General features: G+C 44.0%; 1 protein-coding gene across 6 annotated transcripts; it reads right to left on the bottom strand.

The window, feature by feature from the left end:
* Positions 1-66,186: 66,186 nt before the first annotated feature.
* C2H10orf143 (chromosome 2 C10orf143 homolog) lies at positions 66,187-121,158 on the bottom strand. 6 transcript variants are annotated; one of them, XR_006355048.1, is made up of 6 exons: positions 121,011-121,158; positions 104,546-104,710; positions 104,376-104,438; positions 83,995-84,163; positions 71,927-71,975; positions 66,187-66,336 (listed from the first exon to the last, which is right to left on the bottom strand). XR_006355048.1 is itself a non-coding variant. In XM_043989435.1 (4 exons), exons 1-4 carry the CDS (start codon positions 121,080-121,082, stop codon positions 84,083-84,085), a joined length of 381 nt encoding a protein of 126 aa, XP_043845370.1. In that variant the 5' UTR covers positions 121,083-121,158; the 3' UTR covers positions 83,640-84,082. The 6 variants fall into 6 exon arrangements, 3 of the variants coding, with proteins under 3 accessions (XP_043845370.1, XP_043845373.1, XP_043845371.1); XR_006355049.1 differs by lacking the exons at positions 66,187-66,336; positions 71,927-71,975 and adding exons at positions 77,177-79,616; positions 96,689-96,773; XR_006355047.1 differs by lacking the exons at positions 66,187-66,336; positions 71,927-71,975 and adding an exon at positions 77,177-79,616.
* Positions 121,159-144,179: the final 23,021 nt, after the last annotated feature.

The raw sequence follows: 144,179 nt of genomic DNA, 5'->3' as shown, positions 1-144,179 counted from the left end.
CGGCTACTGAATCTAACACATCCATTTTTTTACAAACAAGGACACTGAGGCAGGGGTGCGGGTGAAGGTGGGGAGGGGGGTGTCAAGTGTATTAAAATGCTATGTGGGGGCAGCTAGGTGGTACAGTGGATAGAGCACTAGCCCTGGATTCAGGAGGACATGAGTTCAAATTCAGCCTCAGTCACTTGATGCTTACTAGCTGTGTGACCCTGGGCAAGTCACTTAACCCTCATTGCCCCGCCCCCCAAAACACACACACACACACACACACAAATGCTTATGTGGCTGTGCTCACCCCCCTCTCCTTACTCCGAGCTCAGAGTTCTTTCCATGAGGCAGGTTCTGTTTCTTTTGTGTTCTGGATCCCTAGTGTCTCCCCACAAAATGCCTGGCAATATCTTGGGGAATAGTAAGTGACTTGCCCAAGCTCACACAGATCATAAGTGACAGAGTCAGGTGCTCACATTCCAAACACAAGGAACCCAGTGGTTTTGCCTGAGGCTCTGAAAGAATTCATCTCCTGGTGCCTGGCCCACCAGTAATGGGCCTCTCTAGAGAATTCCACACTCAGGCTGCAGATGCAAGCTGTTACTTGGAACCTCATTAGTCTGGCCCAAGCTGCCGGGGCTTCTGTTTCCCCATCAGAGCCCTCGGGGTCCCAGGGTCACTGCCAAGCCCCAGTGAGACATCCAAGGGCAGTTCTGTGAGGGGTAACCAAAAGTAACCAAAGTTATGTTCTGTCAAGTCTCTGCACTTTCCTAAATGACCTACCGAAGACTCTAGGCCCAGGGAAGGCCGGTCCAAAGAAAAATGAGAAAGAAGAGCCTGTGGGTTTTTCTTAGAGTGGAAGACAGGCCAGGACTCCTCGCCATTTTGGCTCCTGGAGCAATAATAATGACTTATGTGTCTTGGCTAATGTCTCAGGCAAGATGGATCTCGTCCGAGCGGAAATTAACAGCCCTTTACCATCTATCTTGCTTTAGTCACTTTGGGCCCATTGAGTGCCGATGGCTTGCCAGGCCATTAGTGGTCTGAACCCGGAGGCCGGGCTGGCTATTGGGAAAGAGAACAGCACTTTGGTGGGTAGCTCGGAGGTCACCGAGAGGTACTAAGGGAGAGGTTCAAACACATCGTTAAATGACTTCTAGGCTCCTCAACCAAGACAGGCTTTGGAATGGAACCTCGTCCTCCGCTGTCATGGCTCTAATTGGGCTCGGCTGTCCTGGCCTCCCCTCGACCTCCACAGGCCTGCCACCTACTGGCTGCACGTCCTCAGTCCTGCAGAGGAGGGCTCAGGACCACATCCAGACGTGGCACGCACCATGTACACAGGACCGAGGAGCCCTGCAAAAGCAAAGAGAACTAGGCCCAATCTTGAGTGGCCCCAAGAGATCGGTGAGCAACTAAGGACATTTTTCCTTCTGTTGTTTGCTCCTATACCGGAACCCAGCTGCACGGCGGAGGCTTGTCCAGACCATCTCTGACACAGACATGGGAATCATTCTAGGAACAGCATGGTACAGGAATGGAACCCTGGTCTTGGAGCCAGAAGAGATCAGGGTTCGAATCCTAGCTCTCACATTCATTACTTTGGGACTACAGACAAATCACTTGGCTTCTCCCAGACTCAGTTTGAAGGAGTGAGGCCACTGGACTCCAGAGTTGGGTTTGGGTCCTGGCTCTGCCCCTCACTACCTATGTGACTTTAGGTAAGGCCCTCAGTTTTTGCCTCAGTTTCCTCATCTGTAAGATGAGGGGATTATACTCAATGATTTATAAAGCCCTTTCCTGCTCTAAATCCAGAAATCTATGCCCCTCATTTGTGCCACAGGGATAGGAATGCTTGCCCCCAGAGGGTTGCTGTGAAGACACAAAGACGTCGTGGCTATAAAACAGTTTGTGATGCCACAGGGAGGGCAGCAGGCTTTAGCATGAACCGTGTGGATGGATCCAGACCAGGAGATGACTCACTGCCTGATCAGAGAGCACTAGAGGGGGAGGGGAGGTGGCCAACAGCATTCACTGGGTGCCAGGCCCTGTGCTAAGCACCAGGGATACAAAGCACTGTCTGCCCTCAAGGAGCTCACAATCTAATGGGTGCAGGAATGGCCCTGAGGGAAGGGCTCTGCTCTTCCTGGGATAAAGCTTGTCATTATAGTATTGCTGTATGTGTGGACTTACCTTCTCCCCATAAATATCATTGTATGACACAGTCTAACATGGGCCCACGGAGGCTGGGTGCTGTGTCTGCGCCCTTCTCCACTGAGGGGGGGCCCTCTGCCCCCGGCCCAGGCACACGATGGGCACAGGGTTCAGGCAGGCAGGAGCGAAGCCTCTAATCCTTTCCTTAACACTCTTTGGCTCCTTCAACTCCTAATCCAGTGCCCCTAGAGACAAATGACTGAGAGGATTCAGTCATTTAACTTGTAACTAAGGTGACATTTTTCTAGGAGGCTGGTACTTAATCCTCATGAGAACATAAAACTGTTTGGGTGGTTCTGTATTTGGCCTCAGCTCTGCCCTCTCTGATGATAAATTGAGCCCATCTGGGGCCTTCTTTGGGGCCACCAGTCAGCTCCAATCAAGAGGACCTAAGACCCTGTAACTTACAAGGTCACCCCCAAGCTTATACACACACATCTGGGAATACTCATTCACCTCAGATTAGGAAAGGAAAAAGAAAAGCAGAAGGGGGGATGAGGGATGCCATAGGTCCAAATTCACCCCAAAATATGTGTACAGCTTTCTCATAATTCCTTTGGTATTTTACTTTTGTTTATTTTCATTTTTATGGATACTTTCCATTTTATATAATTTTCATTTCTGAATATTTCTTTCCTCTCTCCCCAAGCCAACTGAGACATATCTTATAACAAAGATTAAAAAGAAAATACCCAGGAAAAGACATTATATTTAAAAAAAGATTTAAAAGAAGGAAAACAAAAGCATCTCAGCAAAGCCAAACAATACACCAACCATATCTGATAGGAGGTGCAGTATTCTTTTTCCACAGTTCTCTACCACTATGAGGTAGAGAGGAAGATGTGCTTTTTTCCCTTTCCTTTGGGCCAGGCTTGGTCATTGCAGTCACAAAGCATTCACTTGTCTTTTTTGGTTCTTTCTCTTCCCATTACTGTGGCCATTGGATGCCCTGTCTTCTTGCTTCTTCATTTTACATCAGTTCTCATGACTTCTTATGCTTCTCTGAATTGTTCAGAGTCATAATTTCTGGCAGTATAGTAAAATTCTTTTCCATTCATGTGCAAGGATAGGGATTGATCGAGTCAATCATTCAAACCCCACTCTACCTAAAGTAACTGACAAATGCTAGGTCCCAGTACCTTGACCAGGTAAGGTCACATCTCCAAACAATACCTGCACACTTCCACTCAATAAATTTGTAGGTTCTAGACTATATATATAAAGTCCTTGGTCAGTTGAAATGTCTTTGAAAGCATTTGGATGGAATGATGTCTGTTTGAATTGGTTGAGGTACATGGTCATGCCCTATAGGTCTAGCATCAAACCAGAGAGCTAATGGGAATCAGACGTTCAGGTACTTGGCTGTGGAGAGGAGAAAACATTCCAGCTAAAATCCTGGAAGGAATTCAATTGAGGGTTAGAAGACGGGAGCAGCAGAGCCCAGTCTTAACTGAAATCACTCTCTCCTCCCCTCTTCCTACCTGGAGGATAAATGTTGTATGTTTTGGCCATTTTGCCTTTGTCCTCAGAATGTCTTACAGACAGCAGCAGCAACAGCAATTTATATCCATGTCTACGTTAGGAGGGAAGGTGAGATGTGAGGGGGAAAGGCAGATCCAAAGCTCTACAAAGAGCCCATCAGGAATACTACACCCTCCCTAAGTGGAGCACCTGGGAACACCAGCCAGAGGACTTCCAGGAGCCATTAGTTACCCCTTTTCTTCATGTGCTTGCTTGAGACCACTGATGGCTGAGTGTATCCCAGACGTTTAGTGAGGATGTATTGTACCAATAAGGGGCAACTAGGTGTATTGGGTAGAGTGTCAGGCCTGGAGTGAGGAAGACTCATTTTCTGAGTTCAAATCTGATGTTAGAAACTTACTAGTTGTGCAGCCCTGGGCAAGTCACTTAACCCTGTTTACCACAGTTTCCTCATCTGTAAAATGAACTGAAGAAGGAAAAGGCAAACCACTCCAGTATCTTTGCCAAGAAAACCTCAAATGGGGTCATGAAGTGTCAGACATGATGGAAAAAATGAGTGAACAAATTATACCAACGATACCACCATAATAATATGACTAATCGATGTAAACTGACAATCATGACGGAAGGCACACCGGTGTGGGCTTGTGGACCATAAAGCCTCAGAAAACATTACCAGAGTACTCCTAGATTATGAGGAGATGAGGAACAGCTGAGCTCCGGGCACCCAGCCTGCCAGGACTCCTGGAAGTTGAGAGAATGGGTCTGGAGACTTTGCTATATTCATACTACAGTTTGTTTAGCCAGTTCCCAATTCGTGGGTCTTTTGTTTTCAGGTCTTAGCTACTTTATAAAAGTGATACTAGGAATATTTTGCTGTGTGTGGTTCCTTTACTCATGGTAAGCCATGTTTTGTGTTTCTAGAATATATCATATTCCAAGCAGTTTACTTTTTATAGTAGCAGTTCCTAGATTGTATGTGATCCTAACTGTGGCTCCTTGGTCTATGAATTCTTTCTTTCTCACTGTTTGAAGTACTTTTCTTTGACCCAGAAGCTCTGGATTTTTGGCTATAATGTTCTTGGGAGTTTTTGTTTGGGGTATTTCAGGAGGTGGCTGATGGATTCTTCCCATTTCCACTTTGTCCTTTGAAAGTATTAGGAGATCTGGTTTTCTCTTACGATTTTTTTTGAAATATGATGTCTAGATTCATTTTTTTTGGTCATGGTTTTCAAGTAGTCCAATTATTCTTTTTTCATAAAAGTATTTTATTATTTTCCAGTTAGATGTAGAGATAGTTTTCACCATTTGTTTTTTTTAAGATTTCTAGTTTCAAAATGTTCTCTCTCTCCCCTCTCCAAGATAGCAAGTAATCTGATATAGGTTATCTATGTACAATCACATTAAACATATTTCTACAATAGTCATGCTGTGAAAGAAGAATCAGAGCAAAAAGGAAAAACCTAAAAAAAGAAAAACAACAACAAAAACAGTAGAAATAGTATGGTTCATTCTGCATCTAGATTCCACAGATTTTTTTTTCTTTCTGAATTTGGAGAGCCTTTTCCATGATGAGTCCTTTGGAACTTTCTTGTACCGTTTGTATTAGGGAGAAGAATCTAGTCTATCCCAGTTGATCGACATGTAATGTTGATGATACTATGTATAATGAATGTTCTTCTGGTTCTGCTTATCTCACTCATCATCAGTTCATGCAAGTCCTTCCAGGCATCTCTGAACTCCTCCTGCACATCGTTTCTTACAGCACAATAGTATTCCCTTACATTCATATACCACAATTTGTTTAGCCATTCCCCAATTGATGGGCATCCCTTCAATTTCCAATTCCTTGACACCACAGAAAGAGCAGCTATAAATATTTTTGTACATGTGGGTCCTTTTCCCTTTAGTCCAATTATTCTTAAATTGCTTTTTCTCAACCAGTTTCCCAGGTAGATTATTTTAGTAAAATGTCGCATTTTAGTATTACTTATTTAGTTATCTTAGTTATTTAGTTATTTTAGTAAGATGCCTTACGTTTTGTTATTTTTTTCAGTCTTTTAGCTTTGTTTTAATATTTCTTCTTGTCTTGTGGAGTCATTATTTTCTATTTGGTCCATTCTGATTTTCAGGAAGTTTGTTGTTTAGATAAGATTTTGTACCCTTAGTACCAAGCTATTTAATTCTGTTTCCAATTCTTTCATAGTTCTCATTCATTTTCCCTTTCTTCCACTTGTGCTCTCATTTAATTTATAATACATTTTTCATATCTTCCTTCCTTGTAGATATTTGGAGTCACTTTCCTCTGGGTTTGTGTCTTAAGCAATTCTGTCATTATAATAGCTTTATATATATAGTATATATATACACATGCATACATACATATATATATATATATATCTCTTTTTATAGTGTGATTCTTTTTGTTGCTTATTCTGCAGCCTGCCTCCTAACTTCTGACTTGATTTTTTTTTTTTGCGGGGCCATGGGGGTTAAGTGACTTGCCCAGGGTCACACATCTAGTAAGTGTCAAGTGTCTGAGGCCGGATTTGAACTCAGGTACTCCTGAATCCAGGGCCGGTGCTTTATTCACTGTGCCACCTAGCTGCCCCCTGACTTGATTTTAAGACCAGGCTTTGTATACTTCTGGAGGGAATGTCTGTGAAGACCTTTGGTCCTCTAGGGTCTCACACCTTTCTTGGGGGTGGTAAATGTTGTGTTATTCCAGGATCTCAGGGACAGCCCAGATGAGGGACCTGAAAGCTTTTAATGCTCCAGAAGTCATCTGATTGAAGGAAAAACTTGACTTCTGCCTTTCTTGTCTGGGCTCTATAAGTTCCTGACATGGCTTTGGGTCTGAGCAACACAACCATAGGTTTGTCCCATTTGCAGTTCCAGTAGACTACTATTAGACTTAGCTGCTATAAAGTAGCTGGGAGTCTCTGCTGGTACCACAGGGCAAGACCTCAGGCTTCATGTTGGTTGGGATTCATGCCCTGGTTATTCCACTGCAGGCTAGACTGGAGGCTAGAACTGAGACCCTTCTCCACTTCTGGGACCCAAGGCACACAATTGTTGCTCACTTCTGAGCTTCTTCCTTGTTCAGTATACAGCTCAATACCCAAGGTCCTGGAATGCCACCCCAAGGAATGGGTCCCCTCCATAGTACACACTGGATTTGTGACCCAGAGCTGGGCAGTGAATAATAGCACTCCCAGTTGGTACTTATTCCTGAACACTGCATAAGATGAATTCCCCCTGTGCTGCCCCCGCCCCCACCCCGCCAAAGCTGGATCTGGGATCTCTTCTTGCTCTGGTCCACTTTCTTTCTCTCTGTAGTGGGAATGCTCCGTAGAGCATTTCTGGATAGACCCTATTCCCAATGTTTACACATTCCCTGTGCTAACATGGGTTGAGAAAATGCCTCACTGATTTTTTCCTTGGATTTTCTAATGGGGACTAATGGGTTTTCTAGATCCATGTGGAGGAGTTGTATGTGTATGTAGGGATCAAGAGACAGGAAGGGGGAGCTCAGTTATATCTCTTCTTGCTAATCTGCCATCTTGGCTCTACCTCCAAAGGCTCATGCTTTTTACTTTTTTGATAATGCTATTAAAATTTTTCTACCATTTTCCTCTTTAATGTTTTGTAAATGGGTTTGTAGTTTAGACCAGTAGTGCCTTGGGTTGCTGCGGCTCTTCTTGGCAAAGAAGGGCAGGTGTTAGTTGGATAAGTCAGTTTCTGGGCCTCTTTGGTTTCCTTATTGTGGTAACTGCTTTATTTCCATTAAACTGTGGCAGGAAATGATGAAGGTCTGAGTGGGTATTTTTCATAGAAATGTTTCCTATTTGCAATGACAACTGACTATGCCAATGGGTCATGCTGGAGGGGTTACAATGAACAGATCCCTGTGTTTTCTTCTCATTTGGTATCAATTCTGGCCCAGATTTGCTCTAATGAATCAATGCTAGGACTGTCCACAGACAGTGAATTCTTCCCTCCTATGCTGGCACCTGGCCATTTGCTCTCTCTCAGGCAGAGTCAGCTCCACATACTGTGACACTGTTACCAGCTTCTCCTGTCCCCCACTTTCCAACCCTTTCATTTTTGGGGGGAGGGGATTTATTTTCATTGGTAGAGGGTACTCCTGGTAGCAAAACACCTTCCATTGATACTACTTGGCATCTACCTTGCAGTTGCTACTCTTCAGCAGATGACCACTTGTTGGGTCCATTACAATGAGAATTCTTTTCAGGTATGGGTTGTAGCTGATGGCTGCTGATGTTCTTTTTGGTTCCCAGGTCCTGTGAAAGCTACCTGAGGTATTCATTGACTTGCCCAGAGGCAAACAGCCAGTCTGTGTATGTGTCAGAACTCAACTCTTCCTGACTTTGAAACTGGACCTCTGTCCACTGTAGTTCACTTGTACAATGACTCTTTTCTATTAGGAAAGTTTTCATGACACATAGTGTGAGGCTTCTGAGGAGTTTGCAAGCCTTTGGCCTCTTTCCTTTCTTAATCCCCAACTTTCTATGTCAGCACATTTTTGCCATCTTTGTTTCTGCCACTATGTCGTTGGGGATGTTAACTTGATGGGAGGATTAAAACATGGCAGCGTCCTATCCAAGACAGTTCCTCATTCTTCTCTTTTTCTCAGTTTCTTTCAACATTCACATACAAATTGATGGTGAGTGCAGGCAGACTAAGGAGGAATCACTCTTCTGGAAGGAGTTATGCATGCCTGAAGTAACTTAGATTGTGATGAAGCATTGAATGAAGCCCACACATCATAGTGGTGTTAAAGATCAGTACTTAATAAATTCTGGTTGGCTTGATTTGACTGGAAGTGCAGGCTCAACAACAGTATAGCTTCCTGGATTTAAGAACTGGTTGTATGGTTCAACATCAGCTTTGAAGGAGTTCTGATAGAATGGCCCCATGATCATTCATCCTTGGCCCCTTGCTATTCAATCGTATTCTTATCAATGACTAGGTGAAGTCAGAAAAGGTACTCTTAGTGAGTTTGCAGAGGGCACAGGAATGGGCATGCACATGTTAAATGAACCATGTCTTGCTCCAGAAAATCTTGATTGCCCAGAATATTGGACAGAGACTCCTAAGAGGACATTTAATCAGGAAACAAGTGGCAAAAATTATGGCAGAGTTGTGGGAGGTCTTGGAAAGATCTTGGAGAGTGGGGGCACTGACATGGGCCTAGACGAAAGAAAATGCCTTGATTTTCTACAACTGGGCTAAAAATCATCACTGTCCATTATATGGATGAAGAGGCAGGGATGGGCAGGGCAGGGGTATTTTAAGGAAGTAAATGGTACATTTACTATGGGTTAATGGAGTGACCTGGTAGCCGAGTCAGAACCAGGGTAGGGCAGCTCAGCCTCTGGCCCAGGGCTTGGGCCTCTGTGGAGAATTCTACCTCTACCTAGAGCCCACATTCCACCAAGGAGATCAGTCCCTCTTCCAATCCATGTCTTCACCCTTTACCTCCAGCCTCCCCACCCCCACCCCCACTGCCTCATCCAAGGCAGATTTCCTTGATTGGAATAAACTGTCTTTTGGATCCCCCTCCCTCCCACCTCCTAAGGATTGCCCACTGAGACTGTGCAAGCAGAGGGGACTTTTCTTCTGTACCCTCCCTTCCTTCTTCACTCCCCAAACTTGGCTCAGGCACCAGAAGTCCTAGTTGGAAAAAGCAAACCAACCAATCCACACTGCAAGTGGCAACCTCAGGCTGCATCAAGCCAGTGTTCCTGGCTCAAGAGGTTACTGCGTCCTGTGCTCTGGCCTCCTCAGACCGCACGGACCTCCATTCTAGGTGTTCTGTTGTAGAAAGGACTTCGGGTGGTATGCAGAGGAGATGAGCTGGGGCATGACAGGTGTCCGGTCCCAGGATCGCTACATTGGAGAGTTGGGAGGGACTTGAGCAGTCATCCTGTCCAGACAGCAGCACATGGATCCACGATGGAGTAGAGCCTCTCCTCGGAGCCCTCTGCAGAAGGAGAAGCCCCAAGTCAGGAGGTGGTCCATTCTCCAGTCAGATGGATGACTTCCAGCCTACAAGGGTCTTTTGGCGACTTCCATCACTTCTGGAGCCAAACAGAACCAATCTGAGCCCTCCATATATGAGAAGACAGGAACCAGGGCCCACCTGAGTCTCCATTTCTCCACCTGAACATGCCTGGTTCCTTCCGTTGATGCTCATATGACAAAGACTCCATCCTCCACCACCCTGGTTGCTCTCCTCTGGACCCTCCCTGGTTTATCCTCATCTGCACTAAGATGGGGTGCCCAGATCTACATATGACATTCCAGATGAAATCCACCTCCCTGCCTGAAAGCTTTGCCCCTTTCCATGCTGCCCAAGGTGCCACTAGCTTTTTTGGCACTATATCACATGGCAAATTCATATTGAGCTTGTGGTCTACTGAAACCATGAGATCTCCCCCACCCCCAGAACATAATGCCTTCCTAATCTTAGACTCACAAAGTTGATTTTTGGTATCCACATCTAAGACTTGACATTTATCCCTAGTAAGTTTCATCTTATGATATTCAGCCTAATGTTCTGAGAACCTGTCAAAAGCCTTTTGGATCCTGGCTCTGTGGATGGGTTACCCAGCTTGGTGTCATCTGCAAATCTGAAGAGTAGACCACCCATGTCAGTGATAAAAATGTTAACCACCCAGGACCAACCACAGACCCCTGGGGCTCTCCACTGGAGACCTCAGGCCAGATCGACATTGAATCATTCAACTACTCTTTGAGTCTGGCCATTCTCTCATTTTGGATTGCCTCTGATCACTTTATCTTCTAATCTGTATCTCTTCATCTTCTCCACAAGGAAAGTCTGAAAAGCTCGATCAAAAGCCTTGCTCAAAACTGAGTAAACACTAACTATCTATGAGTTTAGTAGTTATCCTGTCAAAAAAAGGAAATGGTGTCCATCTGACATAACTTAGTCTTGGGTAAACCATAATGACTCTTCATAATCACTGCATCCCTAGCCACTTATTCACCAGCCATCTCCTTAATGATCTGCCGTAGAGCTTTACAAGTCAAGTTCACTGGCTTACGATGTGCAGATCTTCCCTCCCCACCCCCCAAATGGTGCTTTTTCCCTTCTCCAAACCCATGCTACACCTCCTGTCTTCTATGAGCATTCAGACATTCGGACATTATTGTCAGTGGCTCAGCAATGATGTCTGCCAGTTCTTTAAGGAAGGGAGGACATAATTCCTCTAAACCAGTGGACTTGAATTCATTAAGGGTTCTCAGATGCTTTTACTATCTTCTTGTCTTGGGCACCAACTCCCTGTTAGACACTTTCATTCTCACTATTTTGAGTGAAAAGGTCATTCTCACAATCCAAAACAGTTTCAAAGAACTCATGATAGAAAATTTTCTCAACATCCAGAAAAAAGGAACTGTGAATTATGAATTCAGATTGAACCATACTGTTTCTACTTTTGGACTGTTTTTTTTCTCCTTCTTTTATGAGGTTTTTTCTTTGTGCTCTGATTCTTCTTTCACAAAATGACTAATGTAGAAATATGTTTAATATGATTGTACATATACAACCTATATCAGACTGCTTTCCATCTTGGGGAGGAGGGAGGGAAGGGAGGGTGGGAGAAAAAAAATATGGAACTAAAAATCCTGTGAAAAACAAATGTTGAAAACTATCCTTATATGTAACTGGAAAATAATAAAATACTTTAAAAAAAAGAAAGGTCATTCTCCTTTGCAGAGAAAACAGCCATCATTGCCCTACCCACCCCAAAACAAAGTCCCCAGTTCATCTTTTTTCCTCCCACTATAGCCAATGTAACCCCTTCCAGAAGCCTCCCATGACTAATGAGATAGTTCCCTGGGAGGAAGCAGTTAGTGATTATGGCCACGTGCAATTTGGGGGAGGGAGAATACGAGATTTTGCAGATGGATGAAGCTCAGTGGAGGAAGAGCAGATGCTGTTCAAAAGAGACTAGACATCTACCACCCAAAGTATGAATGGTAGTAGATGTATACCATACCGGCTGTGAAGGCAAGCAGCTGAGGGCAGCTTCTCTCTCCTCCTCTCTTCCCTTCCTTCATCTGCCAACATGGTGAGGTTTTTTCCTGAAAGATTTTTATATGTACCTTTCAATGGGCAATCATTTGTTTGCATATGTGTGTTAAGCTTGATTCATTTAGATAAAGACTTCATTCTCCAACGTTTTTCCTGAGTATGACTGTAAATGGCATCCAAGTGTGTTAAGGTGGGGAGTGGACAGAGCTCTGAGAAGCTTTTTATATTTCACCAAATAGTTTGGTGGTCAAGGAGACCACCTTGGGACATATTTTATGGGTTGTTTATCCTGTATTTTTTTGTAATTCAACCCCCAAACTCAGAATTGCAACAGGACCAAGGATTTTCTTTCTGTCTGCCCCTCAGACCCCAGGACTGTCTTTCATGTCTCTTGGTTGTAATTGCCTTGTGTGGCTGCCTGGCAGAGGGAGACCCTGGGGAGCCCCACAACAGCACATAGGGGTTCACCAAAAACCCACTTTTTGCTGTTCTTAATTTTCCATCAGCTTCTGCTTATTCTGAGTTTAAGAATTTCTGAAACCATTTTTATAGGAGCATGCCACACCCTTATATTTATCCTCTGTTATCTGTTCTTGCTTCCATCATTGCATCTATATCTATATCTGAACAAACACACACATTTCTTTTAACAATCTAGGTCTGTTGGTTATTTTCATGTGGATCCACACTTGTCTCTTTGGACAAATCTCATTTTTCCTCTTCATTGGAATTGTTTCCTTTCATATCTTTAGAATTACATCCATCTCCCATCCCTCCTGGACTGATTTTTCTTAAAGCATTTTACTCCATGGAATCCTATATTTTTTCCCTCTGAATACTCTGAAATATGATTCCTTCAAATCTAGGGTGCAAATCAAATGATGCCCAGGTTTCTTATTCTCTGTCATAGTTATTGGATAGAGTGGTCACTTCTCCTATAATGTTCCCATCATTTCCACTCCAGCAACCAATCTTCCCTGTTAGGGAAAAGCAGATTCAGTAAACTTTCCTGTACTGCTTCCTCCATCTTTTGAAGGGTTATGTTATTAGTTCTATGGCAAGTTGGGAAGTTACTCTCTTTAGTAGTTATGTGGCTGACTGAAGTGGTCATCACTACCATATCAACTCTCTGTTTCAGGTTTGTAATCTGTTCCCAAATTCTCCATCTAATTCCTTTTCTGTCCAAGTGATTTCTAGCAGAACATCAATAACAAAATCAAAATCACTTCTCTTTCATGGGGCAGCTAGGTGGCACAGTGGATAAAGCACTGGCCCTGGATTCAGGAGGACCTGAGTTCAAATCCAGCCTCAGACACTTGACACTTACTGGCTGTGTAACCCTGGGCAAGTCACTTAACCCCCTATAGCCTTGCAAAAAAAATCACTTTGCTTTCTCTTTATTTTGACATTTACCCCAGTACATCATGCTTCTCCTTCTGGTTCCTGGATCTCTTCACATGAGTTTGCATTCTGAATATTCAGTGACACCCCAACCTCTCTCGTCTATCCTATTTTTTTGATTAAGGATATACCTTCCTGACTCCTGGTCCAGTCATGGGTTTCATCCCACCAGAACTCAATGAAACCAATGCCAACCCATTTGCTGCCTTGTGTTAGGATCTCCAGTTTCTTGTGTTTGTTGCCTACACTTTGACATTTGTGTCTAGATACTTAAGGTCATGGTTTTACTATTGTCTCCTTTCTTGGATTTTGTCTCCAGTGAATCTCTTGATATCTCAGTTGTTATTCTTTTTTGTGGCTACCATTTATAGTAGCTAACTTATGTGAGAATTGGAATACCACCTCCTGCTGGAGAGATACTGTAGGGAAGTCCCACCATGACAAGAAGTCTAGTGAGGACAAGGTCTTTGGCATCTGGAAACTGGCCGGATTGCAGTTGTAGAGCCACCTGTTAGTTCTGTCAATCAAGGTTGCCAGCCAATTAGCTTGGGGCTGGGTGTGTGGATGGCCCTGTTTTCTGGTTGTGTGGAGGTTTTGGGGAGAAAGTCGGGGAGGAGAGAGCTCACTTTGGCGTATGCGAGAGAGGGAGAGGGACACTGCGCAGCTGATTCTCCTTGGAACTGTGGATTCTGGGTGGTGGTGAGTTTGTGTTGTTGAGGCAAAGTTAGCTCTTTGGAGCTAGCTGGGCTAGAGGCAGGTTCAGAGTTCCTGGGGCATTCTTACCCTAATCTTCTGGGAAGTGGGTCATATTTTTTTCCTTCCCCTATTCCCTTTCTCATTGTCCCCAGCTCTATTAACCTCATTTGTGTTTTAAAATTTGTCCCCATTAATAAACCCTGTTTTGTTTTTGGAAAAAGGCTGTTAATCTCCTTTCTTACCCCAATATTATGGTGAGCCATCCAATTAACTCTCCCCATACTAAATTTGGCTCTTACACTTAGATTATATTTAAGAGACATATTCAGTCTTTTAAAGTTTTTTTAGATGTGCAAGACACCTGGCATTCTGATAAACCCTTCTGAGGTATACTCTGTCAACCCCATATTGTAAGCCATGATCTGATAATCCAAATCTCATTCTAGGTATCATCTTCCTGGCCAGTTGTTCATATCCCACCCAAATTAATTGTTCCCTTCTTTATTCCTTGCCTTCAATGAGCAAAAGTGAGGAAAATGCAATCTATGTACCTCTGGTCTTCAGTCTTTTATCTAATCCTTCATAATCATTGGTAATATTTTGGTTATGAAGTCAGGATTGGTTGAAGAAAAGGGAGATGTTTAGTCTGGAAAAGAGATGTTTTCTTTCAGGGTTGAGGAAAGGACATGATGTCTGTCCTTAAGTACTTGAAAGATCGTTATATGAAAGGAAAACTGCCCTTCTTCTTCTGGGTCTCAGAAGGCAGAAGCAAGAATGATAGGTGAAATTGGGAAGATAAATGTGTAGGTTCAATGTCAGGAAAAGCCCCCTAACATTAAGAGCTGTCCAACATTGGCCTGGGCTGTGATGGGAGGTAATAGTAACTCACATTTATGCTTTAAGGTTAAGAATGTGCTTAGTGGAAAGACAGGTAGTAGAAATGTTATTTTACTTATGAGGAAACTGAGCTTGAGAAGTTTCTTGGCTTTCTCCATATCTCTGACTGAGAAGTGTCAGGATGCAGAGCTAAGGCTTCTGACGCAGGTCCTGAGTTTATACGATCATATCACCAATAATGGAACCTGGAATGGTGGTGCTGGGCTCCACTCCCTAAAGATCTTCAGGCCAGGACTGGGGGAACCACTCACTGGGAATGTTGTCAAGAGGGTTCTTGGTCTATAGCATGATGGGCTCCCACTGACTTACCTTCCAGCTCAATCCATCTCTTGTGTTTCAGGCTCAACTTCAGCTCTTCTAACTTGGCCTCATGCCTGAAAAAATGTCAATGCTCCCTCCTCCAAGAATCTCCTCTGATCCCACACATTCCTGACTTGAATCAGGTTTCTCCCATTTAACATCTTTCTGTAGATGCCTTTCTGGGTTAGGGGCATGCAAATCAGAGCAGCCTTCACTTCAGGGAAACTCAACAAGTCAGATAGAAATGGGTCAGGGTTAGACAGCATCCTACAAGATTGACCTTTACCCTGCAGACAGTGGGCTGGTGGGGGAGGGCAAAAAGCTCTGACCAGGGGGCCAGATAGGACACTGCCTCTCATGCTTGCTTGCTCTGTGACTACAGATGGATCTCATCTTCTCTTCTCTGAGTCTCACTTTTCTCATTTGTAAAAGATGATATTCTGGTGCCTATCAACATCTGTGATGTGCTCCATAAACTTTCAAGAACTATAAAAAGATCTTAGAAATGACAACATGTCAATGAGAGAAAGGATTTCTGTGGGCTCTAGCACATCTGCCAGAAAGGCCACCGTCCGTGCGGCTTCTCAATCAAGTTACATTTCCTTGTGGCAAAGAGATCCAACTGGTCCTGAAATCAGAAGGGAACCTTGCCTTCCATTGCTGGATTCCATTGTTGGATTATTTGTATGGCAATTCACTCTCCCCAAATAGCAACCCTTGTGCCCATCTCACAGGACTGTGATCAACTCAGATATTATTCCAGATAGAATATACCCTCCTTGAGGAAATGATTTTTGGGGTATCCTTAGCAACACAGGGCCTGCCTTAATGAATGTTTCTGATTGAATGAAGCCTCAGCAATTGGTTATGCCTGTCTACCAATGCCCTTTGCTGGGTCCACTTCAGCTCCACCTTTAACTTTATGCAAGTCAAGCCTAGGTTCCAAATATGGAAAGTAAAGGGTTGAAAATGTGGTCACATTGGGAGGCAATTGCTTTGTGAAGTAGGGACAGGTCCCTTGGGTTAATTAGATGGGGACTGACACTACTTGAGGGACCAATGATTGGCCACAGCCCTGGAATAGCTCAGGAGGCAGTTGGTTTGAGAGGATGTTGGCAGAAACTGGAAGAAGTACAGAGCTGGGAGGGCTGGGAGAGGCTGTGTGGAATGAGGTGGGGTCAGAGCCAGGATGTGGCCAAGACAGCAGGAGGAAGGCCGTGTGGACCAACTGGGCACATGGAGCAGCAGGATGCACGTTATGCCATTGAAATACCTTCCAAGGCTATGGAGCCCAATGTGATCATTCTCCTCTTGGACTCTTTCATGTTTACCTGAAGTTTTCTCTGTCTTGGCATGGTTTGTGCGCGTGTGTGAATGCATGTGTGTCTGTGTGCGAATGTGTGTCTGTGTGTCCTTTCTTGGGCTTTTTTTCAATCTTAATAGTATTTTATTTTTTGTTACATGCAAAGATAGTTTTAAACAACTGTTTTCATAAGATTTCTAGTTCCAAATTTTTCTCCCTCCCTCCCTTCCCTCCCCCTCCCCAAGAAAAAAAGCAATTGGATATAGGTTATATATGTACAATCACATTAAATGCATTTCTGAATTAGTCATGTGAAAAAGAGAATCAGAGCAAAAGGGAAAAACCTCAAAAAAGAAAAAAAAAGCACAACAAAAGTAGAAATGGTATGGGAACCTTTCTTTGTTTGAAAAGTTTACTGTGTATATCCCACCAATACCAGAGTGATCCTGCCTTATTACAGCCCCTCCAACATTTGTCATTTCACTTCCCCCCTCCCATCTTCCCAATCTAATGAGTATAAGGTAGAAGCTCAGAGTTGCTTTAATTTGCACGTCTCTTGTTATTAGGGATTTGGGGGATTTTTTCATATAAACCCCTTCCCTTTGCAGAGAAAGAGGAAGGAACTTACCTCAGGTCCCAGAGCAAATAAGTAACAGAAATTGAATGGAGGCCCTCTGACTCTAAATCCAGGGATCCCCCAATGTGGATGCTTTGCCATTTTCATCATGAATTAGCCATTTAGGGGGTCAACCTGCTTGTGATCTGTTAACAGACTTATCCAAATTTCCTTTCACAATTGACTAAAGGCAAGCACCCGCCTATTTCAGTAACAGAATTTTTTCATGAAACAAAGAAATCAGCCCCAATGAGGTGTGCAGTCAAGGCCCCTCCCCACCCCCAAAGATATCATCTTAACACTTTATGAAGACCATACTTGATGCTGGGAAATCTTCCAATGGATATGCCAATTTTAACTGATTTTCTTCCTTTTCAGTCTAAATCCTCCCTTTATATTGTACCATATGGCTGTCATGTGAGCTGATTAAATGACAAACAGGGTTAGGAGGCCCATTTCCATATTCCAAGTGATGTTCTTAGCTACATCTGCACCTGGCGTCTCTTTAGGCACCTGGGTCTTCCCACATAGTGAGGTGGGTGTGGTGTGGTGGGCCTAAAAAATATTTGTGGGAAGACCAGTGCCTCATTTTAACATGAGCATCCAGATGCTGCCTTCGACCTGGGACCCTCTCATGTCACCTTTCAATGGAATGGCTGAGAGTACCAGGTTGCCCCTGCAGGCCATGAAACCTGTGAGTTGGCAGATGCATGGATTATCCGACTCTCCCTGGACCGTGGGCTCTTCCTGAAGGGCTTTGCAGACAAGATGCTAGAACCTTGACTTCCTAGTTCCCCTTTGAAAAACACCTTTAATAAACAGAGGGGAAAACGCTATTATTTGTGGTTTGCTGACTTCCGTGTTTTTCCTTTCGTGGGTATCCTTAAAAATTTGTTAACTTAACAATAATGTCGATGAATAAAAAAGGAAGAAATAAAACCTTCCCTAGGCCTTGAGAACTGAGCTGCTTACATTTCTGTTAAAAGAAGCAAAATCAACTTTAACAAAACAGTCACAACTTAGTTCTTTTCCATTTATGAATTTATAAAGCCTTGATTTGTTTTGTTTTTCATCTAGATTAAGTAAATTGTCCTTGGTTTTCCTGATTTTGCTGTCTTCACTTTGCACAACTTTTGGAAGTGTCCCTCCTTTTTAGGAACCCTAATATTTATCGTCTCCCCCCGTGTAATGGTATTCGTGACATCAATGCCGACAGATTTCTTCAAACACTGCAAACTTGCAGGACATAGAATTTATGTCTAAGGTCTTTGTTTTTACAAATAAGTCACATGTAAGTGTTCCGGTGTATATATTCCTTGCTGTTTGGCATGATGGATGGAAAGAGACCCAGGCTCCAAGACTAGCCAGGTCAAGTTGTGCCTTTGCCACCTCCAGGCTATGTGACTCTGGGCAAGTTGCTAACCCTCTCACTGCTCTGGGCCACTCTCCAAAACTCAAGTTTCAATGAAGGTGGTGATCTGCACTGGCAGAAGTCATTTCCTTACCTGGGAGTTCCCTGACCTAGTGAAATCACAAGTCTGCTCCTTGATGTATATTTACCAGAAACTATTTTATCCATTCAGTTTCTTTTGCTTTTATTTTGAACACATTTTCTGCTGTTTATTTTTAAAAATTTTTACATAATCAAGTCCCTCAATTCTGTAGATGAAATTTTTCCCTGCCCAATTTTCCGATATCGTTTATCTTATTTTAAAATGTTTATGTTTATCTTGTTGATCTTGTTGAAATGGATGGTGCTTTGAGGGGTCACCTTTTTTCTCCGCATTGCGGTCCAATTTTCCCAACAGTTTTTCTTGAATCATTGATTCCTTTCTTTGGTGTTTTGCAATCTTGGCTTTATCACACACCTATCTTTTCTCCATCTCAGATTTTATTTCTAGAGTCACTGATATTTTGTGTCATTGATCTATTTGTCCATGTTGATCTCCTGCCAGATGGTGTTCATGCCTTCAACTGTGTGTGATAACTGGAGGACCCAACCCTGGGGGAGGGAGGGAGTCACAGTTTCCTAATGTATGTGTCCCTGTCCCTTTGTTAATCTATAGACATTTTGTAACCATTTTACTTAAGTCCTTGAAATCTCCCTGTTCTTTCTTGTCTGTTTTTGCCTTAAGTTACATGCTAATTTGGGAGATAACAACATTTGCACTATATTAGCTCCACCTAACCATGAACAGGCATCATGATTCCAGTTGTTCAAAGCTTTCATTATTTCTGCTAAGATCAACTTAAAGTTGTCACAATAGCCACATTGTGAGAGTCTGGAAGCCCAAATAATTGGTACATTTGCTAATTATTTTAAATGATGTTTTTTCTTTGCATAAGTCAATAGTTATTAAGGATCTAAATGTTCCAGGCACTTTGCCAGGGAATACAAAAGCAAAATGCAAAGAGTCCCTGACCTCAGTGAGCTTAAATTTAACTAGGGACACAACCTGCACCATACACAGAAAAGTTGATACCAAGTCTGCTCAAAATGCATATAAAGTAATTTGGGAGTAATAAAGAATGCACTATCAATTTGGAGGAATGAGGAAAGGCTTACTGCAGAAGGTATCACTTGAGCTGACATTTAAAGGAAGCCAGGTAGTCTACATGCAGAGGTGAGGTGGGACAACATTCTGGGAAGGCTCCAGGGAAACAGCCAGTCAGTGCAGAGGTCTTTGGTAAAGATATGTAAAATATAAGTGATTTGGTGCTCTTGCTAAAGGCAGGTCTTCCTTCACCTAGTGTTTTGTTGGGTCTCTTTGGATTTTTAGATAAACAGTTGTAATAACTGGCTAAAAGCACAAGAGCCCACGGACTCAGAGGGAGGCACTGCCCATGACAACACAACAAAGGGAAGGGCCATTTAGGGACTTTTTTGTCTGCATCCTTCACCATATTGTTGACTGGACAATCTGATTATCTCCACTCAAACCTTTGTTCCAAAAACTTAAGGGCAGTAACACCTCAAGTCTCTTAAGGTCCAGTATTCTTTTGTTTTTGTTTTTGTTTTTTTTAGTGAGGCAATTGGGGTCAAGTGACTTGCCCAGGGTCACACAGCTAGTAAGTGTCAAGTGTCTGAGGCCAGATCTGAACCCAGGTACTCCTGACTCCAGGGCCGGTGCTCTATCCACTGTGCCACCTAGCTGCCCCAGTATCCTTTTTTTTCTAGGAATTTTCATCAACAGTAGTAGCCTGGAGTACCTGGTAGACTAGGACTCACTACATGAACACACACACACACACACACACACACATACCACACCATATCACTGAATTTGGCCTGAAAGAATAGCAAAGTGACTCTTGAGGAGATGCATCCTCAGAAGCTATGCCACTCAGTCTCTTCTCTTCCTGACAGGGAAGCAAAGACTACCAGGAGAACAATTTTGGAAATGTTTGTTATAGAGAAGCAAGACAAAGAGAGCCAAGAAGTTTCTATTCTCCTGTCCACCAAGTACAGAATAGAATGAGTCAAGGGGACTCTTCTAACCTTGTGGTCAGACCAGGTCGTCAGCCAGGATCTAGGCCTGTGTCACATAGAAATGGTGAGAGGAGACAGGCAGTCTGACTTTAAATCTGGTTCTATTGGGAGTGCATCTGATGGTTTTTTATTGTGTGTAATAGTTCTTGACTTCAAATACTTGAAAAAACCCTCACATTTCAGACAAATCATCCTACATACAATAAAATGCTTGTTAACATGGAACAAGATAGAGCTATATCCAAAGGTCTATGGGACTGTGCATACCCTTTGACCCAGTAATACCACTACTAAGTGTATCCCAAAGAGATCATAGAAAAGGGAAAAGGACCCACAAGTACAAAAATATTTAGAGCAGCTCTCTTGTGGTGGCAAAGAATTAGAAACTGAGGGGATGCCCACCAATTGGGGAATGGCTGAACAAGTTGTGGTATAGGGATGTAATGGAATATTATTGTGCTGTAAGAAATGATAAGCAGGTGGATTTCAGAAAAGCCTGGAAAGACTTAAGTGGACTGATGCTGAGTGAAGTGAGCAGAACCAGGAGAACATTGTACACAGTTCAGCAACACTGTGTGATCATCAGCTGTGATAGACTTAGCTCTTCTCAGCAGTGCAATGATCCAAGACAATTCCAAAAAACTCATGATGGGTGCAGCTAGGTGGCACAGTGGATAGAGCACTGGCCCTGGATTCAGGAGGACCTGAGCTCAAATCCGGCCTCAGACATTTGACACTTCCTAGCTGTGTGACCCTAGGCAAGTCACTTAACCCTCATTGCCCCGCAACAAAACAAAACAAAAAACTCATGATGGAAAATGTTCTCCACATCCAGAAAAAGAACTGTGGATTCTGAATGCAGATTGGACCATACTGTTTCTACTTTTTGGCTATTTTAAAATTTTTTTGAGGGTTTCCCCTTGTGTTCTGATTCTTCTTTCACAACATGACTAATGCAGAAATATGTTTAATGTGATCGTACATATATAACCTATATCAGATTGCTTTCTATCTTGGGGATGGGGGAGGGAGGGAAGAGAGGAAGAAAAATTTGGAACCAAAAATCTTATGAAAACAAATGTTGAAAATTATCTTTACATGTAACTGGAAAATAATACAATACTTTTATGACAAAAACAAACATAGAGGGAGAGGTTATTCCTTATCCCTCTAACTTAGAAGCCAATGTCCTGGGAATAGCCAGTGGAAGTCACCAAGAGCCACTCTTTCCCTGGTCCCCTTTGGAAAACTTTGAGAAGGAGGGTGAGGCAATTTGCTGACTCAACTCAGCTACTCCAGAGGGTAATTGGTGATGGACAGAAAAATGGAAAGAGAGAAGGGGAGTCCCTTTGAGTCCCAAAAGACTCAGTGGGAAATACTGAGGTGAACAGAAGGCACATTGTCAAAAAAAAAAAAGGGGGCAGCTAGGTGGCACAGTGGATAGAGCACTGGCCCTGGAGTCAGGAGGACCTGAGTTCAAATCCGGCCTCAGATACTTGACACTTACTAGCTGTGTGACCCTGGGCAAGTCACTTAACCCCAATTGCCTCACAAAAAAAAAAAAAAAGGCACATTGTCCTAATATTCAAGGTGGAGGTGACTAAGCTATAGACTCACCATAAGTCAACCCTGAGTGAAAAACAGATTCATATGAGTGATCTAAGAGGCAACCTCACAACCTCCCGGTAATACCCTTCCTTTGAAGAATGAGGCTGTGAGACCAAAGTAGGAAATAATACATTTTCAAAAGACCAAGGATGCTGGCCTTGTATGTATATACACATGAATATATTCATGTGTGTGTTGAGAATATATAGCTGTACATATGTAAATATATGGATATTCATAAATATAGATAGATGATAGATATAGATTATGTTTGTATTGTGACATGTAAAATTTAATGTGTGGGTACCTTATTTCTGTCCCAAGTTTGGGGAAAATTAACTGGGGTTTCTAATACACGTTGCTTATAAATTAGAAGCTTTAGCACCAGTTTGGGGCATTAAGCATTTATTAAAGCACATTAAATATTAGAACACCTGGGCAAGAAGTTAAGAAAAGGCATATCTAGCCTAGAGCTCCAGCCTGGCCTCCTTCCTCAAGTCCTTCACCACGAGCCTGTTTGAGAGAGCAAACACTAATCAAAGCTCTTTCTGCATCCGGAGGAGAGGCAATCCTTACACACTGCTTCAGGCTCATTGGCTAGTATCACCAAAATCCATTGGTTCATCGGACTTGAGGTTGGTCCCATGTTGAGGCCAGAGTCCACAGCCTCTGAGAACACACCGTCTTGAGGGCCAGGCATGTGTGGTTTTAATTGAATTAACTTTAAGTGAGTTCATCAGCAAAGCCAGTCAATCCAATCAATCTGCTGGAGCTGGGGCCTTTGGGTGTTCCAAAACCCATTATTTTCTCACAGCATGTATGTATGAATGTATGTATGTATGAATGTATGCATGCACGTGTGTATACACATATGCATATATATGCATGTGTGTTGTGTATGTATGAATGTGTGCGCACGAATGCACGTGTGTATATGCATGTGTGCATGTATGCATATGCATGCGTGCATGTGTGTGCATGTATGCATGCATGCATGTATTGAATAGGTTCTGTTATACATGTATGTTAACCTCTAACACTATCAGCTGGGGTTTAAGAATAGTCTTTCCACAGGCCACTAGCTGATCCCCACGAGAGGAAGAAATAGCATCATCTGCTGGAGAAAGATAAACAGGTCGGAGAAGTGATGCAGAGTTTAACAATAGTAGAGGCAAGAGGCCTGGCAATCCCTGTCAAGAATAGAAGACAGCAACAGCTAAGAGGGTGAGGTCTCTAGAGTTACTGGCAGTTGGGTGATGAGACTTGAAGAGGAGACATAAAACCGGTGAACAACCAGAGGAAGGAAGCCCTTGTCTCTCTGTGGGTTGAGATGTGAGTTTTCAGTGTCCTTCACCAAATGAATCAAGTTGTTCTGTTCTGTATGCTTGCCTGGATGCTTGTGGAGCAACCTGGGGGCTGCCCTTGAGGGAGTATTAAATATCAAAGCTCTCAGACTCCATCCGAGTGAGGGTAATGAGCTGTAGAAGTAAGGGGGCATCAGGATGTGCCCAGGCCCTTCAGGTAAAGAGGGGTCCTCTGGCATAAGGGTTACAAACATAACCTAAAAATGCTCTATTTCAGCAAAGGCTTTTACTGGATCTATGGATATAATTTTATTTTTTATTATTTTTCTTGTTAACATGATTTATTATATTGATTCTTTTCCTAAAATTAAACTATTATTATATTCCTGGTATTCTTACTCGGTTATAATGAATAAAATGTTTTGATATATTGCTGCCTCCTATTTGCCAATATTGTAATTTTTACATGTCTGTTGTAGACACAGACTACATTTACAGCCACAGCTAACAGAGACTTATGGCCAACAGAAGACTGTACTATGTCTATTGTCTATTGATTTTTTAAAAGCATTCTCTGCTCCTTCCCTCTATTCCTCAGGCAGAAGCTACTCCAGCTCTTTTCTAGGAAGCCTAATGTCTCCACGACCGTCCTCCCAGAGATCTCTCCTTTCTCTCAACTTTTTCAAGCTCTTCCTGGCTCCTTTCCATTGACACATGCTCAGAGCTCCCCCATCCTACAAAGGGGGCCTTGTTCCCCTTCCAAACTGCCCAGTCCCTTGCTACCTTTCTCCTGCCCTTCCTTCATTGGTAAAGTCCTTAAGACAGTTTTGTGCATCTGCTATGTCCACTTCCTAATCCCCCCTCTACTGTCAGCCTGGTTTCTGCCCATCAGTCCCTAAAATTGTTTTCTCGAAGGGCATCAATAGCCTTTGCAATGCTGACTTCGATAGCTTTTTCTCAGTTATCCCACCCCTTTCCTTGGACTGTCTTCCCTCCCTTTATTCCTCCCCAGCCTTTCCCTCCCATGACTCTGGATTCTTCTTTCTCCCTCGGCCTCGGAGGTACCGTGAGTTCTCTTGTATCCATCTCATCTACCAGCTCCTCGTCCCTGACAGGGCTCCTAGAATCACAACTCAGGTTAAAAAGGGACCTCATCAGCCATGAGTCCCGTCCCCATTGCAGCCACCCAGCCTTTGCTCAGTTGTTGAGTGGGGGCCTTGCCCCCTCACTCAAGGCAGCCATGTCAGGATGTTCTCCTCCAAAGCCTCGATTTGCCTCTTGGCCTTGGCACTCACTGCTCTTGGCTGGGAGCAGGGATTGTTGCATTCTTCCTATTGCCATTGCCAGCCCCCAGCCCGGTGCCTGCACCTGCCAGCACTTAGTGGCGCTTAATAAATGCTTGTTGGCGATGGATTGGTTCTGTTCTTTGGGGCTAAGGATAATAGGTCCCATCTCTCTTCCACATGACTTTCCAAGGACTTGAAGATAACCACCACGTGCTTCTGAGGCTTCTTCTCCAGGCTAAAGATCTCCAGTCCTGGCCCTACCCTAGGCTGGCTGCTGTGCCCTGGATGCTCTCTAGCTTATTGATGTTCTTCCCAAACTGGGACATGCCAAAAACTGAACCCAGTACCCCAGAGATGATCTTACAGGGCAGAGTGTGGTGAGACTATCCCCAACTTATTCCTGGGGGCTCCACCTTTCTTTCTTTTTAATCTTAAAAGCATTTTCTTATTTTCAAGTTACATGTGAAAATAGTTTTCAACATTTGTTTTCATAAGATTTCTAGTTCCAAATTTTTCTCCCTCCTTCCCTTTTCTCCACCCTCCCCAAGACAGAAAGCAATCTGATATAGATCATATATGCACAATCACATTAAACATATTTCTGCATATTGTGAAAGAAGAATCAGAACAAAAGGGAAAACCCTCAAAAAACAACAACAACAACAACAAAACAGAAACAAAAAACCAAATAGAAACAGTGTGGTTCAATCTGCGTTCAGAATTCACAGTTCTTTTTTCTGTTTATGGAGAACATCTTCCATCATGGGTCCTTTGGAATTGTCTTGGATCATTGTATTGCTGAGAGTAGCTAAGTCTAGCACAATTGATCATCACACAATGATGCTATTACTGTGTACAATGTTCTCCTGGGGTTCCACCTTTCTTAATGGAGTCCAAAGCATGCTAGCTTTTCTGACCACCATGTCACACTGTTGACCCACATTGAGCTCATAGTCTATTTTGTACATCCCTTGCTGTTAGGGGAAAAAACCCCTCTTATTCACAGGCATTATGATTCTTTTGCCCTCAAATCTCAAAGGACTACTGAGTAAAAAATCTGATCCCATTTACAGGAGTTCAAGCTCCTCCACAATCTGGTGCCTCTCCACCAATCTAGCCTATATTATACCTCACCTTGTCTTTTCTGTATTTTTCTCTCCTAGCTCCACCTCACCCTCATCCCTGGTAAAAAGCCCAAATCAAACACTTAGCTGTCTTTCTCCCTTTACACATGCTGTCCCCTTGAATGTTCCCCCGAGCCCCTCCCACCCCTGCTGTCCTCTGGAACATCTCCCCCCCACAAGCCCCTCCCACCCCTGCTGTCCCCTAGAATGTCTCCCCCTCAGCCCCTCCCACCCCTGCTGTCCTCTGGAACATCTCCCCCCACAAGCCCCTCCTACCCTTTCTGTCCTCTGGAACATCTCCCCCCCACAAGCCCCTCCCACCCCTGCTGTCCCCTAGAATGTCTTCCCCTCAGCCCCTCCTACCCCTGCTGTCCTCTGGAACATCTCCCCCCACAAGCCCCTCCCACCCCTGCTGTCCCCTAGAATGTCTCCCCTCCACAAGCCCCTCCCACCCCTGCTGTCCTCTGGAACATCTTCCCCCCACAAGCCCCTCTCACCCCTTCTGTCCCCTAGAATGTCTCCCCCTCAGCCCCTCCCACCCCTGCTTAGCCTTCAGCATCACTACCTACCTTTTAGACCCTAAAGGAAAGGATGCTTCTTCCAGGAAGCCTTTCCTGATCTTCCTGGTAACAATGACTCTCCCCTTGGATAACACACATTGCTCTGTTTTGTGCTTCTGGAATGCAGTTACGATGACTTATTGTGCCATCGAATTGTCTGCGTTTGTGTTTTATCCTCTGATGAGGCCATGAGGTCTATGAGGGGTTTCTATCAAGTCTGTCTCTGTGTCTGCTGTCAAGTTCCCATCTCCTCTGTGAAGAGTAAGCACTGAGGTATTTCTGGATTGAAAGAATGATTGAATAATTGAATGAATGAGTGAGTGAGAGAGTGAATTTGACTCAGGAGATCAATCTGCAGCTTTGCAGATTCTCTTCACACAAAGCATCTTCCACACATACATTAAAATTACATAAGACTCTAGGGAAGAATCAACTACAGAGCTAACTTGGATCAACAACCTACAGAGCACAGTCATCAAGTGAGGAATCCAGCAGGGACCCCGATGCACACCTAAGTTGTTTGCCAGTGGCATGGAAGATGTTTAGTGAAGAGCCCAAAGAAAAGGAGGTTTCCTCATTGCTGTGGAGGTTCTCTGGAAGCTGCTATTCTCTGATTGCATGGGTCAGAGTAAACTCTGGGATACAGTGAAGCCTCTTGGGTGAAATAGATAGAAGCAGATCTAGCCATGCATATGAAGAGGGAAAGTGGATGAAAAATGCCTCTTGTTAGTTTGTCCATCGGTTCATCTGCCAATGTACGGTGACCAGGCAGCATTTGAGAAACGCAGTCTTTCCATCATTCCAGACTGCTCACTTCTGCAGAAGCCACTTTCTCTAACTGAGCAGTCTCCTTAGGTCGCAATGAAGCATGAGTCATAGAATGTCCCTGTTTCAGAAGTTCAAGGACAATGGGAAGAAACATGGCGGACAACAGAAGTGACAGGGACTCACACCAGAGGACCAGCCTCAGAGACATCCTCCAGCACTCCTCCAGTCAGAAGATGACAGCCAATCCTAAAGTGAGAATGAGGGACAGCTCTACCTTCTCACCCTCAAGACAGGACAAAAGCTGGAGGAAGATTCGAATGTTGGGCAGATGCTCTAGGGAGTCTGAATGGAAATCCATGTCCGTGACTCCACTGGCACCTAGCTATACCATAGGGGGATGTCTCAGTTTTCTTGGTTCATGTGCCCTGACCTTGAAAACCTTTGGCAATCCTGCTCCTCTGGGACCCCCAGTTTGTAGTAAACTACTTGGAGGAGGAAGCTGAAGGAGAGCCCCCTAACAAGCAGCCAGCCCCTAAAGCTCTGAATGTGTCTCAGTCTCTTCCTGCCCTCACATAATGTGCCTGGCAGCTGGGCTTGGCCACTGATCTCAGCTCCTCTCTGTGGCTTCCTGACTGCTCCCCCAGTTCATGACTTTGTGGGGGCAGGGGCCCCCAGTGTTGCTCTGGGCTGCTCTCTGCTTTCTACCCCAGCTCTTTCTGGGGACTCCATGGGTGGGGCTTCCTGTGCAGGTGTCTCCTGGCACTGCCCTTTATCATTTGCTCTTCTTCAGCTTCCTATTGGTTCCAGCAGGTGTCTCCCTGGGGCACTCTCTGCTGGGGCTTGGGGGATGGAAGACCATCCTCTGCCAGTTTTGAGAGGATCCCCACTGTTTAATCTCAGTCCCTTCTTTAGTCACTTAGGGGTCTCTTAACCAGGCCTGATTAAAACACAAACTGTAAATAATCATAGCCAGATTAAACTTCTTCTGTCATAGGATTTACCGAAATCTGGTGATCGGGTAGGAGACCTGGGTACCTACAGGGTATCCCAGGCGTAGTGTTGAAGAACCAGACCAGAGACGTCCTCCTACTGTGGTCCCTCTGCTCCCATCAACCCCAGAGTAGGATGGAAGGAAGGAAGGATGGAAGGGATGGAGGGAAGGAGGAAGGAAAGAAGGAAAGAAGGGAGGGAAGGAGCATTTCTTAAGTGCCTACTATGTGCTAAGCACTTTACGAATATTCTTTTATTAGCTCTTCACAGCAGCCAAGGGAGGTAGGTGCCATTACTCTTCTCATCTTACAGCTGAAGAAATTGAGGCAGACAGAAGCTAAGCCACTTGTACAGTGGCAGAGCTAGTAAGGGTCTGAGTTTAGATTTGAACTCAGGTCTTCTTGACTCCAGGTCTCGCCCTCTAGCCACTGTGCCACCAGCTGCCTCCTATCTAAACAGCAACTTGCCCGGGATCCGGGTTCCTTTACAAACTTGAGGTTCAGATACGCTGACCACAAGTCTTTATGCCTTTTACCCTTTTGAAACACAGGATGGTGTCCATTGCATCAGGGAACACTCTTCCACTTCTTCAGATGCCAACCAAGCCCCTTTAGGCACATGCTCCCCAGTGAGCTGAACATACAGTATTATTTGGAGGGACTGACTGAAAGGGACTGCCTAGTTCCAGACAATGCTTTTCTAATATAGGCCTGGCCTGCCACAGTAAAGTGAGATCTGAGAAAGAATTATATACTTATCTCTCCAGTGGAGGCTTTAATTATGTTTTAGGAAGTCATCTCTTATTTGGGGCATTCACAAGTTAACTGATGATGATAGCAGGTCAGATCCCTGAGGCACCACTATTCCCTGCCTATATGTTTTAGCTTCCTCTACTTTGGGTTCTTAAATAATCCACCTAAAATTATGTAGTTGGCAATCACTCAGCCCGGGAATGCTTCACTTTGTGATTACCACTTTAATTATGATTGTCCTTTTGGAGAAACTGATTGCATCCTGAACGTCATCGTATTAAAGAATGCTAAAAAATTATTCATGTTTAACACTATTCTCATTAATAAGATGACCTGAAGATATGGAGAACAGTGTCTTTATTCTACTAAGCACTTCATTATCCTAAAAGTACAGAAAATGCCAACTCCCTTAAAGCACCTGGTGAAATGATTCAATTCAGCTAAGGCAGCCAAGGAGATCCATTCTTCCCAGCCACCCTTGGTATTACTTGTGACCTCAGCACAGCTAAAGGGAGGAGGGAAAGAGGAACTAGCTAGCATTCATACAGCATTGGAAGGTTTGTAAAAGCACTTTATAAACATCATCTCATCTGATTTGAACTGTGGGAGTTAGGTACTGTTATTATCCCCATTTTACAGATGAAGCAACTAAGGTAGAGAGAGGTTAGGTGACTTTTCCTGAGGTCACACAATAAGTGTCTAAGGCAGGATTTGAACTCACATCTTCCTGATTCTCAATTCAGCATTAAGCCCCCAAACCATCTAGCTGCCTGATCATTCACTACACTTAAAAGCATATTGCACAGGATTATACAACCTGGAACCAACTCTGATAAAACCAGAGATCCATCAGTGTATCGAGCTAAATTGGTATCAATATGTTATGAACCTATACTTTCCTTTATTCTTGGCCAGGTTTAGGGATAAAACTCCTCTTTTCATGAAAAGAACTAGGGTAAATGCCACCTTTTCCTGTGTTTAGAAGTAGTTTGTGAACATAAGAAATATTCATTCTTTGAATCTAGCAAAGAATTCCCTGGATCTGCCTGGTTCTGGTACCTTTTTGTGGGGGCCGCTTGTTAACAGAAAAGCAGTGGGTCATAGAGCTGGCCAGGGAGCCCACATTCTGCTTCTGATTCTGAATTGTTCCTGTGAGCCTATTCACTTCTCTGATTTGATTTCCATCTGTGAAATGGGAAGGACAATAATAACTTAGAAGGGATGCTCTGAGACTAAAAAGAGATCAAGTGATCCCTAAAGCTTTAGATGAATGTCAGTTGTTATTATTCAACTTCTCCTTCCACGTTGAGCATTCTAGTTCTTGATCCATTATTTTAGATAGCTTACATTTTAGAAGATAATGATCAATGCATTTTAAGTTCCCAAACTTAGTAGCAAACTGCTTCACCATCGAATGCCCATTTTAAAAGAACCATTTGATTCTTGCCTCTCATTGGCAGAGGGAACTCCAAGTGTGGGAACCACTCTTCCAGCACAGGTCAGTGGTCTGTCTGGAACTCTCAGCCTTGCATAGATGCCCAGGACCATGCACCCCATTACTCCCACAGAGGCCGTTCTTCTACCTACTACTAGAAATCTGGTCATTTTCTCTACTTTCATTTTCCTGTGTTGAGGTTTTCTGCTCATTTCTAAGCCTGGGACTTTGGATTTCTCTCTCTTTTTCATTAAATTATCACTTGTTGATTTGATTGACCTTTTCTAATAACCAGTAGAATGTAAATATCTTTTTTTTTTGTGGGGCAATGAGGGTTAAGTGACTTGCCCAGGGTCACACAGCTAATAAGTGTCAAGTGTCTGGGGCTGGATTTGAACTCAGGTCCTCCTAAATCCAGGGCCAGTGCTTTATCCACTGAGCCACCTAGCTGCCCCAAATGTAAATATCTTGAAGGCAGCCACTGTGATTCCCCAAAGATTCTGTCTTCACTACCCTGCAGAGTCCTTTGACTCAGTAGGAATTTGGTAAGCCTATTGTCTATATTCTGCTGTACTCTTAATAATCCTCCTTTTCTGCCTTTCTTCAGTGCATGACTTTGTTCCCTTTCTCATTAATGTAACTTTATCCTCAGCTAATCATCTCTCTTTTTCTCTGGTTAATATAGGCATCTGGGGCAGTAGGTTTGCCTGTGAGTCTTGCTTTGGCCAGATCCCATAGATTTTGATACATAGTATTCAAGCTGTCATATCTTTGAAAGAAGGTTACTATTTGTATGATTCCTTATTTCACCTAAGTAATATTTGACAAATTACATTTAAAATCTCACTTGTACCTATGCTTTTCTTCATCTTATGATTGTTTACTTCTAGTTTTGATTTGTAATCCATAAATGTCATGGATATTATTTCTCCCTTTCTAAATTTGCCTACAAATTCTCTGTGACCAAGAAAATGAGGAACTTCTGTGAAGGGATGCTTTGGTTAATTTGTGTGTGTGTGGGGGGGCAATGGGGGTTAAGTGACTTGCCCAGGGTCACACAGCTACTAAGTGTCAACTATCCGAGGCTGGATTTGAACTCAGGTACTCCTGAATCCAGGGCCAGTGCTTTATCCATTGCACCACCTAGCTGCCCCTGGTTAATTTTTTTTTAAGTGAGGCAATTGGGGTTAAGTGACTTTCCCAGGGTCACACAGCTAGTAAGTGTTAAGTGTCTGAGGCCGGATTTGAACTCAGGTTGTCCTGAATCCAGGACTGGTGCTTTATCCACTGCACCACCTAGCCGCCCCACCCTGGTTAATTTTTAAAAAGGGAGTTACTTATTTTTCCTTATTTTCTCCATACACCCAAGAAGTCTAGTTTGTTTAGTAATATGATCAAATCTATCACTTTTCTTTTGTTAACTTATATTCTGATAATGGGATATTGCTACTAATCCTACTCTTCTCTTTCTTTTAGGAAGATTGTAAACATTTCCTTTATAAATTTAACTCCCATATCACTTGATGCACAATTACACTTTAGACCTCTGATGAATCTATGACTTCAAACATAAAGATAGCCCTTCAACACGCAGATAGCAGCCCATTTGTAGTAGGAGCACTATCCTAACCTTTCCCTTCATGCAAGTCAAGCTAATTATTCCTTAAGAGACATTAAAAGCTCCTTTGAGTTTTGGTTGGCTTAGAAAATTAGAGGATCAGACTGATGACTCATTTCTTCATTGCCTGAAGACAAAGCAACCACTAGGAACTACAAAGACATGCTCATGCTTGGCTGATGGATGCTGATGGGCATCTCAGGCATGGAAGATTTGCTCACCTGAATCAATTGGATGTGTCCTCAAAAATTATCCTTATTGAATAGCCTTCTCCTGCTATGTTTAAGTAAATCTCTTTTATTAATTGTTATAAGAGTTTTATTCCCTTTTTTTTCAACAGGGGGAAGGTGGAGTTTTTTTAATTAAAAAAGAGCTAAACTTTTTTTTTGGTGAGGCAATTGGGGTTAAGTGACTTGCCCAGGGTCACACAGCTAGTAAGTGTCAAAGATCTAAGGCCAGATTTGAACTCAGGTCCTCTTGAATCCAGGGCCAGTGCTCTATCCACTGTGCCACCTAGCTGCCCCTAAACTTTTTTTTTTTAAAGAACTTTTTTCTTCATTTAATTGAGATACAGTAGGAAAACTAGGAAGAAGGTAAAGCCAGATTTCTGACTGCTTGGAGGCCTGGGCAGATTTTTTTGTCCCTGAATTGGCAGGCCAAGGAAGACAATAGCTTTGCTTGGTCCCCCTTTTCCTGCTAGCTCTGTTATTTGCCCCACCTCTCCCTAAACCACTGGCAAACAGATTTTGACGTGAATAGTGACTACCAGAAGCCTGGCTAAGATAGTTAAGCAAGACAATACAGCAAATTACCATGCTGGGTGGGCTAACAGCCAAACACCACATAATCTCAAACTCCCATCGTCAGTGGCCTGTGCCCAGTCTGAGCTGACTTGCTCACAGATCTCCTAATGGACTGATTTCAGCTACTACTCAGCATTGGATCATTATTTGGGTCTGTTCTGGTCCCTTTTGTTTCCTAAAAGAATGTTAGTGCTAAAAAAATGGAGTTTTGTTTCAGGGAGAAGCTTGAGGTCGTTGGAATATTCTAAAGACAATTCAGTCCTCTGACATTTCTCAATCACTTCTGGGCCCTCGTTGTTACTCATCTACAGTGTCTGTCCCATTTAGTAGATGTATACTGACAGACCAGCTCTATACATTGTTGACCCAACTCACATCAGAACAGAGGGGTGGAACAGGTGTTCTTTGTCTATGTGGTTTTTCCTAAATGAAGAGCTAGACTGGGGGCAGCTCAGTAGTGCAGTGGATAAAGCACCGGCCCTGGATTCAGGAGGACTGATCTGACCTCAGACACTTGACACTTACTAGCTGTGTGACCCTGGGCAAGTCACTTAACCCTCATTGCCCCTCAAAACAAAAAACAAAACAAACAAATGAAGAGTTAGAGCAAATTCTTGAGAATGGTGCTGAATCCCATTGAATATTAAGGTTCCCAGGCTTCCATCCTGTAAGTAGAATGATGCCACTTGCATGGTCTCATCACATCCTGTTTCTTTTTGGACCCTGTACTGGAAATCTACACTGATAAGAGCTAATCCCTTTGGTGATTCCTTGCTTCCCCATGGCATGCCTTGCTTGATTGTAATAATCAGTCATCAGAGTAAGTATTGTGTCTTTCATGGAATCTTTTAACCTCTGAACCTTTCAGTTAATTGTGTGACCATAAGGATTTGTTCTGCAGTAGATGTAGCCATACTTAGGTCAGGGCAAAAGGGGCATTTTTGTGGGGTGCTAATATGTGAGGCTGGGTGGGTTTCTTTCCTTGTAGGTACACTTTTTGGGGAGGTTGTGCTTCCTCACCATGGCAACTGTTATCCCTGTACTTCTCCATTGGCCCATATCACCATGCAGCATAGCCACCATACCAGGCTGTCATTGACTAAGATATTGCATGGCATTCCTTCTGAAATTCTGAGAACTAATCCTTCAACACCCTAAAAATTGTGCTACTTCCAAGACAGATCTACTTCCTCTTTAAATATCTGATAGCATTTTGCTTCTCTTTCATATTTGTTTTCTTTGGTGCTGTTTCTGCTTCTACACTGGTTACTATGATGTTAGAGCCCACGTATAGTACCCTTCCTGTCCTTGATGGAAAAAGATAGCTTGTTAGAGAAACATCAATAGAATTTTCCCATTTTCATCTATTTGGGGTCCTCCAATTTTGTCATTAAATGCTCTAGGGATAGTTGATAGAATTGGGTCTCTGATACTTTCAACAAATTTAGTTTTTCCCTCTAGCATGTCTCATTGTTTTATGATGAGATATTGCACAAAAATCTTCCACTATCTCCCTCTGTAATATTTTAGAAATTATTTTGTGTCTGAAATCAGTGTTTCACTTGATTGCCTCATTTCTGGGCTTGGCGAGGAGATCAAGTGTTCATGGCTGAGGCATTTTCTAGGCCCTAAGAATATACCTGTGTAGCTATGATACAGTGGGCATAATGATGGATCTCATCACCTCAACAATGGAGAATCTGTTAGAAGCCTGCCTGTTCGATCATACTCAGCAAAATTATAGTTTACAATTGACACCACATTACTTTCTACCTGTTTGAAATGGACTAGAATAGCAATACTCCCCACCTCCACCCCCACCCCCATTCCTTCCTTCCTTCTTTCCAGCCAGGACAATAGGAGTCAGGAAAGGATGCTGATGATTCCCAAAGGGCTGTGGATTGAGGGAGCTACTTTTTGCTCATCAGTGGGTCAATACCCCCTTGATTCAAAATTCGTATCTTCCTTGGACAAAGAATATTGCCTTCAGCTGAATAAAAACTCCATGAGGACAAGGATTATTTTATATTTTCTTTGTAATTCTCCACACATAGTATAGTACCTACCATGTGGTAACTATTTAACAAATTTGAGAAAACATTTAAATTTCTAACTAATAGGATCCTTATAATGGCTTAGCATGCGTGATATTACTACATGTTAGCTAAAAATTTCCTCTACAGTCTATGGACATGATACTTTTCACTTAATGGCTGAACTCAAAGAGTTGGTGACATTGCTCATGATTCATGATTCATGTTTATGATTAAATCTCTCTGTGGCAGTAGGTCTCCAGTGGGGTACCCCAGGGATCTATGCCTGGTCCTGTGCTGCTTGATATTTTTATCAATGGCTTATTTAAAGACATAGATGGATATGCTCATCACATTTTCAAATGACACAAAGCTGGGAGGGAGAGCTAACATCCTGGATGACAGATTCAGAATAAAAAATATATTATTTATAGGTGAAAACCCAATGTTCTGAAAAGGGCCTGGGAGTTTGACTTTAAGTGGACCCCATGCAAGTCAGCAGTGGGATATGGCAACTACATTGAGAGAAGAATGGCTTCCAGGAACTGGGAGGTTATGGACCCACTGTATTCTGACCTCATCAAACTATATCTGGAATATTTTCAAATGTGGACCATGCTTTATTAAGGACATTGATAAGTTGGAGAGTATCCAGAGGATGGAAACTAGGGTATCTTATGAGGATCAATGAAGGCAATTGGGAATATTTCACCTAGAGAAGAGAAGACTCAAGGAGAACATGATGCTCATACTCAAGCATTTGGAAGGGTTTGAATGTGGAGGGGAAATAGGATGCGTTCTGTTTGGGCCCAGAGTATAGAAACAATGGGTGGAAGTTGCCAAGAGATCAATTTAGGCTTGAGTGTGAGGAAGAGTTTCTTAACTGTTCCAGCTGCCCTAGAGTGGAATGGGCTGTTCCGAGAAGTGGTGGCTCCCTCCTCCTTGGAGAAGCCTCAAGTAGAAGGTAGATGGGGGGATAACTAGCTGGCCACTGAGATCCTAGCCACCTGTCAAAGAGGTGATTCTTTGATCCCCATACCAAGCACCTTCTGATTCTCTTCTTGACAAAACTTTTCATGACCCATAGTTGTGGGGTTCCTATGTTTATACATCTTTGTCTGCTTTAATTTCTACCACCATACTCTCCATCACCTACAGCCATGAAGGAATTGAGTTTTTTATTTAATTTTAAAATAGATGTAAACTAGTAAGTTTTTTTAATTGAAATTTTCCTATTATTTGTCTACCATCTCATCCTTTGCAAAAAAAAAAAATGTTGGGCCATAAGCTGCAATTATCTTCAAGGAAGCCTTTCTGTTTGTACTTGTCATGTTTCCTGTCTCTTTTCAAAGCATGATTAAAAACCTACCCTCATCAATCCCTTTATTTGTTTATCCAAGAAAAACCTGAGACAACTTTCTGTTTAGCTACAACTTTATTTTTTCTCCTATTTTTATTTAACATGAGAATGTCTATGAAAGAATGTTCTAACTCATTAATAATGAAAGAAATGCAGTTCAAAACAATTGTGAGCTTTCATTCAATTCCCAGCAAATTGGAAAATATTTTTAAGTGGAATTGTCAATGTTGAGGTGGTTGTGGAAAAAAGAGTAGACAAAAAATGTTGGTAATGCTGTGTATTCTCTTCTGGAAAGTAATTTAGAATTATGTGAAAGAAGTAACCAAACAAAAATAGCTATTCCCTTTCACCCAATATTCCACTGTTAGGCATGTATCTCAAGGAGTTCAATGGCAAAGGCAAAACAGAAACAGAAACAAAAAATGGTATACACCAAAATATATACAGAAGCACTTTTTAATATCAAACTGTAAACAAGGTAGGTAACCATCAGTTGGGGAAAGGCTAACCCACTTATGGTATATGAAGTAATGGAATTTTACTGTAGTAAAAGAAATGATCAATACAGAAAAGCATGTAAAGGCATATGAACTGATGCAAAGGAAAATAAGAAGCAGGAAAAAATCTCAATGAATACAACAATGTAAATGGGGGGAAAAAATGACAAAATAATCAAAATGAAATGCTGCAAAATTGTAATGACCAAGCTTGGTCCAGTGAAAAGCAATTAGAGGAGTGAGATATACCCTTCAGTCATGCTAATTGATGTTGCTTAACTGTTTTTCTTTTATCAAGAAGAGTCTGATAATGGAAGAGGGGTAAGTTTTAAAGGGAAAATATTGTAGCATAAATACAAAAAAGGGCAAAAATTTTAAAACAATAACAATGATATGGCAAAAATGCTGATAAACTCTCTAAGCTTCTTTTTTCAATCTGATTAATTTAGGCTACATTTTAAATATGATTCTTTTGCTTTCCTGGGTGAGTTCCTTCCCAGGGATTTTGAATCGTGATGTTTTCTTACCAAGCTGGTGACGTCTCCCTTAAGGAGTATTAATATGTGAGTAATTTGTTTGTCAGGTACATCTACTTATGAAACAAACTGTAAGCAGCATCCTCTGGGGTCTGATGGAACAGAGCAGAAGAAGGAACAGTCTACTTAATAAGTATAGGTACTTTAGTTTGCAAAATTCAACTGAGCACATGACATCTGAGGCAATGTGGTCCAGTGGTTAGCCTACTGGACTTGTACCCAGTTGTAAGGATCAAAATGCTATCATAACATGACAAAATACTGAAAACTAAAGCTCAGTGAACTAGGTGGGTGGATTTTGGCTGATGAGACAGAAACTAATGATACAAACTAATTACCCCAGTGCCTGACTCTCAAAGTGATAGTCCCTATTAAAATCAGCCCGGATTGAGGCTGTGGTGGGAATGCAGAAAGCTACCTCTGACTTTTTCTCCTTGGATTCATAATTACATCCAAACCTCAAAGTGGAGCTTGAGTCTGGCCTGCTCTGAGGTTCCAAAAGGCTATTTAATGATGACGAGCCCAGGGGCTGGTCAGCAGCAACATCCTCTTCCTTTGATTGAAGGCTGGATCTATAATACAGAGTGATAACTGGCCTGCCAATCCTGTTCTTGGCATTCAGTGCCAAGTGCCTGGCCATGTCTGAAGATTCTGTTCATCACATATTAAACATCTGTTCTAAACAGAGTTGTCAAATGCAAACACCAGCATCTAAATTACCAATGAATTAAAGTGGCATTCAGAGCATCTTGCCAATTCTCCAATCTCATTACAAAGCTCTAGGCTCAATCTTGGTACTCCACCCAGGTCGTATATTTGGGGCCTGAAATCATGACACCTTCTGTGCCTGTAGAAGTTCAGAATGTGACTGTGTCAGGAGCAGAGAAGCCAAACCAGGTATATGGAGCCTCTGGAATTATCCCTCCAGAAAAAACCAAGAATACACCCAGTGTGTTGGCCTGATCTATAAGCATCTGAGGCACCTGACTCCCCAGCTGTCTGTCAGCACAGTGAAGGTGGCTGAGGGATGTCATACCAACATAACAGATGGTCAGCCCTCTGCAGAAACAGTGCTGTGGCCGGGACCCTGTAGAGAGAAACCAAGGCTTCTCCATCGAGGTTAGGAAGTAGGAGAGTAGGGGCTTGCCCTACTTTCTCTGTCCAAGATAGGGATGGGACCTGCAATGTCATGGCTAATCCAGAGGAGAACCCTCTCTGCCAATGCAGGTTGGCACCTGACCCGCAACTTTTCAAATTAGTTTCCAAGAGCAGAGAGAACCCCAGGTCAGGGTCCCACAGCTTCCTCTGAACTGAAATGCTAAGGTGTGATACAGTGAAGATGGCTGTCATCACTGATGGGTTGGATGAAATAGCCACTCAAAATTCTGTAATTCTGTGGCTCATTGAGGGTGATCCTTACACCACATACACACAATCTGCTGCAGCATTATGTGCCAGGCACTGTGCTGAATGCTGAGGACATGAAGACAAAAAGCAGTCCCTGCCCTCAGGTAGTGTACATTCTGATGGGAAAGACAAGATGTAAAGAAGCAGCCCAAAGCTTCCTTTCCTTGTAGGTCCCATCCCCAACCTTCCAACAACTACAATCCAGCTACATGCTGACCCATCCTCCCTGCATTTGCGCTGGCTGTGTGCCTTGTCTGAGCTGCTCAGCCTCCTCACCTGGGCTTCTGAATTTTCCTGACTTCCTCCAAGACATCTCAGAGCCCACCTTCTGAGGAGGTCTTTTCTGGTTATCCCTCACCCCACCTCCACCACTACTAGTACTTTCCCTTCTCATACTGTCTTCATCTGCTGTGAATATAGCTTATATGTCTGTTTTCATGTTGCCTCCCTCATTACACTGTGAGAGCAGGGATGGTGTTTCTGCTTCGTGTTGTAAGTCCAGTACTCAGCACAGTGCCTGGTACGAAGTAAGCATCTACTAAATGCTTATTGACTGACAAGATTGGGGCAGTGATGTCAGAGCTTCCCCCCAGTTTTTTTTTTCATGGAAAAAAGTCTGAAAAATTCCAGGTGAATTTTCACCAAATCAGATGACCATGGACTTTCTGGGAAGATGGCAGCTAGGCCAGCTGGCAGTGCTAGGCACAGAGTGCCCTTGGCAAATACTTGCTGATTGCCCAAAGGACTGATTGGTCAGATGATCGAGTACTGCCAGCATGGCCCCTTCCACTGGAGAGTAGGAGGATTGAAGAACACAGTGGGAAGTAGTAGCTATTCCCAGCAATGCCAGCAAGGGCCAAGTAACTCTGGCATCAGTGAAGAATAAGGAATGACACTCAAGACTTCTCCATAATCTCCAGCTAAATTATGTGGTCGAGCCTAGGGAATAGAACCAACTCCAGAGATGTCATCTTTACCCACCCCATAAAATGTGTTGCTCATTTTTCTGAGCCCTAACAAAAGCAATGCATATTTGCACAGCACTTTAAGGTTTACACAGCGCTTTACAAATATACTCCCATTTGAGCCTCACAACGACCCTGGAATCGTGGGACTATTATTATGCCCATTTTGCAGATGAGGATAAGTCACATGGCAAGTGAATGTCTGAGGCTGGATTTGAACTCAGGTCTTCCTACCTCCAGGTGTAGCACTCTATCTGCTGCACCACCAACGTGCCCCCACAACCTCTGTGTCATCACTGACTGGCATTAACTTGATGTTTTAAGAGGGTAAGGGAGACAGTCTGGCTTGACTTGTCTGGCACCTCTTAGCGGGTCACTTACAAACAGATGTTTGGTTGATGCTGCTGCTGTTACTGATTATGTTGATGATGATAAAGATGGCAACTATGATGATGGCGGCAGTGGTGGTGGTGAAGATTAGGAACACTGATATGAGTGAGAATCTCTGAGAGAGATCAGGAGACACCTCAGAGACCTGGAAAACTGAGTGGTCATTGGTGGCCAGCATCCCCTTCACCCCAGCTCTCCAAGCTCAATAGAGAGAAAACTTCCTATCCCTCTCTGAGAGGGGACTTGGGTATTTACTTGAACTCCTAGCAGCAGAAGGAACATGGAGCCAAATCACATGAGGACTAGGGGACCGCAGCTGAACAGTATTATAGAGCACATGCTTTCTTAAGAGTGGGTTTGTCAAACTGGCCACTGGGGCACCTTCTAGTTCTGAAGTTCTGGAATTCAGTTACCCTTCATTCCTCTTCACCAGAGGAGAGTTTAAAACCATTGTAGGCACCCTGTCATCATCTGCAGTGTTGCTGTATTTCCCCTGGATTCTTAATTACTTCAACTTAATTTCCCTCATTATAATATTGATTGCTTGGCTCACATAATGGTATCTCAAAGGTGGTACAAGGATATTTGCACTTTAGGAAATTTTCTCCTATGGAAGAGGAGAGGACAGTGAGGAGAGGTCAGCCTTGAGAAAGGTCTACAACTCTTCCATGACTTATTCATGGCTTGGCCCATTCAAAGATCAGAACTGGTTGGAGCCAATTCAATAGCCATGTGTATATATCAGCCAGCAAGTCCAAAGCTACCCCAAGTCCAATGCCCAGGCTAGGGATAGAAGCCACCATCCACTGACGTTGGCTTCCCAGTATTCCTAAACCTGGCTCCAACCTTTCATTCTCCTCAATCCAAAGCTCTTTACTTCAGATGAAACATGGGGGACACAAGAATAGCTGACACTTACATAGCACTTTACAATCCCCAAAGTCATCTACATATGTTCATTAGTGTTGAACTTCACTCCAACCCATGAGGTCAGCATGACAGGTGTTATTAGAAGTATTGTTATCCCATTTTGTGGTTCAGGGTCCTGAGCAACTTGTCCATTGCCACACAGCTAGAAAGTGTGAAAGGGAGGATTTGACCCAGGTCTTCTTAACTTCAAAACTATCCAGCATGCCAAGACACTATCTGTGGTTATTGAAAAGTCATGGATTGGGGCAGCTAGGTGGTGCAGTGGATAAAGCACTGGCCCTGGATTCAGGAGGACCTGAGTTCAAATCTGACCTCAGGCACTTGACACTTACTAGCTGTGTGACCCTGGGCAAGTCACTTAACCCCCATTGCCCTGCAAAAAGAAAGAAAGAAAGTCATGGATCATGAGAGAGATACTGAAGGAGTGGAGCAGGGAAAGGTTATCCTCATTTCCAAAAAGAGCCTGGAGTCCTGACAATTATAAACCAGTGAGTTTGACTTCAATACCTGGCAAAATTCTAAAGGGATGGTTAATGGATATCTAAAAAAGGAAGCAATAGTTATAAAGAGGTAGCATGGCTTTATCAAGAAAGGAGAAAGCCAGACTCACTTCATTCACCTTCTTGGCAGGATTCATAGATAGACAGATCTGGGAAATATCACCCACCATTTCCCTAGATTTTTGTGAATCATTTGACAAAGTTTCTCATGCCCTTATTGTGGTCAAGAGGAAGAGGTGTGGGTCAGACAGTTGTACAGGTAGGGAAATCCAGGGCTTGAATGGCTGAACCACAAGAAGGCATTAATGTTTCTGTGTTAGTTTGGCAGGAGATCTGCAGTGCCGTGCTCCAAGGAGCTGTGCAACATTTTATACAATAAGTCAGATAAAATCATGGAGGGGTGCTCTTTAAATCTACATAGACCTGGGAAGGATAGGAGTCACTATCCAGAAAGATCTCAACAGACCTAAAACACTGGGAAAACATTAAAATAGTACCTGAAGCTGCAGAGTTTACCTTTTTTTGGGAAAGTGAATACAGTAGCAGAACTACATGTGAAAAAATCAGGGGATTGAGGACAACCCAAGTACAAAGGCCAAGCTCCACTTTGGGAAAGTCACCTTCCTGTTCAAGTGTGTGCACTGCTCAGGAATTGCAAATACATGATGGAGGAGGCATGACTAAGTGGGAGGTCTTGAGAAAGATCTTGGGGCTTAAGTGAACCACAAGTTCACAATTCATCAGCAGTGTGAGCACTGGACAGTGTGAACAGTGGTATATGGGTTTGTGAAGGGCTTCAAGGTCCTGCTGTGTGAGCATCAGGTAAAGGAAATGGGAATACTTAACCCAAAGAAGAGAAGGTTTAGTGCAGAAAGGGGGCAAGACAGAGGTGAATGACAGCTATTTCCAGGTATCTGAAAGACTGTCATAAGGAAGATAGATTAGACTTGTTCCATTTAACCCCAGAGGGTAGAACCCAGAGCCATGATGGGATGCTGTAGAGAAGTAGGTTTGGGTATGGCATTAGGAAGACCTTCGTCACATTGAGAGCCTTCCCAAAGCGGAAGGGGCAGCCTGAGTAGGGACTGGGCTTCCCCTCACTGTTCATCTTCCAGCAGACCCTAGAGGCCACTTGTGGGGAGGCAACAGACGGCGTTCTTGTTTGTTGTCTCTTACAGTAGACTGACCCATTTCCCAATCTGAGATTGGGCGCAGAATCCCACTTGGAAAGCCTGGCATCTGGGATGGGCAGATCTAGTGAGACAAACCTCTTGATAATATTGATGGGGGATCAGACATTCAAAACATTCAGACTCACCTAGTTTAGAAGAGATTCATCTTTTCAACTTTAAATATCAAGAAGCGCCTTGCCTCTCTTGGAAGGGGATGAGAAATGAAAAGCTGGAGGGATCATCATATCCTAGATGAGATCCTGGGGTGGACCCTGGAGGTTATTAAGTCTCACCTGCTCACTTCCCAGCTGGGCAAAGTGAGAGTCAGAAAGGTCACATGATTTACCCATGGTCATAGGGGAATCCACAAGTAGCCAGGTTAGGATTTGAACCCAGGCTCCCCATCTCAGACCTAGGGCTCATTCTATTCCAACATACTGTCTCAAGTTTGCAGTGCTGGGAATGGGTAGGGATCAACCCAATATTCACATTGAGATGAGTTTCAGGTTGATGCTGGGAACAGTGGGTAATAATTACTCCCTTGATCTTCCACACCAACTGCTCCAGACCATCCACCTTTCCGAGTCCCCTCTTCCCATCTATTTTCTTTCTATACCACTCTCCATTTCCCCAACATTTCCCCAAGTGCAAATATTCTGGTACCTGCTTTAAAACTCTATTGCAAAAGCCAAGTAATCAATATTGTGATTATAGTAATTAAAAATAATTAATTCAGTGTCCTGGTAAAATTCTAGCCTGCCCCTAGGGGAGGGATGACTAACCATGAAGAGTGATAACCTGGCTAAGCAGCCCAGGGCTGGCTGAAACTTAAGAGGATCCTGACAGAATTGTTGCTCTGGTCCTGGGGTCATTTTGGGATTCAGAGACCCTGTCCAAGGGATGCCTCACTGGCATGTCTGAGAAGGAAGAGCTTTTCTCTATTTCTGCCTGCTTCCTTTGTTGTCTCCTTCATTATTCTTCCAGCTCTGGATTCACCACCATGTCTGGGCAGCCCTGAGACTTTCTTTAGTACCTCCTCTCACTGGCTTTTCAGCTCTGCTTTCTGTGTGTGATCCCCCCCCACCATTAGAATATGAGCTCCTTAAGAAAGGGACTGTCTTTCTCTCTGCTCCTATCCAGTGCTTAGCACTGTGCCTGGCACATGGCAAGCTCTTAATAAATGAGTGTTCACTGATTAGTTGAGGACTATCTTGAGCAGGTCACAGAGAGGATGTCTGTTGGGTGCAGAAGGAGATGCATGTGGAGTCACCAAAGCCCACAATTTAACTGTATGTTCAGGAATGATTAGTGCCTGTAGTGTGAGAGCTGTTGAGCCCTTTCCAGAGCTGCTTATTCACCTTCGGTGTCCAGCTTTTTCCCAACTCTCACCTGTGGCTCTAAAAGCTGTAGCTTGACCAATGGACACACCCTGATAAAACCATCTCATCAGGCTAAACTACATTAAGGATAATTAAGGGGCCTCAAAACTGTTGGTGACAAGCAGGATTCTTTCAGAAAGCTCTGGAAAGATTTGTATGAACCTATGTATAGTGAAGGGAGCAGAACCAAGAGAAAACGTTGAGTACAATTACCGCAGTATTGTTTGGTGAAGAATTGTGAATGACTTAACTACTCTCAGCAATACAATGATCCAAGACAATTCCAAGGACTAATGATGAAGCTTACTATCCATCTCCAAAGAAAGAACTGATATTGATTTAACACAGACTGAAACATGCTATTTTTACTTTCATTTTTTCTTTTATTCAAGTTTTCTTATGCAAAATTTCCAATATGCGGATGTTTTACATAATTGCACATGCATAACTTATATCTGATTGCTTACCACCTCAGGGAAGGGGGAAGGGGGAGAGAGAAAATTTGGGACTCAAAACTATAAATAAAAATGCTTATTTTTATTTTATTTTTAAGTCTTTTTTGGAGGGCAGGACAATGAGGGTTAAGTGATTTGCCCAGGGTTACACAGCTAGTAAGTGTCAAGTGTCTGAGGCTAGATTTGAACTCAGGGCTGGTGCTTTATCCACTGTGCCACCCAGCTGCCCCCAATGCTTATTATTTAAAAAAAAAAACTGTCAGTGAGTTAAGGGGATTTCTATCCCAAGCATATGAAGACTTCCCCCAGAAGAATGGGCAGATGAATAGAATTTGTTCCAACAGCCATCAAGGTAGCTGAAGCAGGTGCTGAAGAGCACTTGGAGCTTGAACAGACACGGAAGACACCAAGGTCATGCTCTCCATCTTGGGTCATCCCCAGTCATCTTGAGTTTTGTCTTGCCATTGGACTTCAGTGACTCTAGAAGAGAGAGTAAGGGTGATGGCTTTGGACGACTCTGCCTCACTTAAATCCAATTCACACACAAGTCAAGAAATCACCCTTATGATGTCATTGGTCCTCTTCGGAAATGAAGGACAAACAACAACAGCTGGAAGTTTAATGATGTGTAGTGCTTTTTAAAAATGAGCCTTGCATGGCCAGCTGAAACTTTGAAAATTTCCCCTCTCTCTGGGACAATCGGTTAGAATTTACTTTGAGTGGCACTGAAAGGTAGGGATTCCATCATTGTCAGGAGACAGATGTCATTTGGAAAGAAGAAAAAAGGTAGAAAAGGGAAGCCCTTTGGCCCCTCGTAGAAGGGAGATTACAAGTGGGCCAGAACAATAGATGACAATGGAAAAATGTTAGGGTATTTGTTGGCAAAGCAGAGAGTGGAGGTGATTCTCCAGGCACCAGAGTGACCCCAAGACTCCCCTGGAGGCAGTGTCATCTTGGGGATAAATGGAGCGTGGGTGAGTGTGACCAGGCCAAACTTACTCTGCAGAAAACTGCCTTCCCTAAGTACAGCACTGGTCTGCTCTCCTGGGTGGACAAAGGGAGCCCAGGGACACACAACTGCCACGTGAGCACTCCTAGCCCTGGCTTCTGGATCGATTTCCAGCTGGGCATCACTGGTTCTATTATTAAAAAAATATTGAATGAGATTTCTTTCGTGAAAATGCTTTCTTTGATGGCCAATTCCATGGGCTTAATGGTAAGGAAAGCATTCTTCACTTCCTTTAAAGCCAACCATGAGGATGGATGTCTAAGAAAACTACCTCAGAAGGCTAGAAAGGCCTAATTTCAAAGTAAAGGAAATGAAGATTTACCATGAGAAGCTGGATGTTTTTAGTTTTGAAATGGAGCTTGAAATAGCAGGTGAGTTCCCTAAGTCTGTGGGGTCCAAGTTATGTCTCTGGAGCAGAGTTAAACAAAGAACGAAATGGGGTACTGTTTCCCCTTTCTATAGCCTTGCAAACAGTCATTGAAATTCCAGACTCCAGAGTCCAGCCCACTGTCTTATAGATGAGAAACCTGAGGCTCTAAGAACTCAAATGACTGGCCAAGACCACATCACTTTTTCAGTCTTCCGAGCTCACTGAACTAAATTTGCACACCCTTTAACATAGGGGTGGATTGTCTTGGATTAGATCGTGTCCAAAGTATTAGTTAAAAAGAAATAAAGGAATGCTATGTAACTTTAGATTTCTTAATACATTGTTCAGGGGCAGCTAGGGGGCGCAGTGGATAAAGTGCCAGCCCTGGATTCAGGAGGACCTGAGTTCAAATCCGGCCTCAGACACTTGACACTTACTAGCTGTGTGACCCTGGACAAGTCACTTAACCCTCATTGCCCTGCCGGGGGAAAAAAATACATTGTTCAGTTGATAGTGTTTAGAGGAGTGATGAACTCCGAAAACGATCATCTGAAGGCTAGAGTATGCTGGAGGCTGGCTTGTATAGGCTCCTGAGATCTAAGAGTTAACTTTTCAGTCGGAGCATTTACACCATGGAGATCTGTAAATACTACAAGTCAGAGCTCGATAGATTGTTTTGTTAATTGTCCAGATTTAAGAAAATGATGTAGGTTAAAATGAAGTGTCTGCATTTCAGAGAGCTGGTTGTTAAAACATTTACCAGCACATCTCTGAAAGCTGTGAAAAGGGGACTAATTACAGCTTCTGAAATGCAAAGGCTAAGAAAGTAATTATATATGCCAGGAAAGGAGAAACAACTCAAAATAATAGGATGGGTTTGATTTTTTCCCATTCACATCCGTGATTTCACTGATATAGGGAATTGCTTGTGCCTCCGTCTCAAGAGTCGCCTAAGATGTTAGGTGAGTGATCAAGGGTCACAGTCCTGATTTATGGGGGTGGGCAGATCTGGAACTCTGGGCTCTCCTGAGTCCAGGTTGGGCTCTCCATCCATGACATCAGGAGCCCCTCAGAATGAAATGAAGAAAGACAAAAGGAAACATCAGGAGAATTAAGATAATCTCATTGGAGGTGGAAACCTAGATTCCCAAGGGCTAAAAGGGATTTTGAAGTTCATTTGATCCTCTTTGCAAATGGCATTCAGGAAGTTTCGAATTTTATTGTTAGTCTAGTGAGGAAGTGTTAGAAGAGTTTCTGTTTCCATAGTTCATCACACTTTAATCAAAATAGAATAATAGTAACATCAGTCAACGTTTCTATGGAGCTTTAAGGTTTGAAAAGAATTATATTATCTCCTTGAGCCCCTCAGTGGCCCTGTGCTGAATACCCCAAGCATTCTGCTACCCATTTTATAGACAGGAAGATCAAGATAAGAGAGGTTAGCCACTGTAAGCAGTAGACGTGGAGTTTGACCCAGGTTTTCTCCTCTCCAAGTATATCATTCTGGGAAGACTGTGACCCAGTTAAGGCAAGTGTTTTCATCTCCACTAAGTGGCAGGGAGAGCCACCACTGGGAGCTCTCCATGGTGCCTCTGTACACCCTGGTCTTCCCATAACCCAATAGGAGTTACTAGGCAGGGGGATGAAGAAGAAGGAGGAGGAGGAGGAGGAGGAGGAGGAGGAGGAGGAGGAGAACAAGCACTTTAAGATTTGCAAAGAGCTTTACAAACACCTCATTTTATCTTTACAATAATTCTGGAAAGTAGATGCTATTATCATCTTCATTTTACAGATGAAGAAACTAAGGCAAACAGACGTTAAGCAACTTGCTCAGTCACCCAGCTACTAAGTTTCTGAGGCTGAATTTGAACATGGTTTCCCAAACTCCAGTTCCTCTGGAGCATCCAGCTGCCACCAATGAGGGGCACCCTTGGATTTGCCCCTTCTCTCCTCTGACACTGTCACCACTCTGATTTAGACCCTCATCACTTCATACCTGGACCATTATGTTAGCTTTCTGGTAGGTCTCCCTGCATCAGATATCTCCTGACTCTTGTCCACTTTCCACTTAGCTATCAAAGTGACTTTTCTAAAGCACAGATCTGACTATATCAACTTCTTTCCCTATTTAATAAATTCTAGTGGATCTCAGGGCAGGTAGGTGGCACAGTGGATAGAGTTCCAGGCCAGAAGTCAAGAAGACCCGAGTTCAAATTTGGCTTCAGAAACTTCCTAGTGTGACCCTGGGCAAGTCACTTCACCCTATTTGCTTCAGTTTCCTCATCTGTCAAATGAGCTGGAGAAGGAAATGGTAAACCATGCCAGTCTCTTTGCCAAGAAAACCAAGAAAACCTCCAATGAGGTCAAGAAGAGTTGGGCATGACTAAAAATGACTAAACAGGGAAAACAAAGTAGATCTCTATTAACTCCAGGCTCAAACACACAATTCTCTGCTTTTAAAGCCCTTTATAAGTCAGCCTCCTCATACTTTTCAAGTCTCCTCACATCTTTCTCCCTTCCATGTCATCTGTAATCCAGGGTTCCTGACCTGACCCCTTCGCAGTTCTTCACATAAGATGCTTCAGCATCTGACTCTGCATTTTCATTGTCCCTCATGCCCTGAATCCTTCCTCTTATCTCTCCCTCCAAGCTCCCCTGGGTTCCTTCAAGTCCCAGTCAAAATCCGACATTCTTCAAGAAGCCTTCCCTAGACCCTCTTAATGTTAATGCCTCCTCCTGAGGTTACCTCTGATTTATATATGTGTGTGTCTACATGTGTGTATTTACATGTATGTGTATATATACATATGTGTGCATGTATGTGTGTATCTTGTTTTATGGAGTGATGTGCTTGTTATCTCCTGAACTGGACTAGGAATTCATTAAAGGCAGGGACTTCTTTTGCCTTTCTTTGCACCCTCAGCTCTTAGTACAGTGCCTGAAACATGCAAGAACATAATCAATGCCTGTTGACTGACTGACAGTTTTTGAAAGAGATGGAGGTCGACAACACCATTCTCCTGATGAGCTGAAAGACCACCAGGCCTTAGCATCTGCTCTGCCTTTAAGCTCTGCATTCCCTGCCCCACCCATGCCCCCAACACGCACTGTCATCTTAACTCTCTGGGCCTTTCCATCTGCCCTGCAGCTGAGTTTTCTCTTGGGAGTTGTCTTTCTCAGTTGGAGTGTGAGCTTCTTGAGAGCCAGGACTGCTTCCCTATTCTATTTTGTAAACATAGTACTTGGGACTCTGGTTGGTGCAAAGCAGGTGCTTAATCAAAACTTTTTCCTTCATTCATCCAGTTCATGAGAAAACAGAGACTCTGAGATATGCATTGCCCCAATCCAAGTCCAGTCTGGGGCAAACCCTACTGTGGGAGCTCAGGGAAAGACTCACCAATCAAGCCTCTATTAGGCCCATTCTCTAGCAGAAGGTGTCTTGTTATGAATTCAAACAGAATTCCATTGAATTTCCAAGTCAAACATCAGGAAAAGGACCATTGATGCTAACATAGCAACATACAAGCTCTCCAAGAGAAGCCCATCTACCGACCCCTCAAATGTGTAAGATGAATACACTTATCATATTGGGGTGCGGTGTGTTCTATTACCATTCCACAGGGCCACTTCTTGACTGACTCTGCCTGGGGTACAAGAATAAGGGAAGGAGGATTTTGGAAAAGGGGTGCCATTGTTGTGGGAGGCTGGATGGAGAGGGAGGTGGCATTGGGCCGGATAAGAGAACATTACACTGCATGATGGAAATGGGGAAGAGACATGCTCCCCTTGTTGGCATGCTGATACAAAAACCATCACATGGCCTTGAACTGTTGAACTGTTTTGGCTCCAAAAGCCAGACTTAGAGCAGTGAGGAAAAGGTTTGGAGAAAAAAATTTAGGCTTGAAAGAATTAAAAATTGAAAAACTCCCTAATGGGTCAAGTTACCCCAAAGTGAAAGGGGCTTCCTGACTGGAGCAGACTTGGGAACAGACAGCAGGCTCCTCTTTAGTGGAGACTTTCAAGCAAAGACTGGCGACCACTCCCTGAGTGGACCACACGGGTGGGGATCCTTGTTCAGGAGACCTCTGCTCAGCCTCCTTCCATTCTGAGATTGTGCAGTTCCAGGAGGAAGCTGGAGCCATCTTCATGATCATTTCTCTATCATCTTCCCCACAGAAACATTCCCATAAAACTGGGAAGACTGTTCTCCTAAGAATCTGTGCTGTTTGCTCTTCTCATCACAACGTTACAACAGGATTATGCCCTCCCAATTCACGCCCCAGGAAATGATGCTGGAAAGGCAGATCTCAACTGCATTTAGCACTTGGCAGCCAAGACCATCACCAGCACAGCAGCCCAAGGAGCCAGGAATTCATTTTTGTGGATGTGTGCACATAAAGCTGGATTCATGGTACGAAGGGTCAAGTGTAGTTCACTTCTTTTTCGTAAGCAAACATCTGCCTAAAATTTGATGCAGACCTTCATGCAATTCGAAGCAACCTTCGCAAGTGAGTTCATTTGGCAGCTCTCGGGGGACATATCTTTTTCATTCGAGTAGAGGGAAAGCCACCTGACCTGCTCTTGGTGAGCTAAAACACCACTCCCTGAGAACTGACATTGACATATTCCAACCAGGGAAGGGGAGGAGCTTGGGTTTAAGACTGTCCCACCTGAAATCAGGCTCATCTTCTTGGGTTTTAGATTACTGATCGTCCAGATTCTTTCATCTTTACCACGGTTTGCAAATACTATGGCAGTTAATTTTCACAACAACCCTGGGAGGTCGGTGCTGTTGGTTTTTGTTCATCCTTCATTCTTGAAGAGGACCACGACATCAGGTGATGTCATGACTTGCAGTGAATTGGATTGAAGTGAGGGAGGTCTGTGCAAAGTCACCATTCTCATTCTCTCCTCCAGAGCCATCTGGGCCCAGTGGCAAGATAGACATCAGGATGACTGGAGATGGCCCTGGATGTTTAAGGCAATTGGGGTTAAGTGATTTGTCCAGGGTCACACAGCTAGTAAGTGTCTGAGGTGAGATTTGAACTCAAGTCCTCCTGACTCCAGGGCCAGTGCTCTAACTACTGTGCTATCTAGCTGCCTTAGACGCTGTTATTATCCATTTTATAGATGTGAAAACTGAGACAGAAATTAAATGACAAGTCCAGGGTCACATAGCTGGTGTCTAAGGCCAAAATTGACTTTAGGTCTTCCCAACTCTGGGCTCAGTGCGAAATCCACTGAGCCACCTGGCTGCCTCTAATTACTTATTGGACTTAATTTTTCAGTGCTACAAAGAAACTTCCACATGAGTGTTCTCTCCCAGTTACAGGCCAGAGTTAGAAATCTTCGTGTCAACTGAGGGTCTCTTTCGGGTGTTAATTCTAGTCATTGACCTTTACATTGCCTTTGTCCTTCATTGCTGAAGTATCAGCAAGTTGTAAGATGCATCATTCACTGTGGTTATAAAACCCCAAGAGCTGCCATTTATAACCACTTTGTATTTCCTAAAGAGTGAATGGCCTGCTTTGGAGCGTGTCCAGATCACCTAATAGGGAGGCCTTCTGTTCTCTACCACATGGCTGAGAGCATGCTCCTCTGATTGGCTGTGCAACAAGAACGCCTTTGTCTTTAAAACTGGCCAGACACGGGGCATCTACGTAGCGCAGTGGATAGAGCACTTGCCCTGGATTCAGGAGAACCTGAGTTCAAATCCAGCCTCAGACACTTGACACTTCCTAGTTGTGTGACCCTGGGCAAGTCACTTAACCCCCATTGCCCTCCCCCACAAATACACACACATACACACACATATATGTATATATATGTGTGTGTAATATATATATACATATGTATGTATATATGTGTGTAATATATACACGTATATATGTGTGTAATATACATGTATATGTATATGTATATGTGTGTGTGTGTGTGTGTGTGTATAAACTGGCCAGACTGAGACAGTCTCTGTGTTTCTGTGTGTCTCTGCCTCTCTGTCTTTCTTTCTTTCTCTTCCTCCTTCTCTCTCCTCTGTCTCTGTGTCTCTTTGTGTCTGTCTCTGTCTGTGTCTTTCTGTATCTGTGTCTGTCTTTTCTCTGTCTCTGTGTCTATCTCTGTCTTTCTCTCTGTCTCTGTCTCTCTGTCTCTCTCTGTCTCTGTTTCTCTGTCTCTGGCTCTCTTTCTCTCTCTCTCTGGCTTAAGCTCTTTTCTACTGCATTGGTGGTGGGGGTGTGTGTGTGCGTGAAGATCCCAGGTCACCCACATCATGGATGCTATGAACTGAACCAGTGAGAGGGGCTCTGAGAAATGGGCATGTTTGCTTCTGTTCTATATCATTTCTTCATCTCAGGTGCCAGTGGTCATCCTTATGGCCCTGAGAGTTGGAGCCCTGGTGACCTGGGAGACAGGATTGCAGGCCTGCTGGTGCAGCTAGCCAGCCCCCCGGGGAAGCTAGGAGCAGTCAGGATACCAGGGACTGGAACTCAAAGGGGGTTTTTGGACTTAGAACTAAGGCTCTGCCCCATAGGAAGAGAGCTAGACTAAGAACCTAATAAACTCCTTCCCTCCCCAGAGACTGAGGTAGTGCAAAGGGGGAAGATGACTAAGCCCCCAAATTGGGGGAGTAAGTTTATGTGTTTGTGATTCTACCTTTGCAGTAAATATTTCTCTGTTAGTGGTTAAAGGGACCTGGTGTTCAGGAGACCATCTCTATACTTGGGGAAATACCACTGATGGGGACTGGAGCCAGTGACAGAGCTTCTAGAACCTCCCTGTCCCCAAGGCCATTAATGGTATCAGAGAATATGGGGGTAGAGGGTGGTGGGTGTTACAAACATTTGATCTAACTTGAGCCTCCCAAGAACTCTGTACACTGGGCACCACAGACATTCTTCTCTGCATCTGACACGTAAAAACAGACCAAGGAGGCCAAATAACTTGGCCATGCTCACAGAGCCAGAGTGGGATTTGAATCCAAGTCAACTGCCCACCGTCTCTCAGCCAATGGCTCCTAAGCCTCCATCTCTAACCAAACATGTCCAAAGCTGCACTTACTGTCTCCCCCGACCCACCCACCCTTAATCCCTTCCTCCCACCCTTCTAGCCTTTTGGGCAGTGAATGAATAGCCCCCAACTTGTCACTGTCCTTCACTGTCTACATCCAATCAGCTGTGTAATGGTTTGGATTGAAGTGGGAAAGACTTGAGTTTGAAGCCTACCTCAGATATGTACTAGCTGTACAAACTTGGGCAAGACATTCCCCACTCTCTGCCTCAGTTTCCCCATCTGTAAATTGGAGATAATAATAGCCCCTACCTCACAGGGTTGTTGTGACAATTAAAGGAGCAACATGCAAAGTACTTTGTAAACCTTAGCTATCATCTTCATCATCAGACTTTTCCTCATTCCTCCCACTTCTAAGTGCTCCCCACCTCACAAAAAGGGTATTCTGCAAGCTTAACACTATCTGTTTGCTTATTTGTCTATATATTTGACTTGTTCTTGTTTATGTTCTATGTCCTCAGAGGGCTGGAAGATCCTGGTGGGCAGAGACTTTTTGTCTCTGGAATAGTGTCTGGTGCACAAATGCTGCTTAATAAATGCGAGAATTGCCTTGCCTACCCCCCCCCCGAACTCTGCCTACCACCCCCCACCCCCCCCACCCCCGTGCTTATGACCTCAGTAGAGCCCGATGTCTACCATTGGTGTCATGCTTTCCTCTATGTCGTTTGCACTGTAAAAATGGAGGTTCTCGTCCCCTCAACGCCTCAAAATCTCTCCCCGCCAGAAATTCTAATGTGTTTGCTACATCGATGTGTTCTCTGGGCAGTCATTTCCAGTACAACAGTAAGACCCGTACACAGAGAACACTTTCCCCCCTTTCTCTGAAATGCAATTAGAAATGATTATGTTTGTAATGCTACTGGGATTCTACGTTCTTCCAATTGCCAAGGAGTTTTCCCTAATTTGAAATTTGTCCCCCATTGTGGGCCCCAGAGAATCTTTACAAACGATCCCAGTGTTTAAGTGAGAATTAGAACCCCAGAAATGTCTCAGAGCAGAGAGATACCAAGCAGGGATTTGAGGTGTAATATTAAGGCGATAAAAACATTTCAGGCCATATCAAAATAAAGAAAAGGGAGAAAAGAGTCAGCATGGAACAGTATGCGAAACAGGCTGTTATTGTACGTACCCAGGGAGAAGAGAGAATCTCTACTGACACCATGACGGGATTGGGTGGAAGTGGATGAAAAGGTGTAGAAGGGCTGCAGCTCCTCAAGTCATGCCCCTGGGCTTCAGGCATTTCTCCGGCTTTATTTGTTATCACATTCAGGAATGTTCCCACCAAACCTTCAATGGAAATCCTTCTATTATTGTTCATATTCCACAGCTCATTGACCTTCCACCGTCAGACTGTCGAAGCAGCCTTCTATTTAGCTGAAAAACTACCACATGGCCAGAGCATGGGAGAGAGGCAGCTAGATGTGGGTCTGCTTTGTCAGGCTTCTGGGTGGGACTGGACTGGACCACACACATCTTTCTGCATTTGCTTATTCCTGGGAAGACCAAAGAGAGGAGAGGAACTTTGAAGAAGTTTAACTTTTAGTTCATCAACTCTGGTTGTTTCCTGATAGTCACTTAACTCTGTTGGAATAAAGTAAAGACAACAAGCAAAATGCCCACAGATGATAGCATAGGGAATACGCTACACTCTCTGGTCCCTAGGTTCTGCCAAGAGGAGAGAGGTTTCAATTAATCAGTCTGGCTCCCTTTTTTGTATTGTTTTCATTGATACTATTGAAGCCATTTTGTAAATCATTTCTTGGTTCTGCTTGCTTCATTCCCCATCTATTCATCCAAATCTTCCCATTTTCTCTGAAATTATCATAGGTACCATTTCTTATGCCACAACAATTTTCTTCATAAATGACAATTTTGGCCCTTTTCTTAACAGTAAGAACTCTCTTCTTTGGGGGGGGTGGGGGTAGGGGAGAAATGCAGGTTTAGCTACCATAACAATTGCTGTTCTAAACGCTTTATGAAATTTTCCTTTGTCTTTGGTTTCTTTGGTGTATGTGAGTGTTCATTTTTTATGCCACTTATAAGCAGAAATACATTTTTAAAAGCACCAAAAAATAAAAAAGTTCTAACAAAATTCAAGTAGGCTGAAATTTATTTGAAGATAACATAAATACCAAAGAAGGTACTTTGATTATTAAAAAAACTCAACATGTTCAGCAAAACAGAAAGTCAAACACAACCAATCTCAAATACATCAACATCAAGGGAGCCTGAAATGTTGGAGCTCTTTAGCATTTCCAGTAACCTAAATTGACTTCCAATTTGGGGTCCCTGTAATGCAGGACTTAAGAGTCTGGGAAAACCCTACGTATCTCACCTTGAGGCCCCCCTCTGAGGGGAAGCTCTCAGGTACAGGGAGAGGCTTAAGGAGATTATGGGGTAATTTTGCCAGTTCTATTCTAAACCTGAATAGTTTCCTAGATCCAAGGCATTTGTTCCACCAAATAGGAAGGCATTTTCAGGAGAGAAAGTATCCTTTTAGCTGAAGGAATAGAGTATTTTCAGCTCCACCTTCCATTCCCTAGCCTTGCTAAATGAAGCTCAAAAGTTGTCTGCATGGGGCAGCTAGGTGGCACAGTGGATAGAGCACCAGCCCTGGAGTCAGGAGGAACTGAGTTCAAATCCGGCCTCAACACTTGACACTAACTAGCTGTGTGACCCTAGGCAAGTCACTTAACTCCAATTGCCTCACCAAAAAACAAAAAACAAAAAGTTGTCTGCATGACTAAATATAGCTGTCACAGGGCATGATGGGAAGTAAAGGAATGGACACAACCAAACCAAATAGTAGGTGGGCATAAGAAGTTTTGCTAAGATGAAAGCAAAGCAATTTAAAGACAGACTTGACTTAGGAGCTTCATGCCATGCTGGCTGGGTACCACTATAGATCTGATTCATTAAAATGTTAAAATGTCTTTCAAGGGGCAGCTAGGTGGCACAGTGGATTGAGCACCGGCCCTGGATTCAGGAGGACCTGAGTTCAAATCCGGCCTCAGACACTAAACACTTACTAGCTGTGTGACCCTGGGCAAGTCACTTAACCCCAATTGCCTAACTAAAAAAAAAAAATGTCTTTCAGGCCATGGGCTATCTTACAAAAGAGTGGGATGATTTCCCAGTCAAGAAGAATCTGTATAGCAACTGTAATTCAACAGAGAGCCATCAGATGATAGTAATGGCTCACTAGAGAACCTGCAAATAGGAATGCATTTGGAGAAACCTCCAGCAGATGACATCAGCAGCACAGGAGATGGCATTAGCAACACTGAGGGGAAGCAGCAAACACCAGCTTCGGAAGCAGGGATGCAGTCCAAGGCATGTGAATCCTACAGGCTATGTGTCTCCCCTATTCGTGTTTCCTCTTCCACTGGTGGCAAGAGAATCTGTGAGGGGGCAGCTAGATGGCGCAATGGATAAAGCACTGGCCCTTGATTCAGGAGGACCTGAGTTCAAATTCAGCCTCAGTCACTTGACACTTACTAGCTATATGACCCTGGGCAAGTATTTAACCCTCATTCCCTGAGAGAGAGAGAGAGAGAGAGAGAGAGAGAGAGAGAGAGAGAGAGAGAGAGAGAGAGAGAGAGAGAGAGAGAAACTGGGAGGAAATATGTCTTTTATGTATATGGTTTGGGATCTGGTATGGATCTTCATTACTATTCACACTGCCACTGCTATTCCATTTAATTAAAATACTGTTTTAAAATTATGTGTACATTGGTTTCTTCTCATTAAAACAAAGATATATCAGTGAAGACTTGTGAGATGTGGTTGTAGAGAGATGGTAACCCAAGAGATGCTGTTTTCTCCAGTTCTATTTCCATTCTTTCTATAAACAAACCAACCACAAAAGAAAAACAAAAACCTGGTAGTCGATGTTAGACTCTGAGTGTAGTGCCTCCATTGTGTTTGCTTTCAGAAGAATTTATTCTTTTCAATCTTTTCCAGACCTTTTCCATCTTTTGTTTGCGTATTGTCCTCTTTCTTTCCATCTTTTATTTTTGTATTGTACTCCTTGCAGTTTTTTTTACATGCCCTCAGGACAAATGATGAAGCACATTATCCACACTGTGATACATGATGAACTCAAGGTGCAGAATGAGAAATATATTTTCAGACACAGATGAAACAAGAATTTATTTTGCTTGACTATGAGAATTTGATTCAAGGGTTTTCTTTTTTCTTTTTTATCTTTTTAATTTGGAGAGAGATGTGAGCTAGCAATAAGATTGTCCAAAAAAAGAAAGCTAGAAAAAGAAAAGTCTCATTGTAGCATTTTGAATTGTACATAAGAAACAGAAGGGCAAAATGAAACAGAGACAAGTAAGACTGCTTTAAAGGTGACATGTTGAATTTATAATGTCCTTAAAAGGAAAAGCAAATGGCACATAATAGAGATTCATTGTTTCTTGTACACTCACTTTTTCTGTTTTGTTTATGAAAGTTATCACTCTATTTGGGGTTGGTTAAGTTCAGAATTAAAATAAATAACATTTAAACAATAAAATGTCATTAGGATGACTTCGTTTAATTGGGTCTTTTGGCAAACTTTCTTTAAACAGAATTTTTGCCTCCACTGCTTGTTCTTTTATGAGGCAATGTTGGTCATAATGTTTCACCCTCCTTCTCTGGTGTGTGTTCCCAATGAGTTTATATTCTAAACTGTTAGTGTCCTTCACAAACTGTCATATTTTCTCTACTTGGATGTTAAGTCAAGTATTTGTTGCTTAAGTTGCTAGCTAGACACTTTGGGGCTCTCCATCATGCTGATTGGTTTATATCAATTCAACTTCTGCACGTAATTTCATTTTCAGTGTCAATGATCATTGTTCCATCAATTTCAATTTTTTAGCCATAAATAACTTGCTTAAATAGCTTGGGTTAGAATAGTTTTAATGACCTGAATGCCTTTTTATTTTATTCCCATTTTTTTACTGTTTCTTCTAGATTTGTATTAATTTTTATTGTTGCTTCACAACTTTGTAGTCTGCCAGCTGACAACTCATTCAGTAATGACTCCCATGTTGTTCATGAATTGTTTCCTGTCTGTTAAAATGTTATCAGCTTCACATCTTGTGATGTAATGTGTTGCTTGCCATGTCTAGTACCTTCTAATATTTTTTTTTCTACAGAAAGTATCTATAAGGGATAGGTGGTGGGGGGGGGGGCTTCTGTGCAATCTGCAAGGTTTTGGTCATTCAGATACCTTACTCCTGAAGTTTCTTTTCTTTTTCTTTTTCTTTTTTTTTGGAGGCAATTGGGGTTAAGTGACTTGCCCAGAGTCACACAGCCAGTAAGTGTCAAGTGTCTGAGGCCGGATTTGAACTCAGGTCCTCCTGACTCCAGGGCCAGTGCTCTATCCACTGCACCACCTAGCTGCCCCTGAAGTTTATTTTCCAACAGTTCTTTCTCCATTCCCATCTTTTCATTGAAATCATCAAGTGTCAAAGTATACTCAACAGCATCTGTGGTCTCACTGAGGCTGGCTTTCCCTCCAATGATATAGACCCCATGTCAATTATAACTAGGGAGCAGTAACAGAAGGGGGTACCCTGATCATAGTTCCAGGACAAAAAAGAGTGCTTGTAGTCACTCACAGACCAGTGCATGGGCCAGGAAGGTAGTGGCCACACTTCTCCTTTTCCACCTTGGAAAAACTGAAAACTTAAAGACCCCCCAGAACTATTTCTGAAAATAGCTGTACCAAAAACCTGAAGCTTGAGACATTGTCCCCTCCATTCCAGAAGCAGAGCCCAACTTTAATATGTCAAGAAATAAGCTGAAAAAAATGAACAAACAACAACAAATGAACCTGACCATAGAAAGGACTATGGTGACACAGAAGATCAAAATACAAACTCCAAAACCTTAAAGAAAAATGTGAATTGGTCTCAGGGCCAAAAAAAGAAAATCCCAGGATAACTCCAAAAAGATTTTTTTAATCACTTATAAAGGTAAAGGAAAAATTGGGGAAATAAAATCATGAAAAAAGAGTCAATGGCTTGGTAAAGGGTACACAAAAACAATAAAGAAAATTACATCTTAAATTAGAATGGGCTAAATGGTAATATATATATATATATATATATATATATATATATATATATATACACAGAAAAATCCACTGAAGAGAAGAGTGCCTTAAAAAGCAAAATTGGCCAAATGGAAAAAGATGTAAAAAAAAATTCATTGAAGAGAACTCCATAAAAAGTAGAATTGGGGGGGACAGCTAGATGGCACAGTTGGTAAAGCACCAGCCCTGGATTCAGAAGGACTTGAGTTCAAATCTGGCCTCAGACTCTTGACACTTACTAGCTGTGTGACCTTGGGCAAGTCACTTAACCCTCATTGCCCCGCAAGAAAACAAAAACAAAACAAAACCCAAACAACCAAACAAAAGCAGAATTGGCCAAATAAATAAAGATGTACAAAATTTCACTGAAGAAAAGAACTCTTTAAAAAGTAGAATTAGTCATATGGAAAAAGAGGTACAAAAGCTCACTGAAGAAAATAATTACTTAAAAATTACAATTGGGCAAGTGAAAACAAATGGCTCCATGAGACATTGAGAAACAATAAAACAAAATTAAAAGAATGAAAAAATTGAAGAAAATGTGAAATATCTCATTGGAAAAACAATGGACCTGAAAAATAGATCCAGGAGAGATAATTTACAAATTACTGGATTACCTGAAACCTTTGCTCTAGTCCAACACCCTCATTTTGCAACTGAAGAAATTAACCATAGGTGTCCCTCAGCTTCTGTCCTTGGCCCTTTCCTCTTTTCCCTTCAGATGACTTCCCTTGGTGATATCAGCAGCTTCCATGGATTTAATGAGCACCTCTGTTCTGATGATTCTCACTTCTACCTATCCTGTCTCCTCCTTTCTTCTGAGCTCTAGTCTCTACTCTCCAATGCCTTTCACACATCTCAAAGTGGACGTCTAACAGAGAGATCCCAGGTCTGGTTCAGAAAAGCAAAACAAGGTTCTATTCAAAGCTCAAAAGTGCCCTCTTGAGATCTTTTGGCAAAGGGGTGCAGCCATGATCTGCAGATCATCCAGCTGGTAGGTACGATGTACTCCACGAGAACAGGCATAAACTACTTTTCTATGGATTTTATATCTATTCTCTCCTTGTCTCTCTTTGCAAGTTGCTTGTATCAGGTGGTAATCAGACTCAAACTCCTTGGCTCAGGGCCCCTTTTACACTCATTTTTTTTTTTTTTTAGTGAGGCAATTGGGGTTAAGTGACTTGCCCAGGGTCACACAGCTAGTAAGTGTTAAGTGTCTGAGGCCGGATTTGAACTCAGGTCCTCCTGAATCCAGGGCTGGTGCTCTATCCACTGCGCCACCTAGCTGCCCCGCCCTTTTACACTCTTAAAAAGTATTAAGGGCCAGAAAGAACTTTGAACTATGTGGGTTATATCTATCAATATTTACTATATTAGAAATTAAAATAATGACTATCAATGATGATAATGAGATTAAATAGTCAATTTTTATTAATTAATTTAAAAAATAACAATATTAAACTCATTACTTGTTAACTGAAATGACACATTTTTATGAAAAATAACTATTTTACAAAACTAAACCCCATTTAGCGACGAGAGTAGCATTGCTTTACATTTTTGTGCAAATCACTTTAATATCTTTTCCTAATAGAAGATGGCGGGACTCTCCTACCTGCCTCTGCATTTATTCTCTTGTGATATGTTGGTCAGGACTGCTCATGACAAAGAAAGTGTTTGGATAGAAACCCTAAACAGGAAGCATTCACATCATTTGTTATGTTGCCCCTCTACAAAGGTGTAGGTCAGTCACATAGATGAAGGGGCACTTCCTAGGTTCCAGGCACTGGGCTAAGTGCTGGAAATATAAATGTAAACAGAAACAAAGATAGTCCCTGTCCTCAAGAGACTTAGAGTCCAATGGAGAAAGCCCAAACAGGGAGATGAAAGGGGGTGGGGCAGGAGGTTCCTGGTTTGGATTCATGGCAGAGAAAAGTCCTGTAGAGATGAGATGAAGGGGAGGGCAAGCCAAGTGTACCCCAACTGAGGAGCCGGGACTTCAACCAGGTTCTTATGTCCTCCTATGGGAGACCTCCATTTAAGACTAAGAAGCCTACATCAGCTAGCTCACAGAGGCACACGCACACACACCATACACACACATGCACACATTCCATATACACACATCATACACATATACACCATATGCATACATGCACGTGTACCATATATACACACATACCATATACACACATACCATATACACATGCACCATATACATACACGCACACATACCATATACACCATATGCATACATGCACACGTACCATATATGCACACGTACCATATACACACACACACACACATATACCTACCACTCTTTCCTAGTTAAGTGCCTGCATTTCGTGGGAGGCTTCACCACACAGGTCTTCCCCCACCCCCTCCAGCCATGTGTGGGTGTGACAGAGAATAGACAGCCAAGAGGCTTCCCATGCCCCACCCAACCAGCAAAGCAGCCTGGGTCAAGCTTTTCTTCACCTCTTCCACTACCTGTGAGCACCCAAGGTCCATAGGCAACCATGAAGGGGGGAGAGAGGAGAACAGTGAGCATCAGGAGCAGGCCCCCGTCAAGTCTAAAGCTGCCCAGCTCCAGGGGCAGCTCGGTGGCACAGTGGATAAAGCACCGGCCCTGGATTCAGGAGGACCTCAGTTCAAATGTGCCTCAGACACTTAACAGTTACTAGCTGTGTGACCCTGGGCAAGTCACTTAACCCCAACTGCCTCACCAAAAAAAACAATAATACTCCCTCTTACAGTTAGGTTGCCCAGTGGATAGAGCACTGACCTTGGGATCAGGAACACATCTCCCTGAGTTCAAATCCAGCCTCAAATACTTGCTAGTTGTATGACCCTGGGCAAGTCACTTCACCCTGTCTAGAAATGGCAAACCATTCCAAAATGGGATCACGAAGAGTCAGACACAACTGACACTAGACAACAACAAAACTCCCTTTCAGAGAGAAGCCCCAGCTCAATCAGACTCTTGCTATTTCTGAGAGTCAGCCTCCAGACCCCCTCCAAGACAAGTACTCTTTGGAGCTGTTGAACAAGCAATGCCCTTCCCATCTGACCTGTACTGGGTGAACAGGGGCAGGTAGGGGGCGCCACAGTGCAAAGAGCACTGGCCCTGGAGTCAGGAGGACCTGAGTTCAAATCTGGCCTCAGACACTTGACACTTACTAGCTGTGTGACCCTGGGCAAGTCAACCCCAATTGCCTTAACCATCTGGGGCCATCTCCAGTCATCCTGATGATATGCCTTGCCACTGGACCCAGATGGCTCTGGAGAAGAGAGGGCAGTTGGTGAATTTTCACAGGCCTGCCTCACTTCAGTCCAATTCATTGCAAGTCATGGCATCTGTCATGGTCCTCTTGGAGAACAAAGGACAAACAACTGCTTGGATAATGCCCTGAAATGGTCGAGATTAGCAAGGCTACTTTTCTGCTCCTCGCTCCAACCAGCTCTTGAGGGCTCATATTAGATGTTCAGGAAGAGTGGCTATACCTCAGAAATCAGCAAACACTATAAATCCTGGTTCTGTTTATCATTTTGTTGATCTTTAGACTTGAGAAAATGCTGATAATGCAGATTAAACTTTGAAGTGTATATTGTGTGAATTTTTTGGAGAGCCCGTTGTTAAACACTTACCAGCACACTCCTGCTCCAAGCACAATGTCCCAATGGTCCAGTGACTTCTTTCTCCAGGCTCAGGGGGTTCTCAGGACCTTTTCCCTCTGGAATCCAGATGCTTGGACACCCATCCACCCACCCAAGGCCAGTGGGACACAATAAATCGCCTTTGTCTACTAGAAGATGAGACTCCAGCATCAACCCAGAAACTATGAGCTCCTTCCTCCTTTTACAATAAAGGCTGGCTGCAGCGCCAGGCTCTACAGCATCCTCCCTTATGCTGAGTGACCCATATGTGTCTACTTCTGCCATAGGTTTCCAGGGGTCTTACCATTGCCCTGACTTGTGACATCTGTGAGGGCCCACCAAGCTCTAAACACCTTGGATTGAGAGTCAGAGGACCTGGGTTCAAAACTCTGCTCTGTTTTTTTCATTTTTGTGGCCTCAGTCAATTCCTGTGGGCCCGGGCGACTTCTCTAGGAAGCCAGGCGATTGGACTAGATACAATCCCATAAACATTTATTTAGCACTTACTACATGCCAGGCCCTGTGCTAAGTAAGCACTGGAGCTATAATTAGTAAAAGACAGTCCCTGCCCTCAAGGAGTTTACAATCTAAAGGAGGAGATAACACAGAAAAGGGGAAGGGGGGACTTCAGGGGGACACAAAGTGGAGGGAGCTGAGAGTCCAGTTTCTGCCTTCTATAAAGGAAGGCATTGGGAGGAATTTGGTACCCACCCTGCAGCTGTCCAGTCAGAGAGAAGAGGAGGCCAGGGAGGTAGTGTCAGTCGAGTCAGCCTGTTGGGGAGCTGAAAAGTGATCGGCTTATCCTGGGAGGGGGATCTTGTTAAAACCAGGCAGAGCAGCAGAGGCAAAGTCGATTAGGCGACTCTTGAGACCCCTTCCCGCTCTGAATCTGTGGTCAAGATGCATTGGGTGTTTTCCATTAGTTAAATATTTCAACAATTCTGTATAGAGGTTGGTGTAGGAAAATGCTTGGGTGAATAATTAATTATTAGTAATAGAAATTGATAAAAGGTGTCTAGGGGCACAGTGGATAGAGTGCTGGGCCTAGAGTCAAGAAATCTCATCTTCTTTAGTTCAAATCTGACCTCAGACACTTACTAGCTGTGTGACCCCAGGCAAGTCCCTTCACCCTGTCTGCCTCAGTTTCCTCATATGTGAAATGAGCTGGAGAAGGAAATGGAAAAACACTCCAGTATCTCTGCCAAGAAAAACTCAAATCACAGATGACTAAAAAAATGACTGAACAACAATAACAAGAGCTCACATTTATATAATAGTCCAGGTTTTACAAAGTACTTTATGCCCATTATTTAATTGGAGACTAATAATTCAGTGGAGAAACACTGGAATAGTGGATAGAGAACCAGCCTCAGACTTAGGAATGTCTGGGGTCAAGTCCACCTTCTGACACATCAGGACTACGTGACCCAGGCCAAGTTACTTACACTCCCAGTGGTCCAGACAGCTAAGACTATTAATGACAGAGTTGTTTTTGAGCCAAACTGATGGAGGATGTCACCAAGAGATCTCCATATCAATGAAAGGACAGGCCCAGTCTAAAAAACAATGGAAGAGGGGCAGCTAGGTGGCGCAGTGGATAAAGCACTGGCCTTGGATTCAGGAGGACCTGAGTTCAAATCCAGCCTCAGACACTTGACACTTACTAGCTATATGACTCTGGGCAAGTCACTTAACCCTCATTGCCCTGCCAAAAAACAAACAAACAACAAAACAACAAAACAATGTAAAAATGGGTACTATTATTAATCCTACTTTGCAGATAAGGAAACTAAGGCTCAGACAGTTTAAGTGACTTATTCTGGATCACATAGTACCTGAGGCTGTGGAGTCCCTAGGTCTTCCTGACTGGCTTTCTATTTGCTAGACATGTCATGGATACAGTCTGCAAGCTGACACCTCTTCCAGGTGCAAATGTAGTTCCTATCTGATTTTCACATATTGAAATCTATAAACATGTCTTCTGGGATCCTTATGAACAGTTTAATGGCCCCCATTTCTATTGGAGTTTGACACCACTGCTCTATACCAGGCTCACTCTTAAAGAAGAATTTAGAGAAAGAAACAAAGAAAGAAAGAAAGAAAAAGAAAGAAGGAAACAAAGAAAAGCACCAGGCCTGGATTCAGGAGGACCTGAGTTCAAATTTGGCCTCAGACACTTGACACTTACTAGCTGCATGACCCTGGGCAAGTCACTTAACCCTCATTGCCCCACAATAAAAAAGGGAAAAAATAAATTAAAGAGAAATATGATGCCAAGATATACTAGGTAGAGTGCTGACCTTGGCATCAGGCTGACCTGGGTTCGAGTCTCTGACACATGGTGCTGCCTGGGTGACCCTGGGCAAGTCACTTGAAATCTCAGTGCCCAGATGTCTCTAAGATTATAATGTGTAGAACATTCCCTGGTGAGAGACAATTTCCTCTGGGAAGCTCCTTGCACTGATGAATTCACAGGTTTGGACCAAACAAAAATGTCCATCAGGCTCCTGTTTCTTCCCCACTTCCCTCAACCCCATGCACAGATCCTAGAGAATTGTCTTCTGGTTGCTCAGTTCACCCCCTACAAAAGTGCTCCCCTTCAATGAAGTCTTCCGTGATGGACACTTGCTGAAAGCTGTGTACTGAAGAGGGGTCACAAGAAGATCTGGAAGCAGCAGAATGAGAATCTGTTTGAAACCTTGGTCTCAGGGTTAACCCCCCAAAGGATTCCTAGTTTTATAGGGACGTTGTCTTGTTGTTTGAGAAAGGCTCTGCAGCTCTAGGAAATGCAGACGGTCTGGTGCCCGCACGGTGACCAACAGGAACAGGACAGAGCAACTATTTCAAGAACAAGGCAAGAATGGTTAAGGTGGCACTTCCGCTTCTTAAAAAGAAGTCAGAAGGGGCAGCTAGGTGGCGCAGTGGATAGAGCATCAGCCCTGGAGTCAGGAGGACCTGAGTTCAAATCCGGCCTCATTCACTTGACACTTACTAGCTGTGTGACCCTGGGCAAGTCATTTAACCCCCATGGCCCCGCAAAAAAAAAAAAAAAGAAGAAGAAGAACTCAGGCAGCCAACTTGCCTTGCTCCATGCTGGCTCTATCCTCCATAAGGATGTGGACCGTCCATCCTGTCTAGAAGCTAGACTAGTAATAAATAAAATGGGAAGTTAGTTAGCAGAATAAGAAGAGAAGGGTTGCTGATGGATAACTCTGATCATGCTCTGTCCACTATGTAAAAGGAAAGAGTGCTTGCCTGTAAACGAAAGCACCTCGGGTTTTTCCCTTTGCCCTGAAATCACATCCTCCCCGTTCTCCCATGACCCTTTGACTCCCCAAGTCACAGAGGGAGGTGAAATTTGCAACGTGTGGATACCACTTAAAGACTCAATCGTATACATGCATCGTGTTATTGGAATCATATTAGATCAACACAGGGCCAAGTGCAATTATGAGGACAAAAATACCCCAAGGAAATCGCCACAAGTCTTATTAATATCCAGCCCTGCTGAAGACAACTGTCAGACAATTGGTCAACAAGCTACCTTGCATCGGCTCGATACGGACTAACCCATTATGATCTTTATGAAGTGTCCTTTTGGGGGGTCTAGATCCTCAAATACGAGTTGGAAGACCCTTTCCTTTTATTAGTTGCTAAGCTCTTTATACTTTTACCATATTGCGGCAGGTTAGAAGTCTAAGCTTTATTGTCTTATGTTATTGAAAATCCAGATTCCTGTAGCCTTCTCCCTCAGGTCAAGATTTGTCTGCGAATACATTCTCATTTTTCCTTGTACAAAGGCTGTCTGGAGAGAGGGAGAAAAAGATTATGACTGTAATATACTTAAATCCAATTTATTTGCCTGACCAGAAACTTCTACACTTCACAATTGCTTCCTACCAAAGATTTTGTATTTAATTCTTCTATAACAATAAGAAGCAAGAGTTAGTCTAGTTAGCCAACAGGTGACATGTATGCATATATCCATACATATACACACACTCATATATGTTTGTATGTATAAAATTATCGGAAAGCAAAAGGAGCCTTGATAGAAATATCCTGTTTAGAGCTATTTCTTAACCACTTTTTCCTCCCCATTTCTAAACAAATTAGTATTTGTTGTTTAGAAATAAGTGTTCAAGTCCCAGGATAAATATGAGTATTTGTATATCACTGGAGAATATAAAATTGTTCAGTAGTCATTTTCAGCCAGCTCCTTTCACTTTGGTGTGATTCTGTCTCCAAGTGTCTTTGTCCTGGCTCCCATCAGCAATGATGAGCTTGGTGGGATGGCTCCCTCCTAGGCTTCAGCTAAGGATTTTATTAGTCTGAGTTAATATTTCTCTCCTGGCTTTAATTCAGTATACAAGATTTCAGCTTGGGAGAGAAATGATTGGGGAAGGGGGAGAATTATTTTCTTAATTAGTGTTTACTTATTTTAAGTGAATAGAATCAGATAGAATCCCAAGGGTCCACACTGGATTCTTCACCTTTCAGAAGAGACTGCCCTTTACAAGGGAAGTAGGCAAAAGGGGCCCCACATTGAGCTTCAGTCTCATCCTTTTTGAAGGTGACCCACAATGGCTTCAGTTAGGTTCATGGGTTGCCCTCTGTCTGTCACTAGAACTGCCAAAGCTCTCAGCTCCCATTTTTCTTATTCCCAACACAAATGTTCCCTTTTAAAAATAGGAGGCTGACACAGATTGTGCTGAAGCGACATGCCCAGCCTTGGTATTGGAAGACAGGCAATAAAAGACACTTCCCTCCGCTCAGTAAAGAGTTGGGGAACTGAAGGTGGGAAATGGCGTAAGAGTCATGACCACCCTGTCAGGAAGTTTTGATAATTTTCTGCTGTTGTTGTTATTGTTGTTATAGAACTGGATTCTTTGGAGGGAGATGGGGGCGGGGGAATAATCATGATGCTAAAAACAGAAAGAACCAATCTTTTTTTTCTTTTTAGGAAGTTGGGTTAGAAAACTGCTTCTTCTTTTCCTTTGACCTCTTACTATAAAAAATGGCTCTTCATCTTATATATTTGTGCCAATTCCATATGTATCCTAGATATCAGATTTTTATCCATAATGTTTGATGCAAAAATTTTTCCCACAAGTTTCTTTTCTTATTATATCTGCATTTATTATGTTCATGCGAAAACTAAAACAAGTTGATATAATAAAATTTTCCTATTTTGTCTCTTATAATCAATTCTATCCCTTATTTGGTCAAGAATTCTACTCCTGGTACAATTTGCAACCATTCCCTAAGGGCTATAAAACTGTCCGTACCCTTTGACCCAGAAATACCACTACTAGGTCTGTATATCAAAGCGATTTTTTTTTTAAAAAGGAAAATGACTATATATATATTATAGCTGCTCTTTTTGTGGTCACAAAGAATTGGAAATTGAGGGGATGCACATCAATTGGGGAATGACTGAACAAGTTGTTGGAATACTGGTGTGCTTTAAGAAATGACAAGCAGGATCCTTTCCAAAAATCCTAGAAAAACTGATGTGGACTAATGCAAAGTGAAATGAGCAGAACCAGGAAAATATTGTACACAGTAACAGCAACATTGTGTGATGATCAGCTGTGAATGGCGACTGTTCTCAGCAATACAGCGGTCCGAGACAATCCCAAAAGACTCATGATGAAAAATGCTCTCCACCTTTGAGAAAGATGAATGAAGTCTGAATGCAGATTGAAGCAGATTATTTTTTCCTTTGTGTGTGTGGTTTTTTCTGCATTTTCCTTCACAAAATGACTAATATGGAAATATGTTTTGCATGATTGTGCATATTAGATCTCATATCCATTTGGAACTATTGTGGTATGTGGTGTAAGATGCTAATCTCTATCTAACATATGTCACATTGCTTTCTAGTTTTCCTCACAATTTTCCTCAAAAAGTAAGTTGAATTAATTTATGTTCATATATTCATCAAACACTGGACTGTAATTTTTGATTACTCTGAAATCTTGCTTATCTTTTCTGTTCCACTGACCTGCTTTTCTAATTTTTAATGAATATCAAATAGTTCTGATGATTGACAGTTTGAAATATTATGGTTGGGGCAGCTAGGTGGTGCAGTGAATAGAGCACCGGCCCTGGATTCAGGAGTACCTGAGTTCAAATCCGGCCTCAGACACTTTACACTTACTAGGTGTGTGACCCTGGGCAAGTCACTTAACCCCAATTGACCTGCAAAAAAAAAAAAAAAGAAAAGAAATATTATGGTTTGGGGGCAGCTAAGTGGTGCAGTGGATAGAACACTGGCCCTAGATTCAGGAGGACCTGAGTTCATCTGGCCTCAGACACTTAACACTTACTAGCTGTGTGACCCTGGGCAAGTCACTTAACCTCAATTGCCTCACCAAAAAAAAAAAAGAAAGAAAGAAAGAAAGAAAGAAAGAAAGAAATATTATGGTTTGAAGCCTAGTAATGTGATGTCTCCTTCATTCCTACTTTACCCCCATTAGATCCCTTGAGATTCTATAACCTTTGTTCCTCTAAGTGAATTAAAAAAAAAAAATTAAAGTGAGGCAATTGGGGTTAAGTGACTTGCCCAGGGTCACACAGCTAGTAAGTGTTAAATGTCTGAGGCCAGATTTGAACCCAGGTACTCCTGACTCCAAGGCCAGTGCTCTATCCACTGCGCCACCTAGCTGCCCCCCAAGTGAATTTTTAAAAATTATTTTGTCTTTATCACATAAACTCCTTTGGTAACTTGATTGGTATAGGAACAAATCCGTATATTAATTTAGCTTCATCATTTTTATTTTATTGGCTCAGCCCAACCAAGAGCACCGAATATCTTTCCAATTATTTGTCTTCCTTTATTTCTACCAACAACAAGAACAACAACAACAAAGGGTTTTTAGCTATAGCTGCATAAATCTTGGGTGTGTTCATAGTTAACATTCACCTATTTAATAAATGCCATGGTAATTTTGAATGGAATTTATCTCATTATTATTCCTTTCTGGGTTTTGTTAGCATTGTATAGAAATACTGATTTTATTGTCGATTTATTTTATATTCAGCTACTTTATTGAAGCTACTAATTGTCTCGATTAATTTCCTTACAAACTGAAGAGATCATGAAAAGGAAGCCTCACTCTGAGTAAATGAAAAGCTAATAACAGTCTTGGAAAAGAGGTAATGAAACACGGTCTTCCTCTCAGCAGAGGGATGGGAGACAACAGTGGCAGGACGTTGGACAGGGTTCTGGTTAGGGTCAGAGTCAGAGGAGCAAACTTAGGGTTAGGAGAGTGGGATGGTTAGAGAGGCAGTTCTTATCTGGAGGGTGTTTGCTTAACTGTTTTGCTTTGTTATGAGTGAGGATTCAACTCTGGAGGGAGTGGAGGGAGGGTAATTTTCAGAAATGTTTGTTTTTGTTCACCCGTTTCACTTGTGTCTGACTTTTCATGACCTCATTTGGGGTTTTCTGGGCAAGATTACTAGAGCGGTTTGCCATTTCCTTCTCCAGCTCATTTTGCAGTTGAGGAAACTGAGGCAATCAGGGTTAAGTGACTTGCCCAGGGTCACACAGCTACTAAATGTCTGAGGCCATATTTGAATTCAGGTCTTCTTGATCCAGGTTCAGTACTCTATCAATTGCACCAGCTAGTTGCCCATTTTCAGAAATTACTTTAATGTAATAACTAAAGGTGTGATAAAGCTTTTTTTAAAGTATACTACAAAAATAAGTCATCATTAAGTATCTTTTAAGCACCTACTGTGTGCCTAGCATGGTGTTAAGCAATGGGGATATAAAGAAAGGCAAACCACAGACCTGCTCTCCAGGAGCTCAGTCTAATGAGGGGAGAAAACCTGCAAACAGTCGTGCACAGACATGACTTATACAGTCTAAAGTGGAGGTGACTGACAAAGGGAAGGCGCTGGTATTAAGGGAGCTCGGGGAAAGTGGGGTTTTCCCTGGGGCTGCAAGGCAGGACAAGAAGCCAGAGGCAGAGATTCCCCTGTCTCGTTCCTTGGGATGGGCTTCCACTAGGGAATAACCAGGAACCTCGTTTTCCTGGAGCTTGCATCAGCCTTTGCTACTTCCCCCTTCTCAGTACCTTTAGCATCCTCTGTTTCTAGTATTGGAGATGCTGCAGGGAGGAGCAAAGAACTCTGCCCAAAGCTTCCATGTAAGAGAGGGCTCCCGGGCTCTCGGCTTCTCATTTTCTTCACACTGGACTCCATGGTGTCCCTCCCCACCCGCTTCTCAGCTTCTTTTGGGTGTTGTACTCTTTGAGGGTGGGGAATGCTTTTGCTTTTTCATCACTATCTCCCCAATGCTTAAGTACAGTATTTGGCACACAGTAGGCACTGCTAAATGTTTACTGGAGGAGTAAGAAGGGAGGGAGAAAATACCTATTCGCTTGTGGATAGTAGCCATGTTTATTAGAGCTCGTTCATTGTTTCTGACTGTGCTTTTCTCTCTGTTAAATGCCCTCTACTTTTGAATTCATGTCATTTTCTGTAGTCTGGCATGGATGGATGGGCCAACTCTGTGGCTCTCCTAGCCCCTTGGACCCTGGGTGTAGCTTAGAGGGGTGTGGCAGGTAAAGGGAAACAAAATGGAAATTCTCCAAAACATCCCCAAATCCCTTGTTGTATTTAGTATACTGAGGTTTAGAACATCGTTGGAAAGTGGAGCCACTATTCATAGGACTTACCTTTGAAATCAATAGGCTACTTAACCTGCATCCGATGGTATGTGGCCAAAATTCTGCCCTCTTCTGGTGTAAATGGAAAGGGGGCCAAAAGAGCTGTCCTTCAGCTCTGGGGACCATGGAGATTTGTGACACTCCCCAGCGAGATCCAGAGGGCTCAACAACAGAACCTCCCTTCTGGTCTCTCCTTCTCCATTTTGGGGAACCAAAGCACTGATAACACTTTTTAAATTTTACTTAAGGGGGCAGCTAGGTAGTGCAGTGGATAAAGCATTGGCCTTGGATTCAGGAGGACCTGAGTTCAAATATGGCCTTAGACCCTTGACACTTACTAGCTGTGTGACCCCCTGGGCAAGTCACTTAACCCTCATTGCCCTGTCCAAATATATATATATATATATTTAATAGGGGCAGCTAGGTGGCACAGTGGATAAAGCACCAGCCCTGGATTCAGGAGGACCTGAGTTCAAAGCTGACCTCAGACACTTGACACTTACTAGCTGTGTGACCCTGGGCAAGTCACTTAACCCTCATTGCCCCACCAAAAAAAAAAAGTCATCTATTTAATACCTTCCAAAACATCAAATAGGAGAATTGGAGCCTCAAAACAGCTTCCTGATAGAACAGGCATTACTCTGACCATTTTGCAGGTGTGGAAATTGAGACACAGGCAAGTTAAAGGACTTTGGGTCCAGAATCTTTCCTACTTACCACAGTGGCTCACTGTCCGAGGCAGTTTCCCATGATTTGAGGAGGCAATCTGGAACAGTGGATAGAGAGGACCAGAGTTCAAATCCAGGTTTTGATACTGACTGGGTGTGTGAGCTTGCTTATCACTGACCTCCTTGGCTTTCTTTAAGTCCCAACTAAAATTGACAACTATGGGACCTTCTTGCTAGCTGTGTGACCCTGGGCAAGTCATTTTACTCTGTTTGCCTCAATTTAAGCTTTTCCCACTCATGACCCCTTTTCACCAGAGAAATTTTTACATAACCCTGGGTAGGTAGGTATGTAAAATAGGAACTCATAACCATTGACTGTTGCCAAATTGTTCTCAACCCCCACATTCCCACATTCAGTTATGTGACCCCTTATGGGGTACGACCTACAGTTCGAAGAGCTGGGCATTATGATACCTAGCAGCCCCCATACTTAGTGTTTATTGAATTGAATTAAAAATCTGGGTCAAACTCATCCAACCAGAAAGTATTGGAGTACGGATGGGAGCCCAGTTCTTGGCCACCTCTAGATCCTGCTGCGCTCCATGCCAACACATCATCGATGGGCCTCTACCGGAGGCCAGGGAAGGGCTGGCCTCTGAGACCCCACCCTCAGCTTGGAGATGCTGGGGAAGCTAGAGTCCCCAGACCATCCTCTTCTTTCTGTCTGAGCTTCTGTGTACACATAGGACGTGTCATCTGGTGACACTTGGTGTGTCGTTGACTGTTCTCTTCTCTACCCAATGTCTCAGCTTTGGGACAGGCCATGGGACTGTGGGATTTAGAGGCACCAGATCGTGGGATTTCGGCCTGGAATAAAGCTTGGTGGCCCTCTCTCTGGTGTGAGCCAGACATCCTGGAGACCAGCAGACTGGGCAAGAGGCGAGGCCAAGGGTCAGGTGTGCCGAGCTCCGCAGCCTCGGCACAGCCTCTTCCCCTCCAGCTCAGCTTTCTCATCTGTAACGTGGGCATAGTAACTGTTGTTCTCCTCACCTCCCAGGTGGCTAGGAGGCAAGCACTTGGGAAACCTTAAAGCACCAGAGAAATGCGAGCTGATGTGACAGTGATGATTGTAACAACGATGGCCAACTGCTGTGTGATTGCGAGTACATGGGAAGGGCCCTGAGAGGTGGGGACTGCTCTATCCCCATTTTATAGTGGAAGAAACTGAGGCAGGCAGAGACTCAGTGACTTGCCCAGGATCGCACAGAGAATATCTGAGATGAGATTTGAACCCAGGTCTTTTTGCCTCCAAGTCCAGCCCCCTCCCCATTGCATCACCCCCATGCTCTTTCAGTGACACAAATTACCCAAGGTCAGACAGACAGAAAAGGGCAGAGGGTGTGAGCGATGGAAGAGACCAGCCCAAATCCAAATATCACAGGTGAGGAAACTGAGGCCCAGAGAAGAGATGCGGCCCGCCTGAAGTTGCCCAGATGGGGAGCCACAGCTGTGGGCTCGGGCCTCGGGATTCACACCGTGCATGTGGGTGGAAGAGCCTCTACAGACACACGTGCAAGGGCATGAATAACATGCTCTAATGGCACGGCTCGACCACTCAGGGAAGTCTGAGGCTGAGGTTGGGAGAGGTGGATGGGGTGGACTCTAAAGTCTCCTCCCGAGCTCCCTCCCACGGCCTTGCCCTGGCGCTGCCACAGACGAGGCACTGCCATGAGATCTGGGACAAAACGCTCACGGTCCCTGGGCCTTGGTTTCCTTATTTGTAAGATGCAGTAGTTGAACTCGAGAGCACCAACTGTGATTCCAAAGGACTGAACTGAGTTGGAGCAGGCTGCCTGGCGCTTGGCGGAGGGGACGCTGGCTCAAATAGTGGAACAAGATGCCCATTGTCAGGAATGGCCAGCGTGGACATTGGTTTTGCCGGACTCTGCTTGTTTATCACAAGGGCTTGGTTTGTAGTCTCCCCCTCCAACCCCCCAAGTGGGGGAGAGTGGGAAGGTAAAAGAGTAATAGGGAAGGGAAAAAGTTAACAATAGTAATCATGAAAAAGAGAAAAGGGGGGAAAATTGTACCAAAAATATTTATAGCAACTCTTGGTGGAGGCTAAGAATTGAGAATCAAGGGAATGTCCATCAGTTGAGGAATGATGGAAAAAGCTGTGTTATATGATTGTAGTGGAATGGTCTTGTGCTACAGGAAATGACAAACAGGATGATCCAAAAAAAACCTGGAAAGACTAATGAACATCGATGTATGGAGTGAGCAGAGCTGGGAGGACATTGTGCGTAGTGACAGCAGTGTTGTTCAATGAGCAATTGTGAAAGACTTTACTCTCAGCAGTGCAATGATCCAAGACAATCCCAAGGAACTAATGAGGAAGCTTACTATGCACTGCTATAGAAAGAACTGATAAAAAGAACACTTGTGGATTGTACATATACAACCTGGTTGCGATCTTGTGGAGGGGGGAAGAAAGGGAGGGAGGGAGGGAGAAAAATTTGGAACTCTACATCTTATGAAAATGAATGTTGAAAGTACCCTTACATGTAACTGGAAATAAAGAGTAAATAGGATTAGAGCAGGGGAAAAAGAAGAAAGGAGTTTCTTTTTTCTTTTCTTCTTTTTTTTTGTGAGGCAATTGGGGTTAAGTGACTTTCCTAGGGTCACACAGCTAGTAAGTGTCAAGTGTCTGAGGCCAGATTTGAACTCAGGACCTCCTGAATCCAGGGCCCTCCAAATCTCCACTCTGACTTTTCCATTTGGGGGGCACTAATTTTTTCCTCTGGTATGTGCTGCTTTCTCGTGGAACCTGTTGTCCTGCATTTCTGAGTGGTGTGTGCTGAGGAGCAGACTGATTTTCCTCTCGATCCACCCCAATCCCAGCCTGAGACTCTGAAATGGGGCATCGCCCATAATGTGGCTAATGAAATAGTGTGAGATGAGCCACAGGACCTGAGTCCACGTCTCAGCTATGTTACTACCCGCATGAGCCTGGTGAGACCTTGGCCCTCGATGCTACTCAGTTTCCTGTTCAGTAAAATGGGAGTGAAGAGGTTAGGTTAGATCACATCCACACAGTCCCATGAAACTATAACTTTTTTTTGTTTATTTTGTTTTGTTTTCTTTTGGTTTTGGTGAGGCAATTGGGGTTAAGTGACTTGCACAGGGTCACACAGCTAGTAAGTGTTAAGTGTCTGAGGACAGATTTGAACTGAGGTCCTCCTGACTCCAGGGACAGTGCTCTATCCACTGTGCCACCTAGCTGCCCCTTGTTTCTTTTTTTGATGCTATAACTTAACTGGCCATACCTTCAGTCCTCACCCAGCTACAGCTATTCTTCTTGGCCAAATAAGCAATACAACATTTAAAACTAAATTAGAGAAAGACAGAGCAAGGGAACCAGAAGAGAAGCCCCCAAAGTCTACAGTTCACAAATGCATATAATTCAATCTCAAAGATTTGTCACATGTATGTCTGGAGTTAAAATACTCAAATGAGTCTATGATCTTGCTCACTGGCATGTCTCCTCCAGCAGTACAGATTGCAGCCTGTCCCATGTGACTGCTGTCCACGTCCTTCCAGAATCTCACCCTGAGCCTGCCCCCCTCCACCCCATGAAGAAGTTCTTGCTGCCTTTCTTCTAAGATCACTAGGTGCTGATGGAGAACACCGGCCAAGCTGTCCTTGCTCTTGTCCCACGAGTCTCCATTTTCCTTTTTTCTCCCAGACCTTTCTTTTTTTTTTAATGTATAAGGTATTTTATTTTTTCCGTTACATGTAAAGATAGTTCTCAACTTTTGTTTATACAAGCTTTACAATTTCAGATTTTTCTCCCCCCCTCCCCTCCCTCCCCCTTCCCCTAGACAGCAGGTAATCTGATATAGGTTATATCTATATATCTCTATACATATAGATATAGATATAGATATATACACACACATATATATACACATAATAACATTAATCCTATTTCTGCATTAATCCTGTTACAAGAGAAAAAATCAGAGCAGTGATGCAAAACCTCAAAATAGAAAAAAAACCAACAGCACCCAAAACAAAAGAAATAATATGGTTCAATCAGCATCTATACTCCACAGTTCTTTCTTTCTTTCTTTTTCTTGGATTTGGAGATCCTCTTCTATCATGAGTTCCCTGGAACTCTTCTGTACCATTGCATTGGTGAGAAGAATATAGTCCATCACAGTAGGTCAACACTCAATGTTGATGATACTGTGTACAATGTTCTTCTGGTTCTGCTCATCTCACTCATCATCAGCTCACGTAAGACCCTCCAGGTTTCTCTGAACTCTTCCTGCTCATCATTTCTTACAGCACAATAGTATTCCATTGTATTCATATACCACAACTTATCCAGCCATTCCCCAATTGATGGGCACCCCCTCAACTTCCAATTCCTTGCTACCACGTAAAGGGCAGCTATAAATATTTTTGTACATGTGGGTCCCTTTCCCCCTTCCATGATTTCTTTGGGCAAAAGACCTAAAAGTGGAATTGCTGGGTCAAAGGGTATGCACAGCTTTATTGCCCTTTGGGCATAATTCCAAATTGCTCTCCAGAATGGTTGGATCAGCTCACAGCTCCACCAACAATGCATTAGTGTTCCAATTTTCCCACAGCCTCTCCAACATTTATTATCTTCCTTTTTTGTCATTTTAGCCAATCTGATAAGTGTCAGGTGGTACCTCAGAGTTGTTTTAATTTGCATCTCTCTAATCATTAGAGATTTAGAGCATTTTTTCATATGGGAATAGATAGCTTTGGTTTCTTCATCAGAAAACTGCCTGTTCAGATCCTTTGACCATTTCTCAATTGGGGAATGACTTGGATTCTTATAAATTTGATTTAATTCCCTATATATTTTAGAGATGAGGCCTTTATCAGAAGCATTGGCCTCAAAAATTGTTTTCCAGCTTTCTGCCTCCCTTCTAATTTTGGATGCATTGCTTCTGTTTGTACAAAAATTTTTTAATTTAATATAATCAAAATCATCCATTTTGCATTTTATAATATACTCTATCTCTTGTTTGGTCAAAAACTGTTCTCCTTTCCAAAGATCTGATAGGTACACTATTCCTTTCTCTCCTAATTTACCTATGGTATCACCTCTTATGTCTAAATCATGTATCCATTTTGACCTTATTTTAGTATAAGGTGTAAGATGTTGGTCTATGCCTAATTTCTGCCATACTATCTTCCAGTTTTCCCAGAAGTTTTTGTCAAATACTGAGTTCCTATCCCAGAAGCTAGAGTCTTTGGGTTTATCAAACACTACATTACTAGTGTCATTTACTACTGCATTTCCTGAGCCTAGCCTATTCCATTGATCTACCACTCTATTTTTTAGCCAGTACCAGATAGTTTTGATGACTGCCGCTTTATCAGACCTTTCTTAGAAGACCTCATCTATGGTCTTCTTTCTTCGTAATTCTGAGCTTGCAATATGTATTATAGCTTACCTGTGCCCATGTTGTATATCTTGCCCAACATGCATGCATAAGTCACAGGAAGATCAAAAGAAATAGGGAGATTAAACCAGAATAAAATGCATATAGGCAGTACCAAGACTGAGCAACGCCTTGACAGACCAAAGAAAGAGAACGAGTAATGATAATAAAAAGTAAATCTACCAAGTTCTTTCTCATCCATCATTTCATTTGAACTCCAAGTCCTCCCTGTGAGCTAAGCCACGCTGGTCTTAGGGCCCATTTTGCAGCTTTTGAAAATGAGAAGCAGGTCTGCCCACTTCTCCCCATGCCCCCTCCCACACATAATACCTTTGAGCCTCCAATGGGATATATTATCATTTACTTACCCATCCTCCCCACCCCCAGGAGCAGTTGCCCATTGGTTCCCTACCTACCATATAAGCTTGTTCTTCCCTTTGCTCCTCCCTCATCTCCCTGACTGGTCAGTCCAAGGGAAGTGAGGCTACCCTTCATTCCTACACTGACTTGTTACTGTGCCTCCGCAAGTCTTCTCAACCTAAAAGATCCCTTCTTCCTCCACAGTCCCCTTCTCCCATTAGTGAGTTCCTTCCAGACCCTCCAATTTGAGGAAGGGTCTAGGATAACCGTCCTTCATTCCTCTCCTGCCTGTGCTTTTGACTCTCTGGTGCCTTCCCTCTCGCCAATCCTCCCCCCCCACCACCACCACGTTCAGTTCCTTCTTACATGTCATCTTCCCCCAGTAGAATGGAGAAACCCTTGGAGGGGAGGAAGTGCCATTCTCTTTCCTGGTATTTGCTTTGTCCTGACGCAGTGCCTGGCGCATAGGAAGTCTCTACCGGACTCATTCATTCTGGTTATAGTCCCAAGGTAGGACGTGCCTCCCTTGTCCCCTGGGCCTAATCAGGGCCGGCAGCTGACGGGGGCAGACGCTCGCTCCTCTTCCAAGCAAACATACGAGTGTTGAGGGCAAGGCAGTTTCTCGACAAATATGATGGAGTCGCCTTCCTGGGACTCCCCTTCTCCAGGGTCCAGCCATTCTAGAAAGCCCTCCACTTGGACTGAGCGCCATTTTGTGGGACTTTGAACTGTCCCACGCCCACAGTCTGGGTGAGTCAACCTCTATGTCCAGGCTTACCCCCAGACCACACAGCAAGAGGGTGGACTGGCCGTCAGCTTTGCCAGAGCACAGAGGCACAGGCATCCTGCGCGTGCCAGGACTGGCCTTCGATACCTGCCTTAAGCATGGCCCATGAAGCACCATGGCTCCTTTTCTTTCAAGACATCTAGCTTAGCGACACCAGTGCCCTGCCCTGAGCCACTGCAGGGACCCATGACTCTAGATTTAGAGCTCACGGGCACCCGCACCATGAGGCCGTCTGCGTCAGCAGCCTCTCCCATGGAATGCCCGTAAGAGAGCATTCATCCCAGTCATGTTTCGGGCTTGGAGGAGGAAGCTTGGGGTGTTATCAACGTGAAGCTGACTCCTTTTAGATAAACACGCAGCTTCCTGGGCACCACTGATGATGGCCAGGATAGTGTTTGAGCAGTGAAGGGTCTGCCTCTGGATGTCAGGCGTGTGCCTTTGGCCTTCAGAAGGTGCCCCAGGAGAGTCCAGCATCACACCTCATCCTAGTGGATGGTGATAATGTGAGGGAGGAGTTCCCATCCGCCCCCCAAAGCCTGCGGACAGCTCGTTCTTCCAAACGCCAGCTCCTCAGAGTTCATCTTCCTTCCTTCCTCCCAGCTAATCTGATCAAACGCGCCTTCCCCTCTTCTGAGGCCAGCTGATAAAGTAGTCTGATACAAATAAGTTGTATATTAGATTGTGGACGGCACATTTCCCTAGTCAATCCAATTTCACCGAAGATTGTTTCTGCCACAATATTAGTCACTTAGTAATGTTACAGAAAATGGACTTAGCCTGTTGGGGCTGGAGGAGGCAGGAGCTATTTTATCACAAGAGTGGTAGAATGAGGACGGGTGTTTAGGCTGAGGGAGGGGAGGAGCCGACCACACGCTTGTCATTCTAGGCCCTGGAATCTTTGCCGGGCCACCGCTGGAGGTCAGAGATGACAAGGAAATCTTTCCCATGAGCAGCCGACCTGTCTGCAGGCAGCTTCCGATCTCACTGTCAGCGCCCCAGTCTGGGCCTGCCTCGGAATGCGGACACCAGAAGTTTCGGAAATCCGTATGCCGGAGTAGAGGCTCTCCAACAGCAATTCATTTTAATTATGTGGGGCATAAAAAGACCACCTACGGATGAGACAATACAGCTGTAAGACTCTCAAGGTTACTGTGGGGAATATTTCATGACTGAAGTATGTTTTCCCCAAGGATTTATACTACCATTTGATTTAATTTTTAATTTTTACATTTTAATCAAAAATAGATCAAATGGTATGGCTGTCTCCTGGGGAACATACTTCAGACATGAAGCAGTCCGTGTTCTTCTTAAATATGGAAAGCTGCCATTTCTGTAGAACTCACAAGTGATGCCCTGGGTCACCACAAATGCCGCATGGGGTTTCTAGGACAGCATTGTTTTAATAGCCACACAATAATCACACCCGGAGAACTCCCCCACACACACACACACATCTGCACATGTGTCTTGTCAAGTCCTAGAAATGGAGTGTAGCCTGGAAAACAAGAGACAGATGGGCAGAGACAGAGACACAGAGAAACAGAGACAGAGACAGAGGGAGACAGAGACAGAGAGACAGAGACTGAAACAGAGAAACAGAGACACAGAAGAAAGGAGAGAGGAAAGAAGGAAGGGGAAGAGAGAATACACCTATGGCAGAGATTGGTGCTACATATGTAACACAGAAAGACATAGCTCACATACAGTGCCCAAGAGCTTGTAATCTTTCCCTAACCAACTGACCCCCAAAGATGAGTTTTCTCTTTGTTCTATAGCCACATCCCCAAGCTGAGGTAAGGATTCAATAACTCCTTGGGTAAGGGGGTTATTTTCATTCAATAGTGATGGGACACTTACATGAATTGAGAAACAACTTTCTCCCCCTGTGCTGTACCCTACCCCCAACACTGAAGTCTTGTTTTTGTTTTTTTGCAGGGCAATGAGGGTTAAGTGACTTGCCTAGGGTCACACAGCTAGTAAGTGTCAAGTGTCTGAGGCCGTATTTGAACTCAGGTCCTCCTGAATCCAGGGCCAGTGCTTTACCACTGTGCCATCTAGCTGCCCCTGAAGTCTTGTTTTTAAGCTTATTTTCAAAAATACAAATAACTATTTAAAATTGCACACACTGTGATAGGGACATTTCAACCTGGATGCTCAATCCAAATTAAAAAGAAAAAAAAAAAAGATGGCTCTTTGTGTAGCTCCAGTTGGATGAGCATTTCCTTCCTGTCTGCTACCAGCACAACTCTGTGCTGACTCCTCACAGCAGGGCCATTGATCTGGGCCCATTTTATCTAGGGGCTTTTCATTGAGCAACACCTATGAATTGCCACTACTCACAAGAGCCTGGAGCAGGTGCTGGAAATTCAAGGACAAAAGTGAACTAGTTTTGTCCTCGAAGAGCTTCCATTCCATAGGATAGATACCAGTGGCCAAGCTGACCTCATCCCCAAGATGCTGCCACCATCCCATTCACCAGAATCATAGATTGCACAGGCTCATACAATGTTTGCGCTCTAAGAGACCTGGCGGACCTGGCTGATCCCTCCCTCCATCAAAGCCCTGAAGGACTGGAAGGGGAGGGACAGAAGTAGCTCTTTCCCTTTCTGCTCATTCTCACCTCCGATGGAACATTTTCTCACCTAGCAGCCCACCAGCCTACTTGGAATAAAGTTTGTGAGGTCCCAGTACGACTTGGAGGGAGGTTTGGTTTTCCACTTCTCAAGTGTACTAGATCACTTTGTTTTCCTGTGTGGGACAAGAAGTAAAGGTGAGGGCTAGAGTGTGAGGAAATCCCATTGCCCAGGCTCTAGGACAGAAATGGAGCAGACACAAAGCAGCTGGATTCCTCATTCTGAAGCCACGTCCACCATGGCCAGCTTTCAGGTTGGGTGTCCATCACAGACATCAGCCAAGCAGAGGGATCATTAGGGAAACAGAATTATGGCTCAGAAGCAGGTGTGTTTTCCCCAACAGCATTCACTCTCCTGAGAGCTGCACCTTTGGAACATTTCTGTAGAAATAAGGTAATAAGGGGCAGCTAGGTGGCACAGTGGATAGAGCACCAGCCCTGGAGTCAGGAGTACCTGAGTTCAAACCCGGCCTCAGACACTTAACACTTACTAGCTGTGTGATCCTGGGCAAGTCACTTAACCCCAATTGCCTCACCAAAAAGAAAAGAAAAGAAAAGAAATAAGGTAATAAAACCCTGATGTCCTCAGAGCCAACATCTCCAGTGCTTTAGAGGTCCAAAAGTGTTTTACATAAATGGCCTAATCTGATCTTCTAACAACCTTCTAAGAGAGGGACTAAAGGCATTATTACCCCATATTATAAAGAAGGAATATGAGGCTCCACTTCAAGAGATTAATGCAATGACTTGCCCAGGGTCACACAGACATTAAGTTTTTGGCAGGGATAATTTGAACTCAGGTCTTCCTGGGGCAGCTAGATGACAGAGTTGATAGAGTGCCAGGCCTGGGATCAGGAAGACTCATCCTCCTAAGTACAAATTGGGCCCCAAATACTAGCTGTATGACCCAATGCTAGTCACTTCATCCTGTTTCCCTCAGTTTCCTCATCTGTAAAATGAGCTGGAGAAGGAAATGGCAAAGCCCTCCAGTATCTCTGCCAAGAAAACCCCAAATGGAGTCATGAAGAGTCAGACATGACTGAACAAGAAAAAGTCCCCAAGTCAATTTTCAGACAACTAACTATTAGTTATGTCTTCCCCAGCTTGTACTTATGAAGTTGATTTTTCGAACCTAGGGGTAAGACTTCATGATTCAGCCCAATGCTCTAGCCCAGTGATGTCAAACTCAAAGAAAAACACGAAACTATACATAAGGATCCCTGGGGATCACACAATGACTTAGAAAACCACATATACAAAAATATTTATAGCTGCTCTTTTGTGGTGGCAAGGAATTGGAAATTGAGGTGATGTCTATCAATTGGGGAATGGTTGAACAACCTGTGGTATATGAATGTAATGGAATTCTATTGTGCTGTAAGAAACGATGAGCAGGTGGAGTTCAGAGAAACCTGGAAGGACTTGCATGAACTGATGATGAGTAAGATGAGCAGAACCAGAAGAACATTATACACAGTATCATCAACATTGAGTGTTGATCTACTGTGATGGACTATATTCTTCTCACCAATCCAATGGAACAAGAAAGTTCCAAAGGACTCATGATGGAAAAGGCTCTCCAAATCCAGAAAAAAAAAAAAAAGAGGAACTGTGGAATATGGATGCTGATCGGACCATACTATTTCTTTTGTTTTTGGTGCTGTTGGTTTTCTGATTTGATGTTTTTCCTTTGTGCTCTGATCCTTCTTGTATAATATGACTAATGCAGAAATATGTTTAATGTTATTATGTATATATAACCTATATCAGATTGCCTGCCGTTTAGGGGAGGGAAGGGAGGGAGGGAGAAAAATTTGAATTTGGAAATCTTATATAAACAAATGTTGAAAATTATTTCTACATGTAACTGGAAAATAATAAAATAATTTTATTTAAAAATAAATAAATAAACAAAAACAAAACACAAAAAGGAAAGAAAAGTAAAGAAAGTGGGAAAACAACAACAAAAAAAGAACCAAGAGAACATTATATATAGTAACAACAATATTGTTCCAAGAACAACTTTGAATGATTAAGTCATTTTGAGTTTTATAAATACTCAAATCAAGTACAAAAAACCTATGAAGGAAGATGTTACCCACATCCAGAGAATGAACTGATAAGCAGACATATGTATAATATGGTTTTACGTGTGTATATATATATATAATATATACACACCTCTAGAGAGGGTTGAGGAGGTAGGGAAACAATAAAAAGAACACAGAAGAGAACAAAAGAAAATTTAGAAAGAAGCACAGAAAAGCAGGGTAGCTTTGAAAAAAAAAGATCTTGCATAGTATTTATTACATCATTTTCCTTAAAAAGTAAACAGTATGAAATGGGTATTCATGGTGTCATAGTAATCCTCTTTTTATGTTGTGCTATATACATGGAAATGTTCTTTTTTGTCTTTTTATATTTAAGTTAAAAATGAATAAAAATTTTAAAAAGGAAAAAGTGTTTAAGTTTATATATAAATTCTACACAGAGAGAAAAAAAAAAGCCTTGAGCTTTAAATTAATGTCAGGGGCATTATGATGAACCTCAAATACCACAAGTTAACCAGAGGATGTAAAAACCACAGAGTAGGTTTTTATTCCATTTTCACATGCTTCCTTTTGGGTCATTTCAGAATTTATTAGAATTTTTAATCAGGGGTTTGTAAAGGAAGAAAAGGGATCTGGAACTTGGATTTATAATGTTGTTACCTGTTAACAGATCCGACAGAGGGTTCAGTGGAGGACAAGGTGAGTACTGGTGGCTAAAATGAGGTCTTTTAATTATCTGGAACTGACCCTTTTCCTCTGAAACCCCACAGCAGTTTGTCTTATTATTGAACTTTCATATTCTACCTGGTTTGAGAGTCATTTGTATAGATGTCTCCATCTCCCCCATTAGGCTGTAAATTTTTGAAAGTAGAAATCTCTTTGTCTTCTTTTCCTATTGGTGCCTAGACCAATTTCTTGGTACATACTGGATGTTCAGTAAATATTTTAGGAATGAGTGAATAAATAAATACATCTGTGAAAAAAAAAGAAAACCACATATTAGCATTACCTATGTTCTATTTTATTTTTATTTATTTTGTTAAATATCCCCCTACATCATATTAATCTGTTTCTGACTGCAATCAGGAGTTTGGTGGCTAGGCAGCATGTTTAATACCCTGCTTTATATAACCTGTCAAGATCTTTTGGGGTCCTGACGCTATCATCCACTGGGTAAGCTCTCCCTCCATGCTTGTGTCACCACACATTTAATGAGTCAGTGTCTTTATCCAAGTCACTGAGAAATATTAAAAAGCACAGGTTTATATACATCATGGGGGACCTCCACTGAAGACTTACCCTTAAATTAACACTGAACCATGAACAACTCTCTGAGTCTAGTCATTCCCTTTGAATTATATTATCTTTGTAGTGCTCAGCACATAGTAGGAGTTTAATAAATGTTTACTGATTGACAGATCATCTAGCTCATATTTCTGTCATCTGTATAAGCATGAGATAAATTATCAGCTGCTTGGCTAAGATGTTGGTATTTACCAGTTCAGTAACCCAGTGAAAACATGGAAGAAAAGGTTAGTCTGACACAATGTCTTCTTGAAGACTGCTTTGGCAGTCACTGCTTTGCTTTCTAGAGGTTCACTAACCCTTTCTTTAATAATATGTTCTAGAATTTCCCCAAGAATCCAAGCCAAGATCACTGGCCTAAAGTTTCTGTCTCTGTTCATTTTTTTAAAAATCATGACATTTGCCCTTTTCCAATCTTGGGTCCTTCTCCCAGGTTTCACAAACTCTCAGATATTCCTGACAGGGGCTCAGTAACCAGTTCTGCTAGTTCTTTCAGTGTCAAAGGATGTAATGCACTGGAGTCAGTTGACTTGAATTCATTAATCAGTCAATCAATAAGTATTACGTGTTTACTATATACTAGGCACTACATCAAGTACTGTTGTTACAATTTTAAAAAGCAAGAATAGTCCCTGCTCACAAGAAGCTTATGTCCTGATGGAAGTGAAGATTTTTAAAAATTCTTGTCTCCTCAATTCATGTTTTTAAGAATTTTCATTGTTTGATTTGATTATTGACAAAGCTATTTTAAACTTCCATTCCACGACTACAAGGAAGAAGCTGACCAGGCTGGAACTCTAGGCTAGACAGGCCTTTTCTTAACTTTCCGAACTCAATATGAATACCTATATGCTTTTTTTTTTTTTTTAGTGAGGCAATTGGGGTTAAGTGACTTGCCCAGGGTCACACAGCTAGTAAGTGTTAAGTGTCTGAGGCCGGATTTGAACTCAGGTACTCCTGACTCCAGGGCCGGTGCTCTATCCACTGTGCCACCTAGCTGCCCCACCTATATGCTTTAATAAATGTTTAATATCCAAAGACTGGTGCTAAATCTTCTAATTTAAGGCAATCACACAATTTAGTTTTAAACATCACAGAAGGAAGGAAACAAGCACCTCTTGAATGCCTACTGTGTGCAGGCATTGTGCTAAGTACTTTACAAATATTATCTATTATGGACCTCATAACAACCTGAAGAGGGAGGTGATATTTATTATTCTGTTTCTCCTTCCATTGACCTTCACTCAATTCCCTGCCACCATGCCCCCCCCACATTATTTCCTTCTTAATGGGCAACCTGATTCCACAACCCCCTTTACCTAGCTCATTCTTTTGAGTAAGGTAGATCCAACTAGAGCCAAAGTCCAAACATCTAAGTTTAAATTTGCCTCATACCTCAAGTTTTTCTTATTTCTTGCCTAAAGTTTGGCCATTTGTGAGTAGACATTTCAAACCAGAGGTTTTACAACTGGCTCCTTTCTAATTTTTTTCTAGAAAATTCTGGGTGTCTCAATTGCTCTTCTTGTTCCTTCATTGTGGATGCCTTTGTGCCTCTAGGTTGTTGACCCCTTCCTTCCTCCCACTTGCTTTAAAAAATATCTAGCAATAACTTTGAGATTAGAAGATCTGGCTATGAACCTTGGCTCTGCCAAGGTGGCTCTGTGATTCTGGTCAATAATTCCATTTCATTGTGCTTCAGTTCCCTCATCTGTAAAATGGGAGTAATAATCATATTTATACTAAGTACCTCACATCATTATTGTGAAGCTCAAGTGAACAAAGGTCTATATAGAAAATTCTTACTAAGTCACAAAGTACTGCTGGTGCATAATCTCTTATTTTTCATTCATTCATTTATTTTTAGATTTAAAAAATAATAAACATTTTTCTTTATCGTTTTGAGTTCCAATTTTTACCCTTCCTTCCCTCCCTCCTCTCCCCACTCCCTGAGGTGGTGAGCAATCAGATATGGGTTGTACATGTGTAATTATGTAAACCACTACAATTAGTCATTTTGTACAAAAAAAAAGAAAAGAAAAAAATGAAAGAAAGTGAAAAATAGCCTGCTTCAGTCTGTGTTCAGTCAATATCTGTTCTTTCTTTGGAGGTGGACGGTTTGCTTCATCATGAGTCCTTTGGGATTGTTTTGGATCATTGTACTGCTGAGATTAGTTAAGTCATTCACAGTTCTTCATCCAACAATATTGCTGTCACTGTGCACAATGTTCTCCTGGTTCTGCTCACTTCACTACACATCAGTTCATCTAAGTCTTTCCAGGCCTTTCTGAAATTATCCTGTTCATCATTTCTTACAGCACAATAATCTTCCATCACTATCGTAGACCACAGCTTTTTTAGCCACTCCCCAGTTGATGGGCATTCCTTTGAATTCCAATTCTTAGCCACCACAAAAAGAGTTGCTATAAATATTTTTGTACAAATAGATCTTTTTTCTCTTTTGGGGATGTCTTTAGGATACAAACCTAGCAATGGTATTGTTGGATCAAAGGGTATGCACAGTTCTATAGCCCTTTGGGCATAGTTCCAAATTGCTATCCAGAATGGTTGGATCTTTTCAGAATTCCACCAACAGAAAATTAGTGTCCCAGCTTTCCCACATTTCCTCCAACATCCAATATTTTCTGTTATTGCTATATATTTGCCACTCTGATAGGTGTGAGGGGATACCTCAGAGTTGTTTTAATTTGCATTTCTCTCATCAATAGTGATGTAGAGCATTTTTAAAAAGTTATTTATTTATTTAAGTTTTCAACCTTTGTTTAGATAAGATTTCCAATTTCAAAATTTTCTCCTTCCCTCCCCTCCCTGCCCCACTCCCCTAGACAGCAGGTAATCTGATATATAACATTAAACATATTTCTGCATTAGTCACGTTATAAGAGAAGAATCAGAGCAAGAAGGAAAAATCTCAAAAAAGAAAAACAACAGCACCCAAAACAAAAGAGATAGTATGGTCCAATCAGCATCCATATTCCACAGTTCCTTTTTTTCTGGATTTGGAGAGCCTTTCCATTGTGAGCCCTTTGGAACTCTCTTGTACCACTGAATTAGTGAGAAGAATCTAGTCCATCACAGTTGATCAACACACAATGTTGATGATACTGTGCACAATGTTCTGGTTCTGCTCATCTCACTCAGCATCAGCCCATGCAAGACCCTCCAGGTTTCTCTGAACTCCTCCTGCTCATCATTTCTTATAGCACAATAGTATTCCATTATATTCATATACCACAACTTGTCCAGCCATTCCCCAATTGATGGGCATCCCCTCAACTTCCAATTCCTTGCCACCACGTACAGAGCAGCTATAAATATTTTTTTACATGTGGGTCCTTTTCCCTTTTCCATGATCTCTTTGGGAAAAAGACCCCAAAGTGGTATTGCTGGGTCAAAGGGTATGCACAGCTTTATAGCCCTTTGGGCATAATTCCAAATTGGTCTCCAGAATGGTTGGATCAGTTCACAGCTCCACCAACAATGCATTAGTGTTCCAATTTTTCCACAGCTTCTCCAACATTTATTATTTTCCTTTTTTGTCATTTTAGCCAATCTGATAGGTGTCAGGTGGTACCTCAGAGTTGTTTTAATTTGCATCTCTCTAATCAATGGTGATTTAGAGCATTTTTTCATATGGGAATACATAGCTTTGATTTCTTTGTCTGAAAACTGCCTGTTCATATCCTTTGGCCATTTATCAATTAGGCAATGACTTGTGGTTTTTTCTTTCATTTGTGTGTGTGTGTGTGTGTGTGTGTGTGTGTGTGTGTGAGGCAATTGGGGTTGGTTAAGTGACTTGCCCAGGGTCACACAACTAGTGAGTGTTAGGTGTCTGAGGCCAGATTTGAACTTAGGTCCTCCTGACTCCAGGGCCAGTGCTCTATCCACTGCACCACCTAGCTGACCCTGACTTGTGTTTTTATAAATTTGACTCAGTTCTCTATATAATTGAGAAATGAGACCTTTATCAGAGATATTTGTTTCAAAAATTCTTTCCCAGTTTTCTGCTTTCCTTGTAATCTTGGTTACATTAGTTTTGTTTGTACAAAACCTTTTTAATTTTATATAATCAAAATGAGCATGATTTCTTACTGTGCAACTCTTTAGGAGAAGCCTGATTTCTCCAATCAATCAATAAGCATTTATAAAATGCCTACTATGTGCCAGGCACTGTGCTAAACACCATGGATACAAGGTAAAATAAACAAAGCAGTGCCTGTCTTCAAGGAACACACATTCTAATAGGGGAGACAAACTGTATCAATGAGAACCAACAAAAGAGACAGAGTAGATGGAAGATACTGCTGGAGAGGGTGACACTGCCAACTGGGGTGGGGTGGGGGACCAGGAAAGGCCTCCTGCAGCTGGTGGCAGATGGTAATCTGGTCAAGTTTTCTCATCCTGTGAAACTCTTGACCAACCACATCTTTCAAAAAGCTTTCTCTACAGAGAATGCAGCCAGTTCACCTCAGACCTTCCACTACGTCTTTCTTACTTTTCCGGTGTTCCAGATCAACTCCCGGGCTATGCCTCTGTTATCCCTCACAAAACCATCACTGCTCCTTTCTTAGTGATATGTAGAGGACATGTCCATTTTCCCACAATACTTGGAGCAAGAGAGCCTGATTTCTTGGGAGAAATTCTCTGGACTGCATTTTCCAGGAGGTTCTGAATGAGTATGCAACTTGGTGGTGTCACCAGCTAAAGACTTCGGTTGAGTGATGAGGGTTTCCATTAGGGGCAGTTTAAGAAAGTCACAAAAGCAGGGTGAAGGGGAGCAGCAAAAGGTGAGCTGTACTGAGGGAGATCACCCATATCCTCACATGTGAAGACAGAAGCAGGGTTGAGATCAGAACTAATGGACAGCTTTCCACCTGTCCTAAAGGGGAACAGCTCAAGAACCAAATCATAGCCTGTTCCATACATCAGCTGCTGAGTACAAAATCTCCTCTGCCTCTGACACTAAAAATCTGTGAGACAGTGGACAAGTCATTTAACCACCCAAGCCTCCATTTCTTCATCGGTAAAATACAAACAATAATGTGTGAAATCCATACTTCACAGGGTTGGCATGTGCCTCAAATGAGAACATGTAGACAAAGCACTTTGCCCTATTTAAAAGGCTATGATAAGTATCTCCCCCACTCCCTCCAGCCGTCCTCCTGTCAAAATGATCTCCCAAGTCACTCTCCTACTTGCAGTGGCTCCCTATCACCTCTAGAACCAAGTAGAAAATCGGTCCTGGCACTTGGGAGTCCCTCTTGCCTTTGCAGACTTCTTGGGCTTTGCACGCTTCCTCTCCTCCATGTACACTTTGATACAGGACTCCTGGCTCTTCCTTGAACAAGACCCTCCACATGCTAGTTAAGGGCGTCTCCCCTGGCTGCGCCTCGTCCCTCCTCAGCTCCATCTCCTTGTTTCCTTCCAGACTCAGCTCAAAGCTCACCTTCTACATATAGGAAGGAAGCCTTCCCGAACCCTCCTAATGCTGGCCCCCGCCTTGGTTAGCTCCACTTTCGCCTGTCTATAGCAGTTGTTTGCGTGTTGTCCCCCACATTACTGTGAGCTCCTTAAGAACGCAGACATCTTTTGTCTTTCTATGGATCTACATCACTGAGTACAGGTCATAACAAATGTTTATTGATTGACTTAAAAAATTCAGTGGTTTTGTGTTGAAACAGAGCATTGCCAGGGATGGAGGTAGACATGAGCACTTATTTTACATGTTATTCCTATACACCTGCTAAGACCCCAGTGAGAACCTCAGCTCTTCTTGTCATGGGTGATGTTTACATCAGCAATATCAAAATAAAAATGAAAGGAGGTCAGAGGTTGCTAGTCCTAGAATCATGCACCCTCCCCCCCCCCCAATCACACTCACATCCACCCCCTACACAGAATTCAGTGGTCAGCCCTTCAAGGCCACAGGGCAGCAGAGAGCAGGTTAAAGCAGGAGTGGTGTGCGTGTGGAAAGACTGTGGCTTAGCTTGGACTGGAAATGTGGTGTGAGGCTGGCATCTGGGTGTGGTCTGGAGCAAATGAGCTTTCTACTGATGCTGGGCTCCATTTCTCCATGTCACTAAGGTGACGTTTCTTGATGCCATGGGTAGGCAGCAGCAGCAGCAGTGATTCTGGGGGCATGGACCAGGGAGGCGTGCTGTTTGCAAGCTGATCCCGTGGTGTTTGCTGTAGATTGCTGACCTAAACAGGTACAGCCTGAATCAGATAATAATAATAACAGTGGCAAGCCTGGATACAAAGTCCTTTACAGGGGCAGCTAGGGGGCACTGCAGTGGATTGAGCACCAGCCCTGGATTTGGGAGGACCTGAGTTCAAATCCAACCTTTACACTTGACACTTACTAGCTGTGTGACCCTGAGCAAGTCACTTAACACCCATTGCCCCACAAAAAAAAAAAAAGACTAAATGAGGGAGAGCCCAGGATGAATATAGGAAAACTTAAAGAGTTTCCCTTCCTGCAATTTGCCTAAAAAGTTACAATTACATTTGAATATACACACTCTTCTTGTGCAACATTGCTGCCCCCAAAGCTTTCATGCTTCTTTATGACCTCTAGGATCAAGTTAAACTCATCTGTTGCACATTCAAAGCTTTTCACAGCCTGCTTCAAATCTTCCTCTCCAGACTGGTTTTCCCTGAACCCCGTCCATGCTCCCTGCAGTCCTGCCAAATTGGACTGCTTGCCCAGGTAGAATATTCTGTCCCCTGAAAGCTTCCCTGGAAGCTGATACTTTATTCCAAAGGATCAGAAGAGGGAAAGATTTGCAGGGTTACTGGAGGGGGGGGACATTAATGTTGGGGCCCCATAAAAGATATTCCTATAATTACCTTGATGAGCACATAAGGTGGCTGGCCTTCATTCAGAACCCTGAAAGTGCTGCTGTGCCCATCAGCACCTTTTCTGAGGATAAAAGCCTTTTCCTGATTAGGTCTCAGAAGGGTCATGGAGAATAGGAGAAATGCCCCATGAGGGCAGAAGGGCAAATGCTGGTCTGATCTTTACAAAAAGTAAGAGTAACGTCTACAATCTACAGACAGTCACTGAACGTGACTCTGACTGAACAAAACTGAAGAGTGGAACTGAAGGAACGGTTAGTGAACATTAGAAAAACAAATGCTAACTACAAAGTGCCCAGCAGAGTGGCACCAGACTCCTTCGCTCTCGCTAAAACGGACACATCAGGCAAATACTGAAGACATGGTTTACCAGACTTTAACAGCACATTCCCAAAAGTCTTTAGGAATTTTAACAACACATTCTAAAGTTCTGCATGTTGTTCTTGTGGAAGAGATGGGGAGGTGGCATCAATTGGTGGTGTCACCCTCAAATAAATCTGATCTCTGCCTGTATATTAACTTAGAAAACCAGAGATGAACATTATTTGTATTGTATTTCACTTATATTATTAAACGTTTCCCGGTGATATTTTCATCTAATTTAGGCAGTCCTGGGGATTTGGAAGTTTTGTGGGTGTGTGGCCTCAGGCAGCGAATTTGGCCCCTCTAGCCTACAAGACAATAGAGTTGAGTAGGTTCAGAACTGAATGGCCAGAGCCAAAGACTGATTAGTGAGGTGGAAAGAATATTGAATCTTGGAGTCAGAGAAGCTGTGTTCAAACCCGACTCTGCTGCTCACCCACTGGGTAGCCTTGAAGAAATCACGTTGTCTTTGGGGACTTCAGAGCTGGTTAGACGAGGTGCTCCACAAGGTCCCTTTCATTTCTAAATCTATGATCTGGTGGTGCCAACGTGGAAAACTTGCAGAGGTCTCCAGTGAGATCCCCACCCTGGCCCTGGGGACCTGTGCCTGGTCTTGTGCTTGATGACATTTGTATCAGTGACTTGTCTAAAGGCAGGGATGGTATGCTTGGTGAATTTGGTGGTGACATGTCGCTAGCAGGGACATTTAATGTCTCAGATCACAGGGTGAGAATCCCAAAAGAGGCTGGAATATTGGGCCAAATGAAACCCAATAGGCAAACAGTAATTGGGGGTTTAAAAACTCAGCTTAGGAGAAGATGGGTGAGATTGGCTAGTTCATTTTTAAAAGATGTGGCTTGGGGCAGCTAGGTGGTGCAGTGGATAGAGCACCAGCCCTGGAGTCAGGAGTACCTGAGTTCAAATCCGGCCTCAGACACTTAACACTTACTAGCTGTGTGACCCTGGGCAAGTCACTTAACCCCAACTGCCTCACTAAAAAAAAAAAAAAAAAAAAAAAAAAGATGTGGCTTTTAGTAGGATGGATGCAATCTTAGTATGAGTCCACAGTGCGACCATGTGCTGCACTAAGAGAGAGGTGACATGTGCAGAGCTGATGAGATGCTCACCTGAGGTGACAATCCTACTTGTACCTCCGTCCCTGCCAGACTCTGGCTGCAGTACTCTAGCTTGGTTCTGGGGCCTCCTTTTAGGAAGGATATTTCAAAGCTGTTGTGGGGAGAGTAAGGAGGGAGGTTGTTCTAGAATAAGGAAGGCCTCTAGATCAGAGGACCAAAGCAGGGACTCTCCTATGCTTGTCTCTGTAGTGCCTGACACAGGGGAAGTGCTTGTCAGTTGATGGGATGATCCTAGGATCACAAATTTTGAGCTAGAAAAGATGTTAGAAGTTGTCTAGTCCAGTCCCCTCATTCTACAGGTGAATGAATGAATGAATGAATGAATGAATGAATGAATGAATGAATGAATGAATGAATGAATGAACGAACAAAATGTTTATTAAATGCTTCCTGTGTGCCAAGCACTGGGGAAACAAAGAGAACAGAAAGGCAGTTCCTACTCTCCAGCAGCTTACATTCCATGGAGAAAGACAACACCCAGGGAGGATTTCAGCTCCAAGTGAGATGGAACGATCCCTGGGTCTTTAGGGGGCAGGAACAAAGCAGGTAGTTGGTGATGCCTCTTCTTTCATGTCATCTCCACTAATAAAATCTTGTTTCTGATGAAAACAAAATAAGTTTTAGATGTCAAGCCACTTGACAGGGCCAAGGTCTTCCTTTTCTGGGTCTTCAGTAGCTGTGGCTGCAGCCCCTGTGGGAGCCATTGCTAGGCTGCATTTCCACAGGGAGGGATTGCTTCCAATTGTGTCTGAAAGCCTATTCCCAAAGCTCTTGAGTACAACACCCTGGGGGAGCTATGGGGAGATGGTGGTCAAAGTGGTGTTGTCTGACCTGTCTGGCACATGCTGCCTCCCTCATCGCTCCCTCAGGATGCACCACTGCCCCAGGTGGACCTGCTTGCCCTATGGGCAGCAGCTGGCAGGGATGGCTGGATAAGCCTTAGCAGGACTCTTCCAGACTTTGAAAAGCTCTCACTGGGAAGAAAGATTAGGTTTTTTTTTTCTTTTTCTGCTGGGCCCCAGAGGCCAGAATTGGGAGCAGTCAAGTAGGAATTTCAGGGGATTTCTTGGTTTGATGTAAGAAAGAATTTCCTAATAATGAAGAATCATCCCAAATGGGAATGAGTTGCCTTGTGAAGGTCTTTGAAGAACCCTGAAATTCTGTGATTCTGATCGAAGTTAATTCAGGAAAATATGTTTGTGTGTATGTATGTATGTATGCATACATGTATACACATACAAATGACAACATTTGGAAAGACCTAAGCAGCTGCTTAGAAAAATGTCTCAGAAGTCTATGAATCCAGGGAATAACATCACCGGCTCCAAGACTGGCCCCCTGGTGAAGCTGTGTGTGTGTGTGTGTGTGTGTGTGTGTGTGTGTGTGTGTGTGTGTGTGTGGCTGGGCAGGGGCAGCTGTGGAAGCAGAGCTGGCCTCGGTGAGTGTTGGCTTTGGAGGAGATTCAGGCTCATTGGCTCCAACTCCATCTTTTGCAGATAAAGAAACCAAGCCTCAGGCACTTGCCCATGGTCACACTGCCCCAAAGGGAGAGAAGCACAAGCAGAAACCACTGGCCTTGTCCTGCTGCCTCAGAGAGGTCTGAATTCCACTCTTGCCTGGGTTAACTGTGGGACCAAGCACATATTTCTTCATCTGCAAAGTCACAGGCTTTGAACTATCTGCAGTGGCATGACTTTGGCCAAGCCTCTGCACCTCCTTTGACCGGGTTTCCTGCTGCACAGGGTACGGTTTTAACTGTGTGATCTTATGAGCCCAATTTTTTAAAGGATGATCTTCTAGTCACCATTACCTTTAAGTTTTATGATATCAGGTCATGCCAATTCATTTAAAACATTTACAAATTAACTGATATAAAATGATTCTTCTGAGAATTTTGTGATTCTTTACTTTTTCAGTCTAGAAACAGACCTAAATGCTTCTGTGTATCTGTGGTGCCAGTGTAGCTCACTGCCATCAAGAAGTGGTTCTAGAAAGTCACTCTCGGTGAAGGTTAGGGGAACAGGCAAGAAGTGCCACAGAACCAGGAGACACATGCTCATCCGTGGATAATTAGTGGAATGTGACAACAGGGTTTCTTGGGAGGGCAGGAGTTTGGTTATAACGTATCGCCACCACAAGTACAGAATGACGGTTGAGGCCACGTCACGTGGCTCTGCCTATAGTATGAGATGGTCTGTGGTGGGCTTTTCCCTTCTGCCTGTCTCCCACCTGCCCATTAACAGATTACAACAAAATGACAACGTAACCTTTGGTTTTGTCTGATTCCTTGACAGGGGATGGGGATGGGAAGCATATCAAAATGGCTTCTGCTCCAATAAATCTGTGATCTTCCTATGATGTGGATCTTGGCCCACCCACACCTCCTCATCCTCTGGGCTTTTCCGTGTCCTCTCCTACACTCCCCACTGAGGGCTTTCCTCAAATCCCTTTAACATGGGAAAGATGCTACTGGGGCTCATGGGCTGTCTAGCAGCTAGCTATCCCTTCCTCTCCATGCAGGCCCTACTCAGTCTTTTTGGTCCTACATGGAGCATCAAAAGCATTAACACATTTTTTTTTTCTTTTTAAATCCCCCAAACTCAAATTTGTTCAGTGACTTCAGGACTCTGGCAGAAGAAACCTGAGTCTTTTTCTTTTTTTTTTTGTCTTTTTTTTTTTTTTTTAGGCAACGGGGGTTACGTGACTTGCCCACGGTCACACAGCTAGTAAATGTCAAGTGTCTGAGGCCGGATTTGAACTCAGGTACTCCTGAGTCCAGGGCCGGTGCTTTAACCACTGCGCCATCTAGCTGCCCCTATGAGTCTTTTTCTTGATGATGGTAACATGCTTTGTGATGCTCGAGAGTCAGTCCAGACCACAAACAGTGGCCGACTCACTTCCCTTCATTGCTTTGCCTTCTATTTCTTCCCTTTTTCAAGATGAAAGGGTCATCAGTGATGACTTATGGGTTAGGCTCATCAAGATGGCCTTGAAGAGAGACAGAAGACATGGCCCCATGGGAATTCCATCCTGAGAGTACAATGGATTCCATCCCACTTTTGAGGCTGAAACTTTCAGGGGTTTGAGGCTGCTTTCATTTCCTCACACTTTCCTTGAAGCCTGAGGAGGTAATTCCCTGACTGAAGCAGCTCATAAAGTTTTCTGAATTCAACAAAGTCCTCCCCCAACTGGTCCCTAAAGTCAGAGCCTTTGAAATGGGAGAATGAAGCCCTGGCCCAAGGTGGCATTTCCATTTGACCGTAAACGTGGTCTTCTGCCTTCGGCCAAGGAAAGAGTTACAAAGATGGAAGCGATTCCTCCCATTTAGTAAAATTCAGTTTTATTCTGCAGAATAGAATAGAATTTTACATTTATAATATGAAAATAACATTGTCTACTAATAAAAAATGGACACAATTGGTCCTGAACATACGCAAGTCAGCGCTCTTGACAAAATAATCTAACAGGAGCTCAGCAGGCTTACTCCAGGGCTTACTTCCAAGCCATCATATTTCAAAGAAATTCCTCCTCATGGAAGGTTTGTTGTCCTCCTGACAACCTTCTCTTTAAAAAGAAAGAAAGAAAGCAAGAAAGAAATTGATCCTGATTGAATGACTCCCTACTCTTCCACAAAAAGACATGTTTAAGAGTGAGGAATCGTGATGTGGAGGTTATTTTGAAGTGACGTTGATCTTCTGGGCCCCAGAACAGAGAACTGTGGGATTATCTGAATGAGAGAGCAAACAGCTTCCCAGGAAATAACATCCAAGCTGTTCTTTGACCAGGTGGGCCCTTAAATCCATCTCTAAGATATTTACATTCATCATCATGGGGAGGAGATAGGATGCGGCCTTCTTTGCCAACTTGTATCTTCTAACAATTCATGGTATGGTTAAAATGCCCCTAAAATGATAAAAAAAAAAAATGAAAGAAGAAAAGAAAAGAAAAAAAGGAAAACAGCCACACATCACTAAGAATGATTTCATATGGAAAATAATTCAATGACAGGCTAAAGCTCAGTTTACAAGAAAAAATGAATGATTCTGCATTTGGAAGGATTTCTCCCCCAAATCTCCACTTGTTATTTCATTTGAGAGGGTACATCAATACTCAGCAGGGCAGGGAATGAAACACCCCGGCCCCAAATACAGAGAAGCCACTAAAATCCAGGTTCTCTAAATAACAAATAAAGACTTTACAAGGATATAGGGAGAAACTGCTGGAATGCTTCGGAGTAACCTGGAGAATAGAAATCTTGGTAGACTGACCAGCTTGGGCTCATTCCCGCAGGGCTGAAGCCAGTGGTGCCTCATGACTGCACACATCTTGAGTTACTAAGGACTGAGAATAGAAGGAGGGTCCCAGACAAGGAGACATTCACCACAAGCCTGTGAAGCAGAAGTGTGAGGATTACTCCCATTTTACAGATGAGGAAAGTAAGGCTCGAAGCAGTGACTTGCCCAGGGTCATCCAGCTCATGCATCTCTGCAGCAAGAGCCAAACCTGGTCCTGTGTCTTACTCTCCTGCCTTGTCACCGCGTAGAAGTCACCCACTTACTGATGTGCCAGTGAGAGGGAGATCAAAAAAGGGGGGAAATCCGACAGGCACAAAAGGGCCCTAACTACATGGAAAATGGATTAGTATTTAAAATCAACGGTCTGGGGAAATGCGGAATTTCTTCTTCACTGCACAAGCCATGAGACAATCTCAGAGGCCAGACTCCCAAACAGTGTTCGACCAGGTAGATCCCACTGCTAACTGAGCCTCAGGCTCCTCCTCTGTGAAATGGGCATGATGACATGTGCTCTGCCGACCTCCTCCAATTGCTGTGAGGAGCAAATGACAGAATGGTCACAGAAGCAGTTGATGGGAACACTAACAAGACCTTTCGGAGTAGAAACCATTGTTAACATCTTCCTGCAGGCTCAATTCCTTGGCAAAGGTGGTTAAAAACCATGGGCTCCAATGCTGGTAGGGCTGCAGACAGACAGACAGACAGACAGACAGACAGACAGACAGACAGACACACACACACACACACACACACACATGCATTATATTGCTGACAGAGCTGGTATGGATGCAACATACCCTTTACAAACTTTCCTCATCCTCCACCATAAAGACATTATTTATAGGAAGAAAAGGAACTATTTGTTCGAAAAGAGTTCACAGCAGCATTAGATCTAGTAGCAAAACTCTGGAAACTGGTGTGGGCCCAAAGAATAGGAACCAGCCACTCAACACACCAAGGCAGGAACAGCACAGAATCTCATTGCAGGGTAAGAAAAGACAAGTATGAAGACTACAAAGAAATGTGAGGACACAGGGAAGCCCAGAAATCAAACCTGCCCCAAAGGGCAGGACCCACCCTGACTACAACTTTTACAATGAAAACCAGTAATAGCAACAACATTCTTTTCCTCATCATTTCTTAAATTGTGAATTTAACAATTATTAACAGACACACCAGTCTACAAGAAAGGATTGAGAAACAAACCTAGTTGTGTAAGAAGTAGCCATGTCCATCTATTGTATGATACACACATGCACATGCAGCTGGGGCCAATATCCTTCAAGACTCTCAACTCCCACAGCCAATCAGTTTCCAAGTACTGCTGATGGCAGATCTCCATGAAACCTCTCCCTGTTCCAAATGTGCTGGCTCTTCCCTTGTCGCAACTGTACTTTGCCCTAACAGACCTTGGGCACACTACCCCCATTGCAGTTGGCCACCCAACAACAGACCTTTCTCTGCAGAGCCCCCCAGGCAAAGCTGACGTGTCACAGACCACCAGAGCCATGCCACACTTTGTAGAGAGCACAGATGAGGAGATACAAAAGGGCAGGGCTGCTAGGTGGCGCAGTGGATAAAGCACTAGCCCTGGATTCAGGAGGAACTGAATTCAAATCCGGCCTCAGACACTTGACACTAGCTGTGTGACCCTAGGCAAATCACTTAACCCCCACTGCCCCACAAAAACAAAAAAACAAAAGGGCAGGGCCACTCTTCTCTACCCTCAGTCTGAGCTCTGTCAATCAAACCCCAGCTTTCTTGTCTCCTAAAATGACCTAAGTTTTCCTTTGAAGTCCATCATTCCTTTTCCTCAGGACATTTAATTTGTACGTCCCTCATGATTCACTGGGAAGCAGAGTTGGGCTTTCTGCTCTGCATCTTCTGCAGGCCCCTCAGTTACCCTCGGACTCTGAATGATGGACTTTTAAACTTCAAAAGACTCTCATCTCAGGTATAGCCATTCCCTCCACTCATCTTGACTCCAAGGCCACCCTCTGCCAACCCTCCCCATCCTCCCTTCCCCATTCCTCTTCACCCAGGCTTTAGAAAATAGCTTCATGAGTTGCTGTGGCCTGGCACATAGTAGGTCCTTAAATGCTTGTTAGCTATAACCCTAAAATGCATCCCCTGGTGTCAGCCTCTGGGTGCCCAAGCCCATGTCACTGAGCTAGATTGGTCCCATGAGGAGACCCCATTCAAGATGGCCGGGTGGTGGGAGGATTTGTCACTACAAAGGGCCATTCCCTGCCCCCTGCCCCTGAGGGGCCTGACACAGGGCTTGGATGAGAACAGGTGGCTGAGGGGGAGGAGCAGCCGGCCCCACCTTCTGTCCTGATGCTGGGCTCTAAAGACCCCTAGGCTTTACCAGGGCCACTCCTCCTGGGCTTCTGGATGGACCCTGGCTGAGCTTTCTTCCCCATATCATCGCTCCCCATCAGACTGGGAGCTCCTTGAGGGCAGGGCCTGGCTGGCTGCTTCTGGCTCCATCCCCAGGGCATCCAAAGTGACTGACAAATGTTCCATGGATTCGCTTCTTGCCTCTTTCCCCCCCTTCTTTTGGCAGCGAGGTGGTGCAGCAGAGAGGACAGTGGAGTCGGACTCTGGGAAAGCCGGTTCAAATCCTGCTCTGGGCACTAATGAGCCCCACGATGTGGGCAGGCTCAGTTCTATTACATGTAAAATGAGAGGGATGGCAGATGTGAAGCGCTGTGTACAGTGTGGAGGACCATGAATGCTAGCAGCAGCAGCAGCATTTTTCCTGCCTTTGTGGGACCTTCAAGCACCCAGGGTCACCTCCAGACTGTGACCGAGGGAACTTGAGGGAGCTAAATGACAAACCGATTTGAAAAGCCAACACTAGCCACAGAATCCAGCTTATCAGCTGCAGGGGATGAGAACAGACTCCGAAAGGCCGGGCTTGATACGAATGAAGCGAGCCCAAGGCTTCTTGTCCTATGCTCATTTTGACAAACGGCTACTATCACTTGTCCTTTATTCTAATGTCACGAAAAGAAGAGTCACTATTAACTCCCTGGGCCCACCCCCGCCCCAGAAACCTCCACTCACACACACACTCACATACATACACACACACACACACACACACACACACACACACACACACACACACACACACGGATTCTTTTTTAGAACAGAAAGGGAGCTGATGTCATCTGAGGCCACCACAGGGTGGCAGGTCCCCTGTAACATCATGCATGATAAAGACCTGATTCTGTTGTCGTTCAGTTATTTCAGTCGTGTCTGACTCTTTGTAACCCCATTTCTTGGCAAAGATACTGGAGGGGTTTCCCATTTCCTTCTCCAACTTATTTGACAGATGAGAAAACTGAGGCAAACACGGTCACATGGTCAGTAAATGTCTGAGGCCAGATTTGAGCTTGAGCCTTCTGGGCTGCTGTGCTCTGGCCACCATATTACCAAGCTAACCCTTTGTCCAACAAACATCCTTTCCAGGGTCACTTCTAGCTGGAAGCCCACATGGTAGAGCATCTGCTTGATGCTCCAGACCCCTGACCTGCAGGCGGAGAGCACAGGTCGACACAGGCTTATGTGTGGCTACCATCTTTTCAGGGGGAGGAATCCTGGGGAGTGTGGCCTAGTGGGCTGGGGGCCAAACCTGGAGGGAGGAGGACCTGGCCTCAGAGACCATTCACTTCCCCTTGCTCAGTCTCAATTTCCTCATGTGTAAAATGGAGACGATAATGCCCTGGGCATTACAAACACCCTGTGTGGCCCAAGTGAGGTATAGCATGTGACTCCTCTGGGGAATCTGACCACACCACATTCACACCCATGGCTAGCCCTCACGATATGCTCCAAGCTGTCTGGATTAAACCATAAGGTACCCCTTCTTTTGTGGGCACTCAAATAATACTTTTCTGACCTCTGATAGGGGCTAACAGTGTATGGGTGGAATGATTCTCTCCATCTTACCCCCCGCCCCCCCAACAAGCCCAGCCACAACTGGGCTCTCTTCTCGGCCTGGGGCTCTCTCCCTCCAAATCCTCTTCTCTTTCTAAACTTCTTCTGTCTGTTGGCCTCATTAAGCCCCAGTAATTGGCACCAGCTAGAGCTCCCCCAGATAAAGGAGGGGAGTGATCTCTTTGTTACCACTGGCTTCTCAGCTGGCTTCTAACTGACCCCAAGGCCAGGAGTCAAGTCTGCTTTGATACCGACTGCTTAGAAGGCCGGGGCTTCACTCGCTCTTGGCTATTTTGGTCTACCAGACCCACTGGGGAGCCTTCCCAAAGACACATAGGATGTTTGTGGGAAAAAAGCAAAGCCTACTGGTTAAGACAGTGACCCAGCTGGCTTGACTTTGCTCACAGGCTGCCCACAACTCACTTGGCCTCATCTAGGCCCCGAGACCACCTAGATGTATTGGGAGGGGGTGTAGAGGAGGGGATGCTTTGTAAGAATTTTCCCACAAAATTGTCAGTCCCAGAGATAATGCCCCTGCTGAGGGACTCAAATCCATGGCCGTGGCCAGCATGGCCCAGAGGAGCCCAAGGGGGTGGGGGGTGGATTTGCTTTCCATTTTCCCAATAAGAAATTCTATCCTTTTGAATTTTAAAAGAAAATAAACCACAGGGAATCTTGTTTTTCATAACCACTAACATGTTTATAGTGTTGACCATCTAGTTTCCTCACCAAACCCTTGTAATTTAGAGTATCCCCTAAATTGTTATCCCCTTTTGATTAAGGAGGAAAGGACTCGTCCAAGATCCCACAGCTACAGTGTGTCTGACTAGGGCTTGACTCCAGGCCTGCTGTCCTCTCCACTGGGCCCCCCAGCTACCTGTTCCAGAGCTTACAAGAAAAAGCAGCCGTAGCCTTAGAACAAGAAGGTATAAAAATGATCTCTTCTGTCCAAATGCCAAAGGGCCCAGCTTTTCAAATTCACACTTCAATCCTTATTTACCTAAGATTTAGAGAGAGTGGATGTAAAAGTGGAGGCACCTCAGCCTGGTAGCTATGAATATAAAAATGCAAGCCCCACCCCACTCCCACATACCCCAAGCAGCAGCTTCCAAAGTGGAAAGGGAAAAGTCAAAAAGCCAATGGGAAATTAACAACAGCAACAACAACCGGTGTCTGCGCGGAGGCTCCTGGGGGTCAGGCTCCTAGGGCCATTCCCTCGCTCTGCGTAAGGGAGGAGAACCTAGGACTGGTGAAGGCAGGGGAAGCTGAGCCCCCTGAGCCCGTGTCAGCAATGGGGGATTCGAGGTACCCAGAGGCACATGGAAGTTGGCCTCCTAAAGGTAGAGGCAAGATGGGGGAGGTGGGCAGGGACTGTTCCCCTTTCCCAGTAGGTGCTTAATAAGGGTTTTCTGGATTGGGTGGAGAGAAGGTTCATCACTCCCACAACCCCCAAGGGAGTTCCTGAGGTTCCTCCTTCCCCTTTCCACCACAGGACAAAGCTGAGACCGGCTAACCCTAAGCCCCAGGGAGCTGGTCCAGGACTGTCAGGCTTCCCCAGCTGGGGAGGCCCTTCTGAGGGAGCGGCCTCCCACCAGGCAGAAAGCCCAGCCTTTGCCAGCTGGGTTTAAACTCCCTTCTCAGCTCAGGAGCCAGAGCTTTCACTGGAGGCTGAGTCAGATGTCCCGGTCTTAGCCAGAAAGCCTTTTTAGTCGGGCCAGTCAGTCTTTGACTCGGCCTATCCTTTCGAGGATGCAGGAGGATGCAGAAGCTGCTGACTGATTAGTGTATGTGTGTGCTGACTCCCTCCTCTACCCATCACAGACAGAAAAATGCCTTTCTCTGCCTTTCACTGGATTGGAAGTACTAGGGATCAATTCTAAAAAAACAAAAAAAAAAAACCCAAAACCTCGTCTTCTAGGTGAGAAGAGCATTGACTTTGAGCCAGAGGGCTTGACTGTCAACTTAGTAGACCACTATTACTTTGGACAAATCACTTCCTGGAGCCTCGGGTTCAAATCCTGCCCCTGTCCCTCACTGATTGTGTAACTGAGCAAGTCACTGACCTCTGAGCAGCCCAGGGAAAGCCTTAAGGCTCTAAGTTGGAAGGGTGGACATGCCTTGGTCAGGGAAGGTCCTGGGTGGGGGTGCCCAATAAGAATAAAATTACAGGCCTAGTCCTAAAGAGACAGAGATGTAGTATGTGCATACTACATACTACACACATATACAATATACACATACATGCACACATGCATTTTACACATTGTGTATACACCCGCACATATAAAAAACACACACACACACACACACACACACACACACTTGCACTGATGGCCCTTAACAACAATGTGCTACATTACCCAAATGGGCCACATAGCCTCCTATCCTTATGTGGGGGCAAGGGGCCTGCATGGGAGGAGAGATGAACTTGAAGGAAAGAGCCCCAGGTCTGAATTCTTTCTAGAACCCAAGCTCCTGCGTCTCCTGAAGCTCAGTTTCTTCCTCAGTCAAATGGAGGTAGAACAGAGTGTGCTCCCTAACTCACCCAACGACTGTGGAGAAGACATTTTGGGCTCTTCTAGAATTATGCTGGGCCCCTTCCTGTATGACGCTGCAAAACAGGAGGACTGAGTGAGGCCTCCGCACTGGGGGGCCTTGAACCTGCATTACCTTGAACAAGCAAAGGGCTCATCATATTCTTCCTCACCAAACCTGGGGTTGGGCTGACTTCTCCAGGGGGATGGAGGAGGGAGACAGAAGCAAAGCATCACTGTGGCTCCTGAGCCTAGGTCGGTGTGTGTATGCCCACGTGCCAGTGTGCATCCATGAATGCACAGATGTAAGCGCACACGTATATATTCATACATGTTTACATATCCTCCATGTTTGCCCATCACATCAATATAATCTTAGGGAAGACGCTTGGGTCCTTTCTGCTGCATAGTCTTTAAAGCCAGTGCTGGTAGCCTGTTCTCAGGGCAGCTGGGCTGGGGATATCTTCTCTCCCCAAAGGGCTGGCTCCTTTCCTGACTATGCTTTTTAGGAAACCTTCAAGAAGCTTTTGTGACTCCTCTTTCTGAGCCATAGCCAGACCCCCAGGAGTTAGTGCCCAGCCCCAGAAAAGCTCTATCAATCGTCCTCCTTTTATTTACGTGCCTCATTCCTGGGAAACGTAATTGTGGGTTTTATTAACTTTGCTTTATGGATCTAATATTTAGGAACAACCCTATCTTGGATATCACAGCAAAGAGGTGAAGGCACTTACAGACTCGCCGGCGAGGCATCGTAAGCAAGGCTGAGTGGGACGTCTTCCATTGTTGGCAGAAATCTATGTAACAAACCACACAGGGGATGAATCAGAACCATCATTATTGACGCTTTTTATTAAAATATTTAAATAGATTTAACATTGCCTTGGGAACAACGGGCACCTACCGCTGAGCTCTGACTGCCTTGGATATCCCCAGGCGTCATCTCCCATGCAAAGAAGCCCTTTGATTGCGAGCCCCCGTTCGGAGTCCAGCACACCTGGGGCAGTGCACTTGGCCCACGATCAGCATCCTCCCCAAGACCACCTTCGAGGCTCCTACATACCCGTTTCTGAAATAGATGAGCAAACCAGCTCATAAAGTGTGAGTCTTTCTAACTTAATTTGCTTCCTGAAAACTCCAACAGCAACCCCAGACCCCTATGGAGTCAGAAAACTTGGCGATGCATGGGAGGAGCTCACTTTCAACTTTATCCTTTTCAGAAACAACAACTATCAATTATACTTAATGCCATTATTTCCAGCCCTGCTGGGATATTTGGTTTTATAGGACCAAAGCAGGCACTTCCAAGACCCTTCTCTGCAATTCTGAGAGCAAAGCACCATCATTAGATTATTGATATTGAAAATGGGCCAAAGCCATTCGTTTTGTTCAAGACGCCCCGTGAGCAGCTCCCAACATTTTACTTAAATGTCAGCTTGGAAAGGATTGGACAATGAACAAACATGAAGAATCCCCCTCCTTTGCTTCATGCAAGTCAAGGAACTTGTGAATTATATGATTTCACAAAATTAGTCAGATGGCACATGCACTTAACCTGTGAGAAAGCCAGAGTTCTGGTGTTCTTTCCAGAAATCACTTCAAGAAGATAAATGAGAGGAATTCTTTAAAGTTATTAGAGGGGGAATCCATGAAATATACTTCGAGCTCTGTGTCCAGGTCCTCACAGGTCCTCCTCATTATTGCTGTTAATAATCATAACAACAGGGGCAGCTAGGTGGCGCAGTGGATAGAGCGCCAGCCCTGGAGTCAGGAGGACCTGAGTTCAAATCCGGCCTCAGACACTTAACACTTACTAGCTGTGTGACCCTGGGCAAGTCACTTAACCCCCATTGCCTCACTAAAAAAACAAAAACAAGTCATAACAACAATAGCTGACACATAGTGCTCTGTGGTGTAGGCAGCTCTGTATGGAGAGTGTTAGATGTGCAGGAGACAGAGATCATGCAGACCAGGGCAGAATCATGTCCCTCCCTCAATCTTTTGCAGAAGTAATGGCGGGTGGGGCTGTGGAAGATTGCCTACACTGTCAGAAACAGCTGATGTGTTTGTTATTCCAGCTTTTTCCCTCCCTTTAAATCTTTGTTATAAGAGAGGATTTGCTGGGTAGGGTGGATGGAAGGAAGGAAGGAAAGAAGGAAGGAAAGAAAGAAGGAAAAAAGGAAGGAAAGAAAGAAAATTTGGAAATGAAGGTGATGCAAAAAATAATACATCAATAAAAACAAGATGTTGAAAAAAGCTTTCATGCTGGAAGGGACCTTCTACCTGTGTGACACTAACTGTACCAATCACATCACCTCTCCATATAGGCCTCCATTTCAGTACATGTCAATTGAGAGGGCTGTGTAAATGATCTTTAAGGTCCTCTCCAGCTGGAAATCCCATAATCTTCCCTTCAACTTATTTTCTCTGGACTAAATATTATATTTCAATTCAAACAACATTTTTGAAGGCATGTGATTTTGTTGTGTATGTGCTATGCCAGGCAATGAGAATATAAAGATGAAACAAGGCCGCAGTGCCAGTCTCAGGGGGCTTGCAATCCTGAAAGGAGGGGGTGGGAAGAGAACTGAGCAGGCACATCAATAACTCTGCTACATGGTCGAATATAGACATATATACATGTGTATGAATATATGTGTGGGTGTAGAATATAGGTCAATCAAAGGGGAGGCCAAAGAGGCTGGAAGGAAATGTGATTATGTAGGACCTGGCAGCTGAACTATTGTTTTGAAGATTTAATGGAAAGAGGGGGGGGGTAGGGCAGGGCAGGGGAGGGGCAAGGACCTTTCCACACCCAGGAGACAACCAGGACAATGGTGGAAAGGAGGAAAGGACAGGGTAGGCTGATGGCTCCAAGAATGTCAATTAAACCTGAGGATCCTAAATTTCGACCTCTAGGGGACTTTGGGGGTCTTCTAGTCCAGCCACTTATTTTTCAGCCAAGAAAGTCAAGGCCCAAAGACATTAAGGGACCTCCTCCAAAGCAGACACAATCAGGAGCAGCAGAATTGGGGTCTGAGCCCAGATCTCCCAATTCCAGAGTCAGTGCTCATTCCAGTACATGCTGCTTGTATCTGGCTTTGATGATACAGTCTTGGGTAGCATATGCCTGTATGGTCACAGCAAGAAGAAAAACCAGAAAGGAGTCAGCCCCACTGCTTGGGATACAAGGTATAATGGCAATGGAATGGAAAGAAAATGGAAGCAAACTGAAAGAGTTATAGTTATTCTTTCAAGGAGAATGAACTTCAGATAGGAAAGAGTCACTCCAATGAGACTCATGCGCATCTATCATGTTTAGGTGTCTGATTCTAAGTCTCCTAGTCCAGAACAATTACACCCTAGGGTTCTGAAAGAGCTTGCAAATACACTCACTGCATTCTTGTTGGGAATATGTGAGGGATTCTGGGAAATGAAGGGTCAGAGTCAGGAGTCTGACTAGCCAATATCCCAGTTTCTGAAGGGAAGAAACTATAAGATGAAGGGCTTGATGTCAATCTTGGCAAAACTGCATAAAAGAAGGAACTTCCTGAGCACTCCGGTGAGTATAAGGAGCCAGCATGGGCTTATCCTTAATTACTAGTGCCAGGCTAACTTCTTATCCTAATAGTCATGAGCCTGAGTATATCAAGACACAGTGTGCCTCGATTTCAGCAAGAAGTGAATCCTAGGACAGGGAAGTGTGGGCTGGATAATAAGAGTTATACTTGTAATCGACTCTGTGACTGTACTCAATATGTGCTAATTAATGAATCAGCATCAATGTCCCTGGTCCTGATGTTCTCAACATTTTTATTAATAACTTGAAGACATAAAAGGCAAGCTTATCAAATTCATCAACAATACAAGGCTGAGAGAGATGGCTAATATGTTGGATAACAGAATCAGGATCCAAAAAGACTTTGGCAGGCTGGGATGATGGGGCAAATTGAAGGAGAAGGAATTGAACAGGCTTAGACAAAGAATTCTATGCTTACATTTCAAAAACAAACATTATTTCATGTGAAAAAAGACTTGAGGGTTTAAGCTCACTATGAATCAGCAGTGTGAGTCAGCTAGAAAAACTCCAAGCCTGTAGTAAAAGGACAGGGTGTAGAATTAAAGCATAGAAATAGGATTCTGCAGGCTTGGTCACTCCTGAGCCCCTTTGTTCTGTTCTCTTCTGAAGATAGCTGCAAACTGGAAAGTGCCCAGAGAAAGCATACCAAGAGGGTCAGAGAACATAGAGACACCAGAAGAGGAAGAGCAGAAGGACCTGAAAATGTTTTAACCTGGAGAAGAGACCTGCTTGGGGAGGGGGGAAGGGAATGACCTATGTCTTCTGATTATCTGAAGAGCTGACAGCAGGGAGGGTACAAGGAGTTAAGACATTATTTCCTTTTTCCTTTTTTTTTTTTAATGTGGCAATGAGGATTAAGTGACTTGCCCAGGGTCACACAGCTAGTAAGTCTCAAGTGTCTAAGGCCAGATTTGAACTCAGGTCCTCCTGAATCCAGCACTGGTACTTTATGTACTGCTCCACCTAGCTGCCCCAAGACAGAATTTTCTAGCAATAACAGTCCTCTGACTGGGCACTCTGATGAGGCATTTAAAATCCTCCCAATGGCAAGAGATGATTCAGGCAGGAAATCAGATGACAACATTTCAGGTTTTAGAGGATATGTGACCAAATTCCAGCATCACTAGCCTATGTTACTCTATAGGCTCAATATCTTTGCAGGGGGGGTAGGGCTAGGATTTTGTCATAGCCTCGGAATTGGTCTTCTGACCTCTAACCTTTTCACCCCCACCTCCCCAAAAAAATAATTTAAAAACAGCTCTCACCAGGTTACACACCCTTACTCAACAACCTTCAGTGATTTTTAGGGACAAAATCCTACTGCCTTAGGATTCCTTGGCCAAGCCTCTGAAGCCCTCTACAAGCCAGATTTATCTCCTCTTAACATTTCATCGGAAATTCAATTCAAAGAACTGGTTTAAATTTTAAGGAGAATCAACACTCAAATTCAGACTGGGAGTCTTGTCACCAAGAGCCAACAGGAAGCAGGCAAATCCAAGATTGACTCAATGAGAGCATGGTCCTAATGGGGGCCCCCAGACAAGCCAAATGCATTTTCTTTATCTGCATGCCCATCTCTCAGTGGACAGGTCACCACCATCTCCTACCTAGCACCTAAGTGCATGGACAAGCTACAACATGGGAAAGGCTTTGAACTCGCCACAATGAAGACATGGTATAAATAGTCAGTATCTATCTTCTAACAAAGTAAAGAAATGGAGCACTCTGGTCAATTATGCATTCCAGAAAATGGAGAGTTCACTACTATAAATTGGACCTGCAATTCTCTAAGATTTAAACACAAAATGTAATTAATTATAAACATAGGGAAACAGCTGAATCTATCTGAATTTGAAGACACCTGAGGATTTTTCAGGGCCTGAGGCTGATTTTTAAAATTTAATTTTTGGGGGGGCAGCTAGGTGGCGCAGTGGATAAAGCACCAGCCCTGGATTCAGGAGTATCTGAGTTCAAATCTGGCCTCAGACACTTGACACTTACTAGCTGTGTGACCCTGGGCAAGTCACTTAACCCTCATTGCCCCGCCAAAAAAAAAAAAAAAAATATATATATATATATATATATATATATATATATATATATATATTATTTTCCAATGACATGTAAAGATAGTTTTCAACATTCAGTTTTGTAAGATTTTGAGTTCTAAATTTTTCTCCCACTCTCCCTTTCCTGCCCCCTCCCAAAGCCAGCAAGCAATCTGATAGAGGTTGTACATCACATTCATGAACAAATATAATCTTTTACTGTTATCTTATGTAATCCTCTCCTGTTGCCTCACTGGAGTCTGAAGGGGCCAGAAGTTCCTAAAGGTGATGTTAGCTGCACATACACTCTAAAGGGTTCTGGGAAGCTGGGAAGGCTTCAATGACAGCAAAGAGATGCGTTTCAAGCAGGAACCCAGCTAAATTCCCAGGCTCATCCCCAGCTTGGTCCCAGGTGAGCCACCGAAGATACAGACAAAAATACATAATGGCCCTCAGGTCTATTTGACATGAGGGATTGTGGGGTTTGGGGGGGGAGGGGGAGGGGGCAGGGTAGACCCAAGACAAATTTGTAGGAGGACATGGACAAATCATCACATTCACAATAAGAAAGTTAGAGCCTTTGTCGAATGTCGAATGTTGAATGTTTTGTTAAAAGTTTAGTAAATGATACGTGTAGCATTTTCCTGACCTACTTGCCTAGTAATCTTGTCCAAAAAGGAAATGAGATTAGTCTGGCATGACCTATACTTAAGGAAGTCATGCTGCCCCTTTACAATCACTTCTTCCCTTTCTAAATTCTCACAAACCAATCCCCCGACCCCCACAACCCTGACAGAGGTGGAAGACTGAGTATAGACCACTGGGCACACAGTTAGACCGAGTATGTCAAATGTTTTTACGATGCCAAATGAAGCCCTTTGTGGGCCTCAAAAATGCAGCCAAAGCGATTCATTGATATATGTGGCTCTGCAGACAAGGACTTCTTATTTCACAAGACAACTTATACAAGAGGTAATTAAGTTTAAGCAATGGAGTCTCACAGCCCAGCAGACAACCCCTTGCTTGCTTTCCTTCCCACCTTTCCCTTTCCTTTCTTCCTTCCCTTGCTCCCCCATACTTTCTTTTCCAACCTCTCTCTCCCTTTCCTTCCCCCTCTCCTTCCCCTCTCTCTCTCCACCCCTTTCTTCCCTCCTCCCTTCCCTGTACCTGGGCTACAAATCCTAATGCAAATGCCAGATTGGAAGTTTACAACAAAATCCTATCACAGTTGAAGTGGTTTCATCAATATCATTCCAGATAGCATCTCAAAAAACCCCTGCCCTTTTAAAGGATGCCATTTTCTGCTGGCTCTGGCCTCTGGGTGGGTGGGAAGGAAGGGAAAATTCCCGCCACTTTCCTGGGTGGATGGACAGCTGTCAGCCTCTGCTAATGAGGTGACAGGAGGAAAGACCACAGCACTGTTGAAGGTTGGAATGGCTGACCAACATGCTCAAAATTCGGTGGTTTCGGGCAGTAGCTAGCTGTTAAGAGCTGCTGAAATTGTGCTAGTGCTTATTTTCAGACACAGTACTATAGCTAAAAAATTCCAACTCCATCTAAGGCAGGAAGAAGTGATGAAAATTGGAATATTTACTTCCCTCAGGTCAGGATTCCAGCTTTCAGCATGATCTCAAATGGAAGCAGTCTGAAAGATCATTAGAGTCTGGCCTCTGACAGTGTGGGATGCAGGCCAAGTGATTTTCCACAGCTTTAAAGTGCGGGTGTTAAGCTTTGCACTACCTTTCAAAGGTTGTCATGAAAAAACAGGTTGCTGGGTAAACTTCAGGGAGCTAGAGAAAGGGGAGTTATTTGAGAGCTGTCCTCCAACAGATACATGGTTAAAGAACGTCAACAGCCAGTTTCAAAAGAATAAAGCTGCACTATCAACAATGTGCAAAACAAAGTTCGGAGTCACTAATAATTAGAGAAATGCACAGGGAAGCAACTCTGACAAAGATAACAAAATAGGAAAATGACAACTGTTGGAGAGATGTGGGAAAAAGTCGGCACACAGCTGCACTTGGCCAGGGCAGGGGGAGACGGACAGATGGACTGTGAGCTTGGTCTGCACCTTCTGGAAGGTAGTTTGGAACTGTGCCTTCAGATTTGCTAAACTGTGCACATCTTTGAACACGGCTATACAACTCCTAAACCTATACCCCAGTGAGGTTGGCGAAAGAGGAAATGGACCCTTATGTACAGAAACATTTAGGGGAGCCCTTTTGGTGGTAGTAAAGAATTCAAAACGAAGGGGGAGGGTGTCCATCTATTGAAGAATGGCTAGACAAATTGTGAGAAATGACAAAAGAAAGTTTTTAAGAAATCTGGGAAGACTTACATGACACTGAAAAGTGCAGTGAGCAGAACCATTCATGCAATAGCAACAATGTTGAAAAGCTTGAGGACTCTGACCAATGCCAATTCCAGAAGACTTAGGGTGAAATAGGATTCCCACCTCTTTGTGGAAGTAACAGACTCAAGATGCAGAACAAAACACATTTTCAGGCACAATGATGTGGGAAGGTGTTTTCTTGGCTTTGTCTGTTTCATGAGCTTTCTTTTTTCTTTTTTCCAGTAGAAAATGCATGAGTGGAAATGTGAAGGGGAATCGGGAAAGGGAAGCAAAAGCAAAAAAAAAAAAAAAGGAAAAGAACATTGATTTCCTAAAGCATCTTTTTTAGAACTTCAGGGAAGAGAACTGAAGAAGGGCCCAAAAGAAGTCCAGCAGGAATGAGTGAACAAAGCAATTATCAAGTAGTCACTGGGTGTAAGGGCTGAGGATCCCATCGAAAAGCCAGACAGGATCTGCTCTCAGATAACTCCCATTCTAATGGGGGGGGGGGTGAAGAGGGGGTGCACAGGGAAAGTTTCAGCTGCAAGTCCAATGGAAAAGTCCCCTAGTCCTTAGGGGGCAGATGGTGACACTTCTTCCTTCATGTCATTTCCATGATAAAATGCTATTGGCTTTTAAGGTTGAACCATTGGACTCTGAACCTTTGAAGCCAAGGACTGGTGGGGATGACTTTCTCTCCTGCTCTTCAGGACTTGCAGGAACAGTCAGTCCCCAGGATGGCAGCACAGGGCCCTGGGCTGGAAGCACATGGCTATTCCCTTGGGTTCTGATCCTGGACCCTCTCCACCAAAGAATCATTAAAAGCTGTAGGTTAAGCTTACTATATCCTTACAAAGAAAAAAGCTGTACATAAGAGACCCACAGCTTCCTGTACAATCCTCGTTTGTCTTTTGTTTACAAAGAGGACTCATGACACAAGTTGATGTCTTGATTTGCCTGTGAATTACATCTGTGAGGAATGCTGCACAAAGTTGTCAGCCTCACTCTCTTCCAGAATCACCAAATCCAGTAGCAAGACAAAAGTTAAGACATTAGTGATGGTCTGGATGCATCTTCGATGTCTGCGCAAACTCTAAGCACTCCACAGTGCCTGCTTCAGACACCTTCACGGGCGCTGGAACAAACTGTTCTCATCTGCCCATCCCACTAAGGGAAGTCTTCACATGCTAGGGGTAGGTAAGCCCCCGAGTCACTGGCAGCTTTGAGGTCTGTCGGTGGATGAGCAGCCCTCACAACAGAAGTGCTGGTTCAAAATGAAAAATGGGAAAAATGAGATGACTTTAAAAAAAAAGAAATGCAAGTTCTTATCATAGGTCACCACAGGCATAGCTTGCTTACATCACATGGTCCCAAGAAAACACAGCCTTGGGTAAGATGATGCTATAAGGGCAGACATCCCCAGGAACAATGTTGGATAAATGGATGGTAAGTGGTCTAGGACTTCCCAACTGACATTTGGCTACAATATACTAGATGGTATTTCTAAGTTGCACTAGGTTATCAATGACCCCAGATTTCTTTAAAACTAAACCTTTGAAACTAAAAATTGACACACAGCCCCCCATTTTGCTCCATCCCTCTTTGAGTAGAAATGTCAAGTGAGGCATGAAACTAGGGACCTACTACATTTGCTAAGGGTGATCCCCACTGTTAGAGGAGGTCCCATGCAGAGTACATGTGGAAGAGAGATTCCAAGAGCTGGTGAGGTCTTCCAGCTTCTCTGTAGGCAAGGAGCATTGCACTGGAGACAGCCAGCCTCAGAACTATGCAGAGCTTCCTGATGAGCCCTATGGCCAAAAAGAGCAATACAATAATGCACAGGGGTCTAGAGGAAAGACCCTGCATCTAGGGAAAAACTCCTGGGGAAGATCTGTGGGAAGTGATGCCAATGCTGGCCAAGCTGAGAAGGAGTGGCTGGATGGAGGGGCTGAAGTCCATGGAGTGACAGACTCATTAAAATGCTAAAAAAAGATTCCCAGTGGACTTGGCTGAGACCCCGAGTGTGCATGGCTCCTGAGGGACCAGGAGAGATGGAGTCACTTCTGCCAAGGCATCCAAGACCGAGGAAAGAGGATCGTGTACCTGAATGGGGTTAGTAGTCACCTCTTAGAATCTCAGTTTCTTCATCTGTAAAATGGAGGTGATTCTCACACTGTGTAGCAGTAGCAAGCAGTCTTTCACAATGTTATCAGATCTCATGATCGCACCCCCCACCCAAAGCCTTCCAACTGCTCCCACTGGCTTTCCAAAGCTATCAGCCCAGTATGTGGCACCACCACCCCATCATCTCACCCCTGTGATCCACGAGAGCCTGGGGGCAGGTCTGCCTGCCTCTAGCCTCTGCCCACTCCAGACATCCTCCACTCAGCCAGCAAAGTGATTATCCTGCAGCACAGTGTGACCGTGTCCCTCCCCCGCATAAGCTCTGGGGGCTCCCTCCTGCCTCCTGCAGCAAATCCCAAATGCTCTGTTTGGCACCAAAAGCCCATGACAGCCTAGCCTGCTCCTACCTCTAGTCTTTTTACACCTTCCACCCCACTATGTGTATTCTGTGATCCAGTAACTGACCTCACACAGGAGATAGCTGGTGACACAGTAGAGAGAGCACAGGGCATAGAATCTGGAAGACCGCAATTCAAATCCTGCCTCAGGTGCTTACTAGTAAGTTGTGTGACCTTGGGCAAGTGATGTAACCTGTTTGCCTCAGATCCCTTAACTGGGCAAAAGGGATGACAACAGTACTTACTTCACTTTGCAGCTTCAGCCCTGCTGGTTTCAACTTTAAGGAGCAAGATGTACTCAGGCCAGTTACCCCAATTGTTCACCATCCCCCAGGTTTCTAGCCTCCTTTGGGTATTAGATTATAAGCTCCCAGAGGGCAGGGACCCAGTCTCTTTATCCTATTTGTTTCCCTAGGGCTTAGTATAGTGTCTGGCACATAGTAGGCACTTAGACATCTTACTTCAGACACTTACTAGCTGTGTGACCCTGGACAAGTCACTTAACCCCAGTTGCCTCAAACACACAGTGCCATCTCCAGCTGTCCTGATGTCTGTCTTGCCACTGGACCCAGATGGCTCTGGAGGAGAGAGTGAGGCTGGTGACCTTACACAGCCCTCCCTCACTTAAATCCAATTCAGTGCAAGTCATGATATCCCCAAGACCAACAACACCAACACTATCTCATCTCCTCTGAGTGGCATTCCCAGGTCCCGCTCCGTGCTGGAGCCTTCCCAATGGGATTGTCTGTACCTTGCCTGTATATGGTCATGTGCAGGTTGTCTCCCCCATTCGAGGCAGGGGCTGCTTTTTGGCTTTCTGCAGCTGGTTAATAAATGCTTGTTGACCCGACTTAGGCCTAGGGACCATTCGCTGATCTTTTCGACCTGACTTCACATTCCTTGCCCCTTCCCCCCCTCCAAGCATAACCGTCCTGCAGCACTGGACCAGCATGAAGCTGCCCGTGCAAACCTGCCCATGCCTCATGCTGCCTCACCTGTGCAGTGCTACCCTCAGTCCTTGTCCCTGGCCCATCTCCTTCTCTGGCCAAACCACTGATAAAAGCCAGGGACCAAGTGCAGATAGCTGGGGCACACCACTAGGGACTTTCCACACTGACACTGACACTGACCCTTACTGGCCCAGCCATTCAACCAGCTCTGAAATTCTACACGTCCTATGATGTGAACGGCTTACAAGCCTTTCTATGAGATTGGCAAGAAAAACACTGTCAAACATTTTCCTCAAATCTTGGAAAACCAGGCAGAGCATAAGGGAAAGAGAGCTCTGGCTTGAGCTCGTCTCACCTCAGCCACACACCATCCCACGAGCACGTGGCTTCATGGTGCCTCAGTGTCCTCAGCTGTGAATTGAGGGGGTCATATCAGACCACCTCCCAGCTCTCAATCTACTTAGACCAGTCATTTCTATACTTACAAATCTTTCAGACCTGTCCCTTTCACTCCCAAGGCCCTCAGCACCTCTCACCTGGACTACCGACTGTAGCAGCTTCCTCCCTCTCCCCAATCTGATCCCTAAGTGATTTTCTTTTGGTGAGAGCCTGACCATAACATACACACACACACACATCCTCTCTCTTTCTCGCTCCATAAACTCCTGAGATGCCTAACACTCCAAGGTTAAATACAAACTCTTCTGTTTCACTACCTGGTCCCTTCCTACCTTTCCAGTCTTCTTACACATTATTCCCCTCTATGAACTCAATGGTCAGCCATACTGCCCTACTTCCTGTTCTTCACACTTGACATTCTATCTCCCATCTCCACACTTTTGCATTGGCAGTGCCCCATATTAGAGTGCCCTCCCTCCTCAGAGATGAATCTTTGATTCATTTGATCCAAGTTTCAACTGAAGTACCACCTTCTGCAAGAGCTGCTAGTGCCTCCCCTGCCTTCCCTTCTAAAGTTAGAGCTAGGTCCTATTTATTGTGAATGATCAATCCCCTAAAGTAGTCCCATGTAATCCAAGTTATAGTTATGCAAAACGAGGTCATAGGTTCCAGCCCAATAAAACTATGCAGTGCAAAATTCAGTGAGACCACTTCGGAGATCCCATTATTCATACTAATCAGGGTCTCCTTGGACCCTCCATCTACTCTGTATGTATCTGCTGTGTTGACGGTCTCATTAGAAAATGTAAAACAGTATAACATAATAGTAGGACACACACTAGAATATATTTTTTTAAAGAATAGAATAATTAGCTTAGCACCTTGAGCTTGAGAACAAGTACTAGTCCCACTTTTCTTTATATCGCTCTGCAGTTAGTCCAGTGCCTGGCACTTGGTAAGGACATTAATATACTACTTGATTGATCCTCCAAGGACACCAATGTAGAAACCCTGTTAGATAACAAGTCACAGGAGGGCAGGAACCTGCTCATTTTTTTTTTTTTGCGGGGCAGTGGGGGGTTAAGTGACTTGCCCAGGGTCACACAGCTAGTAAGTGTCAAGTGTCTGAGGCCGGATTTGAACTCAGATACTCCTGAATCCAGGGCTGGTGCTTTATCCACTGCGCCACCTAGCCGCCCGGAACCTGCTCATTTAATGCTGAATGTTTTGTTCACTCAGAATACAATCCTGGCTTTTTAAGAGCAATATAATGTTTGATACTTTCTTGCAACAGGACTCTTGATCTGGTTTAAGAAGCATGTAACAAAATGGATACTTTGTTGCTATTTCACAACAATAAAGGCCGGGAAGCCGATGGCAACATCATTAACATCATTCAATACTATTAAGACCCATATATGGGCAGAAGACACCAGTGGGGATAGCATAGCCCCTCTTGGTCTTAGCAGACACTGCCGAAGTTGCACATTTTAGTCTTTCTTAGTGGTATCATTTATTCATTGTTTTAGACATCCTCTGATATTAGTGACATTTTTTTAAAAATTAGGATTTACAAAATGTGTCAGTTATTGGCTGATGTAGACTCTGATTAACCATATTATAGATTATAATTTTATTGAAATGTAATTCTTAGCAATATACCCATTTCACATTCAATGCATGTACAATTCTGAATATCAGCTCATAAACTGCACAGGGAAACTCAGTCTCCCTGACTCCAAATGAGCATTTCTTTCTGTCCTTTGACAGTCTGACCATGTCATCTTGTCTGACTGTGTGCAGTTGTATTTTCTCCAAATTGTTTTCAAAATGTATTTTTTATTAAGTTACAATTTGGTGATTTGGGGTACAATTTTGTTATGATAAAATCTGCATTTGAAAATTCTTAAGTTATTTTTAATTACAAAATGTTAAATGACCTACACCCCCCCAATATAATTAATTAAAAAGTATTTCTAATTGTATTTTCATTTTCAAATAAATATGATCTCAGGTCAAAGTTATAAGAATTTAGAATTTGAACATTCCAGAAAAAAAAAGTTAGCTGCATTTATTAAGTTTATATACAGAGCATTATCCAAGGGTTATAATTTGGGAAAAGGTAGAACTTGCCAGCTGCATTTTTTTTAAAGTGGGGGCAATGAGGGTTAAGTGACTTGCCCAGGGTCACACAGCCAGCAAGTATCAAGTGTCTGAGGCCACATTTGAACTCAGGTCCTCCTGACTCCAGGGCCAGTGCTCTATCTATCCACTGCACCACCTAGCTGCCCCTAAGCCATTTGTTCTTAAAGAACATTTAAAAAAAGAAAAACCTTACTATAGCACCTGATAATTCACATGGCAGTAAACCTTGGCAAAATGCAGCTGGCAAGGGGCAGCTAGGTGGCACAGTGGAAAGAGCACTGGCCCTGGAGTCAGGAGGACCTAAGTTCAAATCTGGCCTCAGACACTTGACACTAGCTGTGTGACCCTGGGCAAGTCGCTTAACCCCAATTGCCTCGCCAAAAGAAAAAATTTAATCTACCAAAAAAACCAAAAAACAAAAAACAAATGGCTTCTTTTTCCTCTTGCAGGATTCACGTGTGTATTTGCAAGGGTTTCTGTGCCCCAATACAGACTCCCCCTAGAGATGTTTCATGGCTGGTCTAGGTCACTCCACTTGGCATCATCCCTGATTTCCCTCATCCCACAGAACTAAGTGATGCCACATCTTGTCCTTTCTGTCTCCACGATGTCTCTCCCGGACATCCCCTTCCTTCCACTCATATTACACCCACCAGTCTAGTTCAGGTTCTCACCACCTCGTGTTTAAACCACTGGGATAACCTCCCAATTGGGCTTCCCATCTCAAGTCTCTCTCCACTCTAGTTGATTCTTCCCCCAGCCATCACAGCTGTATTCCCCAAGGGCAGGTCATCCCCACCCCCAATGAATCCATTCCAGTGGCTCCTAGTATCACCCCCAAGCTCCATAGAAACTCCTGGCCTTCCAAGCTCTTCACAACCACGACCCTTCCTAACCTTCCAGCCTTGTGCATGATGACTCCCTGCCCTCAGTCCTGCCAAACACACCTGCTTGGGCTTCTCACTCTCATAGGAAGAGGTACCGGAATAGTGAAACATAAGCACATTTACATGGACAACTTTCTGCCAAGGTGAAAGACAATTCATGTTTTTCATTCAGAGACGATTCTGTTTTCTTGCTTTGGCCTTGGATCTACCCATAAAGCAGCAGAACTCCTGGCCAAGGCCTCTGTGCCCTCCTACTGCATGTTGCATTGCCACTGTGTATCTTTCAATGAAACAGCATCTTTAAAAAAAAAGAAATGTATCCAAAACTTAGCTACATTGATCAAATTCACTGAATAATTACTAACAAATAATTATTGCTTACAATTCCTCCCTATCCCTCAGGACAAACCCTGGGATTTTTTTTTCCCTAATGAAGCATATTTGGTCAAATTGCTCTAAGAGGGGCAGCTAGGTAGCACAGTGGATAGAGCACTGGCCCTGGATTCAGGAGGACCCAAGTTCAAATCTGGCCTCAGACACTTGACACTTACCAGCTGTGTGACCCTGGGCAAGTTACTTAACCCCAATTGCCTCAAAAAAAAAAAGACATCTCAAATTGCTCTAAGAAATATAATTATGAATAATATTTTCTGAAAGCAAGTTTTGAACCAGAAATACATAAAATGTAAAGATTTCAAATATTCATTTCATCTAATTTTTACAAATGTTTTCTAATGTACATGATGTGTTAGTACAAGAGTGTACTCCTTTTTTGCTCAGTATACATGTATTGGGGCTGCACAAGCACTCAAGAGCTATTCTGAACCTCTCTTCACCCCCATTTTACAGATGAGCAAGGTGGGGTTCAGGGAGGCTACCTCTGCATCACATAGCTAACAATGTCGGAAAAAAGTAATTTCAAGTCTCTGTCCGCTGTAAGTCAAGGCAATAGTGAACCAACATCTATAAAGTGCATCTTATGAGCCATGCACAGAGCTAAATGCTGCCCAACCTTGCTTTACCAGGAGCTTGCAGAATCTGTGGAACTGTATCTTTGGGGCTGCCCCCCCCCAAACTGTGAAGGAATGAAAATGCATTTACTTAGTGTGTTACAGGCATAGTGCTAAGCCAAATACATTTAAGGCAAGTAAGCCAGGTTCTGCTTACCTCAAGGAGCCTACCTCAAGACAGAAGTGGACAAGGGGTGCTGAGTGGAGCCACAGGGCACTTCTGAATGCTTGCTCCCTTCCCTTTCCCCAAAGGCCATGCTCACCAAAGTCCAGATCCAACCATCAGGATTCAGCCTCAGGAGGCCCCAACCTTTTAGGTAACATTTCTCACTTGTACCCATACAGATTTAGCCCTGCTTCTCCAATTCTGTGATTTCCCAGAGTATTTAGAAGCCATCCTTAACTGCTGTCCCTGGGACGTGGCTCATTCAACACAGAGAACACAATCAAGAGAGTGGAAGAGAAGCAAGAGAAATCGGTGGTGTTGGGCTGTGATCCCCAACCTTCACTCAGTCTGAACTAGTTCTCTCGATCCTACAAAAACAAAGATAACCATCCAGACAGTTTGCGCCTAGTGCTCGAGGCTGGACCAGACTGTGGCCTTGAATGCCAGACAAAGGAGTTTGAGCTTGGCACCCAGTGGGATATGGGCTGACTATCGGTGAGTAAGTCTCTGCCCGGCCTTGGTATCATCCCTTGGCAGCCAAGCGGCGCCTTTGGGCCTGCCCAGTGACTTACAGCACTTTTATAAAACTCCCGGCGGCTTCCCGAGTTTGCTGCACCCCGGGCCCTTTAGTTTCGTGCCCGGCTAGTTCTTTCACCCTTGATCCCCCTTTCAATGGCAGCTGACCCCAAATCTGTACAGTACTGGGGGAAGACAGCGGGGCTTGGGGTCAGAGAAGCCCTTCAAATGTTCGAGCCGCCCCCCCCTCCCCGCCCCAGCTGCTTGGTGCCCAAGCATTTCCCGCCTCTAGACCTCAGGGTCTTCCTCTGTTCCAGGGGCATGACCCCCGTTCTACAGACCGCCGTCGCTGCTCACGGGGTTTGTGCTTGGTGAGCCAGGGGTGGGGGTGCGCGGACAAGCCCCATTTGGAGTAAGGGTCAAAGGCGCTTCACTAGTAACAGGAAATGCTAGAAGCCTCCTCCTGGCCTCGCCCCACGGCTGGTCCATTTGCGGAACGGTCGGCCCAGCCCCAGGGACCCAGTCTGGGGAGGGTCCACACACAGAAAGGAGGGGAAGGGAGAGCCCCGGACCCCTCCCCTCAATCCCTCCAGCCCCAGGCTGCCAAAGTGGTCCAGAGGGGAAATGCCAAACTTGGGCACCTCCCCAGAGGGAACAGGACTCCAGGAGGGGGAGGGGGACAGAAGGGGAGGAGGGAGAGAAGAGGAGGAGGAGGAGGAGGAGGGGGGGGAGAGAAGAGGAGGAGGAAGGGGAGGGCGCCCCCGGAACCCCAAGTCCCAAGGCCACCCCACCCCTAGGCCCCGCCGCGCCTCACCGCGTCCCCGGGGCCGCCCTGCTCCTCCTCGGCAGGCCGCCGCCTCAGGCCAAGCAGCGCGCCCGGCTCCATGCGGCCCGAGCCCAGAGCCAACAGGGCCTGAGCCCCACACCCGGCCCCTTCCTCGTCCTCGGGTCCATTCCTTCAGGCCCCGCCCCCAGCTCCTCTCGCCCATTAGCGCGCGCGCCCCCAGGTCCCGCCCTCCACGTGCCGAAGGCGGGGCCAGCGCCCACGGGCCGAATGGAGGAGGGCGGAGCTTGGTCCCGGTCCCTGCCCGCCCTTCCCCCTCCCGGCACAAAAGTCCTTGGCGGCTCCGGGAGGTGGCCCGCCCCTCTGATCTGGCCCCGCCCTGCCTGGCACGGGGCTGGCACCTGCTGCCTGGGTCCCTCCAGTGCTGCTCGGCAAGCTGCTGGGCATACTAGAAGCCCAGGCATTCTCCTCCAAGCAGCCAAGCCGTCCTTCCAGTGGCTGGGTCACCCAGGACCAAGAGCCCAGGACCAGGCGCGTCCTCTCCCTGGGGCTCAGTTTGCTCCGCTCGAAAAAGTGGGAGTTTGGACAGATGGTCTTGAGCCATAAAAGACGAGGAAGCTTGGAGGGCTTTGCAGGCCCCGTCTCCCTCCCCCCACCAATTGGCACAATTCCCTAGGCTGAAACTTTCCAGCCTTGTATTCAGTGGCCCTCTCTGGGCCCAGAAAAAGTGTAGTTGTCTTTTCGACTTTTCCTGCTTGAACTTCGGGTGGCTGGGAAGGTGCTCGCTGAATTTACATAAAGTGAGAACTGTCTAGGTCTTCACCCCCTTCCATTCCTCTCCTTCCACTCTTTCTCCCGATCTGCTTTCTCTGCCTCCTCTTCCTGCTTCCCTACGCATATCTCAAGAGTCTAACACCTACTGCAGAGATGGGACTGAGTCCCAGAGAGAGAGGAAGGAGATGACTTGACCAAAGTCACACAGCTAGTTTTTTATGGGGTAACAGAACAAAAAGGGAACCAAAAGATTGCTCCAGTGACCTACAACTACTTAATGTAAATTAACCTTTAACAAAAGAAACAATAGAACTGCTCCAAAGTATAGGAGCTACTAACTCTAAATAGAGACTACTTAATGTAGGTGGACTCTTTACACAACAACATGAAGTCCAGGGATTAAGGTGGGGAAACATTGAGAGGGGATAAATTGCTTGGGGGAAGGTCCATAAGTCCATCAATCATTGGAAGAGACAAAGATGGTCAGCCCCAGGCAATTCATTTGTCTGGGAAATCAGGGACTGGGTGGGGAATCCATTCTCAGTAAATTTTGTCATTCTCTGACTGGACTGTGATGGCCAGGCAGGTCTTTTAAGCGTGTGCAGTGATCCATGGCTGGTTTCAGCCCAACTGACATGACTGCAGTCACCCCTGTCTTGCGTTAGGAGCTGTAGAGGAAATGGACAAAACTTGTGAGCTGAGAGTTTGAGGAAAGCATCCCGCCCCTCCCCCTCTGCCTTAGAAAGGCTACTCAAAGAATCAAAGACATCCAGCCTGCTGTGTGGCGGTGCATCAGATTCTGTTCAGGTTCTATCCCAAAGGAAGGCCTCCATGCTCAGAGGTCACGGGTACCACTAGGTCAAACTGATAAGATGACCGGGAGATCTTACCTCCCCACCTAGAAGAGCCCAGCTCTTGGCTAACATCAAGGTTATTCCAAAGTTAAGACATTTCTTCTCCCAGTCCCCCTCCCCAATCACCTGACATCCCGTCCCTATTACTGACAGTTCTCTCTAAGCAGATTCCACTTTATGGAATTTATGGGATTTTGAAAGAAATCCTCATTCAAAAACAAAACCACAAAAAACAACCTATGTTCACTTTACTGTAGAGTTCGTGCTCTTTCTCTGCTCTTGCACACAACTCAGTGCTCCCCTGCCCCACCAAAAACCAAACCAAACCCTAAGTAAAATACCCTTCAAGTGAAAGAACAGATGCCCAGAGAGACCATCAGCACCATCTGCAGCGTCTAGAGAGGAAACCTTTGCCCCTCTGCCCCTCTGCCCTCCCACCAGCATGTCAAGCCCCCCAGTGGCTTGTCTGTCTTCTGGCTGTCCACACAGAGGTGCCTCGTGTCAGTCCCCAGGCCACATATTGCCCACCCTCTCCACTGTCCATGTGGGGCCCTCTGTGTCTGCCCCCACCCTAGGCTACTTGTTCCTCTCTTCCCATTCTCAATTCTCTATACCCAAACCCTTTGTGTCCTTGAACTGTGTGCCAAAGGGAAAGTGGCTCTCTTTGACAGCTGCCCTAAGGCAGTGAAAAACCCAATGTAAACTTTTCTCAGAGTTGCTGTCCTTTGGGTCACCACCCAGCAGCTAATGCTAATTAAGTTTTGTATCTAGTCTTGCCTCCTGATTTATTGACCTCAAGTCATTTGGGCCTAGGTGGAAGGAATTACTCTCCTGTAGGATCTTGGGATCTCTGGACTGAGAAATTCCCCAACATTTCATCCATGAGTAAGATGGTAACACTGAGAACGAAGGTAGCTGAGCCTAGACAGGACCCTGGGAGTCTGAGACACCCAAAGGGTCCGTCCTCGGTCCAAGAGTGGTCAGAGCTGAATGGTGTCAGCAGTGGCTGCTCTCTATTAGGTTTTGCATCTCTGAGCAAAGCTATACCCCTGGGTGTACTGGGCATCACTTAATCCTCCTCTGAGAATCATGTGTCTCAGGCACCTGTGGTTATTGTTCTTGCCATCTACTTGACGACAACTCTTTTGGGCCTCATATCAAAGGAATACAGGATTCCACTGACTCCCATGCCAATGGTCTCCAGATGCCTCAAGCTCCCAGGGTTACCTGCAGGCTAGAAGACCTATCGTGCTTGTGTCTTCCTGTTATTCCATTCCCCTCTGCCTGCAAAGCAGTCACTTACCAAGATGCTAGCTTCTGAACTTGTCATTTGTCCTTGGGCCTTTTTCTTTAAAGGGGGTGCTATTGCTTTTCTGAAACTCACCATTCTTTTGTCACCTCTGTGGTCAGGTCCACAACTGTATCTCCTTCAAGACTCAGATCTGGGGCCACTGCCAGAAAGCCCTCCTTGATCCTTGCTAGCATTCTTCCCATCTTGAAATTGTCTTTATTTGTCCCTGTAAATACCGAATCCCTGTCTTTTGCCTCTTTGGCATCCCCAGCACTTAGTTCAGTGCCTGACACACAATTGTTGAGTCGTGTCCAACTCTTCTCATGAACCCATTTGGGATTTTCTTGGCAAAGATCCTGGAGGGGTTTGTCATTTCCTTCTCCAGTCCATTTTAGAGATGAGGAAACTGAGGTAAACAGGGTGAAGTGACTTGCCCAGGGTCACACAGCTAGTACAGGCACCTAAAAAAGTGATTGCTTGGTAGTGAAAGGTAAGCTTCTTGAGGACAGGTTTTATTTCAGTTTTGCTTCTTAGTGCCAAGCACAGGGCCTGGTATATAGTCAGAACTTGTTGAATTTGATTCATTTGCTATTCCTATGAAGCATTTTAGAATGAGGAATGTTGGGGCAACATGCCAAAGCTAAGGAGAAAGGAAAGAGGCAGGATGCTAAGAGGTGACTTCAGAAGATCCAGGGGAGTGGCAGGTTTTCTTTCCTCTCTGCAGCTGGCCACAAGTCAACCAGCATTGATTAAATATCTACTATATGCCAGGTACTATATGCTAAGCACATATTCCCTCCTCACCCCTGCCCTGCTTGAAAGGAGGTATCAGCTCTGCTTTCTAAGCTGGTCTCCCCTGTCATGAGCTCAGCTTGAAGATTTCCTTAAAGCCTTGGCCTGGGGAGGGTTTGACTAGCGTCCCATCTGTTCCTGGGCTTTGATCAAACAAGGGGGTCATCTCTAATCCAACAGAACACACAGGCTCAGGATGTGGTCAGTCACTGGAAAGGCCTTCTCTCTTACTGAGGTGCTTTAAGATGGAGTCAATTCCTAGAGTCCAGGCTGACTTCTTCCTTAGTACTACACTTTAAAAACGTGTTTGTCATAGGACTACTTTGCTGTGTCACCAGTTTGAATATGGACTCAATGTGATACAGTAGAAAGAGCCTGATTTCAAATCCCACCAATAGCACTTCATAGCTCTATGACCTTTAGCAAATAACTTTACCTCTGTGGGAATTCAGTTCCCTCATCAGTAAAATGAGATGGTTCCCAAGGTCCCCTTCAGCTCCAGGATCTTTGTACTTATGGTTGTTGGATTTCAGACTTGATTTTATATTATTGCTGGACTATAGACTTTATTCAATAAGTTTGTTATTATTCAACAAAGAACTTAAAGACTACAAACATTGATTTATCTTCTGCTGTGTACTAAAGCTAAGTGTTAGAGATACAGAGTCAATTGTAAAGTCGGCCTTCTTGAAACACATTCAAGAGAATATGCAACAGAAACTGACATGCATAGATAGAAGAGTTGATACACATTTTCAAAGGCAAAGAGCACAAATGGTTGAATAAATGAATAAATTAGTGAATGATTGAAACAGCATTTATGAGGGGCAGCTAGGTGGTGCAGTGGATAGAGCACCAGCCATGGATTCAGGAGAACCTGAGTTCAAATCCGGCCTCAGACATGTGACACTTACTAGCTGTATGACCCTGGGCAAGTCACTTAACCCTAATTGCCTCACAAAAAAACAAAACAAAACAAAAAACAAAAATAGAAACAACATTTATGAAGCTCTGTGCCAAGTCAGTCTCTACTCTCTAGGGGCCCACATTCCTTTATTTTTCAATCTTAATAGTATTTTATTATTTTCCAGTTACATATAAAGATAGCTTTCTTCTTTGTTTTTTTTTTTGGAGGGCAATGGGGGTTAAGTGACTTGCCCAGTGTCACATAGCTAGTAAGTGTCAAGTGTCTGAGGTCGGATTTGAACTCAGGTCCTCCTGAATCCAGGGCTGGTGCTTTATCCACTGTGCCACCTAGCTACCCCAAGATAGTTTTTTTTTTAACATTTGAAAACATTTTTAATATGGCTTATTAAATAAATCCACATGGGCTAAATTGGGGAAAGGTCCCTAGGTTAAAAAAAACACCGGGCTCCAGAGAAGCTGGTTAAGATTTCTCTGTTGAGTTCCATGGAATAACAACTCAACACCTTCCCAACAAAGGACCACGAGGTGGGATCAAACTATTTATTCTTTTTTTTTTTTTTTAGTGAGGCAATTGGGGTTAAGTGACTTACCCAAGGTCACACAGCTAGTAAGTGTTAAGTGTCTGAATCCGGATTTGAACTCAGGTCCTCCTGATTCCAGGGTCGGTGCTCTATCCACTTCACCACCTAGCTGCCCTGAAACCATTTATTCTTATTGACTTTAAATGAAAATACAGCCTGGTATCAGACAGAGGAGGAGCCTTGTGCGGTCCAGGTCCCTGCCAGCCCTGGCTCCTCTCCCTCCCTCCCTCCTGCCATGTCTTCCAGGTGTTGCCGACAGTTCTATGGGACGCTCCTCCATCTCCCCCAGCACCGGGCACTGCTATGAGGTCTCCATCTTGTATCCATGTTTCTCCAGTTCAGCTCGTAACTGATTGGAGAAGTAGTCCTCGACGTTGTCACCCCAAGATAGTTTTCTACATTTGTTTTGATAAGATTTTCAGTTCCAAATTTTTCTCCCTCCCTCCCTTCCCTCCCTCCTCTCCAAGACAGAAAGCAATCTGATATAGGTTATATATGTACAATCATATTAAACATATTTCCACATTAGCCATGTTGTGAAAGAAGAATCAGAACACAAGGGGAAAATCTCAAAAAAGAAAAAATAACAACCAAAAAGTAGAAACAGTATGGTTCAGTTTTCATTCAGATTCCACGGTTTTTTTTTTCTGGATGTGGAGAACATTTTCCATTATGAGTCCTTTGGAATTGTCTTGAATCATTGCACTGCTGAGAAGAGTTAAGTTTGTCCCAGATGATCACCACACAATGTTGCTGTTACTGTGTAGAATGTCCTTCTGGTTCTGCTCATTTCACTCAGCATCAGTTTATGGAAGGCATTCCAGGTTTTTCTGAAATCTGCCTGTAGGAGTGCACATTCTAATGGGGCAAGGTGGGGCTGGGCATGGGGCAAGGTTAACACAGGAGGAAGTTTCACCCACAGGGCAGATGGAAAGGTCTCTGGGTCTTGAGGGTACCATGACCTAGCAGGGGGTCAGGCCACTTCTTTATGGTCATTTGCACTGATAAGACCACATATTCTTTTCAGCTGTGGAACTACTCGATGGTGCCAATACTATGGTGTGGGTAGTGTGGACAGCTAAGGAGCTGTGAGCTCTAACACCTGCAGAGGCAGCTGCCATCATACCCCCCAGGTGTTGCTGCTCTGAACCCCGGCTTGGGGAGGGGGAGGGGGAGGACCCTGCTATTCCCTGTTGCTTAGGTTTATTGTCCCTGCCTTGGCAGGTGGGGACTTGTTGACCCAGGGCCTGGGTTGTCTTCTCTGGGGTCCGAGGGGAAGGCTTTACAGAGAAGCTGACATTCAAGCTGAAAGCTGAAGGAAGACAAGGCTTCTAAGAGGCAGGTAGGAGTGGGCAGTGCATCCCTGTCATGGGGCATAGCTTGTTTGAAGGAGCAGATGTCTGAGATGCCTGTCAAGGTGAGGATCAGGCCAACAGGCCATTTGGATGGAACAGAATTCGTGAAGAAGAGTGGGAAGGGGAGGGAGCTGAAAAGGCAGGAGAGAACTCTGCTGCAAAGCATTATGGAGCCAGCCAGAGGAGTCTGCATTTTACCCTGCAGGCGCCAGGAAACTGAGAGGAAGATGATTATTGTGCAAAGGGCTGTTCCCATGTCCTCTTGGTGTTCCCAGCTCTGTCATCAGGCATTTCCTGACCCACTCACCTTCCCCCCAATATCTACCCTCTGTGTACTTCTCTAGGCACCCACTGTATTCTCTGAGAAGAGTGGAAGCTCCGTAAGGGCAGGAAACGTCCCACTTCCGTATTCCTGTCCCAGGGCTTAGTGCAGGGCTGGCCTCCTTTGTGTTTATTTGACTGTTCCACTTGTGGTCTCCCTCCTGGCATGGTGACTCCTCAGAAACAGGCGATGGCTTTTGTGCTTTGTCTTGTTTGGTTTTGCCTTTGTCCTACCTCTAGAACCTCACACAGTGCCTGGTATGTAGTAGGCACTTAATAAATGCTTGTTGATAATTTCACAAGTGCATGGTTGTGGCATGAAAAGAGACTCAGAAATGAGATAGAAGGATTAGAACTTCCTTCTGACCTTATTGTCCCACCTGGAAGGAAACAAATTAAAAATGACAGAAGAGCTATGATTTCATCAGCTTAGGGATGAATATCCTGCACCAAGGGAGTGCGTGGCTTCTCTATAACCTGGGAGAATCATGGGATCTCTGTATTCCCTGCTGCTTAGCACAGGGCCTGGTACAGGGTAAGTAGGTGCTCAATAAGTTTGTTGAATGGTTGCTCAATCCATAGTTTGGAGCCAAAAGAGGCCTCAGAGACCCACTCTGAAATGAGGTCACACTCAGTGTCAGGGCAGGATTTGAACCCAGCTCTTCTTGACTCCCAGCCAAGCACTCTGCCAGGCTGTATCACACATGGGAAGAAGTATTGCTAAAATATTCTAACAAGGGAGAGTTTGGACTTTTCACTAGGGCCTACAGGCTGCCATGGCTACTTCCCCTCACATCCCTCAGTTTCAAGATTCACAGGCTTGGTCCAATGGGGCACAACTTCCTGGTGCCCCCACCCCTCCAGCACCGCAGAATGTCAGAGCAGAAAAGCACCTCAGTGCGGGGGTGTCCTACTCCTGCCCCAGCCAGCAATGCCCCCTGTCACATCCCAGCCTTGGAGTACCTCAGGTGGCAGGCTCTCTTCTGCCTGGGCCTCTGTGTCGACATTTTCCTTCCCATTGGTAGTGTCTGTCCAACCTCACTCATGTCTTGCTCTTGGTTCTGCCTTCTGGGATCAAGCAGAAGACATTCCATGCCACCTTCCCAGGAGAATCCTTCAAGTGTTGAAAGGGAACTCTTATGGGCTCCTTCAGCCAGTCTTCAGATGGCATGGAGCTTCTTTTGAGAGCTTCCAGCCTATTAGCTTCTTCAATGTAGCACCAGAAGCAATCACCATACTCCAGGTGTGCTCCAGAGATGCCCAGGTAGAGCATGGGGGGCCAATAGAGTCCCTCATCCTGAACATCTACACTTTTCAGAACACAGTCCAAACTTTCATTAACTACCATATATACCATGGGGGTGACTCACATTGAGGAGAAAGTTTATTAGTGGTGACATGGGGCTAAATTTGGACATTAGGGTAACTCAGAAGTTTCTCCTTTGAGAAGCAAAACCAAAGCTGACCAGATAACAGGACAGACATATCGAGGATTTAAGGGGCTGTTACAGTTTAGCTCTACCAACTAGATATCCGGAAGGACACAAGGGAAGATAAAATTCTATAGCAGGAAAGTCCGTTAGGCATGGCTACTGCCTCAGCTGGGAGACAGAGAGAACTCCAGAGGTCAGGACTACCATTCCAAAAGAAAAATCCCCCTGACTGTCAGGAATATTTCCCCACCCCCAAAAAGAACTTTCCATAGCCAGGTGGTCTCCCCATCTCTCCTCTATGAAAGCTTTGACCTTCCTTCTGTTCTGGGAGGAGAATGTCTCTAAGCCATGTCCTCCCCTTGAGGCTAAGTCTTTGACTTCCCTCTTGGTCTCTTTCTCTAGCACCAAAGAAAGAAAAGACCATTTTAATCCTAACTGGACTGTGTGCCAGAGTGTAATTCTTTACAGAGGAATCCCTAAGGACCCTCACTATGTTTCCCTCATGACAGTGTCTCCAGAGCTTTCCATTTTTCCAGATATACAACTTCTTGACCTCCCTATCTTTTATTTATTACAGTGATTTTAGAATCCAAGTGTAAGACTTTACATTTCTTCCTATTCCATTTCTTCTAAATAGATTCACCCTAGTCAAAGGAAGGAATAGTAAATAGGAGACTGGAAATGGGTGATGGGACTGGATCAGGAAAGTTTGCTTGAAAATGAATTTTAAAAAATCAAGGCCTTGGGATCCCACCTGAAATTTTCCCAGAAAACCACTCTACAAAAGGACTATAACTAAGGGTGGGGCAAAAGATTTGCATAGATAAAGAGGGGGCTTAGATAAGGATAAACTGAAGCCTGATTTCATCATTTCCTTTGTTTTCTAGTCCCTAGGTACTGGTACAAGTCCTACCCACTAAATAAATGCCTGTTGATTGATGGATCGAGGTATCTTTTCCAAGTCTGACAGTCAGCCAACTACAATTCTCATCTCATTGGTTTTAAATTTATTCTTGGCTATTGAGTAGAGAAAAGATAGGTGAGTGTCCAGTGTAATTTAAAGGAGCCAAAAATCACTTTCTGCCAAAAATTATCTCCTCGACTGGTCAGTTATGATATTCCTATTCCCCAAATTATAACCACTATTTGGGCTTGTTACACTATCTGCTGAATATCTAAAATGTATACATTATCCAGGAAGAAAGAGAGGGACTTGCCAGTGTTTAACTTTTCTCTTGAGAATATTATCACATCATTGTTTATAAAACTATTTGATTGTCACCATAGAAGGCACAGAAAGGTTGGCACTGAGAAGTTGAGATATGGGACTAATAAATTTCATGAGTGAGTGGAGACCATGGGCACAGTAGATAGTCTAGAAGAGATCAAATTCAATATGGTACCCTAGAAAGATCTTGGCACTGTTGACCACCCTTCTTCATGGATTCTCTCTCCTCTCCAAATTTTCACAGTACTGCTTTCTCTTAGTTCCATTCTTATCCTCTTAACCAGTTATCTGACCACTTCTTAGTCTCTCTGGTAGGCCATCATCCATAAACTACCCATAACTGCAGGCACATCTCAAAACTTTGTTCCAAGAGCTCTCTTCTTTACTCTCTACTTTGTTTTGTTTTGGTAATCCCAATAAGTTTCATGAGTTTAATTATAATCTAACTCTACATCTATGATTCCTATTTATCCAGCCCTTTTCTCTCTCTTGAGCTCCAGTCCTACATCATCAATTGCCTTCTGGACATTTTGAACCGTAGCCATCTCAAACTTAATAAGGCCAAAACAGAATTTATTTCCCCCCTAAAATCCCCATTGCTCCCTGGACCTCTACAAATACAATTACAAAACATTTTTCATACAAATAAAGATATACAAATAAACAGTTGGAGAAATATTAATTGCTAATGAGTAGGCTGAGCCAATATGATAAAATTGCAATTCTACATAAATTAATTTAGTTATTCAGTGCCATTCCAATGAAACTACCAAAGAATTATTTTCTGGAGCTAGGTAAAATAATAATAAAATTCATCTGGAAGAACAAAAAGTCGAGGATATCAAGTGAGTCAATGAAAAAAAAATGTGAAGGAAGGTAGCTTAGCAGTACCAGATCTCAAACTAGATTATACAACCATCAAAACAGTCTGGTACTGGCTAAGAAACAGAGGAGTGTAAGAGTGGAATAGATAAGCACATAATATACAGAGGTAAATGACCATAGTATTCTAGTGTTTGATTTTGGGAAAATAACTCACTATTCAACAAAAACTGCTGGAAAAACTGGAAAGCAGTCTGGAAGAAACTAGATATAGGGAAATATCTCTCACCGTATACCAAGATAAGGTCAAAATGGGTACATGATTTAGACATAAAGAGTGATTTCATAAACAAAGTAGAGGAGAATGAAAAAAATTACTTGTCAGATCTATGAATAAAGAAAATTCATAACCAAACAAAGAGAATAGATCACAGGAAGTAAAATGGATAATTTTGATTATACAAAACTAAAAAGGTTTTGTACAAACAAAACCAATGTAGTCAAAATTAGAAAGTAGAAAACTGGGAAAGAAATTTTTACAGCAAATTTCTATACTAAAGGTTTCATTTTTCAAATATATAGGAACTGACCCATATTTATAAAAGTGATATTCCTTAATTGATAAATGATCAAAGGATATGAACAATCAGTTTTCAGAAGAAGAAATCAAAATTATCACTAGTCATATGAAAAAATGCTCTAAATCACTAATAACTAGAGAAACAAAAATTTAAACAACTCTGAGGTACACCCTTACAACTATCAGATTGGATAAAATGACAAAAAAGGAAAATGACAAATGTTGGAGAGGATATAGAAAAATAGGGACACTAATACACTAAGGCAGCTAGATGGCACAGTGCATAGAGTGCCAGCCCTGAAGTCAGAAGGACCTTGGTTTCAAATCTGGCCTCATACACTTACTAGCTGTATAACCCTGGGAAGGCCATGTAACTTTGTTTACCTCAGTTCCTCATGTGTAAAAATGAGCTGGAGAAAGAAATGGCAAACCATTCTAGTACCTTTGCCAAGAAAATCCCAAATAGAATCATGGAGAGTCTGATACAACTGAAATGACTCAACAACAAATGCATTGTTGGTGGAGTTGTGAACTGGTCCAAGAATTCTGGAAAACAATCTGAAATTATGGCCAAAAGGCTAAAAAACTGTGTATAACCTTTGATCTAGAAATACCATTAGTAGGTCTATATCCCGAACAGATCAAAGAAAAAAAGGAAAAGGACCCATATGTACAAAACTATTTATAGCAGCTTTCTGTAGTGGCAAATAATTAGAAATTGATGGGCTGTCCAGCAATTACAGAATGGTTGAATAAGTTGTGTTATATGATTGCTTGTTTGTTTTTGTTTTTGTTTTTTTTTTTGGCGAGGCAATTGGGATTAAGTGACTTGCCCGTGGTCACATAGCTAGTAAGTGTCAAGTGACTGAGGCCAGATTTGAACTTATGTCCTCCTGACTCCAGGGCCGGTGCTCTATTCACTGCACCACCTAGCTGCCCCGTATTATATGATTGTAATGAAATACTATTGTGCTATAAGAAATGATCAGGGAGATGGTTTCAGAAAAATCTAGGAAGACTTATATGAATTGATATGAAGTGAGCAGACCCAGGAGAACATTGTACATAATAACACCAATATTGTAATGATGATCAACTATGAAAGACTTAGCTTCTCTGATCAATACAATGATCCAAGACAACTCCAAAAGACTGATGATGAAAAATGCTAATCATCTCTAGAGAAGAACTGATGAACTCAGAGTACAAATTGAAGCATATTTTAAAATTTTCTTTATTTTTCTTGTGTTTTTTGCAATATAGCCAATATGTAAATATGTTTTACATGACTTCATATGTATAATGGTATCATATTGCTTGCCTTCTCAATGGATAGGGGAGAGACTGGAAGGAGGGAGAGAATTTGGAACTCAGAATTTTAAAAAATAAATAAATAAATAAAACCTATTGGTTTTCCACACTTTACAGTTTTTGTTAAAGGCACCAATTCTCCTTTCTATCAGTCAATTTTGCCATCTTAGTTTCATCCTCAACTCCTCATTCTTGCTCACCTCACAAATCCAGTCAGTGACTCAACCTCATCAATTCTATCTCCACATCTCTAATAATGGTCCCCTTTTCACTGCTGTCACATCCACTGCCCTAATTTAAGCATCTTCTCTTTCTTGGACTATGGTAGAAGTATCCCATTGGAACTCCCTACCATAAGCATCTCTCCCCTCCAATCATCTTCCACACAAATACCAAGGAGACCTTCCTAAAGGACACATCTGACCTGCTCATTCACCTGATCAACAAATCTGATCCCTACTAACTCTAAGACACAATGCCTTATCAATGCCAATCACAATACCATAGAATCTGGGGGTTGGAACAGGGATCTCTGGCCATCTAGTCCAACTTATATGTGAAGAGAAGCCTCACTATAACATCTCCACCAAAGAGCTATCCAGCATCTACTCAAAGAACTACAAGGAAGGGAAAGGCAGCCGCTGCCACCCCGGAACAGCTCTCGTCGTTTGGACAGCAAGTCTGAAATGGTTTCTTGGCTGCTTTCTCCCTACTGTTCCTGGTTCTGACCTGATGCAAGTATGAACATAATGGGTGGTTTTATCCCAAGAGAATTGGGAGGTGAAGCTTTGCCTCTGGAAATAGTAAACTGCCCACATAGCCACGAGTCCCACCTTGGTTCAGAAGAATTGATTTCAGATCATGCATTTTTTACAGTGCAGGATTTCCTCAAGTGTGACATTCACTTAGGCTAGAGCAAAGCTTCCCAGCTGGGAGATGCCACTGGGAAGTTTCAAAGCAAGAAGCTTCCTGTCTTTGTCATCTCAAGCCAAGCTTCCTGGGTTACTCTTTTTCTTACTGTTGCATGTAAACAGAGACAGAACGGTTGGCTTTTGGCATGTTTTATGATGCCTACTGGCTGATGAGAGATGCTGAACCAGCACCCCAGTACTGGTCTAAATGGTTAACGTCTCAGAAAACACAGGGATTGTGAAGCCTGCTCTTTTTTTTTTTTAAATGATTTATTTATTTTATTTTTTGGGTGAGGCAATTGGGGTTAAGTGACTTGCTCAGGGTCACACAGCTAGTAAGTGTCAAGGGTTTGAGGCTGGATTTGAACTCAGGTCCTCCTGAATCCAGGGCTGGTGTTTTATCCACTGCACAACCTAGCTGCCCCAGAAGCCAGCTCTTTTTCATATACTTCCTAAGAATTATCATTTGAAAACCAAGACAACCAAAGAGCCAAGGTGTGTTCTAAAATGAACTCTCAGCTCCTATTTACATTCCCAATGTCAAATGTTAATTGTGCTGATTATCAACCTCTGATGTCTCCTTTGTCTACACCCCTAATTCCTGGTGTCCCCAATGCCACACTCCAGCTGAGCAAAAGACGGCATTTTTAGCTGAGGTTTTCTATCTCATTTAAGCTGTTCTTATTTCCAAGAGTGTGAAGTCAGGTTGGGCATGTTCTTTCAATCCATTTTTTTGCATGTATTTTCATATAAATTATAGTTGGAATCTTGTGCCTCTCAGCTCTCACCACATAGTAAGGGGGAAAACACCATGTGGAAATATGACTGATGCTGCATTAGTGTGGGGGTGGGAAATAAAAAGGATTATAAATGACACACTAGGTATAGAAAATAAGAAGACTTATCGAGGAGAAGTAAAAAAGCTCGCTCTCTTTATGCACGGCCTAAAGAAGGCGTCATGAAAGATATATTGCTCGTCACCTGGTTTTTATTTCTAAGGTGTTTTTTATTAACCCCTTTTTATCAATCAAAATAAATTGATAGCCAGCAAGTATGACATTGAAGCTGTCTGAATTATAAAACAGACACACATACGCTAACAACTCGTGAGCTCCGAGTGGTGTCAGATGAAAGAGGAACTCAAGGGAATTAAGGAAATATTCAAGGCTGGTGATCTTTTTAATGAAAAAAAAATTGATAAAGGGAAAAAAAAAAAGTGGTTCAGGAAAAAAAAGTTCAGGGTTGGTTCCCAGGCTGAGTTTGTGATCAGATATCCCAGAATCATGTCACCGAATATCCCTATAACAGCATCCAGGAGCCTCATTGGGTGCTACCAAAGTAGTTATGCCTAAGAAGAGCTAAATTCTTTCCAAGAAACCACAAAGCAGAGCATCGTTGATTCAAATTAGGGAAAGTCTTCAGAGGCATTTGAGTCTACTCTCCTCCTTTTACAGAGGAGACTGAAACCCAGAGAGATGAAGTGATTTACTCAGCCTTAAGCAGGTAGTCATGGCAGAATTAGGTTTGAACTCAGGGCCTTTGACTCTAAGTCAGAGTCACTCTCCATTGTAACATGAGCATGGTGCTTAATGGTACAAACCAAGAGAAAATAAATGAGAGTTTATAGGCACTCATCTATGGGAAACAAAAGGCTTTATGGGATAGGTAAACATGTCAATATCCTCTCGAGCAGGAAGAGAGGAATGGAAGTAGAAGTGCCAGCTAAAGTAGTCCTTCTCCCCTTTAAGGATCACTGGCTCACACCTCATTATCTTCATTGATTACTTAATCTCCATAGTGGCGGACACATTCATCCCTTGGTGGTCTACCAATGTCATGCTTGCTGGCTATCAATTTACCTGGCAAGAAGCCTGGGTGAGCTTGGCTAGGTTGTTCCTGGGTTGGACAACAGACAGAGCATCTTTTGCTGGGCTGGAAGAAGATGACAACGGACAGTTGTCCAAGGCACCAGAGAGGTCAAGAAGGATGCAAATGGAGAAAAGGCAATTAGATTTGGTGATCAAGAATCCACTGATAATTTTGGAGAGGGCGGTTTCAGTTGAATGATGAGTTTAAAAGCCAGACTGCAGAAAATTTTGGAGAGTGGGAGAAAAGAAAGTGGAGTCACTGATAGTTTATGGCTTTCTCTAGGCATTTCACCATAAAAGAGAAAAGAGAAATAGGGTGATAGATTGCAAGATAAGTGGCAATTTTTCAGAAACTTTGGCCCCTTGTGGGACATTGTGGCTCAGTCCTCTTCCTCCAGAGTCCTCTTGGGATTTCTGGGACTTCTGGATCCCTGCTCCAGGATGGATCCCCACTTGTGTTCTTAGGGGCACCAAGTTCCAAGCCTGATGACTAAGGGTTCAAGGATGGCACCCCTCTCCGTTAGGGAGGAATCCCAGGCCTCCCTGGAGCCAAGGAAATAGAAATCCCCACTCCCATGGAGTTTGCAGAGTATAAAGCTAAGTCCTGCCTCTTATTATCGCCCAGTCCTCCCTGCCCAAGGTTAGAGGGTTGGGACAACAGATTTTTGTGGCCCCTTATATTGGTTTAAGTAGGCTTTCACCCAGAGAACCCTTTTCTTTCCTCTATGACAAAGCCATAACCAGGGTAGCGTAGCCGAAGCTATGCCCCAAGATGCCAAAATTGGGAGGGTGCTGGCAGCCTGTATAGATCTTCAGTAACCCTGTCCCTGCATGAGAGTTGGCACATCGTTAGCTAATTTGATGAAATGCTGCTTCTCATTGGCTCATGGGGTTGTCCTATAGCCCCCAAGTCTCTTCCCAGATTCCCCTCACTCCCAAGCCCTCCATACCATTTGTCCCAGGGGTAAAATTGGCCAGTGTCAGCTTGGTTGGCCAGAATGATCCAGGATGGGCCCAAGGGCTCAGATCTGTATTCCTTTTGTGGAAGGTCAGACTTGGGAGGCTAATTTCATCTACCTTCGATCCTTTTGTGCAATTCTTCATCCCATCAACAGATTTAAAACCCACAACTAATGTTGGTGAAATTGACGGAACTCCTCCCTGAGAAATCCCCTCTGGGTGAAATGGACAAACAGCAGGCTTGCTGACTGAGCTCAGAGTTAGGGCTCACAGCAGCCAATGCATCAGGTTCTTGTCTTCTTGGAGGACAGGGCTCCAGACAAGTGGAACTTTGAGCCCCTCAGCCCACCGAAGAGCATGGATCTCTAGAGGCTCATGGGGCTCCACCTGAGGCCACAGAGTGTCCCGGAGAGATTTTTTTGTCTAAGGAGAGAATTCTGGGGGAAGCATTCATCTCAGCCATCTGAATCTGTGGTGGAAAATCCACTTTGGAAAATCTTGTGAAGGGTGCTTCCTTTCAAAGCTTGACTCCAACCGAAATCCATTCTCATCAGTTCAGTGATATTTTATTATTTCAAAACCTCCCTCCCAAGTGTCTCTGAGCTTCCCTGGAAGATTCGAGCTGATGCCACTGACTGGCCTAATTGGCTACCTCCTCTGCAGGCGTGCAGGCCTGGCAAGCCAGATGAATAAATCGACTACCCTGGCAGGAAGCAGCCCATATGAGCCACATGGTAGGGGACACTCACAGCCAGTGGTCAAATGCGTCAGCAAATGCAGGCCTGGGAGAACTGCAGTAACACCTGAATGCTGAGCTCATCAGACCCATCACAGACAACAGACCCAGAAGAGTAGTAGACTGTTCTTCTTCCTTAGACAAAACAAAGCAGCTTGCCTATGTGGTGGGAAGTGAGGCGTCCTCCCCGACTCCCATCAACACTCATTTGGAAAATGACAGGGCTGTTCTTGTAAGACTAAGCCGATGATGATGTGACCAAATGGTCGCTGTCTGCTTGCCCCAGCTTCTCTCTAGCATGCAGTTTTTAAGCCCCTGCATGTGCCAGGTGCTTTTTACAGAGACAAAGACAGGAACATTCCTCTGCCCTCAAGTAGTTTCTGGTCTCTGGTGGAATGCTAGGATTTGGCCCCTGTCTGGCTTTCCTGGTGGGCTATTTATCATTTGAGTTGGCATGGATAACCAGCCCAACCCTTTAAGGTGTGTGTGCCGGGTGATGCTGTGCTCCCTCCTTCCCTCTTTTCCAAATGATCGTTATCAAAAGCCATAAAAATGGCTGATGTTCGAGTAAGGTTTTGAAGTTTGCTGAGTACTCTGTTCACACAGACACTCTCACTGCATCCTCACGACAGCTTGTGAGGACGGGGCTTTGTCATTCCCATTTTACAGATGAGGCTAGGCAAGTACCTCACATGTACGGGCATTGTGGGGTGTCAGCGAATGAGTGGTGGAATTGGAGTCAGGAGAGACATTGAAGGGCCCAGATCCCACTTCTGGCATCTACTACTGGTGCCCAAAGGAGAATCTCTTCAACTCCCCAAGCCTGTTTCTTCATCTATAGATCGTGTACAATGATACCAACCCTATTATTATTTTCTCTAGGCTGTTATGGGGATTACAGGTGATAGTAGATAAATGATGGGAAAAGGGTATGTGTGAAGAGAAAGGAATAAGTATACATAAGGTACCCACTGTGTGTCAGACACCATGTTAAAAGTTTTTGATAAATATCATCTCATTTGATCCTTACAACAACCCCAGAGGTGGGTGCTATTATTATCCTCATTTTCAGTTGAGGAAACTGAGGAAAACAGAGGTTGACTTGCCCCAGCGTCACACAGCTAATAAGGGACTGAGGCAGGATTTGAACTCAGGTCTTCTGGCTTCCAGGCCCAGAGCTCTAGCCACCACCCCTGCAAGGCTAGAGCAATGCCAGTTACTGTTATTATTCCAGTGTGCAGAGCCCCAGGGACATACAAAACTTGGCTAGCACACAGTATTTTTCCTCATGGAGCTTAGAGTCAAGGAGGGGGAATGGGCACAAAGACAGATAACCACATTGCACATCAGCTTGGTAAACGTTTTCTACCTTTTGTTCACTCCCTCCCTCTGTCTCTCCCTCAGCCTTGCCTGCTGCCCAGGTGAAAGATGCCATATTGGCCTCCATGGTGGACAATAACATCACCTGCACCTCTCTTCCTGTAGTTTACAGTCAAATTGGGAAAACAGACTGACACCTACATGATCATAGGCTGGAGACCAGAAGGAACCTTAAATATCATTGAACCCAGCCTTGGGTCTTGTTTAGGGAACTGAGGCTCAGCAAGGGAAAGTGATGTGCTCAAGATCACTTTGATAGTAAAGAGCAGGGATTTGAACCCAGGCCCCCTGGCTCAAAATCCAAGGGCTCTTTCCACTCCAACACCTCAAGGATCAGTTCAGTGGGTCAGGGTGATGAGTAGAGATAAAGCAGGTGGTGACAAGGTCAGAGGAGGGAGATCAATACTCTGTGGATGGAATGAGAGGGGCTGGCAAAGGCTTCTCTAGTTGGCAGAAAGGTTAAGTTGAGGAAGAAAAATCCAAAAGCAAACAAAAAACATAGTCCATCAATACCCTGCTGGCATGAACACCCTGTTCTTTTTCCTGAAAATAGCATTAGCTTTTTTGACAGGAAAAAACCGAAGGTAGATGTTTTCAGTAGATTAGGAAAGGACTGGGTTTCTGTGAATTCTGAATTGCAGCTTCTCTAGGTGTAATAAAGAGAGGATTCAACAAAGAATGCTTTCCCCCTCTGCCTGGAGAAGCTGCTGACGCCATCTACAGTCGAGAAGCTCTCTCTACAATTCACACCGTCAGCTTTGGAGTAGGGGGCCATAGCACAGGATGAAGGGACACAGGACCTGGAAGCTGGAAAACTTCCATACTAAAAAGACATATTCTAAAATGATTCTAACAGATGATTGTTACCCCCTAGAGAGTGTGGCAACTGGGTTACAAAGTGATCAATCACAATATCTCAACCCCAGCCTCACCATACTGTTCAGTACTATGCTGGGCAGTCTCTCATTTGCTCTGTCTCATTATGCCCCAGACCATTTTAGAAAGCATCTACCTATCTGGGTATGTTTCAGACCAGTGTAACTGTCCTCATAAAGCCACCAGATACAATGCTCTTCTTCTGAAAAGAAATGGAATCTTTTTCATTGGCAAGAAGAATGCCAAGATGAAGTATGCCCTGAAATCTATTTTACAAATAAACTTGCACATAAATTTTCCATTCACTGCTTTGAAAATTTTTTTCACTTTCTGAGGGGCTGTCAGACATCCCCAATAAACAGTAAGCCTTATTTAGTTTACTGGATATGTAATTCTTCTTTTCTTTGAAAATAATTATTTTTCAGGCAAGTGCAGCAAAAATACTACCAATAAAAATCTCTCTATGACAGCATAAACCACATTTATGGCAAACATATACATACAGGTCTTCTAATAAAAGCAATTCCTTGTCAGGGAGCCAACAGAGGAAATTGTAATCCTTGTGTTTTTTATCCAAAGTTCAGGACTCATGGATGTTATGAGAAGAAGTCAAAAAAAAAATCTCCCTTTCTGGGTCACCAACTGATTCTGGGTCCTAAGATATGATCCCAGTAACATGAATTGTCAGGGTAATGATGGTCGAGAGTAGGTTGAAGGCAGCTTCCAATTTGGAGTAGACATTGATGATGATGGAATGATCTAAAGAGATTGGGAGAGCTGTGGGTTTTTTTAATGTCCATTAAAAAAATATTCTGCAGTTCAGTCTAATCAGCTACTAAACCAAAGAAACAGATTTTACAGTGATTCATGTCTGGGAAGGCATTTCTACATACAATATGTCCATTCCATCTTCCCCATCTGTACACCCTCATGGTCTCAACTTCATTTCTCTCCATCTATGTCTACATTTTTCTACTTGTTTATTTACAAGTGAATGTTTTGAGTGTTCTCCTGATTCTGCCTCTCTTTGCTTGGCATTACCACTGAGAAGTCTTTCCAAAATATTTATATTCTATTTATTTCATGGTGCAAAAGTATTGCTTTCCACTTTTAGGACAGAGTTCATCAAGCTGTTCACCAACTGGCGGATTATGTCCATCTCAGAGATGAGAAAACTGACTACAGAAAGGAAATGATCAATAATCCTTGAGTCTGGCACTCTGACCTCTCTGATGCACCAGGGGGAACTTTTCCTGACCTTTGGGTTTCCTACTTTATTCATTTCTCTGTGGCCACACCTATCTATCATTAATCCCATAGGGCTTGTTCTTATACTCCCAACTGGAGAGGGATAACCTTGACTTGGAAATACTTCTAGCATCCCCCTCCCCATCTGCCAAACCCACTGCCTTCACCTCTTTCCTGGGCAGTTTTGGGAGGCTGAAGCTATTGGGTCTGTCCTAAATGTCCTTCCATCGGCCCCCTCTACTTACAGGATGATGCTAAGGGCCAATAGTGACGGGGCATGTCAGAGGTTGGTCCCCGGGTGCTGTCTGTGTTATCTTGGCCCTAGTGCTAATGGACTCACTGTTGAGCATGGTGTTAACAAGTTCCTTGTGGAGACACTCTTGCTCATTTATGCTTTTTATAGTCGCTGGAGAAGATGTTATCGCAGCTTGAGAACAGAAATTAAAATATGTTTCCTTCAGGTGCAAATCCGCGGCACTTACCGCTGGCCTTGCTTCTCTGCAGGGGGCTCTGTTAATCTGGGAAGAGTGAAATTCCGAAGGAAATTAATTCCCTCCAGTTGAGATGATTCTCTACTGGTCTTTTGGGGAGGAGTAATTGGAATGGCCAAGTTTTGCTTGGAGAAAGGAACTGGTGGCTGTTTGATTGGAATGGCCCTAATTTTCAGGGCCAGGATTTTACCAGTTCCTTGGAGTCCTCCTCCATGGCTCTCTGCCTCCTTTTGGACGTGTGAGGTATTTCTTCGTTACAAGCATGTGCCCCAATTCTGATGCCACCGTTCTTGCTCCTTTTGGACCTTCGAGGGACTTCTCTGTCACTTGGCATGTCTCACTAGGAAGCCACCCTGGGATCAGATCACCTGGTCCCCAAAACTTTTCACCTGTAGGTGGTTAGGCTGTGCAGTGCCTAGAGAGACAGCTAATTAGAGAGACCAGAGTTCAAATCCAGCCTCAGACATTTACTAGCTGTAGGACCCTGGGCAAGTCAGTTAATCTCTTTCAGCTTCCATTTCTTCATCTGTAAAATGGGAATCATAATCATCTTTTTCTCCCAAGGTTGCTGTGAGGATAATATTCCTAAAACACCTTGTAAACCTTAAAGTGCTACACAAATTCTCGCTGTTATTTTACCTGTGTGATCTTGCATAATTCACTTCAGTGGCCTGCAAGTGTTTCCTCATGTGTCCTATGAGCTGGAGAAGGAAATGGCAAACCACTCCAGTATCTCTGCCAAGAAAACCCCCAATGGGGTCAGAGAGAATCAGACACAACTGGAACGACTAAGCCTCCCCCACCACAGACATTTCCTCATCTACGAGATGAGTAGATGACCTCTGAAATCCCTTCTAGCTCTAGCTCTGATGATCCTAGAAGCTGCGTGCCCAAATGACTTGGGGATTTTAACTGTCATATTCTTATTTTCCTTGTTTCTAAGTCGCTCACAACCTGTGTGACCCTGGGTAAGTCATTTTCCCTTTGTGGACCTCAATTTCCTCAACTGTAAAATGAGGGAGTTGAACCAGCAGAACCTCTGAGGTCCCCTCCAGCTGCACCCCAGATCCACATGGTTGCTGAAAGAGGTTTCTAGGGGGCTAATGCGAAAAGGAGCTGAGCTATTGACTTCAAATACTCTGTAAATCTGCATGTCATTTGAATAGTCAAAGGTAGCTAGGTGGCTGGCTGGATAGGTCAGGAAGACCCCAAAGGGGTCACAAACAAAAACAGGGATGGTGAAAAGGCCCAGAAAGTCCTCTTCCACCCTAGCCCCAGGCCTCCCTCCTGTTTCCACAACCCAGGCTATCTCCTCATAGGTGCCCCCAGGGCACTACACTCTCCATCCAGTCTCATGGTCCCAGTTCTCCCAACACATTATCCTTGTGTCCAACTCATGCACTTGGAGCGGCTTTGGAAGTTGATGAGAGCTCCATGCTTGGAGCAAGATTCACCACAAAATCGGGCCCCGTGGAGCAAAGATATTTGAACCGGCCCATGTAGGCACTTAATCCGGAAGTATCACTTAGTGTCCTAGTGGGACCAGGAGGTTGAGGGAATAAAAACAGGCAGACAGGAGCCGAAAGATGAGTATAAACGGGGTCAGCCTAATGACAGACGCAGAGAGTGCCCAGCTCTCTCGACACAGCAATCCTGTTCCCTAATGTCATGTTTTCAAGGCGTTCTGAGCTACTGAACACTAATTGGGGGATCAGGGCGAGTTATGAAAGCGCCGTATAAATGTTAGCACTTCAGCCATAGCCCTTTTAAAGTAAGTCTTTTTTGGAAGACTGGGAAGTGGCAAGATCAACTGGTGTGACCATCCTACTCTCCTACCGAGCTCTGCTCAAGGGTGAGATCCAGAAGGGTGCCCAGTATACAGTTAGCATCTAATGAATGCTTATTGTCTGACTGACTCTGTGGCATCCACAAAAAGTGGCTGAAGACCTCTGGTGAGAGGGAACCCAGCACCTACCAAGGAGCCTCTAGGAGGCTTATTATTATTAGTTTTCTAAGAGTTATATTGCCCCGTGGGTTCCCCGGCATTCTTGCAGTTACTTCTTTAAGCAGATGCTATCTGCCTGCTCCTGTCTTGGCATCCCCAGGACCTGGTGGATGCTATCAACTCAGTGAGCACTAAGGAAGTGCTTGTGTACTCAGACTGAATACACATCTACTTATGAAAGGATGAAATATCCATCACAGGAAGAGGGCATGTTGGACAGAGGCTAGAGCAAAGAGTCTGGAGGTAGAAGACCCGAGTTCAAATCTTGCCTCAGATACTAAACCAAGTTAGCAAAGATTTCCTAAGCACTTACAATGTGCCAGGCACGCCAGACTCTGGACTAAGTGTTGAGGAAGACAAGCAGAAAGAAAGACAGTCATAGGGCATCCATGCTCATGGGGGAAGATAACCCATAAAAGGCAGCTGACAGGAAGAGAGGAGGACCCAGGGAACCA

This window comes from Dromiciops gliroides, chromosome 2 (assembly GCF_019393635.1).
Source record: "Dromiciops gliroides isolate mDroGli1 chromosome 2, mDroGli1.pri, whole genome shotgun sequence".
In the NCBI taxonomy this organism is placed as follows: Eukaryota; Metazoa; Chordata; class Mammalia; order Microbiotheria; family Microbiotheriidae; genus Dromiciops; species Dromiciops gliroides.
Note: the sequence above shows the minus strand (reverse complement) of the source record. Positions and strands in the feature narration are given on the sequence as shown.

Coding starts and splice junctions, on each gene's coding strand:
- C2H10orf143 (XM_043989435.1), bottom strand. CDS start 121,082: ATGGAGCCGGGCGCGCTGCTTGGCCTGAGGCGGCGGCCTGCCGAGGAG. Junction 104,711..121,010: donor AGGGCGGCCCCGGGGACGCG/GTGAGGCGCGGC, acceptor CATCTATTTCAG/AAACGGGTATGTAGGAGCCT. Junction 84,164..104,375: donor GATGCCTCGCCGGCGAGTCT/GTAAGTGCCTTC, acceptor TTTTTTTCACAG/ATGTATTTATTTATTCACTC.